Source organism: Cottoperca gobio, chromosome 14 (genome assembly GCF_900634415.1).
Source record: "Cottoperca gobio chromosome 14, fCotGob3.1, whole genome shotgun sequence".
Lineage (NCBI taxonomy): Eukaryota > Metazoa > Chordata > Actinopteri > Perciformes > Bovichtidae > Cottoperca > Cottoperca gobio.
The window spans coordinates 12309861-12454039 of NC_041368.1; the positions used below are offsets into that span (position 1 = coordinate 12309861).

The window sequence follows — 144179 nt, forward strand, 5'->3', positions numbered from 1 at the left end:
AAGCAACGGGTAGAGAGTCCAACGTATAACATATAAGTTATGTAGTGCATAATGGGATGAATAAAAACCTCAATCAATTTCGGTTTAGCCTAAGGACTGTTAAGTGCCAAAGATCATTTTTGCCATTTTTCCAATATCTCAACATTTCTCATGAAAACAATCTGTTATACTCAGAAATGAGCACTTGGTGTGGACTAAACTAACTTTTTTGGTACACATGTGAGGATGTGATTATTAAAATTCTAGTGTAGCAATGTTTCACTTTGTTGTATGTCCATATGGAATTGTTCTGCAAAAGATAATGCATAACTAAAACAAGTAGTAGTGTGATAACCTAAAAAAAATAATGTTGGAATCGTAGGGAGAAATAGCAAGTGGCTTTGGCAAGTGAATATAAATCTAGTTTAATTCTACAAAGTAGTGTACAGCTGACATCATTTTTGGATTCTTGTAATTATTTTCGATAGCATAAAACTCATTGCTATGAATTGCATCACATGAGAATTCAATTCTTACACCCGGGCAAAACATGGGAGAGAATTGCATTACTCGGTGATGTCATCAGAAAAGTTGGCATGGAGACACATTATTAAAACAGTAGGGATGAAGGTAGTTTGTATTACTGAGACGTGTCATCAGCACATAGGTAGCAGGGATTTTCAATGCATTTCTTTTCATCAGGTGTCCAAATAAATTTGAAGTATAAAAACTGATAAAGTCCAAATTCGTCCCAATAGACCAGGCTGAACAGGTCATGTTCTTTGATAGGAAACAGAGAAAAGCACACGTGTAGTATATTTCCCCTTCAGTATGATTAATGAATGTATTGTGTTTGTTTTGAAAAGGATGAGAAATATAGCACTTCACATGATTTCCAATAGCTTAAAGAAAGCAGTGGTCGTTTATATGCTGAAGGAATGGGTTTGTGATTTAACGCGGCCTAATCCCACATAAAACTGGGGCAGCAAATAACTATAATTTTCATTATCGGTTAATCTGCCGATTATTTTAACGATTAATCGTTTGGCCTTTTAGAAAATAATAAAATATGTCCATATTAGATATTCATTTTAATATAATATAGAACAGGAAATCTTAATATTTGAGAGGCTGAAAACAGCATTTCTGCCTTTTTGTAATGAAAATTACGATTAATCGATTATCAAATGAGTCGGTGATTATTTTTCTGCTGATCGATTAATCGTTGAAACTGTTTAAATGTTTTGTAATATTGTTAACTATTCACTTCAATTTTTTCCTTGCTACTTGTAAGAAGCTCTTCAACAAAGCATCTATCCTCAAGTTCACCTGGAAATGAAATTAGTTGATATGACTAATAAAATGCCAGTAATTTAGCTGCTGCATTTCCATCCCATATTTTCCGACCATTAAAATTTTTTATTGAAGCATTCGTAGTTTCGTTGTTAAGGCAGCTTGAAACGTTATGTTGAATTGTTAGTATTTCAACACATTTACTGGTGCTGATTTAAATAAAAAGGATATGTTGTTGTTGTTTTTTTAATTCATCAGTGATGCTTGGTTGTGTGTGTGTTTTGGTTCAATGAGTATGAGTATGGGAGTGAGTTAAATTGCCTCGCTTAATTAGCCTTGAATTACTGTAAGAGACTTAAAAAACATTATTGGACAAACTGACCTGCAACCATTAAAAATGCTCTCGCTCGTTGATTTTATTGGACAGCACCTTGTGTCACATCACGCATACATTAGCTGTTAAAAGGGCAGCTTCCACTTGCCAAAAATTGAGTGTAGCTTGTTATTTGAGGACATCAAGTTAAAAGCTCCGCAAGTCATCAAGCTGTTTCACTTCCAGACTGGCAAGGCAAAGATGCAAACTCTGGACCCGACATTGACATGCGGCTACAAAATGTCATTGTAGCTGCATTAATCATTCCAATTCACTACAATAGCTGTCAGAGTGCAGGTTCAGATGTGTTTAGACTGAAGCAAGGCTACGTTCACACTGCAAGCCTTAGTGCTCAATTTAGATTTTGTGTTCAAGTCTGATTTGATTTGTTTGGCTGTTCATTATATATTATATATTATATATTATCAAATCAAATCAAATGTATTTATATAGCCCAATATCACAAATTATACATTTGTCTCAGTGTGCTTTACAGACTGTACAGGATACGACACTCTCTGTCATTAGACCCTCGCATCGCACAAGGAAAAACTTCCTAAAAGAAACCCCATAATTAAAGGGGGAAAAATGGAAGAAACCTCAGGGAGAGCAACTGAGGATGGATCCCTCTCCCAGGACGGACAGACGTGCAATAGATGTTGTGTGTACAGGATAAACAACATAGTACAAATACAACATTTGACAGAAATTATGTTGTGTTGAAAAAGAGAAAGTTTGGATGAATCCAGGAAAATGTCAAAAAGGCTTCCCGGTGTCCAGCAGGACCAGGGCAGCAGGCGCAGCCACGATTCCTGATCCTGACCTAAACTTTATCAGTGGCAACCTGCCACATGAAAGACACAGAAACTCCGGGGATGATACCCCGGATGCTGTGTTAGTAACATACATTTACATAAATGAATAAAGATAGAGAGGGAGAAGAAGAAGAGAGGGAGGAGAGGAGAGAGGAAGAGAAGGAGAGCAGGGAGGTGTGCCCCCGGCAGTCTAAGCCTATAGCAGCATAACTAGGGGCTGATCCATGGCAAACCTGAGCCAGCCCTAACTATAAGCTTTATCAAAAAGGAAAGTCTTTAGCCTACTCTTATATGTGGAGAGTGTGTCTGCCTCCCGAACACAAACTGGAAGCTGGTTCCACTGGAGAGGAGCTTGATGGCTGAAGGCTCTGGCTCCCATTGTACTCTTAGAGACTCTAGGAACTACAAGTAACCCTGCAGTCTGGGAGCGCAATGCAAAGTTGGTTTATAAGGTACTATGAGATCTTTAAGATATGCTGGAGCCTGACCATTAATTGCTTTGTAAGTCAGGAGAAGGATTTTGAATTCTATTCTGTATTTTACCGGGAGCCAGTGCAGAGCAGCTAATACAGGAGTAATATGATCCCGTTTCCTAGTTCTTGTCAATACACGTGCCGCTGCATTTTGGATCAACTGAAGAGTCTTAAGCGACTTTTTGGGACAACCTGATAACAATGAGTTGCAGTAATCCAGCCTTGAAGTAACAAATGCATGGACTAGTTTTTCCATGCCTAATTTTTCCACATAATTATATATTATATATTATATATTATATATTATATATTATATATTATATATTATATATTATATATTATATATTATATATTGTATATTGTATATTATATAGTGTATAGTATATAGTATATAGTATATAGTATATATTATTCTCTCTCTCTCTCTCTCTCTCTCTCTCTCTCTCTCTCTCTCTCTCTCTCCATCTTGAACAGAACCAGGTCATCGCCATGCTTTTATTGTGTGACTTGATTCTGTCCAGCTGTCTGATCTCCAGCTGAGACACTCCCATCTCTCCCCCAGCAGCCGGCGCACTAACCACACCCCACTGCCACAGTGGCTAATATCAGATTCCAGTGTAACCTGTCCGGTTCCTGTACTGACCCGCATGCGCAAAAGAAGAATAACAAAGACGTCACACACAGCACGCAGTCAACACACAAATTAACACGGTGGCCACTTCATTAATTTATCATTTGAATTGCAGTGGAATCCAGCAAATGTGTGAGCAGATGATAAGGAAGAACAGGATTGATTGATCTAGATTTGACTGTTAACTATATTAGATTTAGGACCACATATAACTATTCCGTCCTTCAGAAATTACTGAGCAAAAATCTCACTTTTTAATGTATCTCACAAGAAGTATCACATAATTACTTCTAATGACATTCTATACTTGGGCATTACCTCATCAAGTGCACTTTGTCTTTTGCGGAAAATTAGAGAATGACTGCTGAGATGGCAGTTGATCGAGTACCTTGTCTGCTAATTGCACTTTTGTTTTTTATTCTGCACAACGGATTGACTTGTTGAGGAGATGGATGTTTTCTTATCTTACCTAGTCCCTGGGCTGTTGTGTTAGAACCAAGTTATTAATAGCATCACTATTGATGAACTGTCAAATGCTCAGCAGTCGGCAGATGGACACTTGTACTTGATAACATGTTCGAGGCTAGGGGCCATGTTCCATTTACAGAGCTGAGGGATAGTAGTTTGTGTAGTGTTTCCTACCTGAAAGCAGCAGCAACACTAATTTAGAGTTATATATGATATTCTTATGCGACCACACATGTTCAACAACCCTTTTAAAAGGATGCGTGTCATGTTTGAATGTGCACAGATGCCTGTCTTTAACAGGGATGTTTGAACATCAGAAAGACTGCAAATAAAAGTGAGCTGACCACCGTACCAGCTTTAACACTGTTGTCCCTATAGTGGTGCCCAATCAGGTTAAGTGTTTTATATCGATTCAGCAGTCTCTTTCAGCTCCTGCTTTTGAATTCCCCATTAGGTCAAGAGAGAATGTGAACCTATTATCAGCATGCTTCATCTTCATAACTAACATTTGTTTTTTTATTTGTTGATATTGGTAGCTTCTACACCTTATTATCTGTGTGTGTGCGTGTGTGTGTGTGTGTGTGTGTGTGTGTGGTGTGTGTGTGTGTGTGTGCAAGAAAAAAGTGCCACAGATTGCTTCAGTCTTTCAAAGTGTGACATTTAGATGTGCGCTTGATGTACAAGATTTATGAGTTGCACTGTACTCATCCGTCTCTGATATTTAGTATTAAGTCCATAAATGCTTAAAGCGAAAGGAAATAAGAGTGAGTAATTCGGAGTGAAGACAGTTAGGAAGAAGTTGAATTATAATCTCATCAAGAGCCAGTAGATAATCCTCTGTACGTCAGTTCATGAGAAATCGAAGGCCCTGGATTTTTGAGCTTCTGTCAAATCACAGTAGCTCACTTTTTGTCATTACAATGAAAAAGTTTAACTTGGGTTTTTTAGTGCAAACTTTAGATTATTAATAGTTGCTGCATGTCGGAAAACATCGATACTGTCATGCCATACAAAGTCATATTTTACTAAAACGTAAGGAGTCCGCTTCACTCACCCACCTGCTGAGGAGACAACGCTGGTTTTACAGCACCACCAGGTGAGGATAAAAGCAAGCAAGGCTGCAGGCCCAGACGGTGAGCCAGGCAGGGTTCTAAAAGTATGTGCGGACCAGCTCACCGGGGTGTTTACTAATATATTCACCCTCTCACTTCAACAAGTTGCTGTTCCAACATGCCTTAAATCCTCCACCATCATCTCAGTGCCCAAGATAAGATCTGTAAAGTGCCTGAACTGACTATCACCCAGTGGCGCTAACACCAATAGTCATGAAGTGGTGCTTTGAGAAACTTGTGCTTTCACACATCAAAACCATCATCCCACCTGATCTGGACAAACATCAGTTTGCCTACGGGGAAAACGTTCCACGGAGGAGGCCATCAACACAGCTCTCCACACCGCTCTGACACATCTGGTAGCTATTTGTGGACTTTAGCGCCCCATTCATGGTCAGCAAACTGGACAACCTCGACCACAGCAAGTCAGCATTAGTAAGCACACATCATTTACCCTCATCCTGAACACAGGCTGTTTGCTTAGCCCTATACTATTCACACTCTTCACCCATGACTGCACCACCATCCACACCTCCAACTCCATAACTAAATTTGCTGACGACACCATAGTAGTAGGGCTGATCTCAAAGAATGAGGAGACAGCCTACAGGCTCGAGGCGGAACATCGAGTGGTGTAAAGACAACAACCTTGTCCTTAACACCTCCAAAACCAAGGAGCTAATGCTAGACTTCAGGAGAACACAGAAGGTAATCCCCCTCCCCCTCCACATGCACAGAGAAGCAGTGGAGAACGTGGAGAACCTCAAGTTCCTTGGAGTCAATTAGTCAAAAGATCTGACATGGACGTCCAACACCTCACACCTGGTGAAAAGGGCTCAGCAAAGACTGTTCTTCCTCAGGAGACTGATACACGCCAGGCTACCACAGAAACTGCCAGTTAACTTCTATCGGTCGACCCTCGAGAGCACCCTGATGAGCTGCACACCTATCAAAGACTACATCAACAATTAATATTAAGATTATTGATCTGGAAATGTTATAACTCAACTGAAAATTTGCAAACTTCATTTAAATAGTACCTTCTATTTTTGTATTATCTTGACTGATATTACTGTTTTTATAACTTTATTTACTGTTTTCTTATTTATTGTTTTCTTTTTACTATTTAAAAATGCATTGAGAGAAGCCTGCGATACGTCATTGTACACAAATATAATGACAATAAAGATATTATGATTCTGATACTGATTCTGTACATGCACATAAATGCTCATTCAATGGGATCCTTATAAATAAATAAATCCTTAATGTTAGAAACCTTACATTTCAGTATATTCTGGCATTCTGAATATATAAATCCTATCTGAGTAGGGGTTCAGGACAAAGCTCATATTTTGAAAACTAATACATAGGGGTGTAAGTAAAAATCTATTCATGTAAGAATAAAACATATATATTTTCTAGGATTCTGAATGGACTTCCAAAAATCGATTTTTAAAAACTTTTTTTCCACAAAAGAACACACCAAGTCAATGCTGTGTCAAGCATTGTTGTGTGATTTCTACAGTGTTATTTTGTTTAAAATGTATTTTGAAAATAAAAAGGTTCAGTTGATATAACTTTATCAAATATAAAAAGTCCATAATCTTATACACACTTTGCTTTACTCTGCTTTCATGCCATACTTTCCAACACACTGCCTTAATTAACACACAGTGAACTGGAGTAGATCCTGACATTAGCACCCGTATGTATCGAATCCAGAAACGATTTTGAATTGAACCGTGACTCCAAGAATCTAAATTGAATCATGAGATACCGAAAGATTCCAATCACTACTAATAAGCATTATCTACACTAATAACACTAACCTTGTGTGCTGCTGAAAACATTTACGGTCAGCACATCAAACAGCAGAGACAACGCCTGACTTTTGTACCCACGTTGCCTTATTATCTTCAGTGAAAAGCCCATATTTACTTCTGACTATCATCTCCAACTTGTTCAAATACAAAAGCTGCAGCTTTCTTTAGAAACAAAAGTTGCACATGTGTTTTTCTCTGTGACAAATAAGGAGGATAAACATGTCAGAACATATCCTGTCCAGGGATAAAGATCGACAATCAAGATTGTCCTGATATCCTCTGCAGTCTGCCACAGCTCCATTTCTTTTGCTCCAGGGAAAAACTGCACTGTATCATCCAGCTGAGAGGGTCATTGCTTGCAAGTTGCTCTCCACTGAGCAGTCGTCTAATGCCAGAGCAAAGAGGAGGGCAGAGAGGATTGTCCCTGACACTGCCCACCCAGGCAATCAGCTGTTGCAAGATTTGTAGGCTCTGTCTACCGCTTCTGCAGCCTCTTCCCAATACCTGTCAGCCTACTCAGCTAGCCCTCCAACCTGAACTAAATCTCACAACTGACTCCCTCAATAATGATCTTCTCAGTTTACCCACCCAAACTAGTTGCGCTACCCTGTTCGCCATTCCAGAAAGAAAATCTTCTCTGCTGACTGTTCAGAATGTCAGTGAGATTAGGGATCCAAGTTAACTAGCTCCATGTATTTATTTTAATCTAAAGTCTTCTGTTTTACATACGTCATTATTATACATTTTCTGTGGTCCTGTAGGTTTCTATACATCATCTAGTTCAGTGGTTCTCAAACTTGCGTCTGACGTAGTCCTACAGCCCTGCCAGATGAGCTCAAGTACTCCTTCACTGACACAACTTATGTGTTTATCAGAATCGATTTTGAAGTGGCATATATATAACTTGTCCTCCAGTTTCTAAATGGTATTATTGTTGGTGCCACTGTCACAAAGATAACTGGGTCGTTTTTTTTCCTCAGAGCTAACATCAACAGAGGACACACAGCATGTGTTTGTTGTTTTCATATCGTTAGAAACATGGCTACCGCTAGCAGCCTGGCTACTGTCCAAAGCAAGACACGACTGTAAGAATCCCAAAGAACCAGAAACGCTGATCTCAGTGCTATGAACAGGTTTTGTTACTTACTGCTTTAAAAACGTTTTTATTACTCTCCCTCTTCGCCTTCTTTGCTCCTCCATCAACAGGGATCCACATTAGTCCAGTTTTTCCACCATCTGCTATTTTCACTACCTGGGGATAACTACTGTTAGCTATGTTGTTGAGTTGTAAGCTTTTTTGTTGAGTTGCCTCTTCACGAAATGCACTCTGGTTATCAGTGATGCAGTGCATATGTCCAAGGCTTTTATTGTGAAAGGGAAGAATGGACGGCCTATAGCTGTGCTGCTGTTGACAATGAGGGAGCAATAAAGAGTTTTATTACCTAATTCATAAGTATAGGTGCAACTCAAGCGCTATACCTCTTTCTTTGTGTGTCGTAAATCAAGCCTTAATTTTCCTCGGACATCGGGACCCGGAGCCAGACAAAATTGCATTGTGAAAAGCAAGGTTTATAGGAAACCAATATAAAAGGTGCTATTATTCTACAGCCTTTACATTGTGCAATTAACATTTAATGATAAGTTAAAGCAAAAAAGTTGTCTTTTGCCACTTTAAACTGCATGAGTTAACATTGTTAACTATACTGTCCATTTTCAGTAGGTTCAGTCATGTGTACTTCTGTACTACCACTCGGGAGTGTTAGAAGTATTCAGTTCAACCATTTATCTGTACATTTTAGCTTTGTTTTTTGACTTCTCTGCTTGCTAGTAACTAGCTATTTGTACTCTATCGCAACTTGCAGCTGGTGGTGTTGTTATTAATCTATATTTTAATTTGCCATTAAGGGGGATTTATAGATTATAGAACTCATGTTGGTGGGAGGAATGTCCTCTGTAGTCAGCCTGTCATTGGTAACTGGGACATTACATTTATTAAACTGTTTTTAATGTTATTAAACATTTATTAGATCGGATCTCTGTAGATGTTAAGTGGGCAAGTGGAACATCACTGCTGCTGTAAAAAAAAAAAAAAATTAAATAAAACTTTTACTATAAGACAGTAGTGACTGTAGGGGCATTGTGGACCGGTACATGGAAGCGCCACAGTTTCTAACAATGAGTCACCGTTGTTAAACTAGATGCCTCCTCAGTGTACATACTGTATATCAAGGTGAAGCAGTGCTGTCGTAAAAATGAACATTCTAGCTCAGCAGTGTTTGTCAGAGTCCTGTGTAGTTGTTTGTGCTATATTATTCATTTAAAGACAAAAACCTTGTGTCAGCTTTCACTGGAAGTTCATGCAATACCCATGCACTTTTTTTAACGCAGTGGTAGAGGAGTTTATAGTTTTATTCACCAACACTTCAAAACCAATGTCCTGCTGACAACTGGAAATGAAAACTTTCTCGGGGCAGCGGGTTGGCCCAGAGGTAGAGATGATGTCTGATGGCTGAAAGGTTGTTGTTTTTATTTCTAGTCGCAGAAGCAAGCTGCAGGTGTACAACGCTGGAAAATAGAGGGTGACTGATATTGTATTTACGTTACACAGAAGCACTATGGAATCCCTTTGAACATGACACCAAAGCCCAAAATGCCTGAGCAGCGCTACATTAGGCAATCATGATCTCTGACCTTTTCAATTAAACACACGGGTCAAATGTGCTATTTGTGTATGTATCTAGGGATGTTCCCATTACTCAGAGTAGATGAGCCAATGTAATGTTTATCTCGGCATACAACTGAAAAATATATTAGTTGGCAATCAGCCATGAAATTGTGCCACTTTCTTTAGTGCAAATTCGTTTGCAAATTAAATTGCAAAGAGTGGTAATTAATTTCTACGTTACAGGCTTTACCTGAGGCATTGAACAATTACAAATTTAGATATTAATCCATTTTGGCATGTTTTGACATTGATATATTTCAGCTAATTATAATTGGTTAGATGAAGCATTCATATATCTGCTCCAAATACAGAAAAGAGAATGAGAAGCTTCGGGAGAAGCACGGTTTATAGAATAGTACACCTTGTACATATACACTATTATGAGGCACATTTTAATGACTAAACGGGAATGTTAAACTGAGAAATGCCAATTGCCAGCGGGCATTTTAGTTTTGACGAGTGCTGCCTAATAGTTGTCAAGCTTTTGAATCGCTGTGTTGGAAAATGGCACTGGTATGACATGGACAATAACAAGAACTGACACATTAATATTAAATATTTTGGCATGGAGGTGAAGCTACATTCCAACTTGTTTTTTAGAATATTGTCTTAAGAAAGTCATCATATGCTTTGTGATCTATTTGTTTCTTATTCCACCGGGTATGTTATTTAAAAGAACATTACTCATAAGTCAGCATTATTATTTTGAGCCAAAGAGACGATTATTACTTGTTCTGAACAATAACCCAAAACAAGATTGCTGAATCATAAACACAAATGTTTGATAATTATGCTGCAACAGTATTATTTCCTGAACTGACTTTTGCATGCATCGAATCCTGCTGGGAAAGCAGTGGAGAAGTTCAACCTCAATGGATATTCAGTTGAAAGCTGGATCAGCTAGTCGTGGTTTTAGCTGCCTGATCATTTATAAAACAATGTATTACAAGTGGAATCAACAATCTAGCCAGCTAAGAAAATATGTTGGAATTAAGAAACTGAAGAAGGATTTGTCATGCATTTTAGACAGCTTGTTATTTGTTGTCACATTTATGGTTATAGTTGAGCAATGTATTCCAAGTGAAAATGACATTTTAGCTTTAGAAAGGAAGGCTAAAGAAAATTCTGTTCACATAATATCCATACTCCATTAGAAAAAGATTAGACAGATGCTGACCTCTACAGGTATGATGTTGCCTTGCATTCTTGACATGCAGTATATCACTTCAAATGATCACGCACATTAAGGGGCTTTGATCTAAATCAAAAAATTGAAATAATCTAGTGTTATTGAAAACTAACAAACAAGCACATCTTACAAAGCAATGTGTATAGGCATGCCTGTATACATGTTTCAAGATAGGATGACACTGGTTCATTAATAAAGTGAGCCAAAAGAAGAGGATGAGGTATTGTAAGAAATGCAGTGTTGCTCAGGCACTGATAGATAATGAAATGTCTCACTAGAGCCAAAATGCAGCAGAGCAACAGAGAGGCAGACAGCTAAAGCAAATAACTGGGCTATCAGCCTCTGCTGACAAACAGCCACAAGCCTGACTGAACTGGGAAAAATAGAGCAGCGGAGAAGACATGGTGGCAATGGAGCACAAAGTGGAGATGACAGCCTTTAGGACACAAGTGACAGCAATTGAGGGTAGACTGAGTACAAGTGAGTGTCAGGCAGAGGGAAAAGCCATGCTGGTGCAACAGGCATTAATGGTGACTGGCACATTAGGCTAAAGACAGACACAGGGGTCTCATTCACGTGGTCCTCTCAGGCTGGAAGTTGACGCTCACTGGTGAACTGAGGAGTGTATAATGATGTTTCACTGCACACATTTTTAAACCTTATTCATTCGGGGTTTTCACTTTTTCACAACTGCAATGCCACTATTCTACAATAAAAGGTTTTGGTCTAAAAAATGGGTTAGGGTTAGTTGTGAAGAATGGCAATCGATGTTTTCCAAAGCCTCTGATGACGTCCTCAAATGTCTTGTTTTTCCACCAACTCAAAGATATTACATTTATTGTCATAGAGGAGTAAAGAAACCTAGAAAATATTCAGATTTTCTCAATTATTCGATTGTTTTGGTCTATAAATTGTCATAGAGGAGTAAATAAATTATTTACATTTAAGAAGCTGGAACAAGAGAATATTTACTTTTTTTCTTTAAAAAATAATTAATCAGTAAAGAAAACCGATAAATTTGTTATCAAAATAGTGTGCGACTAATTTAATAGTTGACAACTAATTGATTAATCTTTGCAGCTCTACAAGGGAATCTTCTCATAGTGTAAGATTTACAGAAACAGAGCTTATGTTGCTCAAATCGTTATGCACTAACACACTAACACTAACACTTAAAGTATCTGATGCAACAGTAAATGTTAAGGGACTTTCTGGTATTAGGCATTTAGTTTTCACTAAATTAAATTTTAGAAGAAGACAACTTATGAGTGAGTGACCTCATGTTGGAGGACATATCGGTCCCGGTCAATTTCACATAAATGCCCAACCTGTCACACTGACTTGCCTTTATTAATAAAAATGCTTACACATTTCCCAACACGACGTGAAATAAGACAATAAATCAAGGGGACATCCAAAGGTGGTAACACAGGATCGTCTGAGTGGAAAGAACAGTCACATATCGTGACACTATGTACTGTAATACAACCCCTAAATCCAAAGACGCACATGAAGTAATACATCATATCACTCATCTACTGTACTAGCAAAAATATATCACCGACATGACTGATGTCTGATTCAATATGAATGTTATACAGGGCAATTCTGAAGAAATAGTGAGACTGCTCAAACTCAATGACGATCAATTTCAAGATGTTGTATTTTGAAAAGATTACATGAACCTAGTAACCTTCCTAAATATATGTTTCATATATTCATCATATTTTACCAAATGTAATGCTCATAATATTAGAGTCAAGCTATCAGAAAGGGAAAATTCAGTAAACTTATATGGTTAGAATGCCACCTTATGGTTAAAATATAATGTATGCACAAAACAGAGGAAAATAAGATTTGATCCTCTGGACCATATCGGGTCTGATCCATAATTAATTTCTTCTTCAACATTGTTGTGAAATTCAGAGTGTATCAGTTACTTTTATTAAGTAAAGGCATGTGGCTGACTCAGTGGCTGACTTTTTTGTTGTAGTTGTTTTTTGTTTTATTGGTGCAATAAAACATTACAAGAAGACAGGACAAGTGTGTAAAAACACAGACATTAGGACATTATTACCAGTACAATACACTGCACTATTATATTGTAGTTTTCTTTTTCTTTATTCCCATTGCTGTTTTTTTTTGTTCTTCTTTTTTTTCTTGGGCATAAGCAGAATTGGAGTGTGTGGTGTTTAACAATTACACTCTCAGCCAGTCACATCACTCTCAATATTACATTACATTACAGGCCATTTAGCAGACGCTCTTATCCAGAGGGGCTTACAGTGAACTAACTACAGATACAGTCTCCCTGGAGCAACTCGGGGTGTTGTATTTGGAAGCCGTACCACTAGACGACTAGACTATCACCACCTACCACCTTCAATAGTTGTGCAAATGACAACAATTACTCTCAAATGGAAAGCTGCTTGAGGAAACCTGTTGTCTAGATGGTGGAGCACACAACACCTCGAATCTACAGCCAAAGGCACCTTGTGTGTTTTTTTTATTTAACACTAATAAAGAAAAAATAGTAGTCGGTAAAGCACTTTATATGATTGCATCAATCCAACGCTATTTCAGTCATAATAATAACAACTTGTAATAATAACTATATGTCACATTGTAAACGGTAACATCATATCTTAAAATGTGACACGGCACCATGTGCTTCATAATGATGTTCAGATAAACAGCTCATGGTTCTGAAAAATCTATTCTCAGTGTCTCAGTTTAAGACACAATTTTTACCCAAATGATAAAGAAGTCGCTTTGCACTGTCTGGTTTGAATGAGCCTCCCACTTGTGCACCGAGGGCCGAGCACTGAAATACCACACAGCCGGGTGAAGGTCAAGAAAATACCAATCGGTCGACTGGGAGCACTGCTTGCATTTGTTGTTGCACCGCCACAAATAGAGGGCCCTTAGTTTTAAGAGCCAATGTTATCCTGGCCTTATGATCCCTTACATAAAATTCATGCCAATTAGTTCCACACTGTTAGTATAGTATACAAGAATACACTGCTCTCTTTTTCCCAGATGTAAAATATTCTGGAGAAAGCGACACAGCACAAGCAGGAATCAGAATAATAAAAACTATTATGGCAATGTGTCAAGTTATTGATTTTCTTTTATTTAAATCAGCTGATATATGTATATTATGGCTTTTTTGTAATTCATTGTGCATTTTTCTTTATTCTTTTTTTATTATTATTGCATTTTTACAGCAAAGTTTGTTTGCAAACTTGAACTTGACCTGTTCTTCTTGCAATGTTTAAGATAGGGTTTATCAGCTTGTTGTTCTGTGGTATACAACATTTGTTATCACAGCCAGGGCATCTCACAGAATGCAATTTTCTTCAAAGTCCACAGATGTTTTCCCTCTTATCACAAGAGCTAACTGATTAATTGATGAAAGTAAGGGTCAAAAGCACATTGTTTAGGTTATTATTTTAGATCGGCTACCCAAGGCCTTGTTTAACATAAAAAGACCAACACAGAATACAATGCAATACAATGTTTGTTTCATACAGTTAACCACGATAGGGAGGGTTAGTCTATCTGAAATATGAGTTTTAGGTCCTTAGAGTACCCATGTAACATGATAGTGCTTTAGTTATCTAAAAATGTATTGTGAGATAAATAAAACATCCAGAAAACATATTTTATTCTATTACCAAAGTAACTATTGTGCCAATTACATGCACTTCATGGCAGCTAATATAGTCCTTTCTCAGTGCACAGGAAGTCATTTGTGTCATTAATCTGTGTGAATGCATTTGCGTGTGTTAGCGGTCCACGCTAACCACACCCTGTGTTCTAGTTGTTCTAGTTGATTTACTTTGAAGAACCGACATAAATGAGTCAAAGTGGCAAGTCACACTTCAGAAATATGAGCTCTATATTGCTAAGGAGATGAGCACACTCATCAGAAACTAAGGGTATGCTTGGTTAATAATTGCCACTTATTGATTGCCTGACATAAGAGGAGTTCACTATGCAGAGGTCCGACTGACATAATAAAATGTTTGGGTGGTGTATGGAGAATGAGAGAAGAAATTGAAGGAGCCAACAATGAAACAATCAGGCTGCTGTATTAAAATGTGAAGGAAGTATTGAGATGCAAGTGGAATTTAAATGCTAAGAACAAATCAGCATGTAAGAATAACCAGGAAGCTAAAAAGACCAACGAAGCAAAGCTGAGCCCACATGAAAGGTTGTAATAATGGGCAAAAATACAGAATGTAGTACATAAGGAATAATAATAATAATATCAATAATAATAAAATAATAATAATAATAATAAACTTTTCACTTTTCAAAATTCATGTTACAGAGTGTTTTACAAAGACAGCTAAATAAAAGCAGACACGTCTTAAACCATCATGTTTAAAAGAAAACAGAAAAAATAAGTTGGTGTATATTACCAATATAGGGTAAGAATAGGAAAAACATTTAAATAAATAAAAGACAATTCAAAGGAGATTAAAAAAGTAAAATCAGGAAAGACTCTCCGACATTAGTTTTAAGAAGGGGCTTAAAGGAGATCACCGATTCAGCCGACCTGATTTCCTCAGCCAGATAAGTAGATTAAAAGTCACTAAAACATGGAGAAGACAGTTACAAATTTACTGAGCCTGAGGATTGGAAATTCCACAAGCAAGTTCAAAACAAATTTCCAAGACTTACACTAAGGGGCGCCCTTCACACAGTCTGAGCAAATGTGATGATTAAGCCTCAGATTTGCACTCAGTTGGCAGAGTTTATCAGAGACACCAAGATAAAACGAATGATTCTCAAACTCTGACTTTCATCAACGTTCTAAGGTTCAGTTTTTGTTCAAACCGCAGAGAGATGTTGACTCAACTTTGTGGTCATTTCAGAGGCTTTTGATCATGATGATGTTTAATCATATTTCGTTATACTGTGAAGCGCCTCTAATATTTTTCCCAACCCCTTTATGTCAATGAGGGTGGACTACATACCTCTCAGTGTTGTAGTAGTGTTGTGTAGTATAGTATAGAAAAGTAAAGCATATTGTTTCATTGTATGAGACTGCAACAGTTTTAGCTCGGTGTACATGATTAACTGGCAAATTAATTTAATTCCACAGAGGGTCACACATAAAGGTTTCAAAAAGATTTATAGGCAAGCTTAGGGCCTGTTGAACAAGGAGGAATTACCAGACTGCTCTTCTATCAAGGGCGTTGTGACCAAACTAATAAAAAAACACATAGAGCACAGACCACACTGTGTATACCCAACACACCACTGGCTGTCTTATTACATTCACATGTCACCACCATGGACAGCAACAATGTTGACAGCTCCACAGCACTTCAGAAAAACAATATTACCATGGTATATGTGCATATAAAAAATATATATGGAAAATACTTAACTCCCCATTTAAATAACTGAAGGCTGGGGAGGACAGCTGTGGACAGTCTCAGAATAATATGTTAATATCCTACCAGTCTTAAGTGCACCTTGCAGAGGTTCAGTAAAAATGCGAGGAAAGCATGGGAAAAGAAACTTTCGTACGTGGCAATGACAGTCAGAGCACATTGAATAAGTCACAGAGAAGGCTATTGTTGCTGCTGCTGCTCAAGCTGTGTTGGAACAATGACAGTGAGCACAATATATTTGTATGCAGGACCTTCCTTATACCACGCACTCAAAATTATGCTGGTTTGGACAATGTATAGCCTGGCTTGGTGATGGTGTAAATAGACGTGGTTAGGTTTGTCAAACCCCACGTTTACTCAGGTTTGTTGCAGTACTGTATGATAGAGCAGCATACAGCCTGTCGGAAAGGGGCTTAAGGGGCTAACCGGTGTAGCCTGACCCGATGTTAGCCGCTGAGGCGTTAAGTTCATCGCTGTCATTGTCGAACTCTGAATTCGACTTACTCACTTTCTCCAAGGTCCTCTTGGTCGCCTCCATGGCGTGAACGTGTGTCAAAAGGAAACTATTTGCTCACTTAGACTCAGTGGCAGGCCGTCAGGGCCAGCAAGGATATCATCAGAATATAAATTTAATTTTTAAATATTTCTTTCCACAAATATGTATTAAATTATTCCCCATAGTCTATTCTCTTCATTTCATAGCTTTCCTCTTGGTTGCGCTGCTTCCAGCCTCAGATCGAGATTTGGAGGGCTGGCCTTTATGTTAGAGCTTTTATCCGATCATATTTCAGCCATGATGTGTTGCCAGGGTCCAAGAAATCTGCCCTTAGGCCTTCAGAATCAACAGTGCAGGCGCCTGTCGCTTAAAGTGAACGGAGACAAAACTGTGGCGTTGACCAATCAGATTTCGAGTTGGCGACATCTAACGTCAGCACGTCCATGTCTTTTGATTGGATACGCACTATTGAAAGGCAGAGCTAGCAACCTTGAACGAGCTAATTTGTGTAGATTTCTACAAGCTGTTTTTTCAACCCACAATGGCTGAAGGAGGGGAAGAGATGGAGTTGGTCGCAGATATCATTACAACGCCATTTTTAAGACGAACCTTTCAAGAAAAGATAGACATCGTGAGAAGAGAAAGGCCAACCAATATGTCCTTTTCTATAGACATGGAGGCTAATGCTAAAAGCCGAGTCTGTCCAGCAGCATTTCTGCTATAAGTTAAAGCGAACTAAAACTTATAGCAGAAATGCTGCTGGACAGACTCGGCTTTTAGCATTAGCCTCCATGTCTATAGAAAAGGACATATTGGTGGAACTGAAATGCACAGATAAACTGTACAACAGTCATTCAAGTCTTCTTGAGGAAAGAAAGGAGGATGGATTTTGTGTTCAAATAATCAGTTGTTTTGGGGAGTAACAAGCATTTTGTTTTTTACAAATATATAAAATGTTTGATGCTTCTGCAAGAGATGTAGAGATGTAGAGATGTGTGTGGCGCACTGGCTCAGCTGTGCAGTAAAAGTACTCAAGGAGACTTGTTGAATTGTTTTAGTTTAACCTTTATCAAAGTGGACATTCAAGGCTAGGAATACACTTTCACCACTGTCGCAAACATATCCTCATGAATAAATGCAAATTATTTGTTTGTTTTCTTTTATTTTCAGTGAATAGTTTATGTGTCTTTATCGTCACGTTTCTTAAATGAAACTGCTTTAGGTGCGGGCCACATACTTTTAGTGGACTTAATAAAACTTTGTAAACTAATCCCTTAAAAGTGCATTTTATTTTTAAGTTTTGACAGTATCCTAGCGATCTTAAAGCTGGTAGTTTAACACTCTTAATTGTAAATGCGGATTTATTGATTATAAATGCTTCGGAAATATTAATATAACTCTGTTATACTTGATTATGTTAAGGTGATGCAACACCCGGTTGTACTGCGTTTCTGTCTAAATGTATAGTTTCTATAGCTATAGCGTCATAATGGTAGTATTAAGACGTGGAATAATTCAGGCAGGACTGTGTAGGACATCACTGAAGGCCTAGGTGTGAAATGCACGACCCGCCACTGCATAGACTGCATATAAAAATAGGCATTTTAGCTGTCGCCATCTTAGTTTTTTGGAACCAGAAGTGACACGAGAGTGTGGAGCTAAGTAGAATCGAATGCTGAACAAGACATTTGTAGGCCATCAAAATGCTAGAATCAACTTTCATGGGAAAATAAAAAAAACACTTTGAAAGGATTAAAGTACTTAGATGAAAACACGGAGAGCACCCAAACAACAGCGTGGTAGTGAGTTGTCAATCACAAAGTAGCCCAGCCCTTAAGTATACCCGGCTTTATCATCAATTATTTTCTAATTTGGACCGCAATTTACTAAATGAACATCATGCTGTATTGAAGAAGACGTGAAACTAGCGATTGGATCAAGCTCATTAGGAAAATATTAGCTGAATGAAGTGAGAAGTCGGGTAATTTTCTCATAGACTTTTATACAATCTGACTTCTTTTTGCAACCAAAGGAGGAGCCCCCTCCTGGCTATTAGAGAGAATGCAAGTTTAAAGCACCTCCGCATTGGCTTCACTTTCAGAGTCGGAGGTTGCCGCTTGTTTGTTCCTATGTGATGTTAGCTAAACAAGTTTTGCTTGCACTGTGCAAAAACCCAACCCGCATGCGCAGAATGAGTTGCGGTTTCAATAATTGGCAGCTCATTGTCACCTGAGCACAGGTGTTACTAATAAGCCCTGACAGTGACAGTGAGCCAGCATGCATAATACCAAGACCCTGAAACTGAAGCAGCTAAGTGGAATTCAGCCAACATTAATTTTATTATCTACACATGTGCTTTTCCTACTGTGATATGGGAAAATGTCTTCTGCAAAAAAAGGTCTATTGATATTTTTACTTTAAGCCTTTCCACACCAACGCAGGACTTTTCAATAGCTCTGGTTGATCAGACCTTTGCTCAGGTTGAACGTGGGTGGAATTACTTGAGGTTACAGAACCTTTTGTACTAAAAGTGATAAAGGTGCAATTTATCCTGCACAAGGTGCCACAACAGTAGCGTGAGTGAGACGTGAAACAAGCACCGTCTGAAGAAGCCCAGTCCTGATAAATTGTCTAATCAGTCAAAATAATTAAAGTTGCCTCTGTGGGTTTACCACAGGTGTAGAGAGCATTTAAGTAAAGGCTCTGAAAACTTCCTGGACCATTACTGAATCTAGTGCTGAAGCCATAAGTCGATTGACAGAAAATTAATTGCCAACAATTTAAAAAAGAATGTATGCCATTTGTCAAGCAAGTTGGTTTCAGCTTTTAAAATGTAAAGATTTGCTCAGTTTCTCACTGTTTTATATTATTGTAAATTGGTTTTGGACTGTTGTTTGAACAAAACATGCAATGAGACGTCACCTTTTTATGGGGAAATCTAAAATGATAAGAGAAAAAATGACATATTAATCCTTTATGAAAATAACTGGTAGTTGAATCCAAATGACTAATGTGTCCTGCAGTCTTTGCCAGCTTTCCTAAATGGAATTAAAGTTTGAGGTCACTGAATGACAGCTGCATAGGTAGCATACATAGAGATTGTATGTCATCAACTCTGATTAAAGCACAACTGTCACATCCATAGACTGTTTAGAAGAGGTGGAAGTAATCTCTGTGTTGTATTCCTACGATATTCTTCTTGTGTCTATCTCAGCTACGTGACTCTTCCCCCGTCCCCTCTCCACTCACTGTCTTTAAGATACATGAACCCCGATATACAAGTGTTCTTCCTCAGCCAGACTGCTTGCACTCTGGATGATTATTGGACCTTCTTTGCAAAAAATAAATACTCCAAAGACAAGTTTATTTCTTAAGAATCTTCAATTCAGTAATAAAGAGTTCACTGGTCATTTGTACAAGGACTTAATTAAAAAATTCCACCACAATGTACCCCATTAGATTTTGGACTACCATTTTGAAGCCTTGAGTTTAGCATTTTGGCCGTGGCCATCTTGGTGTTTTTGGATCCAGAAGTGACACAAGAGGGACAAAACCCAAATCCAAACAACATTGTGGTAGCAATCTGTCAATTACAAGGTAGCCATGCCCTAAAGCATACCCTGCTTTATTCTTTTTCTCTAAATGGGACCAAGATTTACAAGATTAACATCAAGCTGTACTGAAGAAGACTTTAAACTAGCGATTGAAAACATAAACTCATCAGGAAAATGTTTACTGAGGTAATAAATCATGTGATTCATTTTCTCATAGATTTCTATACAGTCTGACTTTTTGCAACCAGCATACTGGCTATTAGAGAGAATGCAAGTTTAATGCACTTCCGCATTGGCTTCACTTTTCAGACCCAGGTGTTGCCGCTTGGTCATATCCCGGTAGTGAGCACATGGCCTGTGTTCAAATTGCACCCTGTGTAACAATATACTAAAATATTTAGTATAATACGGAATCTGACTTCACTTGTGCTACTTGCTCAGCCTAGTATATGCAATAATGCAAGGATATACTAGGCTGAGGCTCTTGTTTTATCACAGACTTTATTATAATGTAATTTTCTTGAAATCTGCCATGTCACATTTTTTAAATGGTAAAATAAGATCATCATAAACAACATGAACATGAAGTCTGAAATGTCAGATGTATCAAAATAGACATTGGGAAGCTAAAATGAGTGAATAAGTGGATATGATAACATGACATCTGTGCTTTAGTTCATTAGAACTGCAAAAATTGATAGCTGAGAGCTTTAAAATATAAATACCAAACCTTTATGATAGGGAAAAGCAGCAGGTCAAACTTAGACAAAAGCAGTCTCCACTCCTGTCTGCAGTCTGCCTCTCCTTTCCTGGATAAGTAATGATCATAGCAACAGAGGAGAAGCTTCTCAAATTGGCTGTCTAACAATCTGTCCTCTTCGGAAAGAAAACCTTGCTACACAGACTGAGCAGCCTCTCTATTGATGCATGGTGTTGGTGTGTTGTAGCGCAAAGACATCTGCTTGTTGTTGGGGAAATTGTTTGGTCTATCCATATACTGTGGTGACCTGAATTGCTCTATACAGTCTCTGAGTCTGCATTTTAATAGCCATTTTCTTCCTCCTAGGCAAAATTGCCTGCTGTTGATATATGCATGTAAGCATTTCTTTGCAGGCTTCCCAACAAAAACTACTTGTATTTGGAACAGATATGGTCAGAATGGGAGTAAGAAGTGTGTAACTACAGACATGATGTTTTTTTAGAAAGTGACAAACCCATTAACACCCAGTTATAAATGTTTATAATAAAGGAGTACTATCTATTCTGCAGATGTCACTGTATTGCAGAGACTGTATCAGGCTCAGTTTTAAAGCTAGTATTGATTGTTATCAAACAAAACTACATGTTCTAAGGCATCCAGTATCAACCATGTTATGCTAACTCCTTGGGAAGGCTGCAAAATAAAGTTCCAAAGTTAGACAAATTTTGGGGAGGGAAAAACTGGCATGGTTGTATTTACTAGGGTCCCATGACCTGTAAATATCTGAATGAAAATGGTTCTATGGCTACCCACTATCCTCTTCTTCAAAGACATGCCCACAATGAAGTCACAATGAAGTTTGCTGCGAAAACAATACCTTTTTGTATACATCTGTTATCTTTACCTATTTTAAAAATGGATTTTGCATACTGGATTCCCTAAACATATTTAGAATTGTATGAAGCTGAGACTCTTGTGGATTCAATGAGCGCAACTATATTCATGGGTGATGATGTTAGTCTAAATAGTAGCCATTTCATTGTTGTGAGACCAGTTTTTAAAACTTGACCTCACTGTATAAAATGACCTGTTGTGACCTCTAGATTATTACAGTCCCATGAAACTATAAAACAACAAACTACAGACTCATGGCATTCAGAGGATGTATGGCTTTCCTAAGTATATTAACAATAATGGTGTTTCTTCCCAGAACACATTATGCTCGGCATCCAATCGTCAAGAAATGCAATTCTAATTCAAATTTTTCTGCTCCCGTTTATTCTGTTTCTTGGTGTCTTAATGTAAAATCATTAATGGTATCGAACCAAAAAATCTGCTGCAACAACATATGATGCATAATTGAGCATGGGAATGGCCAATTCCTAAGCAAAACACAATATTTTTTGTAGATTTATGAATAGAAAAACAGACAATACTGAGCAGCATCTGATATGAATCTTCAGGTTCCCAGCTTTCAGATGAAGTATACCACTTCTATTTGGCATGTTTTGTTGACCTGCTATCTCTCCCTAAAGACACCCCCCCCCCTAAAAAAGCCCAAAAAGTGGTCTATAGTAGGGAGTAGGGAGCAGTGGAGTGTTAATTAAGTATTCAAGTGTAACTTTAAGAGGATAAGAAGTACGCTATCACTTTAAAATGTTAAGAGAAAACATGATATTTCTATTATGTTACTGTCCACTTCCTTCTGCAGGTATGACTGTTCACAGTTGATGCCATGCCAACAACATGTCATGATGTCATTGTCCAGCGAGCTGGTTGCCTCATGCACACATCAGTTTGTAAGTGGGGTAAAGGAAGAAAGAAGCAGGTTATGTTCACTGCCTCTGACTTGTACTTTCTTGTGGCTGTGGGTTGCCCGGACAAGAATTTAGAGATGATTCCATGGAGGCCTTCTGAGCCAACTATCAGTGTCAAGAGGTTACTGTGTGGCAACTCCAATAACAACTAAGCCCTCAGCTGTCCCTCTTTGCTCTGACGTCCATGCCCAGTTTTAAGAAATACACCGAGCCTAGTTTAATAACTCATGAAAGTCCATCTGCTGCTCCAATTGTAGGGGGCATAAAAAGGGTATTCACATAAAACATTACAGACAGCGTAGACACAATCCAACCACAACCTTGGTTAAAATACCTGTGCCCATAATATTGATATGATAATAAATAAAAAACACTGGCTCCATAACCATTTCTGTAAACATCAAATGAGGACAAAAGACTTTACATCTCATCTCCTCTAATTCATTTCACTCACTGATTTTTCTGCACAACAGTTTTGCGGCGCAACAATCACTTTAATAATAAACACAATCAACCATGCGCATGAGGTAATATCCAAATGGATTTTTTTTTTGGCGGACTATTAAATTGTTTAATTTATTAATGAAAATCTGTTTCCAGATGGAATACTAAATTGCAATGTTATGTTTTCTAATGAGTGCACTTGATGAACTCAAACACTTTCTTTCTGGTCAGCCCACATGTGAATATATGAACATACCCTCAGGATGTTAGTCACCATCCTTCCCTGTTCACCAGACTGTCACAATTCATACTTTGTGTAAAGATTCCCACACTATTCCATGTCTTTAGTTAGCATCCGTTTCCATACAGCATGTCTGTCATTAAGGGGAGACACTACAGGCAAAACCATTGTGTTTCATGTTCTGGTCAATTTTGAGATTTTGTGCTATTTTGCTTCTAAAAAAGGTCTTCTTTCACACATTTAGTTGTTTATTTTACATTACATTACATTGCAGTTAATTTAGCTGACGCTTTTGTCCAAAGCGACTTACAATAAATGCAAACAATCATGAGGATACAACTCAGAACAGCAAGAATTAGTTTTTTTACTAACTTTGTCTATATTCTTCTGTAGATTTCTCCTGAATTTTCTGCTAAATGGATATATTTTTATGGCATATTTAATAACACAAATCGCATATTTAATCATTACATTTTAGTATACTTTAATGGCTGTGGTATTTTCTGATTTATGGAGTGATACAAAGATATATCCAACATTCCCTCTATACAAACCTTTGACTCGAATTTCAAAATTAAACTAGCATTTTGATCCAGTTTTTATCCAATGTTCAGATTTCTGTTGTGGAAATATTGGAAAATTAGCACACGTAAAATGTCAAAAAACTTCCAATTCAAAAAATGATTGCCTTAATGTAAGTAATCAACTGAAGAAGTTTTATGGTGATATAAAAATGTTTAAATGTTTTACCCTATTCACCTGGGGTGTCTCCCCTTCATAAAACAGAGAAGTTGTATTTGTGTAGGTGGCACGACAAACAGGAGAATAGATGCAAGAATTTCCCTTATTACAACAGCAGTCAATCATGTGAGAAGTCATCGCTGTCAGTTTGCTGCCGGCTCTTCATACCAGGTGGTGCAGAGCATCTGTAGTGTTTCACAAGAGGTTAAATAAAACTCAAAATAATTAGTTGCACTCAGAACATGTTAGACGGCAGACATGCTGCCATTAGAGCGTAATGCATATCACTGTTTCCAACTAAAACCGCTTAAGTGTTAAAAGCTGCAGAATATAGGCTAACCTATTCTAATCCTACAGTTTAAAAACTGGAAAGTAGTTAAAGACAAAGGGATTGCCATTCTACTTTTGCCCTTGAGTGAGGGGAAGAGGGAGGGAGAGAGACACAGAGGGAGAGAGATTCTCCATGAGTGTGTATGCAAGAGAGAGAGGGGGGGGGGGAATGACAGAGAGATAATCTCTTTTGTACATTTGATCCCTAAATGTGGTGGTTGTGTCCCCTTATCCCAGCTACTTAGTTTCTGCAGTGCGTAAGTGATGCCATGCACTTAGGCTGAGAAAAGCAGGTCAGTATGACCACTGAGAGAAAACCACATGTGCATCACATGGATAGCCTTGGGATTATTCCTCACAAAATGTCTTAATTCCTCTGTTCACTAATGATCCAGGGAAAATGCCCTCTAATCTCCATTCCATTAATTAAAAAGAGCATGAGCGCGTGGAAAACCTCACCATCTGCTGCCGTTTCATTCCTGCAGACAGATTGTGTTTTCAGCTTTTAACCAGGGGAAACTAAAGAGGGGGGGGTTTCAGAGCAAACGGGTGGAGCATGCATGGAGGTGGATGGTAAACAGATACAACTGCTCTATTTGAGTATTTATGTGCTAAAATATGCTAAAAGATCTGTTTTAAACATGAGCAATCCTTGCCAGGGCACTGTGATGATGTCTGGGAATTTGAGCTGCCTCCTGAGGAAAATTTTGCAATTTGCACACTTCAAACCCATACTACACAAAGAGTCAATAACGTTCCTCTTTATAGACTTCATAGTCATGCATTAGTGCTTAGTAGTAACTGCTTCTATATTAAATAGATGTGTTTTTTTATATAGGAATGCTGCAATGCAGTCTCTGTATTCTTCTAAAGGATTGCTATCATTATTTTTTCATTTGGTAAGGTCTTTAAAGCTGCTTTGAGCAGAGGCTTCCTCCCCTCTGTTTCTATGATTTGATTAAGGTTCAACTGAAATCCTCATTTCCTCTAATAACAAAACAACAAAAATGAAAGGATTTTCACACCTTTCAAAGTCACAGTTATGATATGAAAATTAGTTAGAAAATGTTCTAATAAAATCCTGTCAATCCAAATCTCTAGAAGAACAATGGCACTGTGTATTCACTATCCTGCGTTGTAATAATAATACTTAAATAAGTGAAGCATTAAAAGAAATATATATATATAATTAAACGTCTAGAAGTGTAACTTTTACCGGTTATTTGAGTTAGAGTAAATATGCTGGAGTTGGTTTGTTTGTATCCGATTATGCTGAACTCCATCAGTTCAGAAATAATGAAACACTCTTATAAGAAATTGTATCAAGTACGTTTGACCTGCGGTCAGAGCCCAGAGACTGTGACATGAATTCGATCGGGCTAGTAGGCAGGAAAGATTATCCGAGCAGATGTCGTTTCCCTGCTATTGGAACAGTAGGGCCAATAATAAACACGCGCACACACATACACACAAAACGCGCACTAATCTGAGAGAGAGAGGCTGGTAGCCCTTGCACATCCCTTTCTCTCTCCTCTCTTTGCTCTCAGGCAGACAGTCGCTGTTCCACTCCAACCAATGTCAAGTTTTTTCCAGACTGTATTTTGCACAATTCTGCCTGAATCATCTCGTATGCCACAGACATAGTCAATAGTGTGAGTTGCAGCATTGCTTCATCCAGATGGACACACAAGGAGCAAAGAAAAGACTGTATGGGAAATGGCATTTAGTTTGCCATTTTGCGTTGATCACTTGTTTCTTGGATACAGTCCGGGGACAGATTCGATACTCCATCCCTGAGGAACTGGAGCATGGAGCTTTTGTTGGCAACATCGCAGAGGATTTAGGCTTGGATTTGGACAAGCTCTCTGCGCGCAGATTCCGGATAGTCTCGGGTGCCAAGAAGCAGTATGTGGAGGTCAATTTGGAAAATGGAGTTGTATTTGTCAATGAAAGAATAGACCGCGAAGAACTATGCGAGCAGAGTTTGTCGTGTTCTTTCCACTTGCAAGTGGTCATAGAAAACCCTCTGGAGCTGTACAGGGTAGAGATGGAGATTTTGGACGTGAACGATAACTCTCCCAGTTTCCCGTGGACCGAGTTTAATCTGGACATATCGGAGTCCGCTGCGCCAGGATCCCGTTTCCCACTTGAGAGCGCACAGGACTTAGACGTCGGATCCAACTCGCTCCGCACATATTTGCTGAGTGTAAACGAGCATTTCCTTTTAGATATACAGACGCGCAGTGATGGCAGCAAATTTGCAGAACTCGTCCTACAAAGCCCACTGGACAGAGAACAACAAAGTGCGCATCAAATGGTCCTAACGGCGGTGGATGGAGGCGCGCCGGAGAGATCCGGCACTGCGCAAATTGACATCACCGTTTTGGATGCAAACGATAACGCGCCTGTATTTGATCAGTCCTTTTACAGAGTGAGGCTGGCTGAAAATGCACCAAAAGGCACCGTGGTCATAAAACTCAACGCGTCCGATTTAGATGAGGGTCCCAATGCTGACATCACCTACTCTTTCAGTGGCCACGCTCCCATCAAAGTGCGCCAGCTTTTCAGCGTAGACTCGCGCACGGGGGAAATCAAAGTGAAAGGAGTGATAGATTATGAAAAAGCAAGAATGCACGAAATTTATGTTCAGGCTAAAGATAAAGGCCCCTCCGCTGTAGCAGTGCACTGTAAAGTGCTGGTGAACGTTTTGGATAAAAATGACAACCTCCCGGAAGTGATCTTGACATCTGTGTCCACACCTGTGCAAGAGGACGCACCCCCGGGGACGGTGATAGCTGTCATCAGCGTGATGGATAAAGACTCAGGTGAAAACGGGAATGTAGACTGTGAGATTCCCCATCACGTGCCATTTCAGCTCCACTCCTCCTTTAAGAACTATTATACATTAGTAACTAGTGATTTTCTGGACAGAGAGGCGGTGGCTGAGTACAACATCACACTTACCGCGCGAGATATGGGCTCCCCACCTTTATTCACCAGGAAAACTATTCTGGTCCAAGTGTCTGATGTGAATGATAACGCGCCTCACTTCAAACAGCCGTCCTATACTGTGTATTTGACTGAGAATAATGCTCCGGGTGCATCCATATGCTCAGTGACTGCACTGGATCCAGACTCTGGCCAAAATGCATATCTCTCATATTCTATCCTGGAGGGTGACATACAGGGAATGCCTGTGTCAACATATGTATCCATAAACTCTGACAACGGGAACATTTACGCGCTGCGATCTTTTGACCACGAACAACTTAAAAACTTTCAGATAACAGTTCAAGCTCAAGACGCCGGGTTCCCGCCTCTAAACAACAACGTGTCAGTCAACATCTTTATTTTGGACCAAAACGATAATGCACCTGTGATTGTTTCCCCAGTTGCGCAAAATGGCTCTGCACCCACGGGAGCAGTGCCCAGGTCAGTTGACGCAGGTTACCTTGTCGCCAAAATCAGCGCAGTGGACGCAGACGCAGGTCAAAACTCGCGTCTTTTTTACCAGATGCTCCAAGCAACAGACCCGAGCTTGTTCACCATTGCTCTGTACACAGGCGAAATAAGGACACTACGCCAGTTGGTGGAGGAAGACGCTGCGAGGCACAGATTGGTCATACTTGTGAAGGACAATGGTCAGCCGCCCCTCTCGGCCACTGTTTCCATCATTCTGTCAGTGGTTGACAGCCTGCCAGATTTGCAGCCCGATTTGGGTGACCTGTCACTAAGCCCGCATCACAGCTCCAACTTCACCCTGTACTTAATCGTGTCTCTGGGCGCAATCTCCTTCACATTTCTTGTGGCTATCATCGTCCTGGTTGCAGTGCGGAGACTGAAGGGCAGAGCGTCCAGCAGAGAGTCCAACTTCCCCTCCATCACAGGCAGCTGCTGCTGCTGCTCTAACTCAGAAACCTCCACTCCCACAGAGGTGTTCAAAAAGTCCAATTTAAATATTCGGATGTCCACAGGTGCGTCCGGCTGCGCAGAGGCAAACAGCAACGGCACTCTTCCTCAAGTCTACTGCTATAAAATGTGTCTGACACCGGAGTCGTCAAAAAGTGACTTCATGTTCCTCAAGCCTTGCAGCCCAGTGATGTCGGTTCAACAGAATAACGCCAAGAGCACAGATTACCTCACTTCTGGCTGGAGCGCACTGGACCGTAATGAACTGTTCAACAACAGAGCAGTAACCCCTAACGAGGTAATATACTGATATATAGCGAAGCATGGACATTTACATAACAGAGGAGTTGTTTCTCTTATCTTCTACTATCTAATAATTACACTTATCCCAAAATGATATCCACTAAATCATCCTGCTGTCTCACTTCAATTAGAAATGGCAGAAAGGTTGAGTCAGTGGCAAATGTCACAATGAATTCTACACACCAGGGGGTGCTCTAAAGCGATGTATCTACGTTTTTCTTTTTAAATTAATTGATATTTTAAAAACAGTTATGTTGGGGATGTTAAACTGTAAAAGGCTATTGAATCAGTGAATAATAATTAGATGAACATCTTATGTATGATATTACAACAACCAAAATGTGTTATCCATAGGATAAAAACAAAACATGTATTATTTGCAGTTTTATGTAAGACATCCATTGGAAAGAATAGCCTCAGACAACATACTCTGCAGTCTGGGAAAATTACCACAGTGTGAAAAGGTGTGTGACACGCATAAAATGTGTTACAGAGGGTAAAAGAGATGTACATTTTTATCACAGCCTGGACTTCTGCTGTGTGTGTGCGCGACTCAACAGCATCAGTATGACCATCAATATTAAACCTCACATCAAGCAGATTAGTTACTAACTAAATTTAGCATCAGTATTTAGCATTTAGCTGCATCAGAGAGCCTTTTATTTAATTTGTTAATGTAATAAATGTATAAGACAATGGAGTCCAATTTGTTTTAATAGTCTGGTTTCAAACATTATTAAAAGGTATTCGTCTCAAGTTTTCCAGCTGTTTAACTAAAACATGACTTTCCTTCTATGAACCTTAATACCCATTTTTTCCCAAAGACTATATTTAAGGAAAGGAAAAATAAGGACCAAATACCACAACATTTGTTCTATTTAGTCTAACGTCTTGAAACCTGGGTATGGGCATACTTTGAGAAAGCATCTAAAAGCACAACATAGACATTTTTAGATTGCATGAATAAGTCAGGATTTTTGAAAAATTTGAAGAAAAGGTTGTGTTCATCAAATGTCTTTTTTATGAAAAACATTTACTATCGGCATTTGTATGCATATCTTTGATATTCAAATAGTTATGAGCTCAGATACCAAACACTTTGTAGATTCTGAGATACAGCCGTTTTCTTATCATACTATATTTAGTCTTTTCCTCCAAAACATTATTTTCTTTATAGAAAAAAAAAAGACTTAATATAGTATGATTCAGACAAATAGTTTGACCGATTTTGAAAATGTCTTAAGATTTGTGCTTAGGCAAGCCCAGAGAACACTTTAGCAGAGGCCAACTGTTGTCTGTGGGAAAACAGATAAAGAAACATGTCAGTCACACTGACTTTGTTCATGCCTTGCCATTATATATACATGACTGCATCTAGACATAAATGCAGTGCAATAGTTCTAATTGAGCTGGTCACTAATATTGTTTTTATGTTTTAGCAGCTTAAGTATTCAAACAACGACTGGACCTTGACCAAAAACCAACGCAACTCAGCATACAAGAGGTGAATGCATTAGTTGAGCCAGTTACGATACACGCACATGTACACACATACATGCACACGCCTAAACTTATACTTGTGCTGTCTCCTTATCTCCTCAGGTATAGTTCAGCAAATATGGAGGGAACTCTAACTCGTCAACAAAGATATGATGCCCATGGGTTTTCCTGCTCTGTGGCACCACAGTACTGGACCTGGGGGAGCCATATGAATGGTAGGTGGAAATTGTGCAATTCGGGCTCATTATTATTCACATGAAAGAGGGTGCTGGGGGTGGGGGGATCTCCCTATGTCTATGCTTCAGGATTTATTCAGAAATATAAAATGTTTAACTGAATAGATAATACCAGCCGCTAAAACTGGAGAGGATTTAAATGCATCAACTTGAGGATTACTTTAAAGAAGGGTTTTTCTTCTACTTTTTTGTGAAAAAGCTGAATATAAGAAGATGCCTTTTTAAAACCACCTTATTCAAATCAAGTACACTGTATGTAAATAGGGGCTCTTTGCAGAAATAATCTCCCAATACAAACTGTAATTTATGCGCATTTTTACAGACTGCAAGATATCTCTTCAAGAGGGAACACTTCCTCACAACTCATGGACTCCAAAGTACACTCAACCTCATTCTGAACCACCAGACTACCAGCACAATGTGTACATACCTGGCACCACGTCTGACTACAGCACTCTGAAGTTGGCACCCAGAGGAGAACTGGATGTGTACAACACTTTCTCTACTTTTGGAAAGAAAAAGAGATTTATCTCAAACTATGAACAATCTTTTGACACCGATGACAGCCTCATAGTGAGTAATGACATCTTCAAATGATACACCAACTATACTGTATATGCTGTGCGTGATATATATATATATATATATATATATATATATATATATATATATATGTATATGTATATGCCATTAACTAGTTCCATAATAATAACTATAAATAGCTATTGCTCTGGGAGACTATGTTTCTCTTTTTTCCAGTGGAATTTAATACCACAAGTATATTTTTATTTTTGTAAATACTGAACTTATGTATAAATAAAGTATATTTTGAGTCAAGGTGGAATCAAGTGAGGACTTTACCATCTTGAGGTTCCATCAAAAAAACAGCTTACAGTCAACTACACAAGGGTTGTCCATGTACCACTCACTTGTATATAGACGACACACCTTTGTGTCTTAAAGGGACCAAGCTCTGTGTCAAGTTGTGAACCGACTAACTGAGAAACTTTATAGCCTTTAAAGTCCAGGTTTCTATCTAAAGCTATCAAATTTAAGATGTGCTTTATTGTTTAAATACATAACTGGTATACTCAACAACAATCTTTGTGGTCATGATTTTTCACAAATGCTGTAAATTTTGGTGAGGTAATGAAGCTGTGCTACAGTTACAGTTAGTGACGGGTTATTTGAGTGTGAATGCAGTCCAGGAACAATGCACAAGTAATGCAATGTATTAATACGGTAGCACTTTCTAATAAGCCCGTGTCTATAATACGTTATAATCTGTTTTATAGCACTGTATGATTATTGTTATAGGCATTTCTAAATATCCATCGTGCTGGTAACTCTTTATAATAACCATGATTAATAAATAGTAATAAATCATTATTATGCTAAAATCATTAGTTTGTGTTACATTAAGTAATGTCTTTATAAATAATATATTGTATCATAGCTGATAAGAGATGATAACTATTACATTCTGATTAGATTAGTACACTGTTTAGTTTATTTGTTCACTCATTATTACATTTGATATACTATATAAAGTATTTATTAATTATTAACAAATAAATTGTAAACCATCTATAAACATAACGATAGATGGACCAGAAACCAGAAATGTAACCACTGACAAAGTATTAACTATCTATCAAAATACAGTTTGTACAGACATCATCAGTTGCAACTATATAATACCAAACCAAATAATGGAGGGCTATTATATAGTATAACAGGAACATTTGTATTAACTATAGTTTGATTAGCTGTTAATTTAACATATATCAATGATGGCTGTTATAAAGTGTTAACTAAGCTTGTAATGTATTGTATCTGCTTATACCTCAGGAATGTCATCACTTCACTTAAAGCAAACAGTGACCACTTAGAGTGGTATTCTTACATTTAAATATATATAATGTATTGCAACTCTGTGAATAATAATACTCTATATTCCTTGCAAAATAAATGACAGTGAGTGACAATTATGAGGTATTATGAGTAAGAAATTATATAACTGCTTTATAATGTGTTAGGATTATTGTTATGAAGCAATATGAATATGTATGAGTGCTTGTGACTAGTACTATCCAGTGCTATGAGCAGATTATAATTCATTATAAGTATGTTTATAATGCAATATTGACAAGGGCGTCATAGAAAGTGTTACCGGCCATACAACAGGCCGAATGGCCAATGCATGTTATTTCAGAAATATGAAATTGAAATGTTTAGTGTCACCATGCAACATGTCCATCAACCAGGGGTTATTGAGGGATTGTGTTACAAGGAAAAGCATTGCAGCTGAGATTTTTTACTCATTGGGCCTGTGCAGTAAATCGTTACATTGACACATCACATCAGCAGTTGACACTCAGAAGGGCACAGGTGTGATGTTTCTGCAAATAACACACTCCTCTTGGTCCACTCCGATTGTTTGATCACAAGCAACTGCTTTTCAGTTGCTGGTTATATGTATTCCAGATTTGTATTTATCATTAAGTGTGATATGTGTATCTACAGATGATTACACATTAATGCTTAGTAGGACTAATCTCTGTATTTAGTCCTGAAGGTGAAGGTGAAGGCCCAGGCTCAGTCAGGAGGATCCTCTCTATACGACATGAACACCAGCATATATGAAGTCTATGGAAGAAGAAGCTTCTGTCAAATGTTTTCTCTTGACATCCTGGCCAGTAAACCCAGGGTTCCAACTATTACTCTGGAGATAACTGAGATAACTGAGCTACTGCATACCAATGGGTTAATCTTGGGCTTGGGCCTTAGCTGAACTGCTTCATGTTGAAAAAGCTGTGTGCCAAGGGCCAGTTTCAGATTATTATAAAATATCTGAAGTAAGGCCACAATTATAATATACATAGTGAAGGACAATGTATGATTTATATAATAGTAATCAAATATTTGTTTGTTTGCTATGCAATACACCAATGTCCAAAATGATCCTGAACAAATGTAATCATAATCATAACTAAAATGAACAAATTGCATTTATTCTCATAACAGGTTCTACTATAACGTGTACTGCAGTTCTACGTGCGATTTGTCCCAGTGTTTATTATTGTTATTAATTCATTAAATTACGTCTTTATTCTCGTAACGTCACTATTTTTATTTATTTTTGATATTAGGATTATATTCCTGAAATCTCAGAGAACACAGATGTGTGAAAAGTTTTGAACATGAGCAGAAGTTTTCCTGAAACACACATGCACTATTAAAGTCCAGGGGTTTTTGACAGGAATCAGTGCCACAAGCATATTTAAAAATGTTAACTTCCCAAAACAAAAGAAACAAAGAGGAGAGAAGAGTACCGGTAAATCATGCCAATCATGTGTGCTGACTCAGCAGAACATTAAATGAGAAAACTTGATCTACAGGATAATAAATATTTGAAAGCGATACAGAATGCCTGAGAGCCTTCCTACATTATATTCCATTGCATTGCCTGAATTTTGTATTGTCCCTTACAGAAATAAAGATATTTCCACCATAAAAAGTGCATATAAATTCAACAGAATGCAAGAAATGAAGTGTTTCAGCTTTGAAACAAAACCTACATCCTTGCTCTCAAGATCTTGTCAGAAGGATAAAACCTTTTGGGGAAATAAATAATATATGTCCCCGCCAAGTAGAGGCTACTAAGAATTTAAAAATACAAATCCACATAAACCCACAACTATATCCTGCCAATAATTACACATATTCAAGCCAAAATGAATGTCTGAATGTATCACAAAAACAGCCAGGCTTAGCAGTCATAATATGTCCCATGTGCAATAATCAGAAACATAGCATATGTCTAGTTTTGTTGCCATATAAAATCTATTCAGAGCCCAAACTATGTTGCTTTTATTATCTCTCCCAACAACCCTTAGCTTCTCCAACTCTGGCTGAGCAGAAGTGTTTACCATTTATTCTCCACTAGAGGGTGCCTTTACCTCACGCATACCTCTTTTTGTATGGTCATATGCACAAAAGCTACAGGGTAGTTGTTGGCAATGGAAATCTTAAGTCCTAGGCTCCTCCAACAATGCAACATACAGTGTACTTAAGACATAAATGAAATAAAGTAATGAAATAGTGCAAGAGACATGATGGTGCAAGTAAAATGGAGGAATAAGTATAATATATACGTATAGACTGTGACATTTTATTGCCATTTTAGTCTTAAATAATATTTCTCCTATATTACCCTTCATCTGATAAATGAGTGTGCATGCATTTTCTTTTTTTTAAATACACAAAATTAATTTAAATATATTTGCAAATAAGGATCGGAATATGACTTGTTTATCATTTAACATGCCGAAACTGCTATATACACTTATGGTATGCACAGTAAATTCAAGACCAAATTAAATTGCTATTTGCATGCCTCATGTTTGCCAGGAGCTATAAGTTATGCTCTTCACACTGTTGGCAGGAGGCATTGCTTATATAAACAGTATGTAACACCTCGTATGGCCGTGACTCCTATATCCTTTGTTTAATTAGCAACTGGGTGAGAATGGCCCCCGGAAATATAAGCTTATTACCGTGAAAGAGAAAAAAAATAACATTATATGACATGGACATTAACAGACAATAAAACATAATGATAGGCCTACAAATAAAATAAAATAAGCAGAGAACAACAAAGCAATAAATATAAAACAACATTTTAAAAATACATGAACAAGCAGGGTTCTCACACTCAAACAAAACAAAACACAATCCCTCCTCTAAACATTATCTGCACAAAACAAACAAGAAATAAAATGATGTATTTCTGGATGATTTTTTTGATATGCTCATTGCTAATTCTGCCTCATGTTACATGTTTTACATGTGAACATTAAGATGCTTTCGGGGTCTTAATGGGTGTCTGCTGTTGTTAAGTCTGTCTGTACTGTATGTCTATTTCTCCTCAATTTGTTATTGTTGATTTAAAACTAGCAGTAGATATGGAGTGTCTATTTCAATAAACATATTTGCCTTGCTGCTATATGTGAACCATGTGCAATGGGCCACTGGGTCATTCTTCAACAAGGAAAACCTTCAAACTGGAGATTAACCTCTGACAAATGTGTCAAATCAATATGACGGGCTTGTATATTTATTCCATGTAATGTTTAAAGTGAGACACGCACATGCATTTTTCATGCACTGGTCAATTTTTAGAGTTTGCACTGTTTGCGTCCATAACGTGTCTTCTTTCAGATTTAGATGTTTATTTAACTAACTATTTGTGTCTATTTCTCCTAAATTCATTAAAAGTTAGCTTTAGATTATGGCTCATTTGCATATTTCAACAAAACATTTCAGAAAACTTGTAATATAAAACATAATTCTCTAAAGGAAAGTAATCAACTGAGTTAGTTTCATGGTGATATCTGTTGGTTAAATATGTTTTACCTTATTCATCTGTAGTGTCTTGCAAAATGTATGTAATTTTGCAAGACATATCTTTAAAGGCTGTTTTCTCAAAATTAGATTTGTCTCACACTCTGAGCCAGAAATCTTCACTTCAGTAGTACTTACATACACCAAACTTTCCAGTTTCATTCTTATCTATATTCTGAAGGTTTTTACAGAGGGGTTTGTTCATATATCATCCATAGCCTGATTTATAGAACATGGTATTACTAAAAACATGGCAAAGAAAATGTATCATTTGCATACATAAAATCGCAGAAAACCTACATACCTAAAATACAATTTATTTTAAATTCACCTTTTTAACCAGTGTCTCACCCTTAGGTTACTGTATTTCATCTATAGTCTACCTTTGTAGTTTTTACATCACTTTAATTTGTCGTTAGCCCACTGAGACAATTTTGTTTAAACCAATTCAGATCTTTTGCCTGAAATTATGTCAAAACATTTATTTTGTATTGGAAAAACGTTTTATTTGGGCTAAAAATGATGTGGTTCTAAAATCTAATAAAATATACCACTGAAATATTATACAGTTAGTGCAACAAAGATATTTTCTTTTGAATAGAGACATGAAACAGAGACAAAGTGGACATTGCAAATAGCTTAATTCAGTTTTTTTTTTAATCCTTTAAGTGCATTAAAGTAACAGATATTGCTGTGTATGATAGTGATGGGTGAAGTCCAGATCCTCCTGTAATTCTTTAAATGTTCACCAGATGGAGCTAAAGGAGAGGAATACTGAGGACCAGCCTCATCTCACTGCACATCACAGCAATATAGTGTCAGTTTACAATGCCTTTAGTTTGGGAAACCAGACATATTAAAATATAGCAGCAAGCACAAATAATAACAAGGAGTCAAGGTCACATGGGTTACTGCACAAGCCATGCTGAATGGTCAATATGCCCAATGCAAAGCTTTACTGTAGGTCTCTTTAAAAGAAAAATGTAATACAAATACTCATCATTGCTGAGGATACATTTTGGTGCATTTTCAAAAAGTTAGAAATTATTAATTATTATTTGATTGTTTTAATGACGTTAGACTGAGTGAGGACAGGCCTGCAAGACGAAGGTGAGAGATACAAACACAGCTTGAAGTGTATATTACATGTCTTAAAATATTTTGATAAAGACCATAGTTCAAATTCTAAATGTAATACAAAGTGATAGTATTATTATTTTGCTAACTATTAGTTATATCATCATCAGCCATATAGCAAGAGCTTCATGCATGTTATTATAGCATCATAATACTGGCAGTGAAGGGACAGAGAAATATATGACACAACATATCCACAAAAATGTTTCCCTATTATCCCCATATAGTAATGTTTCATTGTAATCTTCTGGAAATACTAATTTGTTCATTCCCAGAATTTTCACAGAAGTGAAAACTTAATTTTTTTTTCTCTCTCCACAATCGTCTGGACAATGTTCACTGAAGGTCTTCTAAATATGATTAAATAAATAAAAAGAAAATTAAATGGATTCAAATTAAATAAATGAATAGATGAACATGTGAGATAAATTAAAACTGTCCATGGAACTTTATGGAAATCTGAACTTTGTCCTTAACATTTGTATGTGTGCTACCCTTTTCCATGTAGGTATTGAACTTTGGAACTTTATGAACTTAGGTTTAGAACCACAAACAAATACTGGGAAGGTGACTCCTCTCAAAAAGGTTGCTGTACTACAGGGCAGCCAGGGGCAGCTTGGGTCCTCTTAAATATACATGATGTCCCCTGAAAACATGATTTGTGAAATTTTGGGTTATTTTTGTCATACATTTCTATTTTTACTTATCTTCATCATCATGGAATATGCTTAGAGTTAGAACATTATTAATGCATGATTCATGCATGAAGGTGAACTATTACTAAATCACTTAGAAATAGAGATAGCAGCATGCATGCTATCACCATCGAAGTGTGGGGATATACTATCAAAAATTGCGACTATTAATTTCTCTGTTTTGTTGTAGTCATATACATCTATACAGATGTATATTTAAAAAAAAAGGAAGGGGCATGCCTGAGAGCCTTACTGCATTATATTCCATTATATCTTTATATTTTTAATTGTTAACTGTTGCATAGATGTTGTGTTTCTCTTTACATTAATAAAGAAATGTCCACTACTAATTGGTCCCCCAGGTTTATAATTTAAAAACAATCTGCAATAAAATCATTTGTAAAAATTAGGGATATTTTCCTCAACTTCAGAAAAAAAGGATGAGACACAACTATCAGTTGTAAAATTATGAAATAAATTCTACTTGATGATCCCATCAAATCCATCAACTGTTTTCTTTATACTGGGTGGTGATGGCCTAGTAGTACGGCTTTCAAATACAACATCAGATGGTTGTGAGTTCAATACCAGGGCTGTCACCACTGTGCCCCTGAGCAAGGTATTTAACCCTGAGTTGCTCCAGGGGGACTGTCCCTGTAGTTAGTTCACTGTCCGTTGCTCTGGATAAGAGCCTCTGCTAAATTATCTGTAATTTATATTTTAAGTTAAGATTAAATGCAAGGTATTGCACAACTTGTTGGGGAAAAAATATGCTGTTCATTTTTGGAAATTCAGGCATTTTATCATACCTACCATATATCCACCCCTTAATCTCAGTGAGCCCCCCCACAGCAGCCTACACAGATGCTGCCTACGCCCCTGCAGAACATAGCTGTGAGAGCTCAGCTCCTCCAGCGATACTGTACCCTGCATGGCCTGCTGCAGCTGCAGCTACAGCTACAACTAGTGGAGGCAAGAATGACACCTGCGCTCCCCTGCATCAAGACAAGCTGATCGTAAGGACGGATCTGTTTTATTTCTAGATTCAACAAAATGCATACAATGATGGCGCATGTCATTCCACCTTTACGGACACGTTTTATCGCGGCGGTTTTCACATTCATTGCGCTATGGGGATGTGCGCTTTCCATCACTCGGTACTCTATTCCAGAGGAGATGGAAGAGGGGTCTTTTGTTGCCAACCTGGCCACAGATTTGGGTTTGGATGTTCGCAGTTTGGTGCAGCGTAGCGCAAAACTCGATGTCATTCACAGCAAAAATTACCTTGACATCAACAAAGAAACGGGGGAGCTGCTAATCCGCGAGAAGATAGACCGGGAGAGCATATGCATGACTAAAACAACCTCGTGCTTTCTGAAAATGGATGTCATACTTGAGAACCCTATTCGTATTTTTAACATCGAGTTAGAAATAATGGACATCAACGACAACGCGCCTGTGTTCCGCAGGAGGACAATGCACTTGGACATATCGGAGGCAACCCCTCCCGGTGAGAGATTTTCATTGACAAACGCTGTGGATGCGGACGTGGGGGCGAACTCAATCAAAACCTACTATCTCAGCGAAAGCAAGTACTTCAACATCGACATACAAACTGGCAGCGATGGCTCCAAATATGTCGATTTAGTGCTGAACGGTCATTTGGACCGGGAGGAGCATGCGGTTCATAATTTGATTTTAACCGCTGTGGATGGAGGGGTGCCTCCCCGCTCAGGCACAGCCAGCATCGTTATTAACGTCCTGGATATCAATGACAACGCCCCCCTGTTCAGTCAGCCGGTATTTTCATTGAATGTGTCAGAGAACTCAGCTGCAGGGACAGTGGTCATGACCTTAAACGCAACAGACTTGGATGAAGGCACAAACGCTCAGTTAATATACTCATATACACTGTACACCTCAGAGAAGACTCAAGAGCTCTTCTCACTTGATCCAAACTCGGGCGAGATCAAGGTGAAAGGGGTGATTGACTATGAGGAGAGTCAGAGTTTTGAGATGCACATACAGGCTCAGGATGGTGGGGCAAACCCAAAGTCAGGGCACTGTAAAGTCACGGTGTTCGTGACAGATCTGAACGATAACTACCCTGAGGTGACCATCAAGTCTGTGAAAAGTGCACTGACCGAGGATGTCTCTGTAGGGACTCTGATTGCGGTGGTCAGTGTTAGTGACAGGGACTCTGGGGACAATGGGAAAGTGGAGCTCACTTTGAATGGGCAAGAGTATTTACCATTCCTCCTGAACAAATCCTCAGACGGTTACTTTGAGCTGCTGGTTTCAAAGCCACTTGACAGAGAGATAATAAGCAAATATGACATCACGCTGAGGGTGACGGACAAAGGCTCGCCGCCCTTATCTGAGAATGAAACTATCACCTTAGAGATTCTGGACGTCAACGACAATGCTCCTGCGTTCTCCCAATCCTTCTACACGATCCACGTTGTGGAGAACAATCAACCAGGGGCGCTATTGACATCTCTTAGCGCATTTGACCCAGATCTCAATGAGAACCAGTACTTGGTTTATTTCATAATGGAGAAGGTGATTGTTAACACGTCTATGTCAATGCTGTTCTCCATCAACCCAGAGAACGGAGATCTTTATGCCCTGAAGACCTTCGACTATGAGCGAGAGAGGGAATTCCTTTTCCACATCGAGGCTAGGGACTCTGGTGTTCCCCCGCTGAGCAGCAATGTGACAGTTCATATCATCATTCTGGACCAAAATGACAACACGCCTCTCATAGTGTCGCCTTGGCGGGCGCAGGGTTCTGTCGTAGAGGAGGTGATACCGAGGTCTACGGATAAGGGGCACTTGATCACCAAAGTGATCGCCATTGATGCCGATTCTGAGCAGAACGCTAGGGTCACGTATCAGCTCCTGCAGATCAGTGACACGACCCTCTTCAGCCTGGACCAGTACAACGGTGAAATCCGGACAACGAGAATGTTCAGTTACAGAGACCCAAGGCAACAGCGGCTGGTGATTGTCGCCAAAGACAACGGCGATCCTGCTCTCTCCGCCACCGTCACCATCAAGATATCGACAGTGGAACACGTCATGTCCTTTTCAGAGACCACAGAGTTGCCACTAGAGTATGACTTCTTCACAGACCTAAACCTCTACTTAGTAATCGGTTTAGGGGCGGTGTCATTTCTGCTACTGATAACCATCTTGGTTATTATTGTGCTGAAGTGTCAAAAGCCAAAGCCGAAGGCTATGAAGATGCCCCCACCCAACAGGAACAGTGTGATCAGCAGAAACAGCATGATCAGCCAGAGAAGCTCCACCATCGCAGATTCAACCTTGATCTCCAGCGATGCCTACTGGTACAGTTTGTTCCTCGCAGAGACCAGGAAGGGCCAAGTGGTCGTGAGACAGCCGATAATTCCCAAAGGAGCTGGGTATTTTGTGTCCAGTATACCCAGGAGCATAGGGCCAAGTGAGACCACAGACTCCAGAGCATCCACACTGGAGGTATGTATATAGTATATGAAATAGTAGCTTGGTGCTTCCAGAAAACACAGAGGGAAACAGAGTAAGTGTTAATGAGACAACTAATTGATAAGTCCTCATGCTTTTTTTTACCCTGGGAGGTCAGAAAATGTCATTGAATTTACTGTGGATGCAAGTTGGATGCAAACTTTAGCAGGTTCAAAGAAGTGCCTTTACTACTGTATGATTCCTACAGTACCATCATTGTGTACTTATAAATGCATTTGCAATAGGTCACAAGCAAAGTTAGAAAGTCAATTTTCTTAGCTTCAAGTATCAATCTTTTATGATGTTGTCTTGTTATTTTATCTCATACAAACGTTATTAGTAATTAAAAAATAGAGACACTTTGGGGCAATTACCGACAAACAGATTATCTTCAAGTCGAAGGGGTTTGGTAGATACCAGATGGGACGGACAGTAACTAAGTATATTTATTCTAGTGCTGAGGCATTTTTGAGGTATTTGAACTTGAGTATTTCCATTTTCTGCTTTTTTATTTCTTCTACTGTAATAATACAAAATATAATCAACAAATAATGTATCATGTATTATTGTAGGTTAAGAAAAAACTTTAGTTATAAACTTGTTGAAATTCACAAGCTATTAAGCAGTAGAAATAGTAAAAATAGTACTCCTCCTTCACCAGCTGCTACATTAAAGTGATGAATACATTAATGCCTCAATAATGATAATCCAATAATATAGTATATTTATTATTCTTAAATGTGCCATTGTGCAGAATGAGTACTTTACATTTTGTACTGCCGTTTTGTACTTTTTCTTGAGTGAAATTTTGAATGCAGGATGTTTATTTGTAACAAAGTATTTCAACACTGTGGTATTACTACTTTTACTGAAGTAAAATATATGAGCATCCATGATTGTATACCACATTGTGCACAGTTTTAAGGGGTGGATTCTACACAAGAACACAAGCTACGTTGTTAAACCAGAGGTTCTCAACCTTTTTTGGCTTGTGACCCGTTACAAAAAAGATGTGTATGAGTTGTAACATCTTCCTTTTAAACAGCTCAGATGGGTTTTTTCAAATAACAGTTTGAGGCTTGAAAAGGTAAAATTATCTTGTGATTTATGTTGTGACCCTCTGAGGTAAAGCTCATAATATACAGTCTATGATATAAAGTTGTTCAAACTAGCTCCACCGCTAAAACATTACAATGCTACTGCACGTAATGCATCAGTGTTAAGAAATAAATAATGTCATATACAGTATAATAGTTTTAGTTCCAGTGCCCATGCTTTCTGCAGGACAAGTCACTTTATTGATACTTGTAAGTACATTTAGCTGCTATTATACTATTATATTATTATTATTAACTATTAATACTATTATACTATAATTTTACCATACTTTTCACTTACACGTATATTGAAGTGCAACAGCAATGACAGAAAAATCAAAAGTGGTGGAAGAAGTACTCTACTAGATCTGTTACTTAAGTAAAGTAATAATACCACAATGTAGAAGTACTTTCTTACAAGTAAATGTCCTGCATTCAAATGTTTACTTAAGTAAAAGTATAAAAAGTATTAGCATCCAAATATACTTAAAGTACACAAAAAGTGAAAGTACTCATTATGCAGAATGGCCCATTTCAGAATAATGTATATTATATTATGTGAATAGAATTATTGATGCATTAATGTGTTCTTCACTTTAATGTTGCAACTGGTAAAAATGCATCTGATTCTAATGACTTTATGTTTTATATTAATGTATCTATTGCTGGGTTGCTTGATAATTTCCTGGGGATCAATACATTGTTATTGGAATAGAAGTAGAATAATATAGACATTTTTTTGTTGTTTATATTTTCTATTATTAATCCTAATCTGGAAAGTTATCAAGTTATTGTGGAGTAAAAAGTACAATATTTCCCTCTGAGAGGTTTAAAGTAGCTGAAAATAGAAATACTAAAAGAAAGCAAAGTAAGAACCTCAAAAATCTACTTAAATACAGCATCTGAGTAAATTCCACCACTGAAAATGATATTATTATATTATTATGTATTTTGTGTTAGGAGTACACACTGATATCACTCTGATGGCAATGAAAGTGTTTAGTTTTTTTCTTGTAGTCTAAGTACGATATACATTGAATATGATGCAAATGATAGCAAGGGAGAGAAAAAGTGTCATTGAGGTTGATCGTGTAAAAATACTGTCGCCCTGACATTATATTGCACTGATGTATTGATATATTTATAATGGACTGTAATGTACCTATTTCCAAAGGCAACAGAAAAAAAAATCAGTGAAATAAGTTACAACTAAGAATACAGTCACAATGATGCTCATCATCAGTGTATTTCTGGCGCAAACTGTCTGCACCTCCATTGCATAATTAGGCCAAACAAATACGCCCCCAAACGGAATAATGTGCCACTGTTCGATGTTTTATGTAGGTCATTTATTGCAGATGCATAACACACAATCAGAGCATAAATAGTGGGTGAACAAAAAAAAAGAGGGGGTGACGTGTTACTTCAAAGAAGCCCAGACATGTTCTCTTCAAGGACAAGAGATATCGCTGATCTGAGACGCGTCACGCTGGGGGTCTGTAGTCTTCAGCAGCGCTCCTGCGCACAGTAGACTGTAAGCAATGTAGAATCGCTGAAACAGATCCAGCTGTTGTTTGCTTTTGTACAGCTGGACCTGCAGACTAAAGTGAAACAAGTGAACTACCGAAAGATTAAACGACATGAATATGCATGAATGCACAGGTGCATGTGGAGAGAGAGAGAGAGAGATTTGTGAATGATATGTACTAAGTGTAACACGTAGCACTGAACTTGTCTTTTTTTTCTGTTCTTAAGTACTCAAAATGAAAGGAAGTCCATTCTACAACTGGAGGTATGCTGGTTGCTAACTACATTCTGTAGAGCCACTATAATTATGTAGACATTTTCTATTTTTCTATTTGGTATACATTCTTGGTTTGGCTGAAAAAAAAACTGTCACAGTTTCCAATGTGGTGTAATCTTTTGGTCAACATATTTCCCTGATATAGGGCAGAATCGAATATTTTCCATTTGTCCGCGGTCAAACTGTGTCTCTCACAAATACAACACTCTGCTCCAGTGCAATGCTATTGTGAGCAGCACAATTTATATTGGCCAGTCTCTCAAGTGTGAAAAACCTACACATCTTACTGAGAGCAGAGATTAGAATAAAATTGGCTGCTGGTCAGACCTGTGTTGTGAACATCTGGCTAGCTTGGCAGAGAGCAAAGTGATGGCGTGGATAGAAAAAAAACAGATCAGCGAACGATTTGTCACAAATAGATTTCTCAGCATGTAACATACCTGAGAGCACAGTCTATATCAAATATCTCCACAGCTCTGTTTGGGTAAATTTATGAGCCTATCCAATTTTATTCTCCTCTATAGTTGAAATAATGGCCCACCAAATACCAAAATAGCCCATTGTGATGCCTGCTTGTGCATGCTTTAATTACTCCCTTTGCTTCCCTATTTGGCTTTGTCATATTTTATTTTAGCCGTAAATGTTAGTCTGACTTCTATGGGTGATTTGGTGAAAATTCTGAATCCTCAACAACCGATTTGAAAGAAAAAAGTATCAAAAGATTGATTAATCCCTGAACTGAAATGTCAACGATGGTGGCAGTAACCAGTCACGATCCACTGTTGCATGAGTGAGGACTTTCTATAAGTTCATGTCGAGGTTGACTTTCTATGTTGGCTTATTTTATGTTCTGTCTTTCAGCAGGAACCCAGAAGAGAACTGCCATGATATAATCAGTCTCTGGCTGAAATTCTTCCCCGTGACTCACAGAGAAGATGTACAACTACAGTCCTCCATCTCAGTCCCTCGGTTCCAACTTCTCTCTAGCTTCTCCAATCCCCACCATACAAGCATCAACCACAAACCACCTCAGCTTTCTACCTTCTTTTCTCTTTTAAGCATGGATCTGCATGATTCTACAACAAAATAATTTGGACATAGAATTGAAATAATTAACGGCAGGATATTTGGACATTTTCTAGAGTTGCCTCATGTAGTAAATCATTCCTTCCTTAACGCTTTGAAACTCCTCCTCAGTGGACAAATTTGCCTTCTCTCCAGGGTTTTACGCTGTGTGCTGTAGTTCTAGAAACCATCAGTGGCTCAACATGTTCGCAAGTCGTCGTCATGCAACCTTTTTTATATTAAGAGTTCAAAACACGCCTATTCACAAAGACACATGAATCAGGGTGAATATGTTTCTTCCATATATCTGATAAATACTGAACTGTAGCTGGTTACGTCACTGATTCAGGCTTTGCACTTGGTGTTAATCTTTTTTGAATAATAATTTCTACTGTATTAAGAGTCTTGCTGTTCAGCAAGGGTCACACTGTCAACTAGTAACTTGGCGATAAAATAATCAATGATCTGATTTTAGATTTCTTTTTTTTTTTTTTTTACAATGTTTGTTGTACTCAACAGTGATGAATGTGTGAAAATGACACAAAAAAAAAGAATGAAAGAAAACTGTAAAATTGAAAAAACAAACATAGGGATGTATAACAGGAGATACATTGTTTCTCTTTTTATTTTGATTGTAGATGCTGTAGCTCTATAGAAATTATAATGAGGTCAGAGAAGCACCTTCACTCACGTACGTGTGCAGTTCATACTTTATAGACATCTGTGCTGTTATAAAGTATCTGACTGGGAACACAGTTATCTGGATGTATTGGGTAGATCTAGCATATACTGTTTCAGCCTGTCTCCTCTTTATGGGGTGAGAGAGCGAGGGTCAATGGGGGAAGTGTTTCCTCAGATCAAGTTTTCATCCAGAAGCACTCTTACGTCACATAATGGGAGCGGGGCCAGAGTGTGCAGCATGTAAAGCATTCAAACATGATGCACCATATTTTTCAAAACTAGGGGGGAAATGTCAATTCCACTTTCTTTGTAACAGTATTCTGCTTTTCACACGTATAAGCTAGAATCATTCGAATCTAATTCCCACTAATTCAGATACAGCTGAAAATTCAAATATTACCATTGCAAATCTTATTAATCAATTTAAAAAAAACACAATAACCTTGGAAATATAAAAAAAAATATTTTGTAATGATAAATACTCTGTTTACTGAAAAGGGTAAGAATATTAAAATGTATTAATCCTTGCTATGGTACAAGGGAATATAAGGTCCAGGCAAGGTATTGTTTTATGAATATTCATGTTTTTATAGATATTTTAACTTTTAATGCTGCTTTTGTGAGCTTCTTCAAGGGCATTTTGTGTTGCTTATTTGTAGTTTAGTGCATATGATGTTGTTTTGATAGTGTACATAAGTTACAATTGAAACTAAAGTACTCTTTCTTGACCTCAAAGGTAGTGCCGTTGCACTGCCGTAAAGCCCAGGACTTTCATTCCTCAGAAACAAGGAGCTCATTAGGAACACTTATTAGGATGCTAAATGATAGAATTTAATTGGGCGAGGTAGGGGAGATGGGATTGGGTTAATTATAGTTGCAGTATTCTAGTGAGGACTCTGCAAGAACACATAGACAGTGCAGTATTAAGTGGATGACAGCACTTTGAAATATGCACCAGATCTAAATGTGATCGCAGCACGCTCTCAGTATTGCAGCGCAGGGAGAATATTTCTAGATGTATCGAGCTACATATTCTGAGTCAGTGAAATCTAACCTCTCTCATCCTCTCCCGCTGTTGCCTGGTGCTGGTGGCACACCAGGCTTCCCAGACATAAACACAGCTGGCTGTCTGTCCGTGAGACTAAAGATGTCACTTCATGAGGGATCTCTTGCTGTGGAGTACATGTTATGTGTGCAATCAATGCCTGATTCCAACAGTGTTTAAAGAATTAATGAATTGCACATGTGATGAGCTCCTTGCGTGCCTTCTGCTTTGTAAAAGACATATGTGACTGTTGATGAATGACAAAAAACGGCATGCCATACAATATTACAAATCACAGTTAGGGCTGGGCGATAATTCAATATGATCATTTATCGCCTTTCAATGGAATCATATCACAAGGAAATCATATATCGTGATACACAATTAGTACATTTATTATAACAAGCACATACTCAAATTTCTCCAAAAATGTGATGTGAAAGACTTTGAGGGAATATCATTTGAAGATTGCGGTTTTGTTTTTACATGTTGCACTAACGTTCTTAATTGTATGAGGAAATACTTTTCATTTGTTAAGTATTCACACAGTATTCACACAGAAGTTCACAAAAGTAGACTTTACCATGTGGTTATTTCATATAGACTATGTATTTATTGACAGAAAACATGCTATATTATGATATATATCGTGAGATATGAAATGTCGGGATAGAGGATTTTGGCCATATCGCCCAGCCCTAGTTACAGCACCCCAATGATACAATACCTTGAATTGCTAAGGCAATGTTGGATAGGGGCTCAGCCTTTTGGTTTCGGAGCAGATGTTCTATTGAGAACTGGTAAATGCATTTACTGTAAATTGAACCGCTTTATACTTTGTGTTTTTATACAGTAGACTTTTTTGATATCTTCTGTATTCACTGTGATCAAACGGCACAGGAGTTGCTTGTTCTTGGTATAGTAAAAGTGCGTTATTTCTCATTTGTTGTACACAGCTCAGTTTTTTCCTCTGCTCATTTGCCAGTCAGATTGTACTGTACAGTATGCTTCGAAGAGTTGCATCAAACCTAATCCAGTTCCGTCCCACTTAGTGGATCAAAGACAGTATGGGAGAGAATGGTCTTGCTTTAATTTCAGGGTCTAGTTAATTGTCGAATTTTGATGTCGCTTATTTGGCTTAATTGTTCTGCCTGATCATGCTAGTTTGAAATAAAGCTTTTTAATCTGTCTTTCTGTTGTGTCTGTGATGAAAAATGAAAAGAGCTATCAAAAGTGACTTGGAATGTGACACACTTGCTCTCTCTCACTCTCTCTCTCTCTCACTCTCTCTCTCTCTCTCTCTCTCTCTCTCTAAAATTCCCTCGCAAACACACATTTTGACCCAGTTTCTCCGTATAACGCTCTGTACTAATTCTTGGAAATTGAAAACTAAATAAAGGGAGATGTGTCTGCAGTTCAAATCGCAGAAGCAGACAAATAATAGCTTTGTCAGGATTAGTAAAAGCCCAGAGCCAAATTGCATACTCTGCTTTTCACTGTGACCACACAGGGCTTTTAGTCTGCAGGAGATGGATGTGTGAGAGCCCCATGCAGTCCTGTGATGAAGTCCCATTATATTCAATGCCATCAAGTCTGACTATATTTATAATGTGTACATATTATAAGATGTTTATGTATTAGCAATTATTGCTATATAGTATGTATTTTAGTGCTAAAGTCAATTAAATGTCCTCCACATTTAGTATTGCCATATGTTTTCACACTGCACAAAAATGCAGACAGAAATATAGAGTTAAGGGAGAAATGCTGTGGAGATGTAATAAAGAGGATACATTTGGAATATACATTTCAAAATAGTTATATGTTGGATATGTGGTGAACCAATGGATACGGTTCATCTCACCAGCACTTTGCAACACTACACTACTATATGTAAGGCCTTAAGGTTTACTTGTGCTTTAAAATAATTGGAAATAGGTCGGAGGAAATAAAACAGTGCACCTGTGGCTACATCCATGTGTGCTGAGTATCGCTGTAATACTTGCCAGCGGTCAACATTTTCATAACTGATGTTGAATGTGTTGTGCAAAACAGCTGTGCTAAACCGGGACACTGGGGTACTTTTTATTACACTTTTTACTTAAGAGTAAAACATATTTTATTTACTCTGCAGCGTGCACTGCCACTTTTTATACACATTGTTTCTGTTATTTCTCTGTACCGTATCTTAGGTATGAATAGTATTTAGGCCAGCTGTGAATAGCCACCCACATCTCACTATTCAAATAGTATTAAATGGCATTTCAGGTTGATTATCAGGCTAAGGGTTTTTTCACAGTCTCAAGACATGCAGGTCAGGTGTGCAGAAACCTTGTCCCAGTGATGGACTGGTGACCTATCAGAGGTTTAGTTTAGTACCGACATTGACCCTGACCTGAAACAGGCCAGTCTAGAAAATCATTGTATAGATTTTGCATGATGTCAGTCAGTGTTGGGGAGGCTACGATATGAAGGTATTGACGAGATATTTAAAAGGAAACACTGATATCATGTTAACAATACACATATAATGACATAATAACCCAGAACCCTTTAATCTCAAAATCCATTGGTGTAATCTCCACATCTCTACACTTGAATGTAATTGTTTGCCGAAAAACGCACTGTTACGTACATGTCCACTGGCCTCTCTCTCAGTGCCTGATTACCCACACCTGAAACTTATTCAGCAATCAGTGGAGCTGTCTATCTGCTGTTAGCACCTTGATACACCTTGATTTGTTCTGTTTGGCTTTTCTCCTATTAGTACAGCTGAAGATTGTCAGGAAAGGGAAAAGAGAAAAGAGAGAGGAAAGACATGCAGCAAAGTGTTGCGGGATTCAAATCCAGACGGCTGCGGTAAGGAACCAGCTTTAGCATGCGGGACTCCCGCTCTGCCAGGTGAGATACCAGGGTGCCCCTTTATCATCTACTAAGTGTGGGGTTTTTGTTTATTATTTTTGGCTTTTGAGGCCCTGATGCCGTTTTTGTTTCTTTTTCTGCAATATGAGTTTTTTTCTCTTTATAATTTTTCATATAAATAAATGTCACTCATTGTTACACTTGACGCGTGAGCTTTTTGTTTTGGTTCCCTTTTTTTGCGGAGGTTGGGTAAAACTTGTGATGTAATTGCTTGTGTTCCCCTAGACCTAGAAAGAAAATGTTATAACATAAGGTGAACTGAAACATCCTGTATTGTAAAATGAAATATTGATATCATGTTAATAATACACATATGATAATGTATAAATAAACCAGTGTCTCTTAAAATCTCACTATGCATTAGTGGAATTGTTCTTTTTGCACAGTTATGGTTCCAGACTTGCTCTCTCTACCTCCCTTTACTCATATTTTGAGTAATTCAATTCCCAAAAAAAAAATCAAAAGTGAATTTGACTAATGGCGGGGGGGTTTCTACAGATATCACGATGATATTGTTATCATGGTGGCAACAGCAGCTACTGTAAACTTTGGGTGTTTCCACAGTGGACTTATATCAATCAAAGAAAAGCAGCCACACTGACAAACGTTCTCTTCTCCACAGCAGAGTAGTAATACAAGCATTATCAGAAGATGATTTGTGGTCTTGAAAAGGTATGCAATTAGCCAGTCCATTACACATCATCAGGATTTCTTTTATACAACGCTGCTGTGCTTTCATGTCTGGTCTTTGGGCTCCATCATAAATCACTTTAGAATCTCCTTCACAATCACAACTGCTTGTGTTCGCATACAGCCAGACTGGTAGACAGCAGCGTATTGATCCAGTGAGTGTGTTTCTCTGAGTACTGGATTAGAATATTAAAAATGGAGATTTTTATAGATTGGTAAAAGCTGCTTAAGCATATTGTAACCAGATTATGTAGATTTGCCCAATCCTATCTAGATTTGGTGAATTATAAAAGTCAAATTTTGTTCAGTTTCAATGTATGTATCTGTGTTAACAGACTTTCCAATATGAATTTTGAAACCTTTCTCCCTTTTTTTCTATTCCTCCATGTAATGTTTTTGTCCTTCATGGTAGTATTTTCATGCCATTTCCTTGCTTAAGGTTGTAGATCAGGGGTGTCAAACATGCGGCCCAGGGGCCAAAACCGGCCCACCAGAGGGTCCAGTCCGGCCCACGGGATAACTTTGCAAAGTGTAAAAATGAGTTGTTTTGATCATAAAGTAAAGTACTGTTCCAGATAACTGTGACAAAATGTTTTGTGCCTTTGTAGATACACTGTGATCTGTAAGTTGTAGCGCACATGTTTAAATGATAAACTGATACTATTGTTGAAATTGCACTTTTTTTTCTTAAGAAATTTCAGGTTGTTCATAATGTTTTGTAAAAAGATTAAGTGTACTTTTTTGCACTAAAACGAAGGGAACATTTGGAGTTGTCGTTATTTATAGGTTATTATGCTCTGATTTTACTGGTCTGGCCCACTTGAGATCAAATTGTGCTGTTTGTGGCCCCTGAACTAAAATGAGTTTGACACCCCTGTAAGATGGTGACAGTCAATTCAAGCTTTGGCATGCAGTGGCATTTCAGCAGAAGATACTCTCTAGTGCCCTCTGTCTGTGGTTTAAAGTCTCGAGTACATGTAGAGCAGGGGTGGGGAACCTTTTTCCTATGAAGGGCCATTTAAATTTTTACAAAATCCTTCGAGGGCCACACTAATTACTGAACTCATAACCTCTGCTAAAAAATGTAAGACACACACAAAATGTAACTTTTTTTATCCTTTATCTTTATATTTTATCTTTCCACGTTTCGATGTTCCGCTCTAGAGAGAGCTGATTGTTGGACCAAACTCCGCCGAAGAGCGTTAACTTTATCCAAACGCACTCGTCCTTTCAGCTCGGGCAGTTTGGCATGTTTCGTGCTCGAGAGCCTTTTTCCTCACCGCAAGTGCGTCCGCACAAACTAGGCTCACTTGCCTTTTACTTCCACAGAGAAATAATCGTTCGTCCATTTCTCCTGGAAAGTGCGACATTCCACATCCACCTTTCTCTGTTTTAAACTCGCCATGATGCGTTTTATTCTATTGCTGACTAGATTATTTGAGTTGATTTTTTGCGTGTGTTTATGAATTACGTCGAGGGCCGGATCAAATGGTCTTGCGGGGCCGTACACGGCCCGGAGGTTCCCCACCCCTGATGTAGAGGGTATGGGGATCAGTGATGTGTCATTATGTGTGGGGAGAAGGATTTGGCTACTATCAGTGCACACCATAGCTATTATTTCACTAATCATTTTAATGCGACTTAAAAAAAAAAAGGAAAGATTTAAGGATGGTCTAAAGCTCTGACCTAATTAGGCCACATCAGAGCAACTTTGCCAACTACACAGGTTTAACAGTGCAGCTGTCTACAACTGTACGAGTCATTTTTAAGTACACTCAAAACTGCTGCAGTTACAGAATAGTTTTATTTTGGTCCTTTTTTAAACTTTATACAACTCAAGTAAATGTAAGAAAATATTAAACTATAAATCATTACTTTCAAAATGGTACCTTATAATGAATACTGATGCCTTAGCTTATTACACCTACCCTTTGTTACATTCGGTATTTTTTATATAATGCTCATTAAATGTTTACGCTGAAAATTAAAGAAACTAAATAAAATGAATGTATGTATTCCCAAAAAGCCTCAAACAAAAATTCATATACTACGCCAGTGTTCATGCATCAGTTTTATATTTTTGCATCTTTTTTTATATATATATACGTTTATATATTATACTCTTAAGACATTGTTTTCTATTCGTTCTTATCTTTGTTTTTTTTATAAACATGCTAATTCCTTTTGTTCATACTGACTCGCTCAAATTCAGAAAAACATCTGGATACTGTCTGGAAGCATCTTATTTTTTTACTTTAATACATTAATTATGAAGTTTTAAAGTCTATTAAATCTCTAAATTTGAGACCATGTGAGGTTATAAATAATAATAATAATAATAATAATAATAATAATAATAATAATAATATAAAATGCATCATGAATAAAACCCAAAGGAACGGTGATTTATATTACAGGTCATTTACAGGTCAATATTCCATGATTCATAAATATATTTTGAGTTTTAAACAAAAGTTTCCCATGATACAAAATCACTAAATCTTCGCTTCTACAAATGGTGTTAAAACCATGATGTAAGTACAAATACAATAAGTCAATCAGTCAGAGTGTGAGACAGGACGTGTGTGCTTGACCCATTTGTATGAGTCCGATCAGCAGAGAAGATACCCTGGCTGGAGCCCATGCACAATGAGGTCATGAGTCTTAACACCTCGAACTGGAAGGATTAAGTGGAGAGGGCTGAGGCAAGTGTCCAGTACTGTGCTGCTCGAGCAGACATCAGAGGGAGGACTGATGTTCCATTTGCTTTTATTTTCTGACTGGGCTGCGTGAAAAGATAAAGCAATCAATGCATCACCGCAGAAATGGATTCGAACAGGTTGTCGCCCTGACTTAGAAAATACATGCTGGACAAGACGGGACTACAAACGTATCAGTCCATCTGCAAAGTCTGTGATTTTATACACAAGATCTCCACAGACAACATCTGTCAAGTGCCTTCAAATTACACCAGTTAGATTTGGTTTTGATGAGGCATACACTGCTGTAGATTAGAGAGAATTTATGTCTTACATGATTGTAATATTTATATATAGAAGTGTAAACATGAATAAGGAACATGCTTCACTTTCACTGGGGAACCAGTGACTGAATGCTGATCTGGTGGCTAGGCTGATGCATGATGGAGTTAAGTGCAGTGAGATTTAGGCTCCATCTTGAGTGACGCCTGCGGCAGGGTGTTTTTTTTTGTTTTTTTTATGCGTAGCTGCCCTTGCCAAAGGGTCAATGCTGCACTAGTTTGTGTTGGTTGTTTCAGATGGCTGCATGTAAGCTGGAATCCAGCACAGAAGCTGTATATTCTGTCAAAATGTCTGCTTACAGAAATTATCTTTGTAATTGTATTATTATTTTTTAAACCTGCAAGAGTAATTTGTGAATTTCAACTGTTAAGACAACTGGTATCAGACAGACTGGCTCAAAGATGCTGCAAGCTTTCTCTACAATCACAACTCCATCATGCTGCCCAATGACTTAATCGTATTAAAATGCACATTTTAATAAAGTAAGTAAACCGCAGTGTTTTTTCTCTTTCCTGCGGCATAACATGGCTTCCACAGAATTGTCATTATGTTGGCATAAGCACCGTTTTGTGGGAACAGTACATCAAATTTAGAATGTTGGCTGAAGTGTTCATCAAAATGATGTTGCTATGGAAACCATATGAGTCTTATGCAACAAATCCAAAATGGTTCCTGTAACCAAGCAGGTGAACAATCAGGAATGCATATTAGAATGGGAATGCATCAATCCCTTGAATGTAACGCATCATTTACATCTGTTGTACATTCAATGTGGGTTTTTTTCTGATATTGATACAATAGTTTTGTTTTTTTAATTTGGCACATTTATAGATGTGTTTTTAGTGAACAAAAATTCTAAAACCAAATTGTTTTTATATAACATCTTAGCAGTGGTCCAGCTGACTCTGCATAGATTATTCAAAGGAGCCATTATGGCTTTCCTCCATTAGATTTATTCACCCAGTGATCTATTCTGCTCAAGGCTTAGGACAGCCTTGCCCTGCCAGCTGTTGTGAGCGACTTTGCTTGTCTGTTTTGGACGGATTTCCCAGACTCTCTTAGCTTCAGCTAAAATAATGTATCTTCACTCTTCTAATGGTGGGTAACAATTATTTATATTTAGTAGTTGTTGTTGCTCATACAAAGACATTACGGCTAATGTTCCTTGCCATTGAACTAAAACGCTTTGTGAGCCATTTTCAGTGGTGTTCTTCCAGTTTCCTTTTTGGTACATGAAGCAATTGCTGCTAATTCAGTCAATGCCTGATCATCCAACCCCAGATTTTACACTAGACAGCCATGGTTACTGACCTAGTAATCCTTCTTTAGTCTCTCTTATCTTTTTTTTTTTTTACTAGGGCTGCCCACTCTTGCTTGATTAGTCGACTTATTGGTCGTTTGGGTCTTAGTTGACTGAGATTGCTTTTGTTGATTAGTTATTTTTTGTGCTATCCTGGCTCCAAAATGATGGAACGACCTCCCCATTGATGTCAGGACAGCAGACAGTCTTCACACCTTCCATCCCAGACTGTTTCGACTGCACCTCGCCTATTTGAAGCTATTGTACTTAAAAGATTCTTGCTGTTCGGAGTTGTATCTCCATGATTGTTTGTACTTTTTGTACGTCGTTTTGGACAAAAGCGTCAGCTAAATGAACTGTAATGTAATGTAATGCTTATTTGTAATGCTGTATATTTAATGGAAAAAGACATAATTCCAAAGCATCCAAACATCTTCATGCATTTTTCGATTCATCCTTGGAGTGCTGCTAGAAAGCAAAGACCGTGGTGTCGACATTTTATTCAGTCAGAAGATACTTTCACATAAATGCCATGTAGATTTCCTTTGCACCCGGTCACATTTGTTGTTGTGTGCATGGATAACTGCATTAACATGTGCTTTTCTTCATCTGGTTAATACAGTCTGATATAGATTACATGTTAATCTAAGTAAATGGAGATTGTCACTTCTGGCTTTGACGTAAATAAATAACAAATGATCATAATTAATATTGAAGTAAACCATACATCTTCGTTAGATCCATTTTACTGAGATTATAAATTTAACTGGATTATTTTACGTACAAAGTTCCCAAACCAGGTCAAATGCACAATGACAAAACATACTTCTCTTTGCATGTAGACATAACCAGTGATTATACAACTGTGATAAGATTTATCCAAAGTGTGTTGTTGCGGCTTCATAATGCGTCCACCTGTCCCCTCACGCAGCCTGAGGAGCTGTCCCTGGTGCTGAAGGGATTATTTTGCATTGGCTCAAAATCCTGGTGTATATTAGCATCGACACTTAAGAGTTGAGAAATAGCGGCAAACAGAATTTTTATTCACTTTATGGAAGGTCGGTTTGTATTTGTACGCTTAAACAGCTGCCATTGAAACCATACAACCAGTACCCAATAACTACTGCACTAATGAGATGCAGGTTGGGTGGATGGACAGCAATGGTTTAGATTTCCATGACCATCAAACCAGTCAAGGCACTTAGCCTGTGGATGACAACATCTTTGAGAACTCCACTCCCATTAATGCTTTAGCATAAGATAGATGCCTCGGAACTGCTTTGTATTGTGTGTGTTTTTCCATCTCTTTGAAAGCATGCTATAAATGTTAAGCAGGATCAGAACAGAGTCATCAGAATGTTGCATGACGGTTTCTATCTAAACGTTCCCCCTTGATGTTTAATTAAGTATCCATCGACACCAATATATGCCAATATTCAACCTTCAACACTCTTTTGCCACATTGATACTCAATATTAAAATGTATTTTAAAGGTTTAAAACAAACAAACAGCTGGTGGGGCTAAAGGTGGAACACGGAGACAATGAGTACAACTGTTGCACTTGAAGCTACTGACCAGGGTAAAGGTCGAACGACACCAAGCCGGGGGAAATTTAGGGAAAGACCACTCAAACCTAAAGCAAAGAAATTGTGAAATTACACAAACTCCTGATGAAAAAGGTGCGTATACTGCAAAGAACACTCAGCAGTGAAAGAGGTGGTCTTATCATCGTACTAGGCCCCAGCTTTGACCAACACAGGAGCCCCCTTGGCCTGGAACAAAGAAAGAAGACACACATTAAGATGGGCAGAGGGTAAATATACACATATTAAATCAACTTAATAATAACAAAAACAATAAGAAGACTCTTATACTGCAAAGAAAGAATAAAAAGAACAACTACACACTGAGAAGATCCAGTCAGTGTGTAACTGCAAATGTCAATTACACACTGACATTTGAGCATATGGGAAAAAAATCTAAATTCATGTGGAAGAACATACTGAGTCTGATAACATCATTAAAAACACTTGCTTGTGTATACCTTATTGTATCACATGTTTTCATTAGATTTGACCAGGAACTGTAGGTTTGGAAAGCAAATTCCTATAAATTCCAGCTAAAGACATAATTGAAAAGGGGAAATTGTTGCATGTCTTGAAGTGTGGAAATACAAGAATGAACCTTTAAAACAGAAAACATTTTTAATTATAAGGCTGGATCTTCAGATGACAAAGGCAACTAGTCCAATCCTGCATCATGTATGTTGATTAAAACAGCCTTAGTATTTATTTATTTCATATTATTAAGCTTTATTCAGCACGCTGTCAGTCTTCGTGCTGCCATGCCCATATATAACCTATATCATGTTTCTCTTCGGGATATATTCTATGGAGAAGACATGAGACTCCTGTTTTTTGTGGGGTCCACCACGGGCATTTTAAATACGATTATATGACCTGACAGTCTGAGGTCTACCACTGACAGTGATCCATGTGGAGGGAAGGTTGTGATTGTCAGTGCAATGCTGTCTTTCTTCTGTGCCTTGCCCAAATGCTCGCCATGCGGTAAGGCTGCACCGCAGAATCGCTACCGGCAAATAAACCATCCTCACGACTCCAATACAGACATTGGAAGACACACACAAGCCGGTCCCCAAACGTGGCCATGTATGTGACCACGTTTTTTGCTTAAATCTTCCATTTTGGAGTGAGGGGCTGGTGTTGAATATATTGCAGATTAGCGTCGACGTTGCCTTTATATGCAACAGTGCATACATGCTAATTTACCGTGGAATTAAACATCTTTAGCCATATTTTCGGGTTATATTTTTCCTTTTCACCATAGATTTGTTTGCCACGTGCTGCACAGGCATTCAGATTTTATTGAATTAATGACTAGTGTCGCTGAATACATATGCATGTATATGGCTTTTAATTCTGGGGGTGCTTTAAAATGTTGGTCGTCTGTTAGCTCCCAGACTTTACACCGACATCGCAATGGAGGCATGAGAGGAGAGAAATGGGTGGGGAAGGAGGAGGGGAGCTGCGCCACAGTGGAGAGAGTCTGAGAGCGCGCTAGGGTGGAATACTGTCCTTCCAAGGTCAAGTCAACTACATTCAATTATATAATTTCCGGTTACCATTTTCAAAATAAATCCTCTATAAATGAACGTGCAAATGAATGTGCTGCTAAATTATTAATAAAACCCACACAGGATTTTGTTGTATATGTTTGATGTCAATATAAACTCAATTAAAAGTAGTATTAATACAACAACTGTGTTAAGTCACTATGCATAATGATAAGAGTTGAAGAAACTATGAGTTAGGATTTGAACACTTGACAAGCTTTGACTCCCCACCCTTTATTCCAGCGCTTAAATAAAAACAGTGGATGGGCTTCTCCAGTTTTTGGACTTCCTGGGCGTGTTTCTCCTTTTCTTCTCTCTAGTAGAGCTAACTGAAAAGGAAAAAGTGACACTTTTAATCATTTTACTTTGAAAGAAACACACCTAATTTCCGGTTTTACTGGGGCAGATTTCGACTGTCTTGACGGATCTCACAGCTCCAGAGGCAGGGAAACACACCCGTCAGCAGCGCGCATTGGAGACACAAAAGCGCATCACGGACAAAGGAAATATGGGTGCGCTGGAGAGGGTTCACCACAGCCGGGTAGCACAATGGATGAGCCGCTTGTGTTTCATTTACCGGGAGACCAATTAGCCCATCTTAATGAGGTGCTGGGATGCAAGATTCTGCAAGCTAAACAGGCGGAAGGCTGCGTTTAATCCGTCTGCGGATCCTATGAGCTTGCAATGGCTGTGGCGGGGATATGCAACTGGATAGGGAATAATGTGCCTTTTTATTTTGTGATATTTTCCTTATTGTGTGGCCTTTCGTTTGGACAATTGAGATATTCTATTACGGAAGAACTAGAAAATGGGGCACTGGTCGGTGATGTGGCGCATGACTTGGGGCTGGATATTCGAAAGCTCGCCTCCCGAAAAATTAAGGTAACCTCCAACAGCGGTAAACGCTATGTGATTGTCAATCCCAAAAATGGGAAATTACTTGTCAATGAAAGGATCGACAGGGAGGCACTGTGCGATTTATCCAACACATGCCTCATTAATCTGGAGGTGCTGGTCGAAAATCCCACCGAGGTGCACCATGTCGAGGTGGAAATTGTGGATGCCAATGATAATGCGCCGCAGTTCCCCAGAGAAGAGTACCAACTGGAAATCACTGAATCTGCTCTACCGGGGTCTCGTTTCCCAATTGAAAACGCTCAAGACCCAGACATTGGGTCCAATTCAGTTCGTATGTATCAGCTCAGCACAAACGACCATTTCGCGCTGGTATCAAACAAACCCTCCCTAAATACAAAGCACATAGAGCTTGTGCTCAAAAAGCCCGTTGATCGTGAACAGACGCCTTACCATCAATTAATTCTAAGTGCTGTGGATGGTGGGATGCCAGAGAAAACAGGCACGGCTAAAATTAATGTCAGGGTCCTGGACTCAAATGACAATGTCCCCATGTTCGACAGCTCAGTGTACAAGGTGAAACTGTTGGAAAATTCTCCCAAAGACACCCTGGTTATTAAACTGAATGCAACTGATCTGGATGAGGGCACAAATGGAGAGATTTACTACTCTTTCAGCAGCTACACTCCTGAGAGAGTGAGGCAGATGTTCAGCATGCACACCAATACGGGAGAAATAAGAGTGAGGAGCAATGTTGACTATGAAGAAACCAACTCCTATGAGATGTACATCCAGGCGATGGACAAGGGGCCTGGTGCCGTGGCAGCACACTGTAAGGTAGTGGTAGAGGTGGTGGATGTGAATGACAACATCCCTCAGATAGTGCTGTCATCTCTGTCGAGCCCTGTCAGGGAGGATGCCCGTGCAGATACAGTAGTGGCCCTCATTAGTGTTACTGATCGAGACTCCGGCGCTAACAAGCAGGTGAGCTTAGAGATCCCAACTGGCCTTCCTTTCAAGATCAAGTCATTCAGAAATTACTACACTCTGGTTACCTCAGCCTTCCTGGACCGCGAGACCACCGATGCCTACAATGTCACTCTGAGTGCCACAGATGGAGGAAACCCTCCCCTCTCCTCCCAGAAAACCATACAAGTGGATGTGGCTGATGTTAATGACAACCCACCACGATTTGAACAGACTTCGTATACCGTCTATGTGGCTGAGAACAATGCCCCTGGAGCCTCTTTGTGTACTGTGAAAGCTCAGGATGCAGACATCAAAGAGAACGCACGCATCACCTACACAGTGCTCAATGACAACAACCATGGCATCCCTGTCACCTCGTATGTGTCTGTGAAGGCCGATACAGGGGAGGCGTATGCCCTGCGAGCCTTTGACTATGAGTCACTGAGAGAGTTTCACTTCCAGGTCAAAGCCCAAGATGGGGGCATTCCTCCGCTCAGCCGCGTCGCCACTGTCTACATCTACATAATGGATCAGAATGACCATTCACCACTGATAGTCAACCCTCCCGGCAATGGCACACGCTCCTTGGAAACGGTACAAAAGAACGCAGAGCCTGGTGCCATGGTGACCAAAGTGGTGGCGTACGATGCAGACGCCGGTCCAAACGCCTGGCTAGTGTTCGTGCTGGAGACGGCCACTGACCTGGACCTGTTCAAGGTGCATGAACACACCGGTGAGATCAGGACTACTCGGAGGATCCTGGAGGACAACTCCACTTCCTTTGCCCTAACCGTCGTAGTAAAGGACCATGGGCAGCCTAGTCTCTCCTCTACCGCCACCATCAATGTGGCTGTCATGGAAGTGCCGCCGAAAGTGGCCCCTGACCCCAAGAGGATCATCCGACCTCACAGCACACTGCTTTTCTCCAATGTGACCCTCTACTTGATCGTGGCTCTGAGTGCCACCACCTTTGTTTTCCTGGTCACTGTGGTGGTGCTGGCCATCGTCCGCTGCCATGCCTACTGCACCCAACCTGGGTCCTGCTCGCCTTGCTGTGTGTCACAGAAGCCCCCTCCAGATGGTGGTAGCAGCAGTGTAAGTGCTGGCGGGCTAGGTGTTGGCGGACCAGGGGCACAGCCTAATAACAATGTGATGCTTCGGAGAGACCTTAAAGTGGAGCCTCACTACATTGAAGTGCGGGGGAATGGCTCCCTAACAAAGACTTACTGCTACAAGACCTGCCTGACAGCCACCTCTGGCAGTGACACGTTCATGTTCTACAACACAGGACGTCCCATCAGTGGCACCTGGGGCAGCGGTGCCGACCGCTTCTTCACAAGTGGAAGTGGATTTGTACGCAGACTGAGCATGCCTGATGCCTCCATGCAACTCTGCCCTGAGGTCTGTCATTAATTTTTTATGTTTACCTTTTCCTGCATAACAGGAAGGTCATGAATCATCCTGTTTACATATTAATGGCTTTAATGTAGGGCTGCAACTAACGATTATTTTGTATAATATCATTTGCTCTATAAAATGTCATAAAATAGCAAAATCCCAGTTTGTCAAAGTCCAAGGTGATGTCTTTAACCCTTGTGTTGTCCTCGGGTCAATCTGACCCCAAATGAAATCTATTGCCATCAAAATAATAATAATAATAATTTCAACTAATCGATTATTTGACTTTTAGTTGCAGCTCTACTTTAATGACATCTTATTTAGCTCCAAACAATGTAAGAGTACACACTCAACATAACTTTTCATTAAGGTTATTGTTACAGCATGCATTGTCATAATTGTCTCAGTGTTATTGTGTCGCTGCAGGGTGATGATATTCCTGTATGTCAAGTCTGATCGCCTCCTGCAATGAATTGAATCCTTGCGTGCCTCTTTCTCTTTGTTCAGTTCCCTCTTGTACTGTGCTGTCACTCCGCCCAGCCCAGCTCAGCACTCACACTGCATTAGTGTCAGGCCTGATGCTTTTCAGGGTCCTCTGTTATTTCTGATGATTCAGAGATTTGTATTTCAGTTTGAGGTTGTCATCACATCTTCACTAAGCACAGGTGGCGTAGTCTTCACGACTGGCTCATTCTCTGTGCAAGTGGGTGTGTGTGTGTGTGTGTGTGTGTGTGTGTGTGTGTGTGTGTGTGTGTGTGTGTGTGTGTGTGTGTGTGTGTGTGTGTGTGTGAGTAAGACTGTTACACCGGAGCATTGATTGACTTGATCAAAGGCCCTACAGGACTGGTAGTTGTTGCCTATGACGATGGGAAAGATATGCATTTACCTACTGCAATTGTATTCTCTTGATTTTAAGGACTGCATTACACTTAAACTATTTTATAAGATTGAAACACACACTTCATCAAAAAAAACCTGGTTTACATGAAATATTGCAAGAAAATAGTAAGTAAGACTAAGAAATAGTCCTATATACCTGCTTTCCTAGCCATACATGTGCCATTCGTGTAGCCCTTAAATGTTGAAATGTTCATGTCTGTTAGTCATAGATTTAAAGAGTCCAGGTTTGAGATTTCTGGGTGGATAAATTCTGCTTTACATAAAGATTGGTGGTTCAAATATTTGAATAAGATAATTTTTAATGAGGGAAATGCTCTTAAGGTTTGGCGTTTATCTCTGGATAAATCTTAATTATCAGTTGCCAGCCACTGGTACATTTAGTTTTAAGAAAATCTCTTACCAAGACAAATGTAGCACTGTACATTAGATCAACCTCCAGCCTCTGTTTCTCAGCCCTGCAAATTAGATTTACTGAAAGAGGCTGGGTCTACCTGCAGAAAATACTCCCCTCTGAATTGAACTGAAGAACACATTGTGCCATCTTTATCTGGGACACTTGCTACTGCCTGAGCAGGTTTGTGTCTTAAACACAGCTTTTTGTATTCAGTGTTCTTGAGATCCAGGGCTACAACCCACATGATGCTGAAAGATTTTAACACTGCAGATGTTCACAATCATTGCAAACAGTGCATGTGCGCGGTACTTATTCATGAGGAAAGTAATGAATAGACATAATCAGGCATAATTAATGGCCATGAAAGATTAGCTCATTAAAATATGACTTTTCCCCTATGAGATGTATATGGTTCTTTGAATTTTAGAGTCCAGGCAGCCTTAACATTGTGTTAATTGTTTGGTCCATAACATTTCAGAAAATAGTGAAAAATATCCATCCCAGTTTCTCAAACTTTCAGCTGATGTCTTTAAATGTCTTGTTTTGTTAGTACAAAACCCAAAGAAATACAGTTTATATGATATAAAACGGAGAAAATCAGCAAATCTCCATACTTAGCTGGCTGAAAACGGCCTTTTCTGACATTGAATTAACAACGTCGATCAATCCTCAAAATAGTTGCAGATATAGTTGAAACTAATGTAGGGTATTTTAAAATCTATTTAAATATTTAGCCAAAAAGCCCTTGTCCAGGCAGTGTATTTTAATTTCAGCATTATCTCTTAATTTTCTGTGTTCTTAGACACATCAAAATGTCATATTGTTTCTAAAAACTTTTAGTGCATGCATACTACCAAGAAAGGTGTCTATACAGTAGTTTCAATTTAATAATAGCAAAGTTATAAAGATATACAGTCATCTGAATCAGAATCAAGTAAATCTCCAAATCAAGAAAGATAGAATAAATCAGTTAAAACGAGACCACAGAGTGTTAAGTTGTGAAACGTTATTGATGATTTGTCTAAATTCAACACATTTGCAATTCCATACTTGTATACGATTGCTCTTCACACTGGGCTAATACAAACAAGAGGTATAGGATGTGGTTGCCCTATGGATGATGGCTCTTGCTTATTGGTTTTTAAAGGCAATAATTTACCAGAGGCCTGCTGGGAGTTCCAAGCACTCAGCCCAGCCCAGCTTCATCAGGAGCAGACATATGCTCATAGTTACACACAAACATGTACACATCAGTCCGTACAAACACACCCGGCACTCAGGGAAAGGGCATACCTCCCCCCGCTCTCACATTTATAGAGCCATGGAGTGAGACTGTCCAAAAACTCATCAATATGGCTTTCAGTCACTGGCCTTTTTAGAGTCCTTCTGTGTGGATATCAATATATGTGTGTGTGTGTGTGTGTGTGTGTGTGTGTGTGTGTGTGTGTGTGTGTGTGTGTGTGTGCTTGCAATAGGGGACGTGACTGCAGTGTTCCTATCACGTCCAGAGCTGGGATGTGTATCATGATTAATTGATGAGGCCATGGCCCAGCCTAGCGCTGCACTGCATGAGATCAAACTAAACTCTCTCTCTTCCCTCGTGTCTCCTTCTTTTTCCCTATCCTCTCTCTCCTTCTCTACCTCTTGCTCGCTCAGCCGAAAGCCCCAAATGCTGACTGGCGATATTCTGCATCTTTGAGGGCAGGGATGCAGAGGTAAGCACTTTACATCTTTGAACTCTTTTGCAACTTTTGATCATCTAGAAAAAGTTACACCTGTGCTAGCACTACAGCGAGCCTTCATAATGCTCTTTACCACAGCTGCAATGTATGGAATATCTAAATACAACATTTATTGACATATCATCATCATTTCTCACAGATACCTGCACCTCTAAATGACCTCTTAAAAAAACCGATACCACTGATACTGCAGATCAGTATCTGCCATTACCAGTCACTGTCGGTGGCCCCTCAGCATCACATTTTGAACCTTAACCCTGTCCTCCTCCTTCGGGGAAAAGCCATCTGCAGCTCCCATCAGTGGATGCATAGCACTCCGCAGTGTAATACTATATAGGTCATCTACATTCTGAGCGTCGCTTCCCCCAGTTACAGTCTTTAAGCAGGAAGCATGAAGGACAAATGAGCTGACTATGACCTTTCTCAGATGCTCATATGCACACATGCATCAGTGTCTGCGTGCACAACTACCCCACACGTTTGTGCCTTTCTGTGTGTATTTTTATATTTTTGTCCAGAGATGAAGGGAGAAGTTGTGAATACAGACAGCAGAGGACATTTTGGACTCTAGTCCTATTGTTAATTCAGTGGCATGCAATAAGATTCCTATGCCTGACAAAATCCTAATTATAGATCAGTCTAAAGATCTCATTCTCATTAGCTACGTAGCAATCAAAGAATACGCAAATTAAGACGATCCAATAATAGGTTTTTTATATCTACATCTGCCACTTAAATTTGGTAATAATCAGGTCACAAAAGTTGTATTAAAACACGAAATGAAGTGTTTCTCTAATTTGATATGAGGACAGCCGGAACGTCAGGGACTAATGAGTTTTACCTCCACATGTCTTTTAATGTGTACTGAACTTCATAATTTCCTGCCAACAATGCTTACTGCTCAATCATGCAGTCCTCTGCTGCGTCTAACTTTGATTTAATTGGATATTAGTGTTAATTTCTATGGCGTGGAGGGTATCATAATGTGCATCATGTCATCAAGTCACTGTAACATGACATGGATTAACATAAATCATCATTGCAATTTGCCGCTGCCATCTCTAGAATGGCAGTGCCTGAAACACGCGTCAACACAGAGAGACTCATATATTAACACTTCACCCCAACACACGCATGCTGTAATGTATCTACACACAGCGTGCAGCACCAACTTCACTGACCCACATTCCTGGTGTAGTCAGTCAGTGTAGAAAACACCAGTATCTGTGTCATATTCTCACACATTAAACCAGCACCCTTGCTTATGGAAAAGCTTAAAACTTGCATTGTACATGGCCATTTTATATTCATGACAAATCCCTATTCAACATAACACAAGTGTGTTGCAGTTTGAGGTAGATGCTGGATGTGCTGCATTGCAGAGGCCCCAGTCAGGGCAGCTCCTCATATACAGTAAGCTCTGCGTTCATTATGAATGTATGGGGGGAAATATCTCGGGCCTAGGTTGGAAACTGCATTCATGGCTTTGTACAGCATTATAAGAGTCTCTAAATTGATACATGCATACATTTTAGATGATGATTCTATGTCGTCATATTTATATTTTAGATTATGTTTCTGAGGGAACTTAAGTCTTCAGCCCCAGAGGCCTTTTTCACAATATTGTTTGACTCCTTGAACTGAAAGCACGAGTGTAAATAATAAAATTAATGATTGCTGAATTCCATTGAGCTGCTTTATGTTCAGGGTCCTGCATGCCGGCTCACTGTCACTCTTACTGGAACACTTGAATAGAACGGAGCCATCACTTTTCCTACTCTGACAAGCCAAAATGTTGCTCTTTACTGAGGTTATACTGATTCATAACTTCACTACTATTGATTCCTACTTGCAAATTCAATTTACACACCAAAATTCACCTCGTTAAAAAAGAAGTTCGCCATTTTTTGGAAATAGGCTTATTCACTCTCTTGCCGAGAGTTACTTGAGAAGATTGATACCACTCTCATATCTGTCTGTTAAATGTGAACCTACAGCCACCAGCTGGCTATCTTAGCTTAGCATAAACATGTACATCTCTCCAAAAGTAACAAGGTACACCTTCCAGCACCTCTAAATCTCACTGAAAACATGTAAACTGTAAAAAGAATTGTGGTTTCACAGTTAAAACGTGAATAGAAAATATCTTCAAGAACTCACAACATCCTGAGAGTCTATGTTGTGCTTGTAGCTTGAATTCTTAATATTTTTCATTTGGGTGTGGTACGAGTGTCCTACTTTTTATACACATAATTATTGAAATATACATTTGTAACAAGATCAGCTGGAAATACTTAAGTACATTCACTATGTTATGTATCCCAATTGAATATGTAAATAAATGGAATCTAAAATATGTTTGCAGATGAAAAAAACAACAAAGTAGAAAGTGCTATTAGAAAGCTTTTAATGTGAAGCGGCTGCAGTCAGCATTAACAGAACAGCACTTGGCCGGTGTCAGAGAATAAATTGATAAAGTTGGAGGAAGGGGAAAATAGGAATAAAAATTCTAATACTCTAAACAACACAAAGTCCTGTGTTACTCTGGAGCTACAACATTACAGAAACACATTTAAGATACCCAACGTGCTGTAGTGAAACCTTTTTGAAATGGCTTCTTCTCCATACAGTAGTCCATATTGCCAGATACTGTGTGTTAAACCAGTCACTTTACACTGGTGTTGACACAGCTCCACTGAGGCTGTGGAGCAACCCTTGGACTGTTGACATGTCCAAATATATATATATAAACATATAGTGAGGATGAAGTAAACAAGGCAAATAGGTGTCAGGTGATACTTTACACCAAGTGGTTCTTAATCTTGGTCCACAGCAACGAGAAAACAATTGTATTTTAAGTAAACCATAAAATCAGATTACCCACATGAATGCAATACACCAGGCGAAAGCCACCAAGTATTTGGTAATGAGCAGCACTTTGAAGCAGGGTACAAGAGTACTACATGAACCTTTGCCTCAGTCAATATGCATATTTATATTCTTTCTTTCTGTTACTGGTTCTATCATCATTAGCCAGATTATCTCATTCTTCCTTAGTTGCTATTTGTCTTTTGTTGAATTAACATTTGATTGGACGTGTCTCATTGAGTTTGCTGAATGTGTTCTATCTTTTAGTTCGGTCCACATGGAGGAGTCCTCTATGATGCAGGGAGCCCAGGGGATGCTGGTCCAGAACTGGCCCACTGTGTCCAGCGCTGCAGGTGAGTAGCAGTCAGAGTGAAAAAGCATCCTGAGCTTCTTTGAGGCAACGGTGGCAGAAAACCGATATAAGTAAAAGGTAACTGATTTTGCCCATTTTACATCTACATTTGAAAGGAAGGAAACTGAGAGGAAAAGGTAGAGGATGTTTAAGTCAGGTGTACTGAAGTGTCTTTATATCATATGTACAACTCCGAGCGATTTGTTGAATGCCATGTTAAGCAAACACCTGAACCTCTGTTACCCTTGGTTGTGCGTGCCAAAAACATAATAGGTGGGAAGCACCTAGTGTTCTCGTCCTTGTCGCTGCACTCATGTTACTCCCTTCCAATAAAGCGAACTGCTGGCAGGTAAAGTGAATCAACCGTGGGGTTCATAAATACAGTAGGCTGTACTAGCTCTTCCAATATACACGAGAGAAAAACAATTATTTACATCATTAGACAGAAGGGCATAACCTACCACTGCCCAGGGCATAAACTATTATGTTAGCTATTAGCTAAACAAGGGCAACAGAGTTGACTATGAATGTTTTTTAGATGGTGTATGCTCTGTACTTTTGCCCCAAAATACTAATTGTAGACGGATATGACTACAGTATGCTAAGGTAATCAAAACTCAGAAATTTTAAAACTTGTGTTACACTTTCCTTGATTTGTCTCTCATACAGGTTTTGCTAGCCCATAATAGTTTGACATTTTGGGAAAAAACACTTTGTTTTCTTAACAAGGGTTGGATGAGAAGATCCATTGAACTCATGTTTGTATGCCGGTTTCCCCGGGCACTGTACATTAGCTGCCCACTGCTCCTAGTAGTAGACTTCTGGTACTAGGATGGTTTAAAAGCAGAGAACAAATGTCTCTGTGTGTGCTGTGTGCTCTGCATGGGTGACCATTAAAAAAAGAGGGTTTCATCCCTCCGATTCTATTCTATGCCAAAGTCTAAGCAACAGCCAGGAAACAGTTAGCTTAGCTTAGCATAAAGACTGGAAACAGGGGGCAACAGCTAGCCTTGTTCTGTACAAAGTTCTTTTTTGTTGGCTACCAGCACCTCCAAAGCTCACTAATTAACACATTATTGGCCTATCTCGTTTTTGTTTAATCTGTATAAAAGCCAAAGTGTAAAATTAGGAAATTGCAGCTTTGGTTTTACAATTAGTTTTTTTATTTGGGTTAAAGAAGATTTATTGTTAGTGAGCTTCATAGGTGCTGTTTCTTTTTGTTGTTTTTTCACTTTTGAACAGAGCCAGGGTAGCTGATTCCCCATACGTTTGGTCTTAATGCTAAGCTATGCTAATGGATATAGCGTAATACTTAACCAAACAGACATGAAAGTGGTATCAATAATCTCAACATCATTGCAACAAAGTAAATAAGTGCATTTCCCAAAATGCCAAACTATTACTATAAATGCGGATATCCCACAGGGCAAGCAACACTAGTGGTGAAACAATTACAGGTTGTAAACTAATTTTAGTTTACCCAAAAGACACTTCTCTGAAAAACAAAGGTCACCAGACTAACCACACCCAAATGTCCATTTCAATTAGACTACACATTACACATCAAAATGTGTCCATTGGATTAAGTTACATTGAGTATGTCAAATTCATGAAGTTGAATTTATCTTTGTCTTTACTTTGGTTCAGATAATATGGTAAAACTGAGGATTTGACAGAATTGTGCTTTGAATATCTACATGATCTTGAATTCCAGTGCGATGCTCATAAAGTGCTTAACTGAGGTGCCAAAAGCCTGGAGCTCTTACGCAGAGCCACAGATAAACAACTGTATCCTCCCATGAAAGCAGCTGGCAGCATGGAGAGCGACGGACTGAAAAGCCAACCGTTTTTAAATAAGAAATGAGTTGTCCTGAGTGGGTGGTAACATCGAAAATGTGTGGCATGTTGCACAACACAAGTGTAAATAGAAGCGGCCTTGAAGATGACCTGTGCTTCACAGAAACACTGGCTCAGGGCCAATGACTAACAGCTTTTGTCAGTTGATTGGAAAACTTTTGAAACTTTGCGAGACAGTGTTTTCGAACAGTGTGAGCTGATCCTTCCTTCCTTCAGCAAAGCTTCCATTCATTGATTTCCTGTCGAGCTGCAGGAATTAGAACATAGGTAGAGACCTGAAGGTGAAGGGTAGCATCACAGTCAATCACTCGGTGAATCAGTGACAGAATATGTCTTACTGTCTGTCAGCGTTTCTCTCTGTGGATAAGAGAGCAGGGGAACTGTTCGAGATACAAGCTGTACCAGTTCCCAGTATCTCTGTGCCAGTTTGCTGCAGATGAATGTGTGTTTTTGTTGAGCAGATGGAAAGCTGCCACTCATGTAAAGACTCAAATATTGTCTTTATTGCACAGCGTATACTGCAGACCTGCATTGTTGCATTAAGAAATCATTTGGTAGGAGTGGCTCAGTGCTAAGGCATAGATATGTACTGGATTGCATGTTAATCCTCTTTACTGTACTTCAAGAGGTGGAGCCTTTTTTTTGTGAAACATTTTCATGTCTGCAGTGAATTGTTATCATGATATCCGATATGCTGTGATGCATCTAAATGCAGCACCCTCAAAACTGTATTTATGTAAGTGACCCATGGCGCAGATGAGGAGACATTTGTCTGATGCCAGAGGGGGAGAGAAGCTATTATAAGTTATAAGAGAAAAAAGAGATCCAGTAAAATTAAAAGCAATTTTGGAGAGGAAGAACAGAGGAGACGTACAAGGGGATGGAGAGGGAAAAAAGCGAGGTGTGGGGGGATGGAGAAAGAGAAAGGTTAAGAGGATTGGCAGGTTCCTGCAGTAGTGTTGTTGCTAGGGAACGCCATGTGACCTGTTGCCTGGCAACACTGTCTAACTGAGAGATTGCTGCAGCAGCCGCACCCTCCATCAGCAGGGAGTGGGCGAAGGCAGTTTCCATGGCAACCGGTCATATCTCTGAATGGAAGATTTAGAGACAGAAAAAAAAGGAAGGAGAAGGGAACAGAAAAGAGAAGGGGACTCTGCAAGGGCAGGTATTAAGAAGAAAAAGAGGGCACACAGTCATTTAAAAGGAAACAATGGTTTAGGTAGACGTGTCTCATGCAGAATACATGCGATGCACCGCATATATTTATACGTGCATATATTTACACGTGCACTACACGGCTGTCAGATTGCATGTGCTACAAACCACCAGAGGGATTCTTTTTTAGATGGAATCGTATCTTGTACGAGGCAGGAAATAACACAGCCTATTTTAAAATGTGGGACATCAAGGTTACACGAAACGAGGCTTCAAACACCCACATATCTTCACCAGGTGTCATGGCAACCTCCTCACAAGGAGCTGTACTGACCTGCTTACCAGATGTTACACCATAATCTGTGTCAGACGTGCATTTGCTGGGAAATATAGGCTAATATGAAGCAATGGCAGAGTTGCAAATAATCTTCCATGTTGGAGAAACAGTAGAAAAGGGGAAGCAAAGGTATTCTTGCATGTTGTGAATTTGTTTTTATTTTATATGCACACACACACACACACACAGGAACATCTCAGATTAATACCTGGGCCAGGATTTTAATTAACATTGTCAGGCTTTTGGATTTGTCCCAGGCAGTGCAGAGAGCCCTGGGATGTCCCAAGACGCAGAGACAATATTCATTTGATTAGACGCTACACAGCCACTTGACATTTAAGCTCAGTTGGTCGTGCGTAGGGACATGAACTGCTATAGCACATAAGCCAAACACTGTACTGCTCTGATAGTCTACACTTCACTGAAGGAACAGTAATTATAGGGAGATTTCCAGCTTCACTACCAGTCCAGTAACCAGCACAGGTTAAATATATCTCATGTAGGGCTGCACAATATAAGGAAAAAATGTGATGTGCAATAACAATATTACTTGCGATAAATATTAAAGTTTACCAAATGTCACAATCATTAGATGACCCAATAACCACTATAGTTAAATATATTGCATCCATACACTTTGATCAAATCAAGATTTCTCTGAAATAACCAGACACATTTCTTTCAAATATTTAATAAATATTATTTTGCCACAGAGGACTAATTCTAATCTTTCAGTGAACCCCTCACCTTTCCTCTAGTACCTCCATCAGGCTTTGTCAATTAAAACGTGCCGAGCATATTCCATTGTGTGCACTCATTGACCTTTCATCTCCATTTTGCGCACACAATATATCATAATCTGACGTAGTATCATGGAATTTGATGAACACATTCATGCTATCCCAGGGTGCTACTTTCTGTGTTGACTTTGGGTCGGAAACAATCGTTTGAAATTATTGGTGTAGAAATCTTTTTTTGTTTTAAAAGCTGTAGGAGACTTGCGCAGCTTGCCCCAACATACCTATGTGTAAGATGCCACTACAAAGTCATCTGAACTTTATTGTGAAAAGTAGTCTGCAGGTATTCAAAGCTTGTCCTGGATTACATTTAATGGTATGCTTTCAAATGACAGTTATGCAGTGACCTGTAAGAATTAAGTGTACAATGTTGAAAGAAAGACACTTTGTAGATATAGTCATATATAAATGCAAGACTGTCTAAACAACGTAACTCTTATGACAGAGCATCAGGTAACAGGAAATGGTGTGTCAGTTATATAAAGTGGAGGTGCATTGTGTACAGCATTGATAAGCACTACATTACTGGCACAATAAGGCCTCACAGTATCTTTTAATTCACCGGCTGTCTTTTCAGGTTATTTTAATAACCTCCTTCACAAGAGAAGCTATCTTCCAGGCCTAACCATTGAGAGCAATTGAATAGGAAGTACTTAAAATACCAGATCCTCTTCCTGGGTTTAATACCCAGATTAAATACAAACAGACAGACCAGACCATCAAATGTCATAATCCTCAGAAACAGTATTACAGTATTACACTAATGGTAAAATAAGATAACGTCTGATTATCATTTAACAAGCTAAATTACATAGGTCAACTAGAATGGCACTCGGAGAGTGTAGACCTCCGCCAAGGCCAATGTTGCATTCACGTGCTCCTCAGCTGGTCCCATTTCCCGATTTGGGAAGTCGCTCTTTTAACTTTGGTGTGTTCATGAGCTTTAAGTCGTAATATGGAAACAACATGGCCGCTACAAAGCAGATGTGTTGTATGTTATTGCTCAGAACACAACATGTTGATACTGTAGCTGTTTCTAAGTCGTTGTTCCAATTTGAGTTCATGTAAACGAGTCTGGAACACATTTTTCCGGTTATTCCGTAAATGCAGAACAAATGTCCTATGTGGCAATGTTAATGAAAGTGAAAGATCATTTGTGTATCTGTCCCATGATTCGGATCTACTCTGAAATGTAATGGTTTCTTCCTTGGCCCATGCTACATATTTCCACCAAATTTTATGAGAATTGGGGCAGTAGTTTTTTCCGTAACCCTGCTGACAGACATACAGACAAACGTACCGAGCCGAAAACATAACCTCCTTGGCAGAGGTAATAATTTGTATTTATAGCCGTGGTAGCCCACCTGCTAGAGCGGGTTGCCCCAGTACAAAGGCTTACTACAGTGGCCAGGGTTTGAATATGATTGGTGTCCCTTTGTGCATTTGATCCCCTTACTCTCTACATTTGTTTTATCAACTAAAGACAAAAAGAAAGAATTGTGTAGCATTACATAACATTTTTAAAACAAAAAAACAGGCAAAGCTAAGCTAAATCATAATTTTCCTCAGCAGTCATGGCTTAAAATGGTTTATTTGTTATCCTGGTCCTTCACATGCTAATTATTTAATGTAGCTTAAAAATGAATACTTCTATTTTTGCAAGTTGAAAACAAATTATTCATGTGCGTCTGTGTTCCTGTCACAATGGTACGTTGCTGCTTTGTTACTCAAAGACACACTATCTGACCTCTCCTGCTATGTTCAAAACATCAATCCTTCACAGAGGGGATACATAATCAATTTTCAGTGAGTCATGGCTCAATAATATATAAAAGCACTCTGTGAAAAGTGTCTGGTGCTCTCGGAGTCCAATGCATTGAGTAGTTAAAAACAACAATAATGCAGATCTGAATATTGAGCATTGAGGTAATGTCCATTACATCTGCTCTTATTAGAGTCTTATTATTTACAACATAGTGTACTTCCCAATGGGACAGAGGTTTGAAACCATTTCAGTGCTCCAGCAATGTCATAAATAGCCTATACAAAAAAATCAAACAGAATCTTTTTTTGCAAGGGCCTGTGTGTTTGATCTAAATAAAATCCAGACCGAAAGTAGGTCAGTGCAGATGGAACTGGTGTGGGCCTGAGAGCACCGTGTCTGCAAAACCCGCCCACCCCCATCTTTCTTACTGCCTCTCTCTCTCTCTCGCTCTCTCTCTCCCTCTCTCTCCTTATCTCATCCAGCATCCTCTTTTCTTTTCATTCTGCGGTCTTTAACCTTTTGACCTTAATAGCTAGCTCTTATTTTCACCTTACATAGTAATTTGTCTATATATATAGACAGGTTTTTTCTTACTGTATCCTTTTTACGGACTAGGTTCATCTCTCTGTCACATCCATGCTTGAACACAAGAGGTTAAATCCTTGTCTCTGGCCTCCTATGAGAGTAAGATTAGGCTGCTGCCATATTCCCAATACAAATACAAATCCCACTGCCAAGTTAAACATCCCTGTGGTTTAAAGGTTAGCCCCCTTCAGTGTTGCCTCCTGTGATCTCGGCGGAATCGCTGTCCTGAAAAACATCCACTCCCTGTGGCTATCATTCCACAGCCTATTGCTCTGCGCGCTTTTGTGCACAATTTCAATTATTCTTTACATGTCAGATTTGTTGAACATCTCAAATACCAAATAATAAAGTGTAAGTAAGGAACAATGCATGACAAGTTCATTTATGACGAGTAGCAAGGCGGGATTTACCTCTGTGAAGTCCAGGTCCGAATGGACTGCCCTGCTTCTTCCATTTGCCAGCAATGAAATGTAATGTGCCCAGAGCTACTGTGGAATTGATACTTAAAGGAAGAGTTCAACATTTTGGGATATATGCTTATTTGCTTTCTTGCCAAAACACCTGGTTTGTTATCAGCCAATTGAATGGGCATTATCAGTGTTTATCATTCTCATAGATGTGGGTCAGAAGGGGCCTGCTACACAAACAAGTAGCTTTTATCATCTGTTCACATGGTGAATCAAAGAAAGAAGGAAAACAAAACTTTAACGGCCGTAGTAATTATGACAGGAGCAAAAGCAAATGTCACGTTTTATTAGGTTTTACAACGTGTTACAAGATATTTTTAAGTTTTGCTTTCACCTTTACGGCAGTTTGGTCCATCTGACGCATTAGATTATTATTATTATTATTATTATTATTATTATTATTATTATTATTATTATGGTAGCTGATAATGCCCATTTAATCCGATAATACATTCAAAATGGGTGCAGCTGGTTAGCTTAGCTTAGCGCAAAGACTGTAAGCAGAGGGGAATAGCTAGCATGACTCTGTCCAAGGTAACAAAATCTGCCTACCAGCACATTTTAAGATCAAAAACTAACATGTTGTCTCTCGTTTGTTTAATTTGTACAAAACATATTATTGAACTATTCCTTTAACGAAGCAGTGTGGTTACAATGACTGAATAAAGGTAATGAGACTTAACATGATTTATTTTTCATCATATCTGTGTAGATGGAGATGGTGGTGAACTTTCACCCCCAGTGGGCGCTGGAGTTGACAGCAACAGCTGGCACTTCAGATACGGCGCCTCCGGACAGGGCTACTGCCCTCCTCAGCCCCTGAAGCCCGGAGAGATTCCTCCTGAAGCCTTCATCATCCCCGGATCCCCAGCCATCATTTCTATTCGCCATGACGCCGGCCCCGTGGATGACAAAGGTGACTTCATAAGCTTTGGCAAGAAGGAGGATGCCAAGAAGAAGAAAAAGAAGAAGAAGGACAAGAAAGACAAGAAGGATAAAGGAAAGGATGACGATGATTAGAGGTGAAGGGGTGACTTGAAAACAGAGCTACCAACAAACTACCATCCCAATTACAAAGCCAGAAAAAAAGCCAAAATGCATATTCTAGAACTGAGGGAGCCTCCTTGCAGCATATTTGCATAGACATTGTACAGTGGCCAAACCCTCATTAGACAAACAACATGCAAACTTGCTAAACAAATCTCTTTTTTTCTTGGCTTACTTTGCCCATAACGTCGGCCGATAAAAGTCTAAGGTTTATGGTTAACAAATGTTCTTAATGGACAAACTTCATCTAAATGTTGGACCAAATTAAAACAGAAAGGGTTTTATTGGATTAGATTAGCCTTTCTGTGATTAGCTGCCCCCTCCCCCAGTTTGTACAATAAAAACAAAAACACCTGAAAAAGGTGTACTATTTGTATCTGACCATTGTCAGCTGAGGCTGCCTGTGTTGGCATCTCTGTCTTTATGCAGCCCCCTTCCTTTTTGGTTCACCTAGTTGGAGGTGAAGTCGAAGCCGAACAAAAAAAAAAAAAAAAAATGAAACCAAGACTTTTGTCTTCAGTATTATGGAGGCCTTGTTGAAATTCAGAAAATGTGGTCTTTTGTAAAAAAAAATAATAAAATGAAAAACTAACAGCTTACAGTATATGTACCATGAGATTAGCACCTTTTATATGAATGAGGTGGCTGAGACAAGCAGGACCACACTCGAATAAAGAACTCTGTTTCAGTGTAACATAGCACATTGCTGAGGCTGAAGACCTGGACTGGGTTGCACCAACTATGCGCAAGTTTGTTCCCAGGTTAGGGTATAAAGTAGTGGCTTCATAACTGCTAGTTAATTTGCTATTAGCAAGTTACTCAATCGATTGTACCATGGGTAGTAAGGGGGGAATTCTACGGCTGTAACTAGTTATAACATTAAGATTTCAGATGAGTTGCAAATGTGTAATACCGTTCCCTCGCTGATGGGTAAAAACCACATGGATTTATAGTTGATTAGATTGGCATCAAAATTACGATCAGTTTTTGCATGTTTGAGTCCATTCTCTACAAATCTTGCAGCCTTTACGTCACTGCTGATATTTTCCATTATGTTTAGTGTTTTTGGAGTATCTTTCCTACCTTTCAGGCAGGCATTGTTTTTCATCTATTATACTATTACCACGAAAATAAATTAGCTGAGACTTGAAACTTTTTCAGATTGAGAAATCCATCAAAGTGAACACGCCTTCTTTGTTGTTTAAGTTACAGGGCATTATAACGAAATGTAACTTTGGCAAAATGAAACATGTCAGCCAAGTCTCAGCATGTTGATTTAAAAAAATTGAATGGAATTAAATGAAAAAAAACAAAATACTTTTCTAAACGCAATTTTAAAAAATGTCATCAGTAACAAGTAATTTGTAGAAAATGGGCAAAAACATCAAAAATCACTCTTATAGTGTTTTCAAATTGCAAAATGGCATGGAATTAATAAAGACAAAAAAAATGGTGTGCAAAAAAAAAAAAGAATCTTGCTTTACTGTTAGTGAGTGCAATTATGTGACTTTGTATCATTTGCACCTGCTTTATTGCTTGCTTATCTATTTAGTTGTGACTTAAGGTTAACAGATTTTTGTGGTGCTACCGCTTGTGTTTTAGCAATGCGTGGATCAGGATTAGTGGCTACTTCGGATATAACTAGGGAACCTACGTGCAGTTGATGCAACCGGCCCCTAACCTTGCCTCTTCTCTTGGAATATGGCACAGGTCAATGGGGTCTTAATCCCACTGTGTATCAGCACACCCAGTCTGACATTATTGTACACAAACACGGACTCTCTCTGCCTCTAACTCACACATACACACGCGCTCTCTCTTGCTCTCTTACAAACAGATATACAGAAGACACAAAAATATACGAAAAGAACACAAACTGAAGGCCAATACCATCCTTAATATTGGAGTGTATTATATGGCTGGGATGCAGGAACGTTGCTTGTTGCTTCATTTCTGTTAAAGCCTGTTCCTTCTACTTCTGTCTTTGAATGTTAAGTAGTTGTTGTTCAAGCCCTGCACCAATGCCTCGACTGCTTCAGTGCTTGGAGGATTTTCTTGCCCGCTGCCAGTTTCCTCCCTCTACTCCCGTTTCTTCGAATCAACATGGTTGGACGACATTTCTCAAGTCACTCTCCTTCAATAACACTGTGGCATCTGTGTACATTTGTACATGCATAGACATGTGCACATATACTACACACACACCACACACTCTTTTGTTAGGTTCAACTTCAACTGAGGTTCGGCCCTTCAGCCAGGGATGAATCTTCTGACTGTTAATTGTCGACAGCTCTGTCATCTCTCACATATTGCATTACATGCATTGCATTCTCTGACAAGTTGATGCTCTAATGGATATAATGAGATAAGATTAACAGGCAAAAGAAGAGTCATTGTGTAGTTCTAACGTAGAAGACAAAGAAACTGCAGCAGAGTTATTTGGGCAGGTCATTCCTCTTTTGTACAAGCAAAGGCATTGTGGTTATTCCTCTGTCAGCCATTAGTGGGTACTGATCAACTTGGGTGGACAAAAACCACTTGCAAAATAAGTGCAGCGCAGATCAGCAGCAGTGGAAAGAGGTTAACTTGTGGTTGACTTGGAAGGGGGGAGAATCCAGTTAGGGATTTTAGTGGCGGTGAAGCACATTGTTGACATTTTTAAGACAATAATCACAGCTGACAAGACCCGTAAAATTATACTTTTTTGTCTTAATCGCTGCACACAAACATCAGAAATAATGCTGCTAGGACGTGATGTGCAGGAGAAACGTGCCAGTTGCATTGATCAAAGTGTGCAATGATCAGCTTTACTTGGCCCTGATATGGTAGAGAAAGAGGTAGTAGATATTGGAACAGTATTAACAAGTTTCGAAAAGTGTCATAAAATGTCACCCCAGTGTTCCTTTCTTTAAAACATCGCCTCACTAGCCACAGTAGGGATATGTAGGTGCTGCTATCAGGCTATTCCTCCCATGTGTTTTTCCCCCCTGCCCCGTCCGTCAGGTGTACTTCTGTGCTGTCAGATCACCAAGTGGCAGTTTGCATGTTATACGCAAAGGAAACAGATACTATATAGATACTATATATACATAGATATGTTTTTCCAATGGGAAATGCGTATCGGAATACATATACCTCTGATACACATTCTCAAATATACACACATGGAAAGACCCACACTCGTCCACACGTTCATACATACATTTATACATACATTGCGAACAGTAATTCTGTGGTAAAACCTAAAAGAATCACATTTTTTATCCTGTTGAAAATGAATTTAATCTTCTAGATATACATAATGCTATTGTGTTATGCTATGAAATGCTCCCCCCCCAGTTTTTTACCCTTATGATTTTCATAGATAAGAAAATCATTCCTTAAAGTTGTGTTAAGCTTTGAAATGATGATCAAACGAACACTATTGTGAAATCAAATCATTTACTCACCCTCCATATCTGTCCCTTGAAAAATTTAAAAAACTCCAGAAAAAGAAGAAAAGAATCAAAATACATAAAATGGTGTGAAAAAAAAATGGATAAAGTTGATGTATTCTCTGCTTGTGTAAAGTGAATGTTCCTCGGCCGCTGGGCGTGGCAGTGAGTGGCACACACCAGTCGACTGTGACAGTGCAGATTTGTTCATAAATTGTTTTGTACACCTGCTTTTCATTGTAAAGGTGATAATAGTGATTCTTATGATTTCATCAATCTGGTAATGTGTTTTGTTAATAAGTCACAAATAAAGTTTTTCTTAAATATCTTAATATCTGAGTTGTGTTTTGACTTGATTTCAACCAACAGTTAAATACCTCTTTATCATGGGGATGTTTAATCTTCATATTTTTTATTCGTGCAGTCAGCCATTATTAGGGAAAAATAAACTTTAATGAATCAAAGGCAGAGTTTAGATAACGGCCTGTCATGGCATTATTTAAGAAGAACCTGACTACTATAGTTAATGAAACATAGGTGGATGTCAGAATGTAATATGTCTGATTCCATTAAATACTTTAGTATATTGTGGGAGTATATGTAAATAACCCACAGAGTATAGAACTGGTACAGTTCAACTTTTTGAGTCTTTTCCATCAGACAATATTACTTTTCTAAATGTCTTCCTGGAAATTTCTGGACCTAAACTGAAACATTTTGTCCTTGCACTGTTGAGGAATTTGTAAACAAAATACTTAATCACACTGACAATGTTACTCAATTGTAACCTCCCTCTAACCACTCCGCCATAAACATCTGTGTTTATTGGCAGGAGCAAACACTGTCGAAACACATTGGAACCCGTTCAATTACCAAATGGAAAAAAAAGATTAACTTGATGGAAAACAGATGATAACAATGGAAAGGGATCATCCAGCAGCTCACATATGACTGAGAAAATCAATGGTGCAAACAACAATACAAAAATCTGATTTATAAAACATTTTGTGCTTGGAATTCTCCATTGAGCTGAAGGTGAAGGGGTCAGCAACATAACAGGAGATTCAAGGATCCTGGTAAATATGGGAACTTAATTTGTTCCTCCATTTGAACAAATTGTTCTCATTTTTGCAATGTTGTCTAGGAAGAAGGGGTCTCTTAATGTCTGTGCCACGAGCTCCACCTGTCTGTAGACTGGAGAAATCATTAATTAACTTCCTTCTCCGCGGGTCCGTCTCTCCAGCAACACTGACACCTACTGATGAAAACTGAGACTGGCTGTGACCCACATTGCTCTCATTCTATAAAACATTTTGTGTGTAAGAAGCAAAGAATAAAGAATAACAATGATACACAGAATAATTACACATTCTATATTGTTCATCTTTAAAATGAATATACAACGAGTTAATCCCAATGACACTGGCACACAAAAATTAAATATTTAAGTCATATTATCAGTCATTGACGGCTTACTGAAATGTCCTCGCAGGTACAAGGCTAGGGGCCCAAAATGTCACTCAAAGAGACATGTAGCAACCAGGAAGAGACTCAAAATGACCACAAAGATACATAAAACAACAACAAAAAGAGGCTCAACAACTAGAAAGTCTGTGAATAAAAAAATATGAAACAAACATACAACATATTTTGAAATTAAAATGCTGTTATCCACTATTCCCTTTTAAAATAAAATTACTTCAAACTAAAATTGTCCTAAAAGCTTTGTTAGTTGTTTGTTTGATGTCCATCTGCCCCTTAGTGGCCATATTTTTAAGTGCAGCTTTAAATACATTTAAAATCCTGTTCCTTCATTCAGCTCTTACTTTCAATATTATAGTTGTGTTAAATGATTTTAAACCTATAAACAATATTGTTTATTGCACCAGCACCATTACAAACATGTATTCATCTGAACAATGAAAATGTCAACCATTATGGGAAAATGTACTGTTCAATTATTTCATATATGTTCCCTACTGTACCATGTTATCTTGCAAGCATAACTTTACTGAAATTAATGTAGTGCCATTGCAAAATGAAAAATAAAATTCAACTGTTTCAACATGGATTCAATAAGGAGCATATTACAACGTAACTTCACAATCAAGTTGTGTATGTAAATACGTTTTATTGAATAAATAAGTTTGTGTTTGTGTGTGTGTGTGTGTGTGTGTGTGTGTGTGTGTGTGTGTGTGTGTGTGTGTGTGTGTGTGTGTGTGTGTGTGTGTTGTGTGTGTTGTGCGCTCTCTGATTGCTGTCAAGCTGTGTGACCTGTTCCATGCTGCACATTTGCAAACCATCTACTCATCAACACTGCCGGATATCAACCCAGGCTTCTTCCCTCATGCTTCCACAGATCCTTGATTCAGCTACAGTGGTGGACTTAAAGAAAAAACCCAGCAAATATCACTAATATTTCTCTAAAGAAGAACAAACTATTAGCATGAGTAAATGCAAATTAAACAAAGCTCTTGCAGTGACAGTAAAACTGTTGCGCCTTGTTATAGAAGCACAGTAGACATTGTCCCTGATACAATATTGTGTAATCACCTTAAGGCTATGGAACAATTCAGTCTTATGTTCCCCAAGGCTGCAACGATGGAATATGAGTACAATCTACTGAAATCTGCACACTCAGGCATCCTAGTATGACTGTATTGAAAACGCAGTAACTGTACATAGCTACGGTAAAACTTTGTAAACCATCTGCTATTTCAGAAGATCATCCCTCACAACAAATGATGTGGAAATGGTTTAAACATTTGCTGTATATTGTCTATTATAAGAAACCACAAAAACATAAAAATATTTTCCTTTGTCGATCGTAGTCTTGATACAAAATAAAAAAGATAATGTCAGTGAAGTGAATCCAGTGAAGTAAGCAGTAGCAAAGTGATGTCTGAACATACCCCACTATAAAGTGAACTGCGACTGATATAACTACTTTAAATGTGTCTATAAAGTTTTATTTAGTTCTATGCTTGTAAATTTCTTTTTAACAGCCAGAATTCCATTTTGAGAAGACTTAAAAAAGGGATTTTCCATTCCCTTTAATCCGAGGCAGAAAGGTTACTCTAATTAAACTCAAACACGGGCTATAATATTGATTTATAAGTGGGTTCAATGAATTGCCATGTATTGCTGTCAAACGGTGGCTTTGTTGGGGGATTTCAAAATAAGCGAGTAAAAAATGGAGCTTTTGATCATTAACTTTGAGACGACTATCACTAATTAGTTCTGAATGTTATTCTCCACTTGTATTTGCTGTTAAAGCACAGGAGAAGAATTTAAAGGGACAGAGCTCACCGTGGGACAGTTTGGTCGGGCTGTACTTTTGCTGCTCATCACTCTAATCAAACGTGCAGTATATTAGCCAAGACTCACACCATGGATAACTGAATTTTCCACTGCAGGCCATTTATTTTTTTAATAGAAATAATGTGTGGAAGCAATTTCTTTCTGCATCTCTTTACTGGTAATTACTTTGTATTAAAATGTTTAATTATCATATTTGAATTATGTCTATGCAACAGAGATTGTCTAATTAATTTGTTTCACTTAATTTAACGTTGCCCTTATCATCAATGGCATGTATTTATCTGCCTGTTTATGTACATATATATATATATATATATATATATATATATATATATATATATATATATATATATATATATGTATCTTAGTTGCAATATTGTTTACTTTAATAATTGTTAGAAAGTGCTTGAATTGCAACCAAGCAACTGCAACCTCTGGGCCTAAAAAGACAAGCCAATGCCTTCAACTAGCATTCTTTTTAATAGCCAGCAGGGAGCAACTCAACTGGATTAAAAGGGAAGTCAGATTGTATAGAAGTCAATGAGAAAATGACTCCACTTCTCACTTGATTTATTACCTCAGTAAACATTTTCCTGACGGGTTTATGATCTCAATCGCTAGTTTCAAGTTTTCTTCAATGAAGCATGATGTTAATTTTGTAAATTATGGTAAATTTCGATAAAGCAGGGTTTGCTTAGTGCGTGGCTACTTTGTGATTGAAAACCACGGTTCTGGTTGCAAAAATGTGTACAACATCATTTAACATATGCAATATGTGGGTGAGACTTATCCCCAAAAACAATGTTGGTCAGCGATGTATAATAGCTAAATGGCTAAATGTATACAAACTTAGTGCCTATGCTGTTGCTCTTTTAGCATTACACACTAGCCCTTAGACTATGGCCCAATTTAAATCCGAGTGATCTTCGTTTGTAGTCACACTCACAGCTGAATAAAGCTCCCTTCTGTCAGGTGTAGGGTGTAAATAAAGCAGCAAGCTTCGGTACGAACTTCCCTCCCTCTAGCAGAAACAGGAACTGTCGTAAGTTTTTGTAAGCCTAGTTACGTATCATAAGAAAAATAATAAATAATGATAAAACTCCAAATTCCTTAGTGGCATTTCTGACACTTTGTAAACCTCTTTTTTGTTTTTAAATGTTTATAAGTTTCTTGGTTTTTGCAACAGTCCCTGTAAAAATACAATATTGTACAATCAAATGAACACGTCTACCGTTGTATAGACTAACCTTTAAGTTGTTAACATCTGTAAGTCAATAATACATGTGCATCTTAGTTATCTTAGCGCAGTTTACTAGTGGATGTTTGCGTGGAACTATTTTTCCTCAGCGTGTTCCATGACGGACACAAACAGCAATGCATGTGGTCAGTAAGGGCAGCTGGTTAAGTCAGGACCGATGCAGACTCGCTGTTGGAGGGTATTATAAGCCACTTCCACGGCAGACCCTCCACGCGAATGCACAAACTGGGTGGAAGTGGGTAGGGAGAGGGTGTAGGGGCCGGATTGAAATTGAGACTATACCAACCCAAAAGTAACACAGCAGTCACATTGTAAAACACTACACTTACTTAGTCCTGTATACAACAAAACCAGCTTCATATCTGTCCAGATGTAACAGTATGAGGCTGAAATTTAGCTAAAATTATTTTTTTCTATTACCTCCTCAGACTGCTGCAGCTTTGTTACATTTCTTTTACAATTGTTGTCAGTTCATGTCCCTGTTTTTTAACTTGCACGGTAATTTACACACAGTCCCTACCCCACTGATGCAAGTCACTTCCTCTCTCTCTCTCTTTCTCTCTCGCTCTCCTTTTCTTTCTCCACCCAGCTGTAGATCAGGATACATGAATGCTGGGGAGGAGGATAGTGGCAGAAATAGGGGAGAGAGAGAGAGAGAGAGAGAGAGAGAGAGAGAGAGAGAGAGAGAGAGAGAGAGAGAGAGAGAGAGGAGGAGGAGGAGGTAAAAAGGCAAGACATAGTAGGACAGAGAGTGTTGGAGGGCAGCATACTGTAGCATAGTGCTGTGTTGTGATTATGGAGTGAGCATGGAGCAGCAGGACCACAACAAGAAGAGAAGGGGATACAATGAGGAAACAGCCTGGCTTCATGTGTGATCAATAAAAGGTAGATTAGTTCAGAATCTGAGCATTTTAGAAAAGAAGGCTCATCAAGCAGCGCTGCTTTGCAGAACTGATTGCCTGCAGACTCTGAGTTTGTCTTCTACCATTAAGGGATTTGAAATATGAAGACAAAGTCCCTCCAAATCTTCAGGATTTATAAGGACATAAAACAGAAAGCGGAAAACTAGCTCCTGACATTTGGACTCAAGAAAAAAAGACGTCTCGCAGCAGGATCAAGCAAACACTCAGGTACTGTATGCCTGCTAAACAGAATAACAAAAACACATTAGGGAAGCAATTGTGCTGAAGCCAGAAACAGCTCTGTTCTTTAGTCCTGATCATTTAAAAAGAAAGTGTGTGGCACTCAAAGAGCATGTATATTTTCCCCCAATAACGGAACATTTAATTGTGTATTAACAGGGCAGGATCACTTTGCGTTAGACGGTGACAACAGACATAAGGTCAATTGACTGAGCTTAATTAACATGAGATGACACGACAACCAAAATAATAATAATAATAATAGTCCCTAAAGGTATATATGATGAAATGTTCTTTTTGCAATTTTGGCATCTCTGGATGAAGGCTGTTGGGGAGGATGAAGAGGAGCCTTGTCAGAATGTGTTTGCATGAAATTCTTGACATAAATCAACGCTTGCGAGCTCAAACATTCCCACTCTGTAATTTTAGTGTATAATAATCAAATGCCTTTCCATATGCAAAAACAAAATCACACATTATCGCTCCGTTGTTGACAACCAAACTGCTGTTGCGTAAATCATTAAAATGACCTCTTGCACACACAAGAATACTGGCACATATAAATTTGTGAGTGGCACGGACACACACTCACACAAAATGCCACCTCTGTGAAAGGGTGTTCCAGTTAAACGCACACAAAGCTTAATGTAGTCTATAGCATTAGTGTGTGTATACATTATGGCCTCTTTCCAAGGTGAGCTGAATGTGGAGGACAACAGAGTGGAAACTGCTTGCTATGACAAACAATCCAACGAGAGAGGAGACAGAGTTCACCAAAGGAGCTATGTTTTGAATTTCATTCGACAAATAAATAATTCTTTGTGCTGTCAGACACTGAGAGGGGATCTGTGCGGTATGTTTGAAATGCTAATATAATATAGAACACTTGTTTTCAAAGCCTCCCCTTATTATCAGCATTAACAGATAACCATATTATCCAGCCACACTTTCAGTTTAAAAGTGAGTGCATGATATTGTGTTATTTCAATTCTGCCATTCATTTCTGCCAACCCTTATTATCCTTCAGTGCTGCAGCATTGAAGCAGTCCCTCGTCTCAGTTCTAGCTCTGTGCATTGTTTCAACTTGTCCTGCTTATTCGTGTATTTCTCTCACAGCACCATCTCAAATGCCTCTCACTGTAAACTTCCTCTCTTACTTTTAGACGGATGTAATGGCGTGGAAACACTGCCGCTCTCTCGAATTATCTGACTTTTGAGACGGCCAAATAAGGGATGGGGAGACGGGCGACTGACCTGACAACTCCGGTTCCAGTTTTAGGTGTCCCCGCTCTGGTTGGAGTGCGTGGTTGGAGGACAACAGGAGGAGACAGAGCCCTGCTGCAGACGTGGGGACCTCAGTGCAGCGTGGGTGTTCAGACGTCCCCGGGGATAAGCAGACCATCCACCCAGCACAGTGTTCAGCTAACTGATACACTCTCGACGCCATCAGATAGCATTACTCAAACATCCAAGAGCTATATCACTAAGGAAACAGTGTACAAGGAGATATTACTGGTAACAAAGAGTGACAAGGAGAAAAGGGTTATTTTGAAACAGAAAAGTGGGGAATCAAAGTCTAAAAAGGAAGTGACTTTCAAAGCACTTGGAGGTGAGGCCTCTGAGGATGTGGCCTGCAGTCAGAGGCGCAGTAGTGGGACGTATTGTTATGCCAGGGCAATCAAGACCAACCCACACTTTGCAGCAAATGTAACTAACGTCAGGCCTAAATTGAAATCTGCTGGCCGCTACACCAACGGCAGCGTGGTAGATTCAGAGGCGATCGGTGGAATTAGCGTTCACAATGATGAAGCAGAGCCTGTTAAGACTGCATTCTCTCGTGGAAGAGACCCAACCAGACTGCAAGGTCATTACACAGAGCGGTGTGGGAAGACGCTGCTGTTATCCACTGCCCGACCTTTCGGTATGCCACAAAATATATGCAGCCATTGCGGTGGCAGACAGTCTGCAACCACCACAGTTCCAACTATGGGGGAGAAAAGCTCTCCTGCTGATGCTTGCCTCGGAGAGAAAACAGTAAAGTCAGACCTCACCTCGCTCTCGACTACCACGCATGTCCAGATGCCCCACAGTGAGAAAAACCTTAAGACAGGCCATCAAGAAATCTCCGAGAGCGTCACAAACACAGACAAAAGGACACTCATTAATCCACAATTGTTATATTTTATTGAAGAGCTAAAGTATGGAAAATCACCACACCCAGCATGTCCATTGCACTCTAGGGGCAATTTAGCCACTTTGTCACAGACACATGCTGCCAGTGATGGAACATCCCCTCAACCCACAACCATCCTACATGCCAAAACCATCACTGTCACTAAAGCAACTATTGAAACAAGACAAGAGGATGCTAGTAAAAAATATTTAGCAAAGGCCGGTAAGATCCCCCGACCAACAAGTCTTGCGTTGACCCCACAGATGGCCACAGCTACCAAACCAAACATCTCACATTCACACACTAATCCTCACCACCTACAGATATCACAACACAACTCTACACATAACGTGCCTGGAAATATATGTGTATCCGTACGTATGCCTGAAAATGTTTTGCCGCTACCTTCTCAACCTGGAACCACATCCATTACCAAAACACACAAAATAACCACAACCTCGAATGCAACACTGGTGTCCACTGAAAGCATACCAGCTAAAGTTGCCAATGTTCAACGTGAAGCGCAAGCAGCACGAGTAAACGTGGTAATAAACACAACAGATAGCCCACAAATTATCCCTAAATCTCCACCTTATTACCCGCAGCCAATGCATTACACCCCATTCATAAACCGGATACAACTGCACAACCTACACATGCATGTCCACCGCCCACCTCACAGAATCCAGGTCACGCACCACAAGAAAAAACATTCTCAAGTGTCGACAGCAAATCACCAGGAAAAGCGTCTTTTATTGACACTGCAATGAACTCAAATGGATTCCCCACACCACTCACAACTACGCCATATCCACTTCTCAGCACTGTTGTCCCACAAAGAACTATGAATCGCAACTCTAATTCAGATCATACCAGCACTGAAGATAAATCTGTGGCTACACAAATCCACCTAATTCAACGTAACTCCTCAAATTCCGAACCTGCACTTAATGTTTCTACTGGATTTCTAAACTCAACGCCAAGTGCAACAAAACCCCTAGACTCAAGGGTTAGGTTGCCCTCAAGTGGAGCTCCGACTTCCACATCTACATGTAACAGCACTCTATACAAAAATAAAGCCCTCAGGTACTCCTCAATCAATCTGAAAAATACACCGCCCACAGCTTACGCCTCTTCATCTACATTGTCAGGAAACCAAAGTAATGTCTGTGCATCAGGTACAACTTCACTTCAATTAGCAGACACAAGACAGCACCACAAAGTTCTTAGTCGTAATGAAGCACCTCACGTACATCAAGCTGATCACACACGGGCAACAGACAACAGAACTCAAAGCAATGATGAATCTGGCATGTGCGGTGTTGTTTCCAATCAGGAAAACAACTCAAAAACAACTCCAGTTGCATTACCTGAGCTAAACATGTCAACAAATCCAAACAGAGGCAGTGATGCGAGCACCCGCAATACTAAATCAGCCATTATTCCAGATACTGAATCATATACCCATGGAAACAAATTCAGTGGTAATCTAATCAATGAATTAGTTGTGCATGAGTCAAATGACCATGAAAATTCAAATCGGCCCCAGGTCACCAACCTTCAGAATTATATTTCCCTAATTAAGTCAAGCAGCTCTTGTCTGCAGGGTTCCATAAACACAGAACAACAAAGGCGCACACATCATCAAGCATACAAAGACACAGAACAAGAGGGACACTGTGCTACATGCCCACCAGTAAAATCAGCCCTGGAGACAGATTCAAATACAGAACAGTTTGCCTCTGGTGTATCAGTCAGGCATGCAAATACTAAGCTTAAATCCAATGCAGATAAAAGGACACTTACCAATCACTTCCCAACACCCTCTGCCGAAGCACAAAGAAACTTTGAGCCCGCTTTCTCATCAATGAAAAACACTGGTGCACATGTCGACCCCATTGCTGAACCTTCAGTTCTCCAAAGAACGGAAGGGGAACGGGTGCTACCACAAGCACACACAAGTCCAGAGCTTTCATTCACTGCATCAGCCCCTTTCAACAGCAAGAGAGAGCTTTGTACACGCACAGACCCTGAATGCAGTTCCATAAGGCCGTCATCAACAATGCACTTGGCATCCGTTCCCCTCCTCCTGTCCTCTGAGGCAGAGGCAATCGTCAGACTGGATTCAAAGTGTAGCCCTGCTCCACCTCAGCTGTGCCCAGAGGCCACCAGCCTGGCTCACTCGCACCCAACTGCTACAGCCCTGTTGTTGCCTCCTTCCCCACAGTGCTGCAAATCAGCAGCCCTACAGCAGAGGCTCGAGACTGTGGAGGCCAGCCTGGCAGCCAACAAGGACAGGATCACTACTCTGCTTAACATTATCCATGACCTGGAGATGTGCCACACTCCCACCAGCAGGTAAGAGGATGTGTGTATCTGCACGACACCTCCAATGTACTATTTTACTTTACATATACACTCGCAACAGAATTATTTCATGCTGCTTATCAAACATTTAGTGTATAGTTTAACTACAATACAAAACCTGCAGGGTCAGATATGACTGAATTATAAATATATTCCACATTCAATTCCACATTCCAATAAAGGTGTAGCTGCTTGGCAGATTTGGTCTAGGGAATTACTTTAAAAGCTGCCCTGCATTGCTGATCTTTGACTTTCCAGTGAGTCATCACTTGCATTTACTGAATCCCCCCAGTGGCTTTGCAATGCATTGGCAAACTGCATTGATTTTTAATGTAAAAAAAACACTTGTGTGTGTTTGTGTAATTATATATAAGCCCTTTGATTATTCATCCATAGTTTAGTGGAGAAACTGCTGGTTACTGTGATGGCAATAGAAAACCACATACAACAGAGAAACCAGGGTATGTAGGGTAGAAATGTTTGTTTTAATCAAAAGTTACAGCACAGATTGGACTGCCTAAAAACGTTTTATTTCACCCGGGGACGGTGCCTTACTTCCTGTTGTGTGTGTGCTTGATGCATTGGGTCGTCTCGTCGCTTTTTTTTAATAAACTAGCAAAACCTTGACCTAAATTATTATTAATATTTGCCCTAACCACGAGATTAAATCAACATGAGACCTTACGCCTAATTGTAACTTTAAACAGAGATGATTTGTTTTTATTTTTTGTTATCGATTTTGGAAGATAAACTTAGATTTGTTCTTCTTGTACTGCTGCAACCGCGACAAATAGACTTCCCTGCAGATTTTCAAATTACTTTTATCTGATATCATAACGTTATATTGGAAAATAAAAATGAAAGCACCCAGGATATATTTATAAAACGTTAACCCAAACAACAAAGATTAACATTACTGTCCGATCACACTGGGATCTTGACTCACTCTCACTCTTTTCATTCACACACATAACTCAACTCTGGGTTGCAGGCACTTACTCGCCTGTTGTAAATTGAACAGCTAACGAAAAGGTGCACTATACTTCAAATAGGTGAACAAACTGGTGATGTTGGGGTTATACCTGAACATTTACAGTAGACTAGGGTGACTTTAGGGGTAAACGTTAGCGTTACCATGCGCACAAAGCCTGTTTAAAGGAAACCGTTAATGTGAAGTTAGCTTGTTAGTTAGCCAGTACAGTTAGCTACCCAGTACATTTCATTCAATATCCAAGGCACATGATATGGGGCACAAGTTATGACATTCTAATCTTCATCAAAAGACTTCGTCAAAGCGCGTACTGCTACGTCCTGCAAAACCATGCCCATCCGGCTGAAATACCAAGTTGTTAGGGAATCCCTAACACACTTACCTGTTTTATTTTACCCCCCTATTTAGTTATAAAAATAACACAAAATCTGTGCAACACAGAAAACATTTGGAAAGTGTGTGGTAGATGTTCTAGAATTAATTTAGATGCAGCCACTTTGTTGAACATTGAATTTGTACTGACATTGACCTTGTGAACATATTGAAAATAAAGCCCTAACAAGAGAAATAAATATGATTTACACCATTTATTACATACACTATGATGTGAGAAGTTGCATAATTACCTTCTGAACGTGAACATACTGTCAAGATGTTATGAAGCTGTGATCGCAGTGTGGCGATGTGAAGCCTTAACATTGAAGATTTCAAACAGGTCTGTGAATGTGTGAATGAGTGTGACAGAAACCTACTTGGGCATTTCAAGAGGGCATATCTCGGAGAGATTTATTTAGCGTAGAACTCTTCTGGGACAAATAACAAGAATTAAAACTGCCTTCTGGCAATGTGTCTCTGTCAATCAATCTCATCCACTGTGCTAATAAGTTGTGACTGCCTCCGAGGTCATGTTTCAGAATAACCAGCTCCTAATAACCAACTGATGTCTGACATAATGCATGTTATATGGCTCATCGCTTCCAACAACAGTCATACTGAAAGGATGAGTGGAGAGAATATTTAAATGTGAATCTGAAAGAATGAGAGTTTTGGATGTTTCTCTTATTTATTGTATGCAATTTCATTTGTGTTTCCTTTATCCTAGCCGGCGATGCTACAAAACTGGACAGGACCTCAAAAACTGCTCAACTTGCCAGAAGACTGCATGTATTGTCTACAGGTGAGATAATGATAGAGAAGAGAGAGAGAGAGAGAGAGAGAGAGAGAGAGAGAGAGAGGAGAGAGAGAGAGAGAGTAGAGAGAGAGAGAGAGAGAGAGGAGAGAGAGAGAGAGATAGAGAGAGATAGATGATAGTGATAGTAGAAGAGAGAGAGAGAGAAGAGCGAAGAGAGAGAGAGAGAGAGAGAGAGAGAGAGAGCTGAGAGCGCGGCTCGCTCGTAGCTAGCTCGATAGATCTCTAGCAGAGCCCGCGCAGGAGAGGGAGCGCGAGAGATAGATATATAGATAGGATAGCGATATAAAGCGAGATAGAGACGCCCGAAGACGCAGGAGAGAGGAGAGAGAGAGAGAGAGATAGATAGATAGATAGATAGATAGATAGATAGAGAGACAGCCGCAGATAGATAGATAGAAGATAGAGAGCGAGATAGATAGATGATAGATAGATCAGCGCGCAACAGACAGAGAGAGATGAGAGATAGAAGAGATAGAGAGAGAAGATAGAAGAGAGAGAGAGATAGATAGTAGATAGATAGATAGATAGATAGATAGATAGATAGATAGACAAACAGACAGAGAGATAGATAGATAGATAGATAGATAGATAGATAGATAGATAGATAGATAGATAGATAGATAGATAGATAGAGAGAGAGAGAGAGAGAGAGAGAGAGAGAGAGAGAGAGAGATAGATAGATAGATAGATAGATAGATAGATAGATAGATAGACAGACAGACAGACAGACAGACAGACAGAGAGAGAGATAGATAGATAGATAGATAGATAGATAGATAGATAGATAGATAGATAGACAGACAGACAGACAGACAGACAGACAGAGAGAGAGAGAGATAGATAGATAGATAGATAGATAGATAGATAGAGAGAGAGAGAGAGAGAGAGAGAGAGAGAGAGAGAGAGAGAGAGACAGACAGACAGACAGACAGACAGACAGAGAGAGAGAGAGAGATAGTGAAATTGCCAATTTTGCCTGCATGCGGTGTTTGACCTGTTAAGTGAAGAGAGCAGCTCTAGAAACTACATTATTGCCTAAATATAGATCTATGGTTGCAGAATATCATGAATATATAGTATGATATTGTTTTGTGTTATTTCTTTGTTTTGATTATAGGCTGGGACAGGAAGCTTTAATTTAGATAAAGTAAAACATGTGGGCTTAAAACATCCACTTGTGAGATATTTTCACACAGGTATGAAAAAAACATTTTAAATCGATATTTTAAAATGACACTCCGTTTCATAGACTTATGATGAAAAGCCACAGGATGAGAGCTTAAATTAAACATGGATTTCAATAAAATTCTGAATTGCTTTACCGAACATTTTGATACGCACAGCAGTGAGACCATGCATCGCTTTTTCCAAGGGCAATTTCAAACTATAGAGTTTATCTACAGTTTCCTTTGTGTTTGAAACACAATTCAACAAGGTCGAGTCATTTTGAAATATCAGCTGCCAAGCAGTTCACTGCCAGCCTGCCCACTTCTCTTCACTGAAAATGAATGACTTACTGTATGGGCAGCTTACTAAATAAAAAGCGCTGTACTACTCATTTGTTACATCCCTCAGAATATATAGGGGGTTTACATTTTCCTCTGTGGGAAAATCATAAATCTTTTGAAACAACTGTCAAACTAAAGCACTGACCGTATGTGACTGAACCTATTCATAATCCAATTGTATGGAGGGATGCACTCTCTGAAGTTCAAACTAGCAAAGAGGGAAAAGTCATTCCCAAGCAGCCTGCACAATAGATTTATAAATATGTATAATGATCCCTGTACTGAATTCATGTAAGCATTGTTAATGTGATTAAAAGGGGATTTCATGTCGTATAGAAATGAAATATTTCAGCAGATGAGATGAGCTGTAAGAGGAGGGTGAGTTTATTTAAAGTAGCCTCACGCTAAAATTAGACATTTGGCATTTTCTTATTTTCACATCCTGCAAAAATTTTAAGCAATTATAATTTAAAGGTGAAACTGTAATTTTTGTTTACTTAATAAAGAAAGATAAAGAGAGACTTGTATTACATATACCTTGCCCATTTTCTTAAAGTTGTAGTGCATGAAAACTTATCATAGAATAGTGGTTGGCCAACTTTGATCTTGGTTTGCACCCATTAGCTGAAATGTTGCATCAGTTAAAGGGGATGAAAAAAATAATAGAACATTGTCCCAGAAATACTGCATTTGAAAGGAGGCTACTGAAATCTAAGTCTTCTCATCATCTTTTGGAGAAAAAAAATCTCATGCTCTACAAAGCAAAACCTAAAACGGTCTTTATCTTGAAATATTCAAAACATTCCTCCTGATCTACTTATTTTCAAAGGCGCTTTTGCATGACAAAAAGATGTTACGTAAGTTGATCTGCTGACTGCTGTGTGTTGGCATCTGGTCCTTAAAGGCCAAGTGGAAGATAAGGAAATTTGAACAAGACGTGTGCACCTTCAGACAAAAAGGACACCCTGCTGAGGGATGTCTTCCTGCCAAAACCAATTGACCAATTTGAAATCTGACAAATGCAGAGCTTCCCACATGAGTGCCACAAAGTGAGCTGTAGCTACAAAAGCTTGATGCATAATAGAAAAAATAAGCTGGTAATGCAGATCTGACAAACATAGGCATCCTTTTACATTCTTCGGCAAGAGCTGAATTTGAAACATTTTGTGTTGCTTTCACATCTGTGTTTTGGGGGATTTTAGTCATTTTTGAGCTGCATGTCTGTTTTTCCAGCGTGGAGTATGACTTCAGACAGCAGGAAAGACGCTTCTTGGAAGTTCTGAATCTTTCAGCAAGAGGAAATAATACTTTCAACATGCACCTATCCCCGCCCCTGAACTTCAGCCTGCTCAGAAATGTCATCATTAAGAACTTAACAAAGTCAAAGGTGAGAAGCAAAAAGCTGTGCAAGACCCTGTTCAAATGGCTGCCCAGGAAAATCCAGCAAGTGTAGACCTCTCAACAATACCTGTGCACTGTTTAATAGCCATAAACCTGTGTTACAAGTGACCAGCAGAAGCCTTCCTACCCATAGAATGAGGTTACTCTGGATTAGGCTCTTCCTCAGTAGAGTTCCACTTTCCTCTGTCAAAGCTTATAAACTTGATTTTGTACTCAAACTTGGCCCTTATCTTCGTGACCTTCAGGTACTATCATCCATAAGGATTATTTCACTTTTGAAAGTTAATGTTGTTTTGTTGTCAATGTGCCTGCTTAAAATGTATGGCCAACCACAGCCATATATTTCTTTATCTAATTTTGCATACAAGATTCTGTTATGCACCTTTATGATTAATGCACTATGAGTTCCACTTGATGTTACATTATCCCTTCAATTGCCCCCCCCCCCCCCCTTACCTGCTTCTCCTGAGACTAAATGTACATAAAACAAGTTTTTGAATGGAATCATTTTGAAATGCAAAAATAAATCAGAATTTTCTGACTGTTTATTTGTCTCTAAATCTGTTCATTTATCCAGAGCTTTGTTTAATTGAATGCTAAACCTCCCTTTGAACACTTTATGAATTAAAACGTTTTTTTAATTGGCTAAGAGGTACAGCTTCAGTGCATCTGAACCTTTTTCCCAACTGCAAACTAACCACGAGAGGGCAGAAAATAGAGAAACATTCATTATGTCTTTGCCAATTGTGCTGATGGTCTCCAAATCCCCAAACAATCTGAACTTCATAAAAGGTTTCTGAGTAAAACAATGACATGACGAAAGGCTGCAATGAAGCGTGAGTCAAATTCAAAATGTCCATGTGCACATGAACACACAGGCGCATGAACATAAAAAGCCAAGAACAGCAACATAAAACAAAACCTTGTGGACGGTTTCACTGAAGCCTTCATAAATGATCAATGCAAGGGGAACATGAGATTTAGAGAATTTTTTGTGGGGAAATGCGTTTGAGTACAAAACGTATAAACAGTTTATTTGAGCAGCAAGCAAAACATAAATTGTGATAGTATATTTTTGAGCAGGACATAGTAGTTGGAAATACTTTAATAAAAAAGACAGGGAAGATAATACCAACTGAAAAGTACAGTCTTGCGACAATGGTACTAGAGGGAAATGTGGGTCCATAGCAGCTGTGACAGCCTTGTAGCCTCATGCAAGTTTAAAGGAGTGGGGTTTTTAAAACTAGGAATTATAGCAATGCATGCATGTATTTAGAGCTGCAATTGTCAGATAACGGCCAAATACCTTTACACTTTATGTAACATAAAGGGGAACTCCACTGATTTTACACATCAAAGTTTGTTTACAGGTCTTGGACAGTAAGCTACTGTAACTGATTATGTGTAAACAGTTGTATATGTGAAGTCAGGAACACAGCCTGTGATTGGTTGACAAATCAGGAACACAGAATCTGATTGGTTGACAACAACATTAACTGTTTTCAACGTGTAAGAATTGATAAAATAATCACAGAGGACATTCAAGGTTGGATTTATCATTATGGATTTATTTTACAAAGTCTCCAAAAAGACACTGCCGTTCAAGACTGGATTAGAAAGCTTTTGAAACGGACACAATGACACGGGAGCCTCATCGGAATAGCACAACAGCTTCTCTGCATAATGTAAGTCTCTGACAAGCAGGCAGCGTTCCAGATGTGTTAACATCATATATGACATACTTCAACCTGACACCAACAATATAATGAGCTACACATGAATATATTATATTTTTGTATTATAATTATTGATGCATTAATGTGTTCATCACTTTAATGTTGCAGTTGATTTTTTACCGCAATGTTTCTTGTGAATTTCACCAAGATATCAACACAGTTTATCTTAACCTTTAATAATAAATGATCAATTATTTGTTGACTATTTATTTTATTTTTATTTATCCTGATCTGATTCTTCAAAGTAACTAAATATATCAAATAATGTATCAAAAAGTACATAGTTTCCCTCTGAATTGTAGTGGAGTAGAAGTATAAAATAACAAAATGGAAATAGTTTTATTAAGTATTTTAAAACATTGTTATTGTAGTTATAGTTGTATTTAAGCATTGTAAATGTAATTGGTCTATTTGTGCGGAAGAGGTGCAGCAGCAGTAAATAAATCAATGCGCATTATAAAAAATTTAAACAATGTAAATTGGCACATCAAAAAGGTTGCAGATCCTCCTCTCCGATGTGTTTATGTTCTATACTTCTAGTAGCTTCATCAGAAAAATACATTATTATTGTGCTTGTGAAAAAAAAATGAAATTACATATTTTAATGACTGCGGGGTGTTGGAATGCTGGAGTTTAATGATTGTGCATCATAAGTCTAGCAAATATTTTCTGCATGAGCTGAAATGTACTTACTTTATATTCAGTAGATCCTTTTATATAATATTAGAAACGTACACAATAGAGTGAACAAGCTTCGATGCTTGCGTGTGCAGAGAGCCCTAAATTCTTGACTTAAGAGCTCTGCTGAAATTCTGCAGTTCTCTGCCAACGGGCTTGCCAATTTTGAAAAGTGGTACTACTAAACAATATTGCAGCAACAGCACTGCACTGAGTCCTCGAGCCAAAGACAAATGGGTCCATAAAACAAAACATAAACAGGCCAGACAACATAGTGCACTTGCGTTCCATATGAAAGAATAGAACTGAAACTACTTATCAGCCATGTGAACATTAAAGAGTTCAATTTCAAAATGGCTAGTTCTATTCAATATCAGTTCAAACCCTCCCAATAGCTGTACAAGTATCAGTGTAATTCACATAGAGGCAGAGAAGAACAATGTACTGCTTCTCACTTTCACAGAAACAATAATTGTATTGCTTCTTTTGAAGAGAAATATCCTAATCAATACATAACATGTCTGTTGTGCCTTAGGAGAGGATTCAGCAGCAGTCAGGCGTGAAACTGCTGTGCTATTGCACTTAAGATGTGCACAATTCTCTGAAGAACGGCACAAAGAAGCACCTTTTTAAAGTAGTATTTTCCCTCTACTGTAAGTGTTTGTCTGTTTCTCTTTGCTTACACGTTTGATCAATTTTAGCCTGCATGTATATTCTTTTACTGTCTCACAAATGCTTGCGCATCTAGGTACAGTATACTGAGTGTCACATGGCCAGTTGGACCCGTTTCTGTTTTTAGAATTGTATGTTTCCTTTTAAAGGAAAATAGACTTTGTAAGGGATCATATCTTGTCTGAGATATGTCTGCTTCTTGTCTTGCGATTTCCCTCTGGTAGTCACAAATATGTGTACTTCCAAATTCTTACCATGTGTAAAATGTAGCCTTGCAATTAGCTCTCGAATACGTTAAAATAACATTTAATTACATTTTTATGTAACCAGTATGTAATACAGAGCTATATGATATTCATGTATTCCCTTTAAATGTATACAAAAGCACACAGGCATTTTATATTTTATTGCAGAACCATATTTTTATTTGCTGCACAGTGATGAACTAAGCTGGTTTGATGTTTGTGGCTGTTTTATGACTTAACACATAATACCTGCCAGCTAAAACACTTTAATCTCTATTAAGTATCATTCTGATATTAACTTTGAATGAAATTACTCCCTGTAAGGTGAAAGGTTTACTTGCACTACCAACACTACTGAAAAGTAACATCCCAGTCTGCAGCTCTGTGCAGCCCTCAGCCACTTTCAGCTCATTATTTTGGTTCACTGGTCCATCTGGTTGAGGTCCAACAGCTCTCACCAGCCTCTGCATAAAAAGACATGGGCAGTTGCTATCTCACAAACTCAAATAACGTACAATACCTGTGCATGAAGAATGGTGGAAAGTCGAATCATTATAATCTCTATTAAAATGCTATATAATGTGATTATAAATTACTCTAAGTGGTCAGTGGGTGCTTTAAATTAGGTCATAAAATCCCTGAGGTAGAGGCATATATATATAATACATTACAAGCTGCTTTTGAGTCACTATAAGTAGTCATTGGTTGCTTTAAATGAAGTGAAAAATAATTACATTTTATCAAGAATAACTGAAAAAACGTTGTAAAATGAATGTATTTGTTTAACGTGTCATAAAAGAAATTGAGTACTCCAGTTCCACACAACCTTTTAATGATGAATGACTTAATGATGGATATTTACATTTAACTAAGGTATGGTTTCCCCAAAAACTCATTCTAAAGACTCAATTGACTCAAAATATAGATAATACCTGAAATAATTTCTAATAGTGTATTGTGATTATAGAGTAGTGAGAGTGTTATAGAGGAGTGTGATGTGTTATAAAACAGTGTGATGTGTTATAAAACTGAGTGATGTGTTATAGTGTAGTGTGATGTGTTATAGAATAGTGTGATGTGTTATAGAGTAGTGTGATGTGTTATAGAGTAGTGTGATGTGTTATAGAGTAGTGTGATGTGTTGTTATAGAGTAGTGTGATGTGTTATAGAACAGTGTGATGTGTTATAGGCTAGTGTGATGTGTTATAGAGTAGTGTAATGTGTTATAGAGTAGTGTGATGTGTTATAGAGTAGTGTGATGTGTTATAGAGTAGTGTGATGTGTTGTTATAGAGTAGTGTGATGTGTTATAGAACAGTGTGATGTGTTATAGGCTAGTGTGATGTGTTATAGAGTAGTGTAATGTGTTATAGAGTAGTGTAATGTGTTATAGAGAAGTGTGATGTGTTATAGAGTAGTGTAATGTGTTATAGAGTAGTGTAATGTGTTATAGAACATTGTGATGTGTTATAGAATAGTTTGATGTGTTATAGAACAGTGTGATGTGTTATAGTGTGGTGTGATTTGTTATAAGGTAGTGTGATGTGTTATAGAGTAGTGTGATATGTTATAGTGTGATGTGTTATAAAGTAATGTGATGTGTTATAGTGTGATGTGTTATAGAGTAGTGTGATGTGTTGTAGTGTGATGTGTTATAGAGTAGTGTGATGTGTTATAGTGTGATGTGTTATAGTATAATGTGATATTTCACAGTATAGTGTGATGTGTTATAGTATAATGTGATATTTCACAGTATAGTATGATGTGTTATATAATAGTGTGATGTGTTATGGTGTGATGTGTTATAGAGTAGTGTGATGTGTTATAGAGTAGTGTGATGTGTTATAGAATAGTGTGATGTGTTATAGTGTAGTGTGATGTGTTATAGTGTAGTGTGATGTGTTGTAGAATAGTGTGATGTGTTGTAGAAAAGTGTGATGTGTTATAGAATATAGTGTGGTGTGTTATAGAGTAGTGTGATGTGTTGTAGTGTGATGTGTTGTAGATTAGTGTGATGTGTTATAGAATAGTGTGATGTGTTATAGAGTAGTGTGATGTGTTGTAGTGTGATGTGTTGTAGATTAGTGTGATGTGTTATAGAATAGTGTGATGTGTTATAAGATAGTGTGATGTGTTATAGAATAGTGTGATGTGTTATAAGATAGTGTGATGTGTTATAGAGTAGTGTGATGTGTTATAGAGTAGTGTGATGTGTTATAGAATAGTGTGATGTGTTATAGAATAGTTTGGTGTGTTATAGTGTAGTGTGATGTGTTATAGTGTAGTGTGATGTGTTGTAGAATAGTGTGATGTGTTATAGAATAGTGTGGTGTGTTATAGAGTAGTGTGATGTGTTGTAGTGTGATGTGTTGTAGATTAGTGTGATGTGTTATAGAATAGTGTGATGTGTTATAGAGTAGTGTGATGTGTTGTAGTGTGATGTGTTGTAGATTAGTGTGATGTGTTATAGAATAGTGTGATGTGTTATAGAATAGTGTGATGTGTTATAGAGTAGTGTGATGTGTTATAGAATAGTGTGATGTGTTATAAGATAGTGTGATGTGTTATAGAGTAGTGTGATGTGTTGTAGTGTGATGTGTTGTAGATTAGTGTGATGTGTTATAGAATAGTGTGATGTGTTATAAGATAGTGTAATGTGTTATAGAGTAGTGTGATGTGTTATAAGATAGTGTGATGTGTTATAGAGTAGTGTGATGTGTTATAGAATAGTGTGATGTGTTATAAGATAGTGTGATGTGTTATAGAGTAGTGTGATGTGTTATAAGATAGTGTGATGTGTTATAGAGTAGTGTGATGTGTTATAGAGTAGTGTGATGTGTTATAGAATAGTGTGATGTGTTATAGTGTAGTGTGATGTGCTATAGAGTAGTGTGATGTGTTATAGAATAGTGTGATATGTTATAGAGTAGTGTGATGTGTTATAGAGTAGTGTGATGTGTTATAGAGTAGTGTGATGTGTTGTAGTGTGATGTGTTGTAGATTAGTGTGATGTGTATAGAATAGTGTGATGTGTTATAGTGTAGTGTGATGTGTTATAGTGTAGTGTGATGTGTTGTAGAATAGTGTGATGTGTTGTAGAAAAGTGTGATGTGTTATAGAATAGTGTGGTGTGTTATAGAGTAGTGTGATGTGTTGTAGTGTGATGTGTTGTAGATTAGTGTGATGTGTTATAGAATAGTGTGATGTGTTATAGAGTAGTGTGATGTGTTGTAGTGTGATGTGTTGTAGATTAGTGTGATGTGTTATAGAATAGTGTGATGTGTTATAAGATAGTGTGATGTGTTATAGAATAGTGTGATGTGTTATAAGATAGTGTGATGTGTTATAGAGTAGTGTGATGTGTTATAGAATAGTGTGATGTGTTATAGAATAGTTTGGTGTGTTATAGTGTAGTGTGATGTGTTATAGAGTAGTGTGATGTGTTATAGAATAGTGTGATGTGTTATAGAACAGTGTGATGTGTTATAGAGTAGTGTGATGTGTTATAGTGTAGTGTGATGTGCTATAGAGTAGTGTGATGTGTTGTAGTGTGATGTGTTATAGATTAGTGTGATGTGTTATAGAACAGTGTGATGTGTTATAGAGTAGTGTGATGTGTTATAGTGTAGTGTGATGTGCTATAGAGTAGTGTGATGTGTTATAGAGTAGTGTGATGTGTTATAGAGTAGTGTGATGTGTTATAGAACATTGTGATGTGTTATAGTGTAGTGTGATGTGTTATAGTGTGATGTGTTATAGAATAGTGTGATGTGTTATAGTGTAATGTGTTATAGTATAATGTAATATTTCACAGTATCGTGTGATGTGTTGTAGATTAGTGTGATGTGTTATAGAATAGTGTGATGTGTTATAAGATAGTGTGATGTGTTATAGAATAGTGTGATGTGTTATAAGATAGTGTGATGTGTTATAGAGTAGTGTGATGTGTTATAGAATAGTGTGATGTGTTGTAGTGTGATGTGTTGTAGATTAGTGTGATGTGTTATAGAATAGTGTGATGTGTTATAAGATAGTGTGATGTGTTATAGAATAGTGTGATGTGTTATAAGATAGTGTGATGTGTTATAGAATAGTGTGATGTGTTATAAGATAGTGTAATGTGTTATAGAGTAGTGTGATGTGTTATAGTGTAGTGTGATGTGCTATAGAGTAGTGTGATGTGTTATAGAATAGTGTGATGTGTTACAGAACATTGTGATGTGTTATAGTGTGATGTGATATTTCACAGTATAGTATGATGTGTTATAAGATAGTGTGATGTGTTATAGAATAGTGTGATGTGTTATAAGATAGTGTAATGTGTTATAGAGTAGTGTGATGTGTTATAGAATAGTGTGATATGTTATAGAGTAGTGTGATGTGTTATAGAGTAGTGTGATGTGTTATAGAGTAGTGTGATGTGTTGTAGTGTGATGTGTTGTAGATTAGTGTGATGTGTTATAGAATAGTGTGATGTGTTATAGAACAGTGTGATGTGTTATAGAGTAGTGTGATGTGTTATAGTGTAGTGTGATGTGCTATAGAGTAGTGTGATGTGTTATAGAGTAGTGTGATGTGTTATAGAACATTGTGATGTGTTATAGTGTGATGTGATATTTCACAGTATAGTATGATGTGTTATAAGGTAGTGTGATGTGTTATAGTGTGATGTGTTATATAATAGTGTGATGTGTTATAGAACAGTGTGATGTGTTATAGTGTGATGTGATATTTCACAGTATAGTATGATGTGTTATAGAGTAGTGTGAAGTGTTATAGTGTGATGTGTTATAGAGCACTGTGATGTGTTATAGAGAAGTGTGAAGTGTTATAGTGTGATGTGTTATAGAGCACTGTGATGTGTTATAGAATAGTGTGATGTGTTATAGTGTGGTGTGATGTGTTATAGTGTGATGTGTTATAGAGTAGTGTGATGTGTTATAGTGCAGTGTGATGTGTTATAGTGCAGTGTGATGTGTTATAGTGTAGTGTGATGTGTTGTAGAATAGTGTGATGTGTTATAGAATAGTGTGATGTGTTATAGAGTAGTGTGATGTGTTATAGAGTAGTGTGATGTGTTATAGAATAGTGTGATGTGTTATAGAGTAGTGTGATGTGTTATAGTGTAGTGTGATGTGCTATAGAGTAGTGTGATGTGTTATAGAGTAGTGTGATGTGTTATAGAACATTGTGATGTGTTATAGTGTAGTGTGATGTGTTATAGTGTGATGTGTTATAGAATAGTGTGATGTGTTATAGTGTAATGTGTTATAGTATAATGTAATATTTCACAGTATCGTGTGATGTGTTGTAGATTAGTGTGATGTGTTATAGAATAGTGTGATGTGTTATAAGATAGTGTGATGTGTTATAGAATAGTGTGATGTGTTATAAGATAGTGTGATGTGTTATAGAGTAGTGTGATGTGTTATAGAATAGTGTGATGTGTTGTAGTGTGATGTGTAGTAGATTAGTGTGATGTGTTATAGAATAGTGTGATGTGTTATAAGATAGTGTGATGTGTTATAGAATAGTGTGATGTGTTATAAGATAGTGTGATGTGTTATAGAATAGTGTGATGTGTTATAAGATAGTGTAATGTGTTATAGAGTAGTGTGATGTGTTATAGTGTAGTGTGATGTGCTATAGAGTAGTGTGATGTGTTATAGAATAGTGTGATGTGTTATAGTGTAATGTGTTATAGTATAATGTAATATTTCACAGTATCGTGTGATGTGTTGTAGATTAGTGTGATGTGTTATAGAATAGTGTGATGTGTTATAAGATAGTGTGATGTGTTATAGATAGTGTGATGTGTTATAAGATAGTGTGATGTGTTATAGAGTAGTGTGATGTGTTATAGAATAGTGTGATGTGTTGTAGTGTGATGTGTAGTAGATTAGTGTGATGTGTTATAGAATAGTGTGATGTGTTATAAGATAGTGTGATGTGTTATAGAATAGTGTGATGTGTTATAAGATAGTGTGATGTGTTATAGAATAGTGTGATGTGTTATAAGATAGTGTAATGTGTTATAGAGTAGTGTGATGTGTTATAGTGTAGTGTGATGTGCTATAGAGTAGTGTGATGTGTTATAGAATAGTGTGATATGTTATAGAGTAGTGTGATGTGTTATAGAGTAGTGTGATGTGTTGTAGTGTGATGTGTTGTAGATTAGTGTGATGTGTTATAGAATAGTGTGATGTGTTATAGAACAGTGTGATGTGTTATAGAGTAGTGTGATGTGTTATAGTGTAGTGTGATGTGCTATAGAGTAGTGTGATGTGTTATAGAGTAGTGTGATGTGTTATAGAACATTGTGATGTGTTATAGTGTGATGTGATATTTCACAGTATAGTATGATGTGTTATAAGGTAGTGTGATGTGTTATAGTGTGATGTGTTATATAATAGTGTGATGTGTTATAGAACAGTGTGATGTGTTATAGTGTGATGTGATATTTCACAGTATAGTATGATGTGTTATAGAGTAGTGTGAAGTGTTATAGTGTGATGTGTTATAGAGCACTGTGATGTGTTATAGAGAAGTGTGAAGTGTTATAGTGTGATGTGTTATAGAGCACTGTGATGTGTTATAGAATAGTGTGATGTGTTATAGTGTGGTGTGATGTGTTATAGTGTGATGTGTTATAGAGTAGTGTGATGTGTTATAGTGCAGTGTGATGTGTTATAGTGTAGTGTGATGTGTTGTAGAATAGTGTGATGTGTTATAGAATAGTGTGATGTGTTATAGAATAGTTTGGTGTGTTATAGTGTAGTGTGATGTGTTGTAGAATAGTGTGATGTGTTATAGAGTAGTGTGGTGTGTTATAGAGTAGTGTGATGTGTTATAGAGTAGTGTGATGTGTTGTAGTGTGATGTGTTGTAGATTAGTGTGATGTGTTATAGAATAGTGTGATGTGTTATAAGATAATGTGATGTGTTATAGAATAGTGTGATAAGTTATAAGATAGTGTGATGTGTTATAGAGTAGTGTGATGTGTTATAGAGTAGTGTGATGTGTTATAGAATAGTGTGATGTGTTATAGTGTAGTGTGATGTGCTATAGAGTAGTGTGATGTGTTATAGAATAGTGTGATATGTTATAGAGTAGTGTGATGTGTTATAGAGTAGTGTGATGTGTTATAGAGTAGTGTGATGTGTTGTAGTGTGATGTGTTGTAGATTAGTGTGATGTGTTATAGAATAGTGTGATGTGTTATAGAACAGTGTGATGTGTTATAGAGTAGTGTGATGTGTTATAGTGTAGTGTGATGTGCTATAGAGTAGTGTGATGTGTTGTAGTGTGATGTCTTATAGATTAGTGTGATGTGTTATAGAATAGTGTGATGTGTTATAGAACAGTGTGATGTGTTATAGAGTAGTGTGATGTGTTATAGTGTAGTGTGATGTGTTACAGAACATTGTGATGTGTTATAGTGTAGTGTGATGTGCTATAGAGTAGTGTGATGTGTTATAGAGTAGTGTGATGTGTTACAGAACATTGTGATGTGTTATAGTGTAGTGTGATGTGTTATAAGGTAGTGTGATGTGTTATAGTGTGATGTGTTATAGAATAGTGTGATGTGTTATAGAACAGTGTGATGTGTTATAGTGTGATGTGATATTTCACAGTATAGTATGATGTGTTATAGAGTAGTGTGAAGTGTTATAGTGTGATGTGTTATAGAGCACTGTGATGTGTTATAGAATAGTGTGATGTGTTATAGTGTGGTGTGATGTGTTATAGAGTAGTGTAATGTGTTATAGTATAATGTAATATTTCACAGTATCGTGTGATGTGTTATAGTGTGATGTGTTATAGAATAGTGTGATGTGTTATAGAGTAGTGTGATGTGTTATCGTGTGATGTGTTATAGAGTAGTGTGATGTGTTATAGTATAATGTGCTATTTCACAGTATAGTGTGATGTGTTATAGTATAATGTGATATTTCACAGTATAGTATGATGTGTTATAGAGTAGTGTGATGTGTTATGGTGTGATGTGTTATAGAGTAGTGAGATGTGTTATCGTGTGATGTGTTATAGAGTAGTATGATGTGTTATAGAATAGTGTGATGTGTTATAGAATAGTGTGGTGTGTTATAGAACAGTGTGATGTGTTGTAGTGTAGTGTGATGTGTTATAGAATAGTGTGATGTGTTATAGAGTAGTGTGATGTGCTATAGTGTAGTGTGATGTGTTATAGAGTAGTGTGATGTGTTATAGAATAGTGTGGTGTGTTATAGAATAATGTGATGTGTTATAGAACAGTGTGATGTGTTATAGAGTAGTGTGATGTGTTATAGAGTAGTGTGATGTGTTATAGAGTAGAGTGATCTGTTATAGAGTAGTTTGATGTGTTATAGAGTAATGTGATGTGTTATAGAGTAGAGTGATCTGTTATAGAGTAGAGTGATCTGTTATAGAGTAGTGTGATGTGTTATAGAACAGTGTGATGTGTTATAGTGTAGTGTGATGTGTTATAGAACAGTGTGATGTGGTATAGAGTAGTGTAATGTGTTATAGAGTAGTGTGATGTGTTATAGAACAGTGTGATGTGTTATAGTGTAGTGTGATGTGTTATAGAGTACTGTGATGTGTTATAGAACAGTGTGATATGTTATAGAGTAGTGTGATGTGTTATAGATTAGTGTGATGTGTTATAGAGTAGTTTGTCACAGTCTTGCACTACTGTTTCCTGTATTATTTTGAAAAGTTCACTCCCCCTTGTGTGATATCTAGCTGTACTTCCCGTCTGTGTTTTCCCTCTCTTCCTGATTGTGTGTTCCTCCTGTGTCTATTTACCCTGGCCTTGTATCTTTGTCTTTCTCCCCAGCTGTGTCTCATTCCCTTCATTAGTTTCCTCCTGTGTATTTGCCTTTCTCTCCCAGCTGTGTCTCGTTCCCTCATTTTGTGTCTGTGTATATATCCCTGTCTGTCTCAGTGTTCTTTGTAGGATTGTCATTCATGTTACGTGTTTGTTATCTGCCCGTATCTGCCCGTATCTGCCCGTATCTGCCCGTATCTGCCTGTTTGTGTCTGTTTGTGTCCTGCTCATCCCCTGATTGGTTTGTGTTGTTTTGTTACTTTGTATTTCTGTATGTTTATTCGCTTTTGTTAATAAAGCTCTCTTTTTGGTTAAAATCATCATCCGTTGTAACTGCATTTGGGTCCTCACCGAACTGAACCGTTATAGAACAGTGTGATGTGTTATAGTGTGATGTGTTATAGTGTCATTTGTTATAGAGTAGTGTGATGTGTTATAGAATAGTGTGATGTGTTATAGAGTAGTGTGATGTGTTATAAAATAGTGTGATGTGTTATAGTAGAGGGTAATATCTCATAGTATCGTGTACTTTGGTGTGTTTTCCTCGTGAGTAAGACTGTATTTCTCATGTGCATGATATAGTAGCATCCAACACCAATACCTACCGCCAGCAAAATACCTCTGCTAATAAAATCCATGCTCTACTTTGTACTTTTTTGGGGCGAAAATCTTCAATAAATCCAGTTGTTTGGAGGATATGTTTTCACAGCAATATAAAATAGTTGTTAGAGAAGAAATTATGAGCTGTTTAACTTCCTAGCACTTCTTCTAAGCAGCTTATAATAATATTTAAAATTAGTGATGATTTTGTATGTGCTTTTTGGAGAATTGTGTAAGTTATTTTGGGGTAAAACGAGTTAGAATAGTAACAAAATTCAAGATTTTTCATATCTATAAATCCTAATACTTCTATTGTATCATCAAAAACCAAGATGTCGACGTCCCAAACAGCCAACCCGTGGCTTCAAAACACAAATATTGTGATTGATTCAGTAATGTGATGCAGAGATGACTTATTGCTTGTGTTTACTTCAGTGTGAGAGAATTTGAGACAAAAATTCTAGTTGAAAATAAGTTAAATGACTTAACATAACAGCTGGTTAAATAGATGTTGATTTTTGGCTATTCATGAGTTTAACAATGTTCTATTTTAGAGAGAGGTAGCTAAACTCTCATATAATTATTGATTTTACTTTAGTAAATGTTTCACGGATGCTAGCGGTGAGGCTCAGAGCTAAATGCTCATGTCGGCATGTTAGTAGCTTACATGTGCGCTGTGGCAATGCTAACATGCTGATGCAGGTGTACTATTTGCCATGTTCACCAATTTAGTTAAGCTGGCTAACATTTGCTAATTAGCAATAAACACAAACTGCAGCTGAGGCTGATGGGAATATCATTAGTTTTTAAGGTATTTTGTCATAAACCAAAGTATTGGACAAATTAAAGGGATACATTGATTAATCCTAAAGGGACCATGAATGTCTGTACCAAATTTAATGAAAATCTATTCTGTAGTAGTTGAGACTTTTCATTCAAAACCAGAAACGTCAATCTCATGGTGGCGGAAGGCCTTCACCACCCAGCCAACTTCAAGATCAATGTAGTGCCTCAACAGAGAGCAGAACTGAGGCAGGATCTGAAATAAAAGATGAGATCTGGAGCATTCAGTTATAGTTATAGCTTTAATAAAGTGTAGCAACTAACATTTTGTCACAGAGCATGCCTGTATTGTTGAGATATTTCAGTCTGGACCAAAGTGGTGCACCGACCAATGGACAGACTCACATTGTGCATCCCTAGAGCCACATTAAATTACTTTGTGCAAACACACACTATTCTGAAAAGGCCACTGGTGTTGATTTGCATTTTTTAGCATTCCTGCACCACAGTAAGCTGTATGTGGCACCAATGATTCATACATGCTTTTAATCCAGTAGAACATATGCTAATCATTTGACAACTCAGTGCAGCATCAAATGTTGCTATTTTACCAAAGAGCCTCTTGCCAGAAAGGGTTCCATTATTTTTTAAATTTAGGAATGTCTGCAGAGAGATGTACTATTTATTTAATTATTCTAGCATAATTGGATAAAACTGGACTTTAAGAGCTAAAGGTAATAATTATTCCACATTTTATTATTTAGGCAGTTTTATGTTTGTGTCTACTCCATGTGAGTTTCAGAGAGGACACATTTATTTCCACTGCAGTGCTTTTCTCCCAGGGCAGCCTGCTGTGCACTGACAGAATTATGTGCCTGTTATTCTTATTTCCAACACAGTGAAGTGTGATTTATTACATCTACAGAATGCTAATGAATACATTTTTACAAATCCAACACAACTAACGTGATTGTACAGGAAACCGAGCAGACTTAAATCTCTGGTGTGTCTATAAAGTTTACAAATCTTGAATCAATTCTAGCTCTGGTTTTGTAATCTGTTTTAAATGTCTGTTCACAAGTAGTGTGAGAATGAGTGTCTGGTTTTTTTTCTTTAAATTAACCCTGACAGTGTCATCATGATGATGCTTCACACTCTGAAATGCAACTCCTAACCTTGCTGTGACACCCAGAGTGCTAATTGGTAAATCCTGCTTCTCTGGAGGAATATGCCTCGTGTGTGTCAACAACAGACAAGCAGAGAGTTCTTATTTAACCTGCGTTAGTACTGATGTTATACTTCATGCAAATAGTTGTCTTTATGTTACACTTGGTGAGAGATAAAGTGGGATTTAAGCAAGCCAAATATGACAACAGCCTAAATCTAGCACGGAGTAACTGCTAGATTTGGCAGTTTGAGAAACTATGTCAGTATATCGTCTAAATTAGTTATAATTAGTCTGAAATAATCAAGAATTTTGGTTGAGGCGCTGAAGTTTTGTTTTCAAATTTACCTTTCCTGCTGTAAGCAATTTCCTATTTTGTAGAGGAGATATTAAAAAATATTTGTATTCTTATTTTTTAGTTTGTATTCCCTGATTTATTTATACCAACAGCATATACATGCATGTACATGCCATGATTAAAATTTCTAACAATTTTAAATAATGTTTGTGTTCACACATGCCATATGACTGCGACAAGGTTAAAGATTCATAAGGAAAGGATCATTTTTTTGATCAGTTGGTTCATGTGTTTGAGACAAACAGGATGAAGAAATCAGTTACTTCCTGATCCTATGAACCACTATTTATAAAAAATGTGAAATGTTTTCATTTTGTAATTGAACTCTAGATATAAATATACATTAAAAATATATATATTTAGCTTAGTTTAATGAATTTTACATGTTATAGTATCACATTGGCTGTAGCGCTGACTGATAAATAATATTTTCATTGGCATCGCAATATGAACATCGCAAAAGTTTACGACAAATACACTCGTTACTGTATGTGGGGCAAAACCTTTGCGAGTAAAATAAACTATATTTTATCAATACACCTGTTTAACAAGCATTAAAATGTTTATATATAGATATTTAAATCTGCTAAGTCTCTCATCAATAATAATAAAAAATAATAATAATCATAAATTGAATTTATATAGCGCTTTTCAAGACCTCAAAGCCGCTTTAGAATAGTAGGGGAAGTGGGGGGAGGGGTTAGGACGAGGGAAGAAAGAGAAAAATAATAATAATAATAATAATAATAATAATAATAATAATAATAATAATAATAATAATAATAATAATACGGTTAACAGGGGGCTAGCAAATGATAGTTGAGAAGAGGTGCGTCTTGACAAACAAGCTAAAAGAAAAGCTGCCTGTATGTAGTGATACTGACACTGGCTCATGTCTGTGTTATTCATTCTTTCTAAACTTCACTCAGTTTTTTGAAGTCAGTATTATTTTATTTTATTTTATTTTAATGACAATATTGTTTCCAGTGAGATATTAATACCTTTATATAGTTACTTTGCTGTTGTATACATTACTATTGCTGATCTAGAAACAACATTTAGCCTAGTTATATTAAAAATATTAATTAATATATTAAAGACAACCAGGCCGACATGGGAAATGTATAGCTAACACCTCGCACATTGCAAGTTATCGCAATATTCAACAATGTAATCGAACATCGCAGAAATAACCAACTTGAAACTAAGTCAAATATAGATAAACCAAACTTTTTGGTTTGGTTAATTTAATAATGTGTTACATTACACAACTAAATGTTTTAAAGTGAGGGAACAAATGGACATGGAGGGTAATCTGCAATTAAATTACATCATGGGGTGGTCTGGATGCACAGCAGTATGGTTGTCAAGTAAGCGTTCTACAATTAGTGAGTTGTAGCCTCGTGACCTCATTATATGTGAACCAAAAAACTACGTGCCAAATTTATCAAGAAAATTCTGTAGCTGTGCCAACTTTCCAGTATGTTGTAAAACTATATAGATGATGTCAGTATTTGTTGCTTGTTCATATTAGTTTTGTTTAATTAAAATACAACCTCTTTTCTCTCTCTCTCTCTCTCTCTCTCTCTCTCTCTCTCTCTCTCTCTCTCTCTCTATATATATATATATATATATATATATATATATATATATATATATATATATGTATATACACACCAAATATAAACACTACAGCCTCTCCCTTGTTTCTCCATATGGAAACATTGCTGCCAATTTGATTCACAGACACAACTAATGACTCATGTTGACGTGGAGACACAGTGGCAGGCTTCCTTTGGGACAGAGAGGGGTGGAAGAGGGCAGAGAAGGGCAGATTGGGGTTTTATTCTCGCTCCTCCTCCCAGGGTTGAGTGTCCTCCAGAGGGGCTGAGGAGCAATAATCCACTCAGATGTCCAGAGATTGGCTTCCCCTGGGATGGAAATATAAAATGATGGTGCATAATGGAAGAGGAAGGAGAGAGATGAATTTCTTTACAAGAGTAGGCAATTACCTGGGGCTTTTATATGGCCTTGAACGTGATATAATTTGGTTAAATAATCCTTTGCATTCTTTTCTGTATATTCTGTTTCCTGGCTTTGATGAACACTGTGTGGAGCCACGCTAATACGAATGATAAATGTGTGTGGAAGCGCTGATGGTGGCACATTTCACACTTTCACAGGACAGGATTTAAATGTCTGTGTAATTCTGAATTATATAATCACCAGAGATCACCTTGTTGTCTCTATTCAACAGAGAACTCAGCATCACAAATGCCATGCTTTGCCTTTTATAAAGAGTATCATACTTTAAACGGTGAAAAATGTTAAGCAAACCATTCCATATCTGATAATGACTTCCTTTATTGTCCCCTAGGGGAATTAATTTGGCTGACAAATGTTGTTTAGGTCAAACTATTGACTTTTGGATTGTATCTACTCTATGTCCCATCAAATACCCCACTTCAGCTTCCACTTCCTCAGTCCTTAAAGGTACAGTGCATAATCTAAATGTAAACAGATGAATTTAAAAGAAAGTTTTAGACACTAGCACTTATTTCAGGTTACTTTTGTAATGAGGGGTACATTTCCAAAAGCTGACGATCTGGCATTCCCACTGCTATGTGGAGGTGATGGAGGAGCCTGGGTTTGAACTCTTTCTCTCTTTTAGCTTTTTTCAATTTATTCTTTACACATCTATTTCTGTCACTTTTGATGTGTAGCCTATAAATGAGTGCAACACTATTATGCCTTCCAGCAGAGACTGTCTGAAAATGTGCACAGCTATCCCCACATTTAAACAATTACTGCATCTCCCCCCTCTCTCTGACGGCCGACTTTTCACCCTGCTTTCTAGTGTGGTAGTTTGGAACAACTAAGAATACTTTTGCTGACCGATATGGTCTGACAACAGACCAGTTTTTTCAGGCATATCCCGGCTCTGAGAGTCTACAGCCACTTGCTCAGTGCAGCTCAAAAGTATCGTGGTATTTGATTTTCTCCATATCGCCCGGCCCTACAATAAAGCAGCACCACATTCCCGTCTTTCAATTTAAACCCTTTTACAGTCAAATGTCTTTGACTGTTGTACATTGCTCCACCCTATGTATTGTCACTTTTCGTTCCAAAAAACAAGATAGCGATGGCAAAAACCAAGATGGCGACGGTCAGAATGCCAAATTCAAGGCTTCAAAAGGGTAGTCCACAAACCAATGGGTGACGTCACAGTGATTACTTCTTATATACAATCAAAAGTATTGGACAAATTTGATTTTTTTTCTTTTGATGACGCTATATTAAAAGTTAAGGGATCACTAAAGTTATTACAATGAATCCATTGGGGAATTTCTGTGGAATCTATCCAATAATTGTAGAAATATTTTAATGAAAAATAAAAACAAAACTAATTTCCATCCATCTCACAGATGATATTTAACTGAATGAGTAAAATAGATTAAAAAGTTAAGAGATCACCAAAGTCATTAGAATTCATCCTCCAGAGAATCTCAATCAGAATGAGGTTTATTATTATTATTATTATTATTATTATTATTATTATTATTATTATTATTATTATTATTATTATTATTAGTAGTAGTAGTAGTAGTAGTAGTAGTAGTAGTAGTAGTAGTAGTAGTATTATTATTATAATTAAGTATGTTTTCACTTACAAAGAGTTTGCCTTAGTGTTTTGGTGCAGGAAAGAAAAGTATGGAAAAAGTCATAGAACATAAATATAGAATTACAATTACAATTACAATAAAAATAGATCTTGAATTTCAATAGAAAATGTTATAGCAATCCATTCAATAGTTTCAATATTTCAGCCAGGACCAGTGTTGTTTTTTGTACTTGATTTAATAGACTGTTGTTAGCTTTGATGATAGAAGAAAGCTCGTATTTGGCAATGCAGCAGCACAAAGCGGGTCAGACCAGCGACCTTGAAACAGTGAGGAAAAAGCTTGTTAGTCAGAAACATCACTTCAGGCTCACTCGCATCTTGTTAGTACACCCGCGTCAATGAGGATGATTGACAGACAGCACAGCTGGAAGGCCTTTGTAATTCCTGTTATTGGTCGAGAAGAATCGTATTCCGTGGCCAGATAAATCTAACAAGCTGCTGGCCAGAAGTACAAAGAAACACAGTCATCACCGGTATAAGCACACTAGTATAAAAATAACTCGTACACAAGCACAGAACTTCACAGCACCATCCTTTTTAAGTGCTTGGTCATTTGATTATCTGTCAACCTGTAGTCCAAGTTGAGTTTATGTTGCATAATATGTTGAACGCTATAACTCCCTGTCCAAACTCTAGTGGTGGAGTGGTGGAAGTTTTCAGGTCCTTTATTTAAGCATTGAGAATATATTAAAGTACTCTATGCAGAAGAATGGCCCATGTTACACTACCGTATATTATATTATTTGAGTATTAATGCTGACTCTTTATCGCTCATAGCTCAGTACTTGAGATTGACCAAAGTTCACTATTATGTCCAGCAGGTGGAACTAAAGAGAGTCTTTTTTTTCTTGATACAGTCACCAAAGTCCCAATAAAGAAGTAACGAGTTGATGTTTTGTCACATTTTAAGTGCATGACATGATTGCAGAGGCTGCAAAGTTATTATGCATATGCATGTTAAAATGTAATAGAAACACTGGCCCATACAACAGCTACTCAGTCTGCCAACCGCTAACCGCTAACGGCATTAATTATTAATATGAAGCACTCTTTATTTGTTTTAATTATCAGCAGCCAAATTGCATTTGTAATTAGCATAATCTATTTTTGATAAGTTTATTTATTTATTATCTTTTTATACAGTGTATATAGAGTGTTAAGTCTCTTGCTGCCAGTGTTAAATTAACTTAAGTAATTCAATTTCCCAAAATGAGTAAATAGGAAAGATAGTTCATTTTTCTTCCTTAGAATTTAACCTATTGATTAAAAATAACAAGATTTTCACCACTCTCTGGCTTTGCTTACCGAGCATTTATTTCTGGACCAGTGCATCCATGAGTTCACTTATTACTCAACATTCTTAATGCTTAATTTGTTCTTCACTTGAGAAATGTGCCTCTCTTTGCCCTGTTGACCTGTCAGTTTTATGAAGCGTAGTACACTGCTATTTCTAGTTAAACAAATAGTTTTGTTCATATAGATTCTCAGGCCTTCTCCTCCCTAGATATTTTTATTTCATGGCTCCCTCTTGGATAGAGGATATTAACTTCTCAGTCAACATCTACACTCCAGTTTATCTGAGGACACATTGGCAAGTTTATAAATACCATAGAGAACTCAAATTTAAAGAAAAGAAAAACAATATTGAGGATGTGATGTGATGATTTTTTTCAACAATTTCAGGCAAAACAATGTTTTTTGTGATTGATGAAGGTCGTAGCATAGCTAACTAACTAGAGACTCATAGGCTGTCATGTCTAGTTTGAAATTTCAATGATCAGCAAAAAGGTTATGAGTATAGAGAGAGAGATTAGTTCTCAAATAATTTAGCTTCAGCATAGACTACATAACATATGGATTTAGTCTCTGTGAAGTCACCCATAGGTTTCTGAAGAGCCGTTGTCATACTCAATCAATCAAATTTGATTAAAAAAATAGCCCCAAATAACACATTAGTCTCAGAGGGCTTTACAGACTGTACATCATTCAATGTGGATAGTCCCGGTCTTCAATATCCTGGCAGTGACGACAGCGCCTAACTCCTGGCTGATACAAAAATGGGCAAAGAAGTGAAGCTGATGCGGGCCGGGGTGCATCAGCCAAGCAGACAGCTAGCGGTTAGCGTCCTGTGACCGCACCCTGTGACCTGTCACTCAAAGCGGCCACTCCTTTAAGTATGCATAACTTTAAGCCTTTATAATATAAAGGCTTAAAGTTACTTTTGATTGCATGTCAATTTATTGCTTGTGTTCCATCTGTATAGTTTACATCTAAAATCCGCCCAAAAAAGTGTTAAAATGTAATGCTGCTTTAGCTCAACATCCACATGCTGAACCTCAGTGAGGTAATCTGAGATAATGTTTTTAGCAAGTCAATAAAAAAAACTCCAATTATTATATACATATATATGTATGTATGTACACACACATATATATATATATATACATATATATGTATGTATGTACACACATATATATATATATATATATATATATATATATATATATATATATATATATATATATATATATATACACATATATATGTATGTATGTACACACATATATATATATATATATATATATATATATATATATATCAGTGGCGGGCCGTGCATTTCCCACCTAGGCCTTCAGTGATGTCCTACACAGTCCTACCTGAATTATTCCACCTCTTAATACCATCATTATGACGCCATGGCTCTAGAAACTATACATTTAGACAGAAACGCAGTATAACCGGGCGTTGCATCACCTTAACATAGTGTCTCGTTGCTGCCTTGGTTAGACAACTCAAGTTTCCTAACCCTGTGTGGCTTCAAACACCAAATCGATCAGTTGTAAATAGCAGGCATTCCCAGCAGTACAATGTGCAGTGCCTCTCGTGGGCTGTGAGCCGGGGGTACCGCTCGTAGTTAGTGATTTGAAAGTGGCGGACGAACCCTGTGATAGTCTCGCTAGCATCGGGGTTAGCTGTTCTCTTCTCACAATGTCTAGCTTTTCTTGAAAAGTTCGTCTTGAAAATGGCGTTATATTAATTATATCTGCGACCAGGTTGAAAAAAAACAGCTTGTAGAAATCTAAATTAGCTCGTTCAAGTTCAGTTTGCTAGCTCTGCATAGCTCTGCCTCTCAATAGTGCGTATCCAATCAAAAGACGTGGACGTGCTGACGTTATCGTACGTCTGCTAGCTAGCCCCAGTGTCCCCAACTCGACGCACCCGCACTGTTGATTCTGAAGGCCTAAGGGCAGATTTCTTGCACCCTGGCAACACATTATGGCTGAAATATGATCGGATAAAAGCTCTAACATAAAGGCTAGCCCTCCAAATCTCGATCTGAGGCTGGAAGCAGCGCAACCAAGAGGAAAGCTATGAAATGAAGAAAATAGACTATGGGGAATAATTTAATACATATTTGTGGAAAAAATATATCAAAATTAAATTTATATTCTGATGATGTTTAGGCCAGCAGAGAAGGCCTTGCTGGCTCTGATGGCCCACCACTGATATATATATATATATATATATATATATATGTAAAAAGTTATATCTTAAGTTTGTAAAGTATGGTTTGCCTTGCCTCACTCTCCCCAAACCTAACCATATACTTACTGTACACTGCATAAGCAAAATAAAGAACATACCATTGTCTTGGGGGGAATTTTGCATCAGGAGGTTTGTAAACAGCAGCAACACAAACAATAATGAATTCTCTGGACAGATAATATGTTCGGCATCTTAAAAATTTGACATCAGGGAAACATTGTCCATCAACTTTGACATTTCACGATGGAAACACTTAGTGTGCCTCCTCTCGACCCAGCTAAGTCCTCTGCTCTGTCCTGTGGTCCGCCCATCAAGTGCAGCAGCTTTATCCGGGCTATGATGAAGCCAGGTCTCTGTAAAGATGTGGGCATTACAGTCTCTGATCTCTGGTTAAAGTCTTATTTCATCCATTTTATTTTCCTGCGACCAAACATCAGCCAGGAGCAGACTGTGTAGTGGAATAGCCTTATGTCCCATCTTGGCGGTCACTCTGTTCTCAGTGTCGTTTGGTCCGGCAGGTCTGGGTTTGTGGTTGGAAGATGCTGATATGTGGTGATCCTCTCAAGATCAGACGCACTTAATCCTGCGCTTCCTTCTCCAATATTGATGATTGTATCCAGGCCATACATGCCATACAGTTTTGTTAAATGCAATCTTAATCTTCTGAGATGCTGTTGTACACCTTCAAATTCAAATTCAAATTCAAATTCAAAAACAGTGACAATGCTCATAGGCAATCAATAAATGGATGCACTAGGGGGAGTTAAAGAGCACAATAGGTTACATGTGTCTGTCTGCACATGTCTATGAGGACAGAGATGGAGAGAGAGAGAGTGAGAGCGAGAGAGAGAGAGAGAGAGAGAGAGAGAGAGAGAGAGAGAGAGAGAAGTTTAAGCATGATCAAGGAAGCAGAGGAGAGCATTCATGATCTGAGAAGAAGGCTGGGATCAGACGGACATTTAGGACGAGCAATATGAGGTGAGTCAACACGCTTTGAACAACTTTATTTAGGAAGTGATACTGAAGCACGACCTCTGCATTTACAAAGATGTGGGTTCACGCAAGAAGTCATCAGATATGTATGTAAATGTTTGAATGTTTTGCTTAGTAATTAATTCATGTCTACATGTCTCTGGTTACACATTCACATGATGTTAGCGAGCGTGTAGGTGGGTGGTTTAGTCTTGATCAAGCTGCAGCAAACTGCTATTTCACAAGGCAGCCGATATGCTTGTTGCATATATTATTAGAGCATCATTACACATGTGAGTTAGCCAATGGTTTATAGATTATGTCTAATATCCATTACTGAAAGATGTGTGCAGTGCTATGGTAGTAAAATATACTGTATTTAAACTGGATATCACCGATTACAATTCTGATTTTGGCTGTTGGTTGTTTAATCTGTATTCAAATCCAAGTTAAATGTTTGTAAGAAATTCAGTTGCATCACTGTTTCTTGCTGACTCCTTACAGTAAAAATGTGACCGTTTAGCTAGTTAATATGATTACGATAAATCATGTGGGAGTTTTTCCAGTCATATACAAATGCAATTTGGTACAAGAGGACAAGGCAAGGATATAAATGCACTGTACACAAAACATATAACTTCTCCCTGGACGTGACTTGTGACTCTCCATGTTGTTAGATTGTTAGTCTGTATTGTTGGCCCACCTTGTGTCATTCTGGGCCGGATGTTTTGCCACCTTGTTATCTCTCATCCATATCACCAGCTAAACTTAATTTGTTCTATGATGCAGGGGATGTTTTATAATTCCTGACCTGTTCTCGGACATTTGCGTGCAGAAATACAATACTTCAATTATATTAACAGCTGCCAAACAGAAACATGATGTCATATGTTTACTGCAGATGAGACAAGCAATAAATTAAGAATTAGGATATGCTGTGCAATGCCAAAAGGTATTTATTAGTGATGACATATAGTAGTCGTGCACGTACATGTACATGTGCATTTTCTGGCACATTTTTATCATGTGAAGGAAATTAGAGCAGATTGTTTCACCACTTCTCTCAGTTGAGCCGTTTTCTCCTATGAACTTAGTCAAATGTCTGGAGTATCAGGTATGCACATTGTCCGTAGTTTCCCTTTCACACATGTAGCACACAACAGGAAATTGTGAGAAGCGTTCCCTCTTACTAGAAATACTTAAATAATATTTAAGATAATACTTTAGTCATAAACAACCGAGTCTGACTTTACAACAGAAGTTCCCAAATCACGTCTCTCCAATAAGACATTTACGTTGGCGTCTTTGTGTAAATGACCCTTCTTGTTCAACCGCAAATGTTGTTGTTTCATTCCAGCCGTAATAGAAATATCATCAACGTGAGCTTAATCGGACATTACACAAACTTTTTACTAGAGGAGCTGGCAGGGTAAAGTCTGTTTAAAGTCCAGTCAAGTAATGCTGACATTTGCGTTCTCATATACAGCTCCTCCAGGTAATGTTTAGGTCATTTCAGGGTCATGTGTAAAATAGGATTTTGACTGTCTGGGAATCAAACAAATGAATTATGCAGTGGATTGCAAAATGATCCCATGTTCTCATCATGGTACTATGGTGTTGTATTTCACCTGTTACAAACTCTTACAACAAGGCAAAACGAAATTGGAGACAAACATGGCTTTTATTTGAGTTCAGTATTAAATCCTCTCTGACTCTTTATGGCCAGTGTGAAGCCTGGTTCATGTAGCAGCATGAGAGAGCAGTGGACGAGTGATGCAGCTCGATTTGAACACTGTCAGTTCTGAACAAACAAAGTCACCATGGAAACGAGAAGTGTTTATCCCTGAGGGGAATCTATTGGCATTATTGAAAACATTAAAACCTTGGATTCTCTGAATGGCCAGATACAACTGAAACAATGGCTACTTTGAATTACTTAACTATTAGCTTGAGGAAACAAGGGAAACATCTTCATTTGAGACGAGCTATTAAACTATTGTGCACAGTGTAAATCATTGTACGAATGTATTATATCAATTCATTGAATTAAATAATTACACACACTACCCAAAGTGACTTAACCACAAATAGATCCAACATTACTATAAAGAGAAACACAATGACCACAAACAAACGTTAAACGGCTGAAAATGGATGCTAAATGTCTACAAGCAGATGCAAACGACTACACAATAACCAACAGGAGGTGAAAAACAACTAAAATATTCGTAAAATGACCACAGAGAGACAAAACAAATACAAGGAGTAATAAATAAATAGATGCAAAACGACTTGGAAGGGTTGCAAAGTGACTAAAAGTAGACTTTTTGAGTTTGGGTGTCTTCTCCTATCTAGGAGAGTTGGTGGGGCCTCTTACACGTCTGTGTCCAGGGGCCTATTGTCTCATAATCAGTCCATGATAGTATAACAAAAATACTAACCTCTCTATTGTTTCCTTAGATACCTGATACATTATGATATAGTGTTGTATTCTTGTAGTATTGTTTTCTACAATGCGCACTGTGCTCTCCTGTCTTGATTCTGACTGATGTTCACTTCTAGAATCTTTTCAGGAGAAATTTTTTTAAAACATAGTTTGCAGCACCATCATTTTAGTTTTGAGTAGTGTCTGCAGATATTCCTTTCAGGCTCCATACAGCTCCAACAAACTTTACAAATAAGGAAGGGCAGCCTGTATGTCACCTGAAAGGAAAAAGAAAAAGAAGGCCCCATCCTCAGTGGAAATGACCTAACTGTGGTTCTGTTTTAATTATACTTCAACTAATGCATCATAATATAAATCTTTATTTAAACACCTCTATAATTTCCTCCACCCTAACTTAAACATTACAACTTTATATCTGCTGTTCTTATCATTGTCACCGTATACACTTCATGTTATCATATCTGTCAGTGCAGTGATAATATTATGTTTGGAAAAGCCTGAATTGGGTCACAATCACTGTCATAAAAGATAATACCCTGCAATACGTACGTCCTTATGTTTGTAGTTACTACAAATTTGACATATAAAGAATAAATATGAGCAAGAAGTTTGTTTTCTTTAACAGGTGTCATAAAGTCAGACGTCTGTGTTAACCATACCTATTATAGAATATCACTGTGTGGTCTAGTCCAGATAGTACCTTTTATAAGAACTAAACGCAAAAAACGAACTCTTTACCAGGAGAAAAACAGTTAAATTAGTGTCACATTTCATATGCTGTCAGAGGTGGAAACAATAGTAGAATGGTGTACTCAAGTAAAGGTACTGGTACTTTACAGTAAAAATGTACTTAAATAAAAGTAAAAAGTAGGTTGATTTTTAGAGGGGGGGTACTACTGATACAAAAAGAACATATTGCATTAAATATAATTGTACACACTAGTGAGATAATATCAGCAACAAGAGCCCTGATGTCCAAATTCCACTTCTATAGACGACACATTTCAACTGATTACCGATTACAAATATATTTCTGCTTTCCTAACTAGACTCACAATAATGAATCTGCTCTAGATTCTACTTCTCTGCTCGTTCACTCTCAAAGCTTATTATAATAGTTATATGTAAAGTGTAAGAGCTGATTGGAGGATATTCAGATCACCTGTTGGCTCCTAATTAACAATTGAGAGCAGCTTGGAGCATTTCTCCTCTCGGCCAATCAGGGTGAGACGACACCCTTTCTTTAGGTCTTAAGAGAGGTAGAGAACTGTACACCCAGGACCTTCTGATGCTTCTTTCACTGAATGCACACCTCATATCAGCAGATACTGTCAGACAGATACTCTGGTCTTTAGGCATATCTTGGCTGTCTTAACTTCTCTGATTGTGGGTGATTTTCATTCTGAAACCTAGCTGGAGTGGATATTAAAGAACACCTTACCACTAGTTTACCTGTATCAGGGCAGACATTCTGCATTAGTCTTTCTGAGGCTGAAGAGGGCTCAGTTTTAAATATAGAGTCATGGTGGAGGCTAAATAATGCTCCGAAGGCTACATTTTGGAGAGGGAAAAACTGACATCTGAATGAAAATTGGTTCTATGGATACCCATTAGCCTCTCCTTTACATGCATGCCCACTTTATGCTAATCCCATGCAATTTGCGACGACAACCATGTTGGTCTTTTGCATGCAGTTAAAATGTGTAATTTTCTCCTAGTTTCTGCATGCTGGGGTCACGAAACAGTATTGGAATTGTACAAATTTAGTATGACTGGAAAGCTGAGCCTCCTCTTGATTAAATGAGTAATTGTGTTTATGTGTGAAGATATTAGTCCCTATAGTAGTCATCCCATTGTAGTGAGAGCATTCTTCTAGGATAATCATAGCATCATGAAACTTTACGGCCACATATTGCAGACCTTTTGGGCATTTAGGGGATGTATTGCTTTCTTATGATTTTTTTTAACAATTTACTGTGTTCCTTAAGGTCTTGGTTTCTTAATGTGGTGTTACAGAGGGATATTTGACCATTTCTATCAATTCTTGGGAGGTAAAAAAGGTTAGATTTAGATTTAGCACCAAAAATTGTTCAGATTGTCCATCATATATTTCTATCATAATATTCTAAGCCCTGATACACTTTCACAATTTATTTGAATTAGTTAATTTCAAAAACAACCTCATAAAACAGAGGGAAAGGAAAGGAGAGACCCTGCCCGGAGGAAGCCCGGGGCCCCCATCTGGAGAAAGTCCCAGAGGGAGGGCCCGACAGCGAGCACCTGGTGGCCGGGTTTGCCACGGAGCCCGGTCGGGCACAGCCCAAAGAAGCTACGTGGTGCCTCACATCCATCCATCCTGTGGGCCCACCACTCATGGGAAAAACCCTTGGGGTCGGGTGCACTGTCACATGGGTGGCAGTGATGGTCAGGGGCCTTGACGGACCAGACCTGGGCAGCAGAGGCTGGCTCTGGGGACGTGGAACTTCACCTCTTTGTGGGGGAAGGAGCCGGAACTAGTGCGGGAGACCAGTTGGATCTGGTGGGGCTTACATCTACGCACAGTCTTGGCTCTGGAACCGTACTCATGGATAGGGGTTGGACTCTATTCTTCTCCGGAGTTGGCCAAGGCGTGAGGCGTCGGGCGGGTGTGGGGATACTCACAAGAATCCGGATGAGCGCCGCTACGTTGGAGTTCACCCCGGTGGACGAGAGGGTCGCCTCACTACGCCTTCGGGTTATGGGAGGGAAAACTCTGACTGTTGTTTGTGCCTATGCCCCAAACCGCAGTTCGGAGTATTCGGCCTTCTTGGAGACCCTGAATGGAGCCCTGCAGGGGGCTCCAGTAGGGGACTCCGTAGTCTTGCTGGGAGACTTCAACGCACACTGTGGGAAACGATAGAGACACCTGGAATGGCATGTTGGACTTCTGTGCTAGTCATGGAATGGCCATAACCAACACCATGTTCGAACATAAGGATGCTCATAAGTGTACGTGGTACCAGAGCATCCAAAGGTCAATGATTGATTTTGTTATCGTGTCATCTGATCTGAGGCCGCATGTTTTGGACAATCGGGTGAAAAGAGGGGCGGAGCTGTCAACTGATCACCATCTGGTGGTGAGTTGGATCAAGGGGTGGGGGAAGACTCTGAACAGACCTGGTAAGCCCAAACAGGTGAACTGGGAACGTCTGGAGGAAGCCCCTGTCCTGGAGATCTTCAACTCCCACCTCCGGCGGAGCTTTTCAGACATCCCTGTGGAAGTTACGGGCATTGAACCTGACTGGGCGATGTTCAAAACCTCTATTGCTGAAGCTGCGGTGATGAGCTGTGGTGTCAAGGTCTTAGGTGCCTCAAGGGGCGGTAACCCTCGAACACCGTGGTGGACCCCGGTGGTCAGGGAAGCAGGAAGTGATGTTATCCGGGAGGACTCCAGAAACATCGGGGGTGGAAGGAGCACTTTGAGGAACTCCTGAATCCGACTGACACGCCCTCTATGGTAGAGGCAGAGCTGGAAGCTGATGGGGGTAATCGGCAATTTTCCTGATGGAAGTCACTGAGGTAGTCAAACAACTCCACAGTGGCAAAGCCACAGGGGTTGATGAGATCTGTCCAGAAATGCTGAAGGCTTTGGGTGTTGAGGGGCTGTCTTGGTTGACACGCCTCGTCAACATTGCGTGGAAGTCTGGGACAGTGCCTAGGGGGTGGCAGATCGGGGTGGTGGTTCCCCTATTCAAAAAGGGGGACCAGAGAGTGTGTGCCAACTACAGGAGTATCCCATTTCTCAGCCTCCCTAGTAAATTCTACTCCAAGGAACTGGAAAGGAGGGTTCGGTCGATAGTCTAACCTCTGATTGAAGAGGAACAATGCGGATTCCGTCCTGGTCGTGGAACAACGGACCAACTCTTCATTCTCTCAAGGATCCTGGAGGGGGCCTGGGAGTATGCCCATCTGGTCTACATGTGTTTTGTGGATCTGGAGAAGGCGTATCACCGGGTCCCCGGGTGATACTGTGGGTGGTGCTGCGGGAGTATGGGGTGAGGGGGTCACTTCTGAGGGCCATCCAATACCTGTACGCCCAAAGCGAGAGTTGTGTCCGGATACTTGGCAGTAAGTCGGACTTGTTCCCAGTGAATATTGGCCTCCGCCAGGGCTGCGTTTTATCGCCAATGCTTTGTGATATTCATGGACAGGATATCGAGGCATAGTTGTGGAGAAGAGGGGTTGCAGTTCGGTGGCCTGAGGATCTCATCGCTGCTCTTTGCAGATGATGTGGTCGTTATGGCATCATCGGTCTGTGACCTTCAACAGTCACTGGATCAGTTCGCAGTGTGAAGCGGTTGGGATGAGGATCAGCACCTCAAAATCTGAGGCCATGGCTCTCATCAGGAAACCGGTGGATTGCCTACTCCGGGTAGGGAATGAGCCCTTAACCCAAGTGAAGGAGTTCAAGTACCTCGGGGTATTGTTCGCGAGAGATTGGCCGGAGAATCGGAGCAGCGGAGCAACGGGGGCGGTACTGCAGTCACTTTACCGCACCGTTGTGACGAAAAGAGAGCTGAGCCAGAAGGCAAAGCTCTCGATCTACCGGTCGATCTTTGTTCCTACCCTCACCTATGGTCATGAAGGCTGGGTCATGACCGAAAGAACGAGATCACGGGTACAAGCGGCCGAAATGGGTTTTCTCAGACAGGTGGCTGGCGTCTCCCTTAGAGATAGGGTGAGAAATTCAGCCATCTGTGAGAGACTCATATGGAGTATGATAACAGCAGATGATCATGATTAAACCTCTTAAATACAGTAACTTCTAATGTCACTATCAATGTGCTGTTGCCTCTACTTTATACTCATCAAACCTTAATTAGAGAATTTCAGTCCACGCCAAACGTCATCTATTTTTTATGGGAGTATATCAGATGGCCTTTCTGTGATAAGGAAGCAGATGGCAAATGTAGGATGTAAACACTGTCAACCAGGAGTGACGCAGTTGGAGCTGGACTATTTTCTATGTTGGTCAATGATATCTTAACTCAACTCAACTTTATTTACACAGCACCTTTCATACAGTCAGGCAGCCCAAAGTAAAGATTGAAACAGCACAGACAGAAAAACAAAAACAATTTTTTTTTTTGTAGATAAATAGAATTTTGTAAGACTAGAAAATACAACAAAAACAATAAAATGTTAAATAAATAAAAGTCACAAATAAATAAGCAGAAAAGATTGAAATAATATGAAAACCAATTAATAAGACTTAAAAACACATGCAATAAATGACATGGCACCTTAAGTAAAAGCCAGGTTAAAAAAGATATTTCTTAAGGTTTCTTTTAAAAATGTCCCCCTGATCCTATCTGCATTTTAATTGTAAAAGATCAGAAACATACTCTTCTAAATTCCAAATGTGTTTAAAGAGTGATGACATATCAAGCTTGCTAGTGATACAAAAGCAACACATGAAGTATTGAAAACACATATTGGATTGATGTCATTAAATTATATTAGCTGTTGTGTAAAGTTTCCCTTTGGGGTTGCACATGTTAAAGGGACTCGTGATTTTCCGATGCAGTCTGATGATAAAGAAATAAAAATAAACAGCTAAGCTTGGAGGCAAAACAGCTGGGACTTTGAAAGAACAGCTCACAGAAAAAGGGCAATCTGGTGGTCCAGATGGATCATATTTCACCCTTTCATACTTACTTTAACGTTTAATATTCAGTTGTGTATCCTTTTGAAAGCTTTATATGTGGATGCAAACTTATCAGTGAATAAATATCTTCAACATTCTAAAAGTAGTCAATAAAATGTCTTAAAGTACATTTTAAATAAAAGGTACAGTATTGTATTTTATATATGTGCCTTTTTTTGTAGTCTGACAAGCTTGTTTATTTTACTCCTTAGACTGTGGCAGAATGTTTTACGATTGTTTTTAAGATCTTGTCTTGAATTAGCCTGACAGTGATGCAGTATATAGCTCAGCCCACGCATTAGCAAATGGTCTCTCTCTTATAAATGTCCCCGTGTCTAGGGGACAGCTCCCCGACATCAACATATATTTTATACATTCTCTTTATGTCTCACTGTGCTGCTGATCATCCAGGTGTATTACTTGTTTCATGTGTACCTCGTGGCTAAACTCTGCAGATATCACGTTTAAAACACAACCTGTTCACTCTGTATTGTTCTATAGACTCATAAAATCAGCATTACCATTCAATGTGGAAGACTTCGGATGTTTTGAATCTGGTCAAGCATTATAATAGCTTTAGTATATGTAAATGATAAACAGCTGGTGTGTTTGAGCAGAACCAAAAGCACAATAGCACTGCCAGATTTAGGATGTTGATATGTTTAACTTGTGGGTGTATAGCAACTTTATGGAGTTGAAAGGATAGTGTGTAAGAAACTGGAATGGGATGTGTAGTGTGTGATAGCTGAGTAATATATATGGTGATGTATTACACTTGGAGTTGTACTTTGTTATTGTATTTCCGTGCTTACTTTTACAACTTGAAATCTGTTTTCCTTAATAGATTGGATGGATGTACAGTAAATATCACATGCAGTCAAATTGGGATGGAGTTCCCGAGTAGTAGGGATGGTATTGACTAAAGAAAGGTGAACTGCAAAACACCACCTACAAGCTAACACTGCATACATGTGACTAATGTATCTCTTATTTTGGTGATAAATGTGGACCCAGCGCCCCATGCTGAGACTAAAGACAGGAAAGGTCAGCTTAGACATCTGTAACAATTACTAACCAAGCATACTGTAGTAAAATTTGTTAGCATGCCTTTTGCCTAAAACGTATAAACGTAAATACATTTATTTAGATTGAGGAATTAACTTCAGAGTTATTATTAAAGCCGTGTCACATTATGGAATGTATAATGTTGTCTATTGTCTGACATTTGATGTATTTAGCTGTTTCTTTATTATGTATATTTTGCTGTATGTAGGTACTATAATTTGCTCTAGTATTGGAATCAGTATTTTTTTACATTTCCTTTAAAACTCTGTAATAGAAAGCAAAGTATGTCCTTTAGCCTTGTTCATACTTTTTCTGTAAATTGACCATTTTTGGTAATTTTACCTTTTATATTTTGCAATTAGACTATTTCATGCCAAAATGATAAACATGCTTTACTCTGAAATACAGATAATAAAATGTAATTAATATGTGAATTTTCAAGTAATAACCGTTGTTCTTGTTCTTCACCAGGGAAGTTTTTTACAGCACTGGCACTATGTAAAAAGAGATGGCTGGGAAGTGCGTTACTCTCTGTGATCTACTTCTGAACCTGATTGCCTCTATACAAAGGTGCCGTGTAAATTACTGTCTGATGGAATAGTGAACTGGCAGTGGACGAGCCTGTTTGAACATTTTCTACAGAGATATCAATCAGCAGCACAGTGCCTGAGGAGAGGAGGTCACCATGATCTCCACAGCGCTCCGCTGGCTGGTTCTTCCGGCTTTTATCATTCTGACCATCGGTGGGAACGTGATGGTGTGTTTGGCTGTGGTACTCAGCCGCCGACTGTGGCGCATAGCTAACTGCTTCGTGGTGTCGCTGGCGGTCACTGATTTCCTGCTAGGCCTGCTGGTGCTGCCTCTCTCTGCCACGGTGGAGCTGCGCAGCGGAAAATGGCCCCTTGGAGGAGCCCTGTGTAACATCTACATCTCACTGGACGTCCTGCTGTGTGCATCCTCCATCCTGACCCTGGTGGCCATCAGTGTGGACCGATACCTAGCCATTTCAGCCCCCCTTAGCTACCCCCGGAGAGTTACCCGTCTAAGGGTGACACTGGTCATGATAGCCATCTGGGCCTTGTCACTAGCTGTGTCCTTTGTGCCCATCCACCTGGGCTGGAACACAGCGGACTACAGAGTGCAGCATTTAGACTGGGGCATGGGGGATGAGGAGGAGGGACACTACTGCCAGTTTGAATGGAATAACAACTATGTTCTCGTTTATGCCTTTGGCTCATTTTACCTGCCTCTGCTGCTTATGTGTGGAATGTATCTTTGCATATTCAGAGTGGCACAGGAACAGGTCAGTGTTCATTTTTATACAGGATATAAAAGGTCATGACTTAATGCATACATTATTTTTTGCATCCACCTGAGGCTCTTTTTTTTTGTTGGAAATCAAGACAAAATATGATCCCATATCATTTTAGTGGAAACAACAGATAAACAGATGTTAAAATAACATTCAGTCGTATTCACTTGTTGCTGAAGGAAACCCTTAATCTTTCTGTCTCTCTAACCTTTGCCTAACCGCTCGTTTCAGGTGCGGCGTATTCGTGCTGCCACTCCGTCGTTTGCACGCACAGCATCGACTGCAGCCATAGCCCGGGAGCACAAAGCTACAGTGACCCTGGTCGCTGTGCTGGGGGCCTTTGTCATCTGCTGGTTCCCCTACTTCACTTTTTTCACCTGCATGGCCATAAAGGCAAAGACAAACCCCCCCAACACACTTAAGTCTGTGGTGCTGTGGCTGGGCTATTTTAACTCGGCTCTTAACCCCATCCTGTATCCAGCCTTCAACAGGGATTTCCGCAAGGCCTATGGAGAGCTGCTTCGCTACAGTCGACCGTCTCGCAGAAAACTGCAACTTACTCGTGTGTCCGAGCATAAACCATTGACCTTTACTAATGGGCAACAGTCTGAGAAACATATAGACTTGGTTAATAACACAACGGAGGGGACGAGCCTCACTTTACATGAGAGAAACGGTTTCCCGATTGAGCCAAGGTGAACTGCTTTGGATCTGTTGTTCTTCTGCTGGACTATAGACTGGCAGCAATATGTTGGGAATTACAAATTGCTCCACTACTCACAGTACCGGATTAGCTAACCATTTACGGTATCACTTAGATGTTTAGTATAGTGCCAAAGATCATGTGTAAGACTCAAGACACAATACGATGAATGTATGAAGCATGTTTGTTTGTACTGGATGCATGAAGCAAATCCAATGTTCTTTATTAAAATGTGCTAAATATTTTCTTGATTAAATCAAATGTTGGTTACAATTTTCTATGTCTGCAATGCATTATAAACATATTTATATATGTTTATAACACTAAATAATTATAGTTATAAGCACTCATAAATTAGTTAGTATGAAGCATTTTATAATGACTTATAAGGTTAAGTATCATAATACTTCACAATTGCTGGTCACTTACTGACAAATTGGCTACTTAGAGTAACTTTTAATCACATTATAATTCATAATAACAGTGCTTATAATTCATTATATAAAGATTATAATGTATTATAACTATACGAATTATAATACACTATGATCCTTGAAAAAAGTGAGTGACTTATGATACTTATTATGTCATTATAAAATGCATTATTGTTCTAAAGCATTATGAATATGTATGAGGGCACATTATGAGGGCTTATAACCACAATTATACAGATTATGAAGCATTATAAGTATGTTTATAATACATTATAGACATGCAAGTCATAGAAAGTGTCACACAAATGTTATAATTAATGAAATGTAAAGTACTGAAATGTTTATTAGACAGGTGTAAAAAGCATGCAACAATGTAATTCAAAATGAAGAGCAGGCAGAGTGGAGGGGATTAAATGGATGACTCGGTAAGTTTCCCATAAATGTTCCTGGAGACACAGGTGGTTAAAAGTTTACAAATTGTTTATTTTCTCTCCTCTCAACCCTGCCCATGAAAGTGAATAAGTGACCAGCAAGTTGATTTGATACATACAAAATGTGTATGTTTGACCGGACCCAGGCAGGACGACGTTAATGACCTCCTGGATGTTTCAACAGATAAACTGCAACTAGACAAGACATCCATTCAAAAGTTTGTATTTTTATTACTTGTGCATATCTGCAACACAGTAAAACCCTTTGAGTTATGACGAGGGTCGGTTACATCTATGAAGTCACGTGATTCTTAGTGAAGCTGCTCCTAACAAGTCCCGCTTGGGCACAAACTGCATCATATTGACTAAATAAGATCAAATATATATCCATGAATATATTATGCTTCGCTACATTGATGTACTGTACATGTTTCTGGGGATTATTCTCATGCAAAGCAATATCTTACACTACAGCTCTCTGTGTTTAGTGCATAGACTGTATATAAGACATGGACATTTGGCAATTTTGCTGTCGCCATCTTGGTTTTTTTGGAACCAAAAGTATCAACGAGAGGGTGGATCTAAGTGTTACCGAACACTGAACAAGTGTAAGGCAAACAAACATGGTAGAATTAACTTTAATGAACTGAGAAAACACCATGAAAGGGTTGACTTCTATTTGAAAACAGTGGAGTCGCCCCCTGCAGGCCATTGGAGAGAATACAGGTTTAAGGCACTTCCGCATTGGCTTCACTTTTCAGACCTGGAGGTTGCCGCTTGTTTCAGTGGTATGAAATAAGGATGAGAAAAGATGAGGAATGTAAGCAGGAAATAAAGCAGATGGATGCATGTAATATCTAATGTTTTTTAATTCATTGTAAAACTAATTTATTAACTCAATAATGTCTTCATGCAAAAGCGGAATAGTACATTTTATTGTGTATGTATTTAACAAGCATTTATTCTGTATTTTTTCTTCATTGCTTTTTGAACCTATTTAATCAAATATAATTCATTGTTTTTATATTGATATGACTCTTTAAACTCCACTCTTGCATATAGTAGGCTATCAATGCATTGCAGACACTGTACTGTATAATGCATAATAGTATTGTGTTGGCTTTCTGTTGTCGTTGTAATGATTGAAGAAGAGTGTGCGGATGGAAATGGTATTCGAGCACCGCCATTACCAAGACAGGGCAAGCTGAGCGATATTCTAATTAAAGTTTAATGTGTGCCTTGGTGCTGTCGATGGTTGAAGTAGGTTGATAGGTTGAAGCAGGGAGACAGAATGAAATGCCTTTGGGATGAATTGATGACTCCCCTCAACCTTGCAGAGGAGGGGATGCTGCTGAGGAGGAGGAGACATGCACTTCACGAATATAAGCTGCAGCTGCACAGTGACATATAAAGTGGAAGGCATTGAATTTATAGACTATTATTCGGGTCAAGTGGCAGAGGAATAAAAAAAACTGTGAGAATGGAGGTGTAAGACCATTTATAAGTAGCCTTCAATGCAGCTGAGGAGGATGGAATTGTAATACTGAAAGAGTCATGTTCAGAATGTCTCACACACAGTAAAGGTCTCTCGGAGTTTGAGTGGTGCATGTGTGCAGTGACATGGAGTGAAAGAGTTTCTGCTGTAAGACTTGGGGAAATCCATCCATGCTGTGGCTTTATTTACAGCATATGTATCAAATCTGACTTTGTGTTGACATGGAACACCAACGTAAAAGACATAGGATGTTTACATGCTGCAGAAAATAGTTTGAAAATCTCATCTCAATCATAGAAGTGACTTTGTGGAGTCTCTCAAAATAGTTTCATAATTCCAAAATAAAAGTTTCTTTGTACACAGCAAGGCTAGCTGTTACCCCTTACTTCCTGTATTTATGGTAAGCTAGGCTAATTGTCTTCATAGTTAGCCCACATACACTTACTCTCAGCAAGAAAGTCCAATTATTCCCTTTAGAATAAACCTATTTGTGCTCAAATACGAGTATGGTTTGTTCTAATTGTATTTACTTTGGATATCTAACAGTACAACTTCAACATTTCTAGATCACATGAAAAATCACATTTTTATCAGGATTTTTGTAAAGCTCACGTTGTCTTTATTATATGTATTGCACATGAAAATAAATGAACATATCTGCATATCTTTAAAATTTGAAGTTATTGAAAGATGCCAAACACCTGATTGTGTTCCTTGTTTCTGAAATATTCTCTTGTACTATATTTAGCCTTTGTTCACTTGGGACTAATGTTTACTTTTCCTAAAATATAATGAAAAATATATAAAAAAACCAGCATGTGCCTAAAGACTTAATATAGTATCAGAAAAAACTCACTTTTCAGACAAACGGTTTGACGGTTTTTGTAAATGCTTTGGCAAATGGTTTGAATAATTAGTTTTTCGTCCGTGCAGGACATAGAAGACGTGTCCAAATAAAATGTAATCAACTTTCACCAGTCTGCCAGTTTGGTGACATGAAGAATTGGCATGTACTGTGAGTGTGACTTGTAACATATTAATAACTTTAGGTAAAAAAAAGGGCGAGACTTTGTTTGCAAATGTAGTGAGCACTAGAGAGGAATCAGGTTGGCCTTTTCATTTAATAAGAGCAGTGCAATTGGCCTCTGGTTTTGGAGTGCAGCATCAATTATTTAATATTCCTGAAAAGCTAAGTTGTTTATTTACAAATAAGACTTCCATCATTTAGAGATAATAGTGCCTTGATGTTTTCTACAGAGTGGATGGGTGGCATCATATTAAATATTTAATACAATAACATAAATTCAAGTATTTGTAACACTCGCCAAATGTCACTATAGCTAAATGTTACTTTACAAAATCATATTAGATGCATTGTTTAATTATATATATATTTTTGAATCTATTTATTAGGGATGCACAATGTTATCAGTAGGTCATCGGTATCGGTAAAGGTTTTTAAAATGAAATATCAGCAACAGCCGGAAATTACATTTCGTTGGATATGACAGACCGATATGTTACATAACAATAAATATCGCATGTTGTACATGTAACTTAAGTTTAAGTAGTTTTCCTATTTTGCCCAGTGAATGTGTACATTTTGAAAAGCATTGTATTATATGTCGGCATCTGCAAGTGGCCCATCACGATAGCAGTAAGAATAACACATTGTGAATCCACATTGAGAGGACAGACTTGATATTCTCTGCAATTACGTAGGAACAAATATGTGCGTATATCGGCACCTGCATTTGACCAAAATTAGATGGAAAGTATCAGATATTGGCAAAAATCCAATATTGTTCATCCTTATTTATCTTTTTTGTTTGTATGCATTTGTGATGGTAAATTAAAGTGAATGTTCCTTTAGAAAAAAACATGTAAAATAATACTTCAAGATGCCAAATCTGTTTCTTTAAACACTGAAATCTTAGTGTTTATAATTAATCTATATCATAGATATTATTACATATGTATAAAGTATGTGACATTAGTTCTGCTGTCAAATGCATCCATAATGGGAAGTTCCCTCCATGAACAGGCCCTACGCATTTAAACCTTATCAGCCTGGTTTCTGTAAATGTTTGATGATAAATAGAGCACTACAACTGCACCTGGACTGAATCCCAGAAAGGAATATTGCAAAGAAAAAAAAAATATTCACTACTGATTATCACCGTCCCAAGATAAATCCCATAAAAGAATGTATTTATTCCTATACGTAATATGACCAAAATCATTTTTAATAATGTTAAAACTGAGAGACTTACAGATGCACAAGGGTTCTGTGTGCGTCATCTTGTCTTTTATGAAAATGTATCGCCGCTCCGAAGTGTGCTAATCCAATATTGTGCTCGTTTCCTATGAATATATATATATATATATATATATATATATGGGCGGCAGACCTCGCTACCTACAGATGTTGAGTCTCTTTTTGTATTGTGTTTATCACTGTTTACTCTGACATTATCATTTCCTATGTCACATCTCTATGGCACAAAGAGAAATAAAACCCCACCTGCTGTACACAGACGCAGCGATATTATCTCAATGTCAATAATTGTTATTATTGTTTGGGTGTGTGTCTGTGTGCGAACTGTTATTCATTCTTGTAAATGAAGTGCACACAATTCAAACACATAGACGTAGGCACAGTGTTGACAGTGCTTTGAGGAAATAATCCAGCATCTCAATGCTACAACATGGGACTCCCGAAAAACGTGTTATTTCCCCCAAGTGCTGTCTGCTGTATATTAACTTGGAACACAGTTTTCTGCGTTCAGAGAATAATCAGGAGCAGTGCAGTGCAGGAAGCAAAGGGATCACTGGCACAAAGCCTACTACTGCTAACTGTAGCAGTGGCCTGCTCTCTGCTGGGACAGAGGAGTATCTTTGTGTTTGTGATTCAACTGCAACTATCTTCTAAGGAATCCAATTGTATTTCAGATGCTGCACCTGTTTCGAATGTTATCAGGCCATTTAATGGCTGTTATCATTTGTTTACGCTACAGCTGTAATGCTTCAGAAAGGTCCACACTGCACCCACCATTAGCCCAGAAGGTGCATATCCAACATTATGAAAGGGTTTCGATGATGTTCACTTTCACTTTTAGGTTAAGGCGGCAAAACTGCGTGGTTAGGTGTAGGAAAAAGTGTTTTGGTTAAGATAAGTATGCCGACGTTTGTTACGTACTATAACGTTACTTAAATTACGTCTTCTGGTTGACAGTTCTGTTTTTGTTTGACCCATCAATCGTCCCATCCCTAACCCTAAACTACGTCACCTTCTTCCTTTGCTCCTGTCATAATTCCTAAGGTCGACAGAGGTCACCGCCTTGTGTTTAAACCGTTGAGCAGCCATGTGAATAGATGATAACAGCATTCTTAAAGCGGGTACCTGTCTTGTAGAGTAGCCTTGTGTAAAAAATTAGGGCTGTCAAATTAGCGGGTTCATTTAGATTAATTAATCACAGAAAAAATAACGCAACAAAAGAATTAGCGCAGATTAATCGCGCTCTTAGTTGACCCTTGACTCTTTACGTCACGACGCGGCGCGGCCACAGTCGCCTGGTCATCATGATGGAAGCGGATGAGAAAACGTTACTTGGCCCAGTGAATGGAAAGTTTACATTAATAAACTCCCGGATGTAACTGTTGATGCTTCGTTCTGTGAGATTCCTGCAGCAGAGAATGTTCGAACCATCGGAGAACTTCAAGCTGAAATATCAGCTCAACACAAAGCACTTAGCAGCTCGGAGCTAGCTAACACCGCCGCTGATGCTAAAGTGAGCGACCCGTCTCTCATACATCTCGATCAGGCGTTCAGACGCAGAATGAGTCGGTCTACCTGAGACACATTAACAACATCATCGAAAATGTATTGCAATGGACTGCAGGTGGTAGAGGACAGGGGGCTAACGGAGGCTTCACACATGGCGTCAAAGACACAACTTTAAACATATTGTTTATTGTGCAATGAAAGATGTTATGCCCGATTTGAAATTGCACTTTATGTCAAACTGTTGGTCTGTGTTGTCTAAGATAATTGTAGCAAACAAGATATTGGATAAATAGTATTGAAATAAAAGACGTGTTGACCTTTAAGTTTATAATGCCTACTCATTGATTCACTCATCTTCCAAAATCCATTTGAATATTTTGAAATGCTTCTCACAGCAAATATTGATATATATTAATTTAGATTAATTTAGATTAATTAATCACAAAGCTTGTAATTAATTAGATTTTTTTTTTATCGCTTGACAGCCCTAGTCAAAATGTCTATGTCCTGGCCTTTGCCCCCTTTACTGACAGACGGCGTAGCCACGCAATAGAGGGTGTCTTCCTCGTCTGCTTGGTTGATCACCTCACACTCTTCATACTCCCAATTAAATATGCTAAATATTTTAACAAATTACCACAAATGTAAGGCTGTCTTGGCCCACAGCTAAATTATGCTGCAGAGCCCCCTGGTGGGTTAATCTGGCCATGGTGCAGCTGCTGCCTTCTCTTAAGGGCATCATTCGTAGATTTGAATTATGTTCAACCTGATTGGCTGAGAATACACCTTTTTCACTGAGTGGATTCACAAAGATGTATTTCTAAATATGCAACGTGTCCATGGGGCATGCTTCAGTCAGTGAACACAGGGCAATAATTGTTCTCAATGTGTGTCCACTAGATGGCAGTATAAAACAGTTTTTACTCTGCAGAGTTGACCTCCAGGAATAATATGTGGACTTAATGGTCTCAAGAGAAAAATTGAATCTTTCTGATGGAGGATGCAGATAAGATGATATCACGGAGAAGAGGGAAACATTTTACTTGGTGATATTTCTGCACTGACAACATAATGTTTTTGGATCTGGTAGAAGACAGCACTACCATTGTGGCAGTACGACCTCAAAAGGTCAGATTCAAAGTTTAGGAAATCTATTTGATTCATTATTTAAGGTCTATTTGTATTTCATTAAGTGTAAAAAGCTCTCATGCATGTTACTGTTTAATGGAGATAATCAGCCTTGATATTTAGGAGTAGAAAAATGGCTAAAAACTCAGTTGATATTTCTTCTGAAATGTAATGAAGGTGCATATTAAAGGTCAAGATGTTTAAGTCCATAAGGTCTTTCCTCAGTACAAAGATCAAGCAGAGCAGGAAAGACAAATAACAAACGAAAACAAGGAGATGACTTCATCATCTGAGGAAAGGAGTTCATTATTAAGTATTTTCAGATTATGCATATTTGTATTTGTTATGTATTCATTCATCTATCTATTTACTTATTGTCATAAGAATGTGATTACACTGTTGAACCTCATATATTATACAACTGAGTAGGAGGCAAGGTGGGTGGTGAGGTGTGAAGCATAAAAAAAATACTTTTTTCTCTTTGAGCGTTTGTGCCTGAATTGGGAGGTTACAAATACTGCCAGTGTATTTAATTTGGAGTGCTGGCTGGTGTGTGTTAAGTCACACGTCCTAATTGTCCCCAATGGACTTGAACAGGACAGCCGTTGCCATGGATAATTGAACAAATCTCTTCCGCAGGCTGCACTGGGAGTGAATTTTGTGGAGGTTTGCCAATTGGTCACAAAAGCAAAAATAACTGTTATTCAGATGAATGCTTTTTGTAGCAGCATGTGTCTCATTTTTAATCTGCAGATTTCTTGTGTTTGTGCCCAAAAAGACTGAAGAATTATGATTTAGCTTCAACTCTGCTGTGTACAGTGCGTTGTTCAAGTAAGACTCATCTTCTGTTTGTGGATTCTGCTTTCTCAGCACTTCTTAATCAAACTCACATAAGTGCCAGCTGCACCAGAGGTGGAGCCTTGTTGTGCAGTCCTGTAGAAGAACTTACTGGCTGCTTTGTAATGTGATTTTAGAATGCTGAAGTTAGCATTTAGCTCAAAACACCACTGTGCTTAAGTAATAATATAATTATAAACGGTATTTATTTGGCACTTTTCTTAACGATGTTACAAAGTGCGACAGCAGGGCTCCGTCTGTGGCTCTTAATGGTCGAGAGTAGGGCTGGACACAAATATTAAAATATTCGATTATCGTTCATTGGGGAGGATAATATTCACTTTTTATATTTTTTCTCAACCACTTTGTACTTATTTTTATCTTTATCTATTTAATTATTGCGTACTCGCCACTTTACTTCATATGTTCTTTTGCTGTAACAAGGTAACTGTCCCGTTGTGGGACTAATAAAGGATTTCTGATTCTGATTCTGATTCTGATAATAGATTTTCAATTTTGGGATTCAATATATATTTTCTGTTAGTTTTTTAACCACTTGAGATTACAAACATAAATAAAACATGCAAAATCTTTTGTTTTTTATTTAATAATAAATACAAACAACAATACTGTAGTATAACGGAATCATTAAAGAATTAACCCAGAAGTCCAAGAAAAATGTATTCCGGGCAGCCTTAGTGGCGAGGGCACGTACCAGGTCAAAGTGTCAGTGATGTATTTAGGATCGAGGCTGTTTATGGCCTTAAAAGTTAGAAAATGTTCAAATTAATTTGAAAAAAAAGTACAGCTTCACAGGCAGTCTTGGCTCAACCTTGTTAAGTTATTTCCGCATGTAGCATTCAACATTCTCTTCACACAACTTGTAACATCTGGTTGCATATGTTTAATTTACAGCTTTCAACCACAATGCAATAACTTGCTTTCATTGTTTTCCCAAATATAAAACCTATAGTGTCGGAGATTGTGAAAAAGCGTTTGTGTTTCAGCCAAGATGTATTTACTTCCTTCTTGTGTATGTTGTTGTGGGCCTGTATGTGCTTTTGTGCGTGGGTGTAGTAATAAAGCAGCTGTTGGCTTTGCCTCACACTGCCTGATATCTCAGCTCCATGTCCTCCCACTGTTTTCTTGTCACTTCTCATCCTTCCATGTGCAGAAACTCCAGTCTAGAGATCCAGAAGTGGGTTTTGTCTGAGCATGCTCAGTGCGTGGGCTCGGGAGACTTCAAATCTAGAGTGTAGGAGGCGGTGCAGTGCTGCTGCAGGGTTCAGCGGCTGCTGCCTGCACCCAGCCGCAACCGCAACAGCCAACCCTGGCCTGAGGAAAGGGAAAATCTAAGGGCTTCACTCACAAAGATGATACAAATTAATAAATTAATGAACACAGTCAATATCATTAAAAGTGTGTACCTGATTTTTTTTTATAAACGCTTTTTTTTCTGTTTGTTTCTTCTACTCAAGCAATTGGCTTCACTATGGCAACAATATTTCCCCCAAGTGCCAAGGTAATTTTTTTGAGAGTTTCTTTTTTAATACCTCCATATCACCATGGACACTGGTAATTTTTTATGTAACTGAGTTGTTTTTTGACTGCCAACATGAAGTTTAATGCTATGAGAGGCATCAGGAAACATGTTTTTTTAGGAATGTTATTATGTGTGTGGGTGGAACATTTACCCGATGATTAGTTTTGGTTTATTGCAATTTAAAATGCTACATGTAAAGGCAGTCATGTGTGTGATGAGGGGCTACTTTGCTAAATACCTTGACAGTGCCATAGAGAGAAGACCCCAGAAGTATGCAGAAATTAAAGCAGTGAATCATGAGTGCTGATAATTGTCTCCGGGGGTCAGACATGGTTACACTGAGGGGGTGGATGAGTGAATGAGAACTACAGCAAGTGGTTTGCAACATTGGTGGAAAGGTAATACATTTAGTGAAGAACTGTTCAGTTTTGAGGTTCTTTACTGACCATGTTACTTTATACTTCCACTCCATTAGCTGTTACAAGGATTTATTGTGCATTTTATTCCTTTTACTATTTTACATTACACACATATGATAAGCTTATGAAATACAATGCATTGTTAAAGATTAAACTCAAAGTTCCCAACCTTTTTGGGTTGTAACACTATGACGCCCATGTCTTTAATGCAATATAAACATACTTATGATGCATTCTAATCTTCTTATAGCACTGTATAATTATAGTTATAAGTGCTCATAAATATTCAGAATGATTTCTAACAATAATCTAACAGAAAGCAAACAACGACCACTTAGAGTAACTTATAATCACATTATAATGCATTATAACAGTGATTATAATGTATTACAACGATAGGTATTATAATACGCTATGATCCTTGCAAAAGTGAGAGACAATTATGCAGTGCTATAAGCAGACTATAACACATTATATGTTTATAATGTGTTATAAAACAGTCATAGAAAGTGTTACAAAGGTGTAGTTGTTTATAAGATATTAGCAGTTCCACCAAAAACGTCTCTAAGCTCCCAAATGAAAATACCCAATATTAAAAAGTTGAAGAAATATGAATACAGGTGATTTGTTTTTTATTAATTCCTCTCCCATTGTTATCATCTCACAACCCCTCATTTCTATCTTGTGGCCCTTTGGAGGGGGCCCGGCCCCTAGGTTGGGAACCACCGGACTAAATGAACTAATTAAAAACTTAAAGAAATTGTAATGAGTACTTTAAGTAGACTTTGCTGATGATATTTCTGCATTTTGTAGGATTTCGAATGCAGGACTTTTACTTGTAATGGAGTGTTTTAGGATTGTCATATTGGTACTTACTTAACTTGCTTTTATTTCATATAAATCTAATGTAACTTGCTGATCCTTTCTATGTGCAGTAAGCCACCAAAATTGGTGAATAATACAACATTTGTTAGGGTGTTATATTATACTGCACTTCCTCCTTCTACCCTTTCACAATAAAGCCATAAATAAAAGCTTCTTAAAAGCGTATCTTGGTGAAAGCCCATTGTGACGAAGTAGGTTTAATTTGACTCTTTTCGTTATCACAATTTATAATTCAACTGTAATCACTTATATCCTGCACTTAGTTGTTCTCTGTTGGACACTATGACGAGCACTGTGCTGCTATTTTTACTCTGCCTCTCTGTGAGTAAAGTGCTTCTCTCCTGAGATCCAAACAGGATTGTGCAAACAACCACCTCAAGTCACGAAAGCAAAGGTCTTCCCTTTGCTGATTTCTTTTTCTTTTTTTTATGTATGTGTGACATTTAGGATAGAGCAGGAGAGGGACCTCCTAAAATGCAATGGTGACTGTGAATGTGAGGAGATAAATATAATTTATAAGCATTAAATATAGACAAGGCTGAGGATGACTGGGAGAAAAATAGAAGGCGGAAGCACTGCGTCACTCGCTCCTCAAGCATTTCCCCAGTTCAGTGGAGTGAAAAACAAAAAGCTCCACAAGCAAACTGCAGGCTTACATAACCTGTTTCAGAGTAACTTTGTGACAGAGTGTTTATGGGCGATTGCTTGCATATATTTGTGCATTTGACAAGACCTTCTCAGTTCTGGTGGGTGCATGATCACCATAGTGACAGAAATGTGTATTTGGGAGTATAGATGTACTCTATTGCCATAGCAGATAATAATAATAATAATAATAATAATAATAATAATAATAATAATAATAATAATAATAATAATAATAATAATAATGATGGTGATTAATTGCATTTTTCCAGGATAGCCTCTGCTCCACACTGTATTTTTAGATGGGGATTTGGGGAAGATCCATTCCTTTTTGCTTTTGCTAATATTTTTTTCCCATGAATATATCCACATGCAGATGCACAGCAGTTCACTTGATACTTTGAGAAAGTGTATGCATGATACTATAAACACAAGCATTGTGTTAGCTAATAAACTAATATGAACATAGTATTAGTTCACATCATTAACCTATAACTGTGGCACAGTCAGAAGTTTTGGTAACATTTTCTATGACGTGCTATGTCTATAATGCATTATAATCTGCTTATAGCACTTTATAATTATAAGCACTAATACATATTCAGAATGCTTAATAACAAAGATTACATTTTCTAAAAGAAAAAAAAAAATGTATATAAGCATTTTATAATGACCAGCAATTGTAAAGCATGATGATACTAGACCTTATGAGTCATTATAAAATGTGTTATGATTATAGTTACAAAGCATTATGACTAGTTATGAGTGCTTCTAACTATTATGTTGCAGTACTATAAACAGATTATACTGCATTATAAGTGTTTTTATAATACATCGTAGACTTAGATATCATAGTTTTTTAGGTTTTATTATGTTGACAATACTTGGAGTTAAATAGAAGAGGTTTGGAGTGAAGTTTTCTTATGTGACTTTTGGGTATAGACACACAGAAAGTGCAGTGAAACCCTTAATATCTAATTCATAAAAGTGTACTGATGCAATACAGACTGTATCGCTGATGTTAACCTACTGTATAAGCTGTGGTATGACCTCATGCAAAAAGACATATTACAGCACTGACGATGTGTCTGAGTAAAGTGTACGATCATAGTACAATGCTATGAGTGAGTTACCATGTTTTATTCAAAGCTGTTTGTTATCCCAATGGGGAGGAATGTTGTAATAGTTCAGAAAAACTTGACTAAATATTTGCCAAGGAAATCTGGCAAATACTTTTTTTACATCTTGCTATTACCGAATCATGGTACATGCAACTGTAGGCGTTAACAAATACAAAGGAAGTAGAAAGAGCATTAGCCAGAGTGAGAGTGAGGAAGCACAAATGCAACTCAGTCAGGAGGAGGGAGCATAGATGAGGGAGGGAGGCAGGAGGAGGGGGGGGGGGGGGTTCAGTGGTGGCTGCTCTCTGCAGTACAGATCTGCTGAGAAGCACCAGAGCACAGCTCCTCCACAGACCACAGCCGCAGGGCTCCCACTGCAGCGCAGAGGAAAACCTCACACGGAAACATACACTGGAGAAGACAGAAGACGAAGAGGAGGAGAGAGAAGAGTGGAGAATACAGAGAGAAGAAGCGGACAGGGTTCTCTGCTTTTTCTTGGAAGAACAGAACTTCCAGGGCACACGGATCCCTCCACGTTCTACTTTTGGAGTCAGTTAAATAATTTAACTTCTGCCTCGTTTTGGTGCGTGGAACACATCTTTGCTTTTCCAAAAGTTTCACATTCAGGTCTGAATTTTTATCCCCAGTCAGCATTTCTGCCCATCTGGCTCTTTTGGGAACCATTTCAATACCTGCCTGTAAACTTCACCACAATGTGTGTGTGTTCTTTCGGTGTGTGAGCATCAGCTTCTGACTGACCTGAGGGAATACTCAGGTGTAACTGTGTGGAACAGAATATACATTGTTAAGCTTTATTACAAGTTTCATTTTGCAGTTGAATGTTAATTTATCTCACTGATACTTTTTTCTCCACAAGGATCTCCTTAAATGACATGAAGATGTCGCAGATTCTTCTTTGCAATAAGGATCGCTCCGCACACTACAGTAATATCTCCTGAAAGGACATTGTGGAGACACTTGCGAGCTCAAACTTTCTCATTTTCTTTAGATATATTGGAGGAAACTGTTTTTGTCTGGTGAAGCCTCTCTTCAACCCAGTCTGACCCCCCATCTCAACCTCAACCTCAGGATGGCTGGCTGTACCAGCCGCTGCAGACAGGGGGTGCTCAAACTAATCCAGTCCCTGCAGAGATTGGTCTCAGGAGGCCTCACAAAAGGTATGGTGGTGTTTTATTCTAATACAGATGCACTCACTGTTCATCTTTCACTTTAAGGGAACTTATGCAAGTTCATGATTTTTTCATGTGTACTCGATCAGACACAATGTGGTTTTTGTGAGAGTGCTGCACGCAACATTAAATGGATACTCTACTGCAGTTGTTCCCAACCTGGGGGTCTGGACTAAATTTAATAGTTTTTATAGTTTGGATCATCATTTAAGATATCATTTTACTATTAAATCTCAGAGAATAAGGGCACAAGCTGCGACATTCACCCCCTCTGTTAATCAGACTCATCCTGCATTAGAAAGGTACGCAGTTAAAACAACCAAAGAGCTATTAGAACGATGGCCAAGTGTTAAGGAGAACAAAACACTGAATTTGTCAAAAAAGAAGAATTGTATTCAAAGTTCTTAAAAATAACACAGAAATTCATCCAAATCGTTCATTTTACAACGACTTCCTGCATTTCTTGCGTTCACTATTTGGGTTAACTGTACAGTTTAACAGCTGTTCTGTAATGTTATTGTTATGCATTGAATATAATATGAAATAGCCATCAAATATGTAATTTAACGTTAGTCAGGGGTCGCCAGTTTACTCAATGATAGAAAAGGGGTCACTTTAGGAAATATGTTGGGAACCACTGTTCTACTGTATGTTAGATTGTCTTGAAACCCAACAGATGTTCACCCCATTGCAGTGGTGGAAAGTAACTAATTACATTGACTCAAGTACTGAACTTAAGTCAAATGTTCAGGTACTTGAATATTTCCATTTTCTGCTACTTTATAATTCTACTCCATTTCATCTCAGAGGGAAATATTGTAATTTTACTCCACTACATGTATTTGATACATTTAGTTACTTTGCAGATTCATATCATGAATAAAAAATATAAATCCACTAATGAATTATGATGGATTATTATGGATTAAGCAACCTGGAAGTATATAAAGTAGTTCAAATTAGCTTCACCTTTACAAGCTGCAAAATTAAAAGTGATGAGCACATTAATGCATCAATAATTATAATCCAGTAACAGAAATATATGAATATTTAATCATTTTCATTGTCGAAAGCCACTGATGTCTCACCAATTAAAATTATTTTAACACCTTCACTTTAAGCTTACTCTGTTCCTAGCTTCCTTTTCTAAACAGATTCCATTAGCCTGGCAATATTGAGTTGTAATTCATGCAGCTGCTCCCACATTAGTCAAAGTGAAGTCTATTCATCACCAGCCAAATGTCCTTCAGTAAAACACTGAGCCCTTGCTGTGCAAGTCTGTACGAGTTTCAGCTCAAAACCTGAGAATATAAATACAAAAGTAATTTACCTCTTATGGAGGTAATGTTTTCGGCTTGCTTCATTTGAAGGGGTCACAAGCCAAATAGATTGCACACAATGTTGCATCACTGTTATAAAAATAGCTAT

General features: G+C 38.3%; 6 protein-coding genes across 14 annotated transcripts in view; all 6 read left to right on the forward strand.

The window, feature by feature from the left end:
* Positions 1-26293: 26293 nt before the first annotated feature.
* LOC115018915 (protocadherin beta-15-like) lies at positions 26294-31160 on the forward strand. Of its 2 annotated transcripts, none has more exons than XM_029448175.1 (4): positions 26294-28822; positions 30267-30331; positions 30430-30542; positions 30886-31160. In XM_029448175.1, exons 1-4 carry the CDS (start codon positions 26294-26296, stop codon positions 31158-31160), a joined length of 2982 nt encoding a protein of 993 aa, XP_029304035.1. The 2 variants fall into 2 exon arrangements, with proteins under 2 accessions (XP_029304035.1, XP_029304036.1); XM_029448176.1 differs by having other exon boundaries at positions 30270-30331.
* Positions 31161-38722: 7562 nt separating this feature from the next.
* Positions 38723-48187, forward strand: LOC115019223 (protocadherin alpha-C2-like). 4 transcript variants are annotated; one of them, XM_029448675.1, is made up of 3 exons: positions 38723-41299; positions 44158-44194; positions 45068-48187. In XM_029448675.1, the coding sequence occupies exons 1-2, from the start codon at positions 38855-38857 to the stop codon at positions 44167-44169; spliced, it is 2457 nt and encodes an 818-aa protein (XP_029304535.1). In that variant the 5' UTR covers positions 38723-38854; the 3' UTR covers positions 44170-44194; positions 45068-48187. The 4 variants fall into 4 exon arrangements, with proteins under 4 accessions (XP_029304535.1, XP_029304536.1, XP_029304533.1 ...); XM_029448676.1 differs by having other exon boundaries at positions 45071-48187; XM_029448673.1 differs by lacking the exon at positions 44158-44194.
* Positions 48188-58523: 10336 nt separating this feature from the next.
* On the forward strand, positions 58524-77092 carry LOC115018528 (protocadherin alpha-C2-like). Its single transcript, XM_029447550.1, has 4 exons — positions 58524-61309; positions 64257-64315; positions 67478-67563; positions 75238-77092. The coding sequence occupies exons 1-4, from the start codon at positions 58769-58771 to the stop codon at positions 75543-75545; spliced, it is 2994 nt and encodes a 997-aa protein (XP_029303410.1). The 5' UTR covers positions 58524-58768; the 3' UTR covers positions 75546-77092.
* A 12012-nt stretch (positions 77093-89104) lies between these two features.
* LOC115018998 (INSYN2B protein-like) lies at positions 89105-94905 on the forward strand. Its single transcript, XM_029448302.1, has 3 exons — positions 89105-89268; positions 91361-91435; positions 94192-94905. Exons 1-3 carry the CDS (start codon positions 89225-89227, stop codon positions 94409-94411), a joined length of 339 nt encoding a protein of 112 aa, XP_029304162.1. The 5' UTR covers positions 89105-89224; the 3' UTR covers positions 94412-94905.
* Positions 94906-121371: 26466 nt separating this feature from the next.
* On the forward strand, positions 121372-129061 carry hrh2b (histamine receptor H2b). Of its 3 annotated transcripts, none has more exons than XM_029448460.1 (4): positions 121372-121460; positions 126601-126685; positions 127293-128124; positions 128365-129061. In XM_029448460.1, the coding sequence occupies exons 3-4, from the start codon at positions 127507-127509 to the stop codon at positions 128830-128832; spliced, it is 1086 nt and encodes a 361-aa protein (XP_029304320.1). In that variant the 5' UTR covers positions 121372-121460; positions 126601-126685; positions 127293-127506; the 3' UTR covers positions 128833-129061. The 3 variants fall into 3 exon arrangements, with proteins under 3 accessions (XP_029304320.1, XP_029304319.1, XP_029304321.1); XM_029448459.1 differs by having other exon boundaries at positions 121383-121456; XM_029448461.1 differs by lacking the exon at positions 121372-121460 and adding an exon at positions 122001-122130.
* Positions 129062-141867: 12806 nt separating this feature from the next.
* kcnip1b (Kv channel interacting protein 1 b) overlaps positions 141868-144179 on the forward strand; it is a 26341-nt gene continuing 24029 nt past the window's right edge. Inside the window, exons 1-2 of one of the 3 annotated variants that reach the window (XM_029448764.1) lie at positions 141868-142188; positions 142571-142739. In XM_029448764.1, coding sequence (XP_029304624.1) covers positions 142652-142739 — 88 coding nt within the window. In that variant the 5' untranslated portion in view covers positions 141868-142188; positions 142571-142651. The remainder of the gene's footprint in view (positions 142189-142570; positions 142740-144179) is intronic. The other 2 variants (XM_029448763.1, XM_029448765.1) reach the window with 2 other exon arrangements.

What these genes read in the sequence shown, in the direction of transcription:
- LOC115018998 (XM_029448302.1), top strand. Translation starts at nt 89,225, where the DNA reads ATGACCTGGAGATGTGCCACACTCCCACCAGCAGGTAAGAGGAT. An exon ending in CCACCAGCAGGTAAGAGGAT is followed by an intron (nt 89,269 to 91,360) that starts GTGTGTATCTGC and finishes CCTTTATCCTAG; the next exon opens with CCGGCGATGCTACAAAACTG. An exon ending in ACTGCATGTATTGTCTACAG is followed by an intron (nt 91,436 to 94,191) that starts GTGAGATAATGA and finishes CTGTTTTTCCAG; the next exon opens with CGTGGAGTATGACTTCAGAC.
- hrh2b (XM_029448460.1), top strand. Translation starts at nt 127,507, where the DNA reads ATGATCTCCACAGCGCTCCGCTGGCTGGTTCTTCCGGCTTTTATCATT. An exon ending in TCAGAGTGGCACAGGAACAG is followed by an intron (nt 128,125 to 128,364) that starts GTCAGTGTTCAT and finishes CGCTCGTTTCAG; the next exon opens with GTGCGGCGTATTCGTGCTGC.
- LOC115018915 (XM_029448175.1), top strand. Translation starts at nt 26,294, where the DNA reads ATGGACACACAAGGAGCAAAGAAAAGACTGTATGGGAAATGGCATTTA. An exon ending in CGCAACTCAGCATACAAGAG is followed by an intron (nt 30,332 to 30,429) that starts GTGAATGCATTA and finishes TTATCTCCTCAG; the next exon opens with GTATAGTTCAGCAAATATGG. An exon ending in CTGGGGGAGCCATATGAATG is followed by an intron (nt 30,543 to 30,885) that starts GTAGGTGGAAAT and finishes GCATTTTTACAG; the next exon opens with ACTGCAAGATATCTCTTCAA.
- LOC115018528 (XM_029447550.1), top strand. Translation starts at nt 58,769, where the DNA reads ATGGCTGTGGCGGGGATATGCAACTGGATAGGGAATAATGTGCCTTTT. An exon ending in CCATGCAACTCTGCCCTGAG is followed by an intron (nt 61,310 to 64,256) that starts GTCTGTCATTAA and finishes TTGCTCGCTCAG; the next exon opens with CCGAAAGCCCCAAATGCTGA. An exon ending in TTGAGGGCAGGGATGCAGAG is followed by an intron (nt 64,316 to 67,477) that starts GTAAGCACTTTA and finishes TCTATCTTTTAG; the next exon opens with TTCGGTCCACATGGAGGAGT.
- LOC115019223 (XM_029448673.1), top strand. Translation starts at nt 38,855, where the DNA reads ATGCATACAATGATGGCGCATGTCATTCCACCTTTACGGACACGTTTT. An exon ending in CCAGAGCATCCACACTGGAG is followed by an intron (nt 41,300 to 45,067) that starts GTATGTATATAG and finishes TCTGTCTTTCAG; the next exon opens with CAGGAACCCAGAAGAGAACT.